Below are 103,277 nucleotides of genomic sequence, written 5' to 3' on the forward strand. Positions count from 1 at the left end.
TAGTCTTTCAGCCTAATTTGGTGAATGAAGAGGAGAAGGGCCAGAGAGGATGAAATCTAATTAATTTAATTTAATTTTATTTTATTTTTAATGTTTGTATTTATTTTTGAGACGAGAGAGAGCATGAGCAGGGGAGGGGCAGAGAGAGAGGGAGACACAGAATCCGAAACAGGCTCCAGGCTCCGAGCTGTCAGCACAGAGCCCGGTGTGGGGCTCGAACTCATGGAGTGTGAGATCATGACCTGAGCTGAAGTTGGACACTCAACCGACTGAGCCACCCAGGCGCCCCGAAATATAATTTAATTCTTTACTTTGTTATGTAAGTATGAGGTCAGCAAAAGCCCGGAGGGGGGCTCTGCCCTGGGTGGCTGCTCAAGGCACCAAGTCTGCCCTGGAGTAGGAAGGTGGGGATGGGAATCCAGAGAAGAAGGGACCAGGGAGCAGACCGGCCAGGAGGAGGGGAGTCAGTGTTTACCCAGGAGAGCAAGAACGGAGACAGGGTCGGAGATGCAGCATCAGCAGTGAGTGCAGAGTAGGTAGTGGGTTTGAGACTGAGGCCGTGCCTGGGTCCGACTTCACGCAGCAGCGGCAGCACGGTGTGCACACGGCCTGCGAAGGGCTGGGCTCCTGCAGACTTCAAGATAACACCTTCAGTACTTGACCAGGGTCGGCATAGTGACTCAGCCCCCAGAAGCCGTGCTCCTGGGACCCCAGCCACAGACTGTCACTCAGACGAGAATTCCCCGGTGTCTAGAAAACACAGGATTCTCACACAGTTCTCTTGCAACTAAAGAAGAGTAGAACCTGCAAGGACACGGCGGGGATGGGCGCACGAGGACAAACCTTACTCCTTAACCCAACTGTTCGCTGTCGGGTGTTCCTGTACGGTGTGCTCTTCTCTCGAACCGGCGCGGCTTTATGACTGAGTCACGAAGTCGGCTCCCGTTCTGCTTGACCTTGGTGACTGAGCAGAGCTCTGACCTTTGGCCCCCTCACTAGTGCAGTGGGCATCATGTCTCCTGCCTGCCATTCAGGGCTGTTCCTAGAAGTCATTGAGGGGATGATGTGTGCAAAATGATGCTTCTCCAACTCTAAAGTACACGGAGATCACCTAAGAGTCCTGTTAGAATGAAGACAAAGAAAAGCTGGATGCTAGTTAAAGGCAGGAAAGACGGGTTTATTCAGTGACCACTGCAGTAGGGGAGAGGCCTCCATGTAGGACTGAGCTCCACTGGGCTCTGTGCAGAGGTGGAGCAGAGACTGGAATTTTATTTTATTTTATTATTAAAAAAAATTTTTTTTAACGTTTATTTTTGACAGAGAGCACAAGCAAGGGAGGGGCAAAGAGAGAGGGAGACACGGAATCTGAAGGAGGCTCTGGGCTCTGAGCTGTCAGTGCAGAGCCTGACGTGGGGCTCGAACTCACAATCCACGAGATGTGACCTGAGCCTCAGTCAGATGCTAAACCAACTGAGCCACCCAGGCACCCCGAGACTGGAATTTTAAAGGGGGATGTAGTGGGGGGGGGCGAGGCAGGAAACAAACAATGGCTTGAGCAGAGTCAGAGAAGTGGAAAGCTACTGAAAGTGGGTGGTGGGGATTGGTCAATGTGATTAGGCTATCTGTGTCTGCTGACTGGCTAGCTTATCGTCAAGTTAGACTTCTGCTCTCCCACAGAGACTGGGAGACGGAGCCTTATCTGTGTTGATGGTTATGTTTCAAAGAGATGACGCTCAGGTCCTTGAAACAGACACTCCTGGGTTTCAGGAGATGCACAGACATCTCAAAGCGACAGAGAAAGGATTTACAGTTGTAAATTTTTTTAAGTGAAGGTTTTAAGAAAAGGGAGGGCAGAGGGCTGTGGTCAGGTGTTTGGCTGAAACAAATGGTATATTCTTTTGTCAGCCTTCAACATTTCTAGGCAGGGACTCAAGGGAGGGCTGGGTTGTCCCAGTCTTCTGCTGCTAGAAACTACGCTAGTGTTTGTTCAAGTCTCCTAGTGGGGGAGGCGGGTGGACAAAATCGTTTGTGCTCTAAGTTTTACAGTTCTCAAAGACTGGGCTGAGGCTGGAGTTCCTGTATTTCTTTCTTTTTCTTATAAAGTTTATTTTGAGAGAGAGGGACAGAGCGAGCGCATGAGCGCACAAGTGGGGGAGGGTCAGCGAGAAGGAGAGACAGAATCTAGAGCAGGCACAGCCACATCGGTGCAGAGCTTGATGGGGGGCTTGAACTCGCTAACCATGAGATCATGACCTGAGCTGAGATCAAGAATTGGACGCTTAACCGAGTGCGCCACCCAGGTGCCCCTGGAGTTTCTGCATTTCTAACAAGCTCCTGATGGTTTTGGTGTTCTCTGAGTCAGTCCATGGCTCACACTCTGAGAAGCAAGAATCTAAAAATCCCTACAAATCAAAGGTTATTAATATCTCAGGGCTTTGGGCTTTGAAGCTTCAGCAGCCTTTGGCAAGTGTTAATTAGCAAGTTCCCTTTCCATTATTTGAAAAGGAATCGACAGTCCATAATCAAACTACCCAAGAGAATCCAAGAAACTACCCAAGAGAATCCAAATCTACCCAGCTAGAAAGCTGATAGTTCTCAATATGGATACACAGTAAAGCCACTTGGGGAGGTTTAAAAAAAAGTCTGATGCCTGTTCACACCCCGCAGGTCCATTACATCAGAATCTCTGTGCTAGGACCCAGGCAACAATATTTCTTTTTGGTTTTTTTTTAATGTTTATTTTTGAAGGAGGGGGACAGAGTGTGAGCAAGGGAGGGGCAGAGAGAGAATGGGAGACAGAATCCAAAGTAGGCTCCGGGCACCGGGCTCTGGGCCCCGGGCTGTCAGCATAGAGCCCGATGCGGGGCTGGGGCTCGTACTCACAAGCTGTGAGATCGTGACCTGAGCCGAAGTCTGATGCCCAACCGACTCAGGCGCCCCCAGGCAACAATATTTCTTAAAGGTACAGGATGACTCTGTGGTAGGGACCCCTCCCTAAGGAAAGGAAAACAAAAACTCACGGCAACCTGGCTATAAGTGACAACATCCCTCACGATCTTGTAACATGAGACCACTTAATCAGACTACATGTTTGTGTGTTACCATATATGGGAGACAAAGTCGAAAATACATATAAAAAAAAAAACTATGCCACGTGGTGTTTGGGGCTCAGTTCTTTGGGGCTCAGTTCTTTGGGTACGAACCCAACTGAGTGGTGCCAGCAGGAATAAAGTTGCTTCCTGGAAAGAAAAGCCTCAGTGTCACGACTCTCTGTGCTAGAATCCGGCTACAATTCCAAATGGTAGTCAAGGTTGAGAACCATCCTCAAAGAGCTCAGTGTCAAGTTTGAAAGACCAGCACTCACACCTTTAGGAGAACTTCCCAGAACTAGGCTGCTCTTGATAATCTCTGATGAGTTTGGAAAGTAGACTTCAGGTGGCAAGGATCAGGGACTCTTTGGCCGTGGATGTGGGAGGTTCTGGCTCCCCCCACACACAAGGTGGAAATTTGGATAAAGAGGTCATTTCAGGGAGGATCAAGTCTCTGAACCAAGATGTAACCAGAGGAAAGGTGAATATAGTAGGTGTGGGAGGACAGGGAGGTGTCTGATCTGTTTTGCTCACCTGATTCAATGTCTTCTTGCCCAATACACTGATTTCTCAAAAGCACTGCTCTTTTTACATGGATGACTATTTTAAAATTAAACTATTTCACTGGGGGTTGAGGGGCACGTGGAAAGCAGTGCCTGTTTTCCCAGAACCAGGCATAACTGGGGTGATGGACGGCTCGGGGGGGCTGGTAGGGAAGGTGAGCTGCAAGGAAAAGGCTGTAGGGGGTTGTGTGTGTAGTGCGTAGATTGAATCCGAAAGTCCAGACTGAACAGCACTCCTCAGCCCTGGCTACCTTCCCTCCATTTTCATTTGCTTCTGTCCCATGGGGCAAGCAGGCAGGTATATATTTGTGAGTTTATGTTTGGGAGGGGAGGGGAAGGATAAGTTGTCTTGTTCTGTGTGATTTTTTTTTTTTTAATGTTTATTTTTGAGACAGACAGAGTGGAATCAGGGGAGAGGTAGAGAGAGAGAAGGAGACACAGAATCCGAAGCAGGCTCCAGGGTCTAAGCCGTCAGCACAGAGGCCGATGCAGGGTTCAAACTTATGAACTGTGAGATCATGACATGAGCTGAAGTCGGATGTTTGACTGAGCCACCTAGGCACCCCTGTCTTGTTCTGGTTTGATCCCTCAAATCCTTTTCTAGGTTTAAATGAGAAGGGTCTCTTTTGAGGTTAGTCTGTATTTAAAGCAGTGACCATAAAGGATGATCGTGGGAGGGATCCTTCGATTTGTGTGTGTGTGTGGGGGGGGGGTGGAATCCTTTCAAGGTCATGCTTTGTCCCTGGTATACCTGGGTTATGTAATGATGGTCCAGGGCAACCCAACAAACTCCTTGAAAGTATGAGTCAGTTCTTCTCATAATTCAGTATGAGCTCAAGGAGTGGTGGGGTGGGTGCAGCACTGGGGACAGCTGGCCAGAAGGGCCTCTTTCATAAAGTGACATCTGGGCAGACACCTGGGAGAAGTAAGAAAGTAGGCCTTGTTAACCTTTAAAATAAGTTTTGTTTTTTTTTAATTTTTTTTTTTAACGTTTTTTATTTATTTTTGGGACAGAGAGAGCATGAACGGGGGAGGGGCACAGAGAGAGGGAGACACAGAATCGGAAACAGGCTCCAGGCTCTGAGCCATCAGCCCAGAGCCTGACGTGGGGCTCGAACTCACGGACCGCGAGATCGTGACCTGGCTGAAGTCGGACGCTCAACCGACTGCGCCACCCAGGCGCCCCTAAAATAAGTTTTTATCAGCAAAAATGGATTTATTCGGGAATAGTAGAGACTTGCAACTCATGACACACAAGCGGTGGCAAAGCCATAGGCAAGCCCAACAAACAAGAGGAAGGAATGTTATTTTATGGAGAAGAAGGAGGAGGTTAGGAGGGGTTGTTCTGAAGTAAAGTCCCCTGGAGAAAAGCAAGGGCTCAGAGTGACCATGTTTCTCATTGGCTGAGTTGCAAGAAGTAGTCAATCTCTTGTAGGAGATGCAGTATACATCTTTTCCTGTTGGGGACTGAAATTGATGATTCTTTCCTCTTGTGGATTCTGTTGTGAGTCTGCAATTGACCATTTTTCCTGTAATTGACGTTGAGCGGTCCGCCCCTCCTTCTAGCCTGCTAACTCTACTTAGTGAGGTTTCCTTTTATTAATTTTCACAGTCTTATGAATATTGGAGGAAGGACATTCCAGGCAGAGGAAACAGCAACTACATACAAAGGCCCAGCAGCGGGGATGGGATTGTTATGTTCAAGGGACAATAAGAAAGCAGGTGTGGCTAGAGCAACATGAGTAAGTGCGGAGAGGTGGGCAGAGAGATGATAGAAATGCACGCCACGTCGTTCTGGCAGGTCACGATGAGAATTTGTGAATTCTACCAAGAGAGATGGGAATCCATTGGAGGGTTTTGAGAAGTGGAGTAACACGATCTGATTTATATTGCCCTGACTGCTTTGAGACAATAGGTTGCAGAAGACCCAAGGTTCCACCGGGGAGACTGGGATGCTATTCACAAAAATCCAGGCGAGATAATGGTGGGTAGAGCCAGGTGGTAGCCGTAGAGGGGTGAGAAATTGCCACACATCAGATATATTTGAAGGCAGAGCTAAGAGGATGTCGGGAACAACTGGATGTGGGATGGAAGAGACAGTCAAAGATGACTCCACGATGTGGGGCCTGAACAACTAACTGCATGTGAATTTTGAGTAGAGGGGACAGAAAATGATGGGGTAGAGGAAAGGCTTTCATGTGCTACAACAGTTACAGTGAATGAACCAGAGGTATAAATCAACTCGGGATGCATGAAAACAACGCTAGGGTGAAAACCAGGCTTCCAAATGGTACATTCAAAAGGATGCAATTTTCATAAATTTTTAAGACATGTTCAACAGTATTGTTTTGAGCTCCATACAGATGTAGTAAAGTGTGAAAACACACATGGAATGATTAAAGAGTGTGCAGTCAGGGTTGAGCACCATCTGGTTGCTTTACCCTTTAAAAAATCCTATTGCTCGGGACCAATCCTCGGCCAGTTAAACCAGAATCTCTGGGGATGGACCCAGGGCATCTTTTTTTTTTTTTTTTAAGCTCCCTGGGGATTCCGCTGTGGTGGTAAGGTGGAAAACCACTGCCTTAAACTGAGCAACAATTGTGAAATCTGAGAAGCACAAGGAATTTCTTTTTTTATGCCTAAGCCTTGGACAGAGTATCTGTTTTATTTATTTAATTTTATTTAATTTTATTTATTGTATTTATTTTATTTTATTTTATTTTATTTTATTTTATTTTATTTTATAAAAGTTTAGGGGTGCCTGGGTGGCTCAGTCGGTTGAGCGTCTGACTTCAGCTCAGGTCATGACCTCACAGTTTGTGAGTTCAAGCCCTGCGTTGGGCTGTGTGCTGACAGCTGGGAGCCTGGGGCCTGCTTTGGATTCTGTGTCGTGTCTCCCTCTCTTTCTGCCTCTTCATCACTCACACACTCTCTCTCTCTCTCTCTCTCTCTCCAAAATAAACATTAAGAAAAAATTAAAAAAAAAAAGTAACCAAAGCTTTGATGAGAAACGTTTCTCGTTATGGAAGCACTCGCTCAGGGCTGGTCCAGCCCTAATTAGAATGGGAGTGGGAGAGACCAAGTCCCTGGAAAGGCTTCTCTGGATGTGTCTGTAGGACAGCTGTCTGCAGAGCTTTGCCCCAGCACACGATGCTTCTACCCACACTCTTCATCCAGCAAGGTGTCCTGGTTCTGCTTCCTACTCCAAATGCTCCTTAGCACAGATCAGATCAGTTAAATTCTTGATCCTACCCCTCACTTTATAGGAGGAAACCAGAGTTCTTGGGAGATTGTAATACAAGACCCAACACTGGTCAGGGGCAGCTTTCTTACAGAAGAGAGCTCTAAGTAAGCCTCCAGAGCTGGACCACTACTTTGCCACGAAACCTTGGGCGGGTCTCTTCCTTCTGTGGGCCTGTTTGTCCAAATGTACCATGTAGGGACTATTCTCTACTTGGTAGCTACAGGCCCTATAGCTCCATCATCAGGACCAAACCCACTGCCCAGATCTCTGTATTGTTATTCCATCCTCCATCGGATCAATGAATTGCACATTCCAGGAAAGCAGAGAAATGTTGGTCTCATTCACTCTGGTTTCCTCAGCAGCTAGGACAATGCCTGGCACTCAAAAATAATAGACCTTGGGGCACCTGGGTGGCTCAGTGGGTTGAACATCTGACTTCGGCTCAGGTCACGAACTCATGGTTCATGAGTTCGAGCCTCATGTCAGGCTCTGTGCTGACATCTCAGAGCCTGCTTCGGCTTCTGTGTCTCCCTCTCTCTCTCTGTTCTTCCCCATTTCACACTCTGTCTCTCTCTCTCAAAAATAAATATTTTTTTAAAAATTTAAAAAAAACAATAGACCTTGGGTGGCATGACAACTGTAAGCAAAGTTAAAAGACCAACAAACTGGGGCGCCTGGGTGGCTCAGTCAGTTAAGCGTCCAACTTCGGCTCAGGTCACGATCTCGCGGTTCGTGAGTTCAAGCCCCACGTCGGGCTCTGTGCTGATGGCTCAGACCCTGGAGCCTGTTTCAGATTCTGTGTCTCCCTCTCTCTCTGACCCTCCCCCATTCATGCTCTGTCTCTCTCTGTCTCAAAGATAAATAAACGTTAAAAAAAAAAATTAAAAAAAAAAAAGACCAACAAACTACTGGGGAAAAAACCATTTAGCCAGAGCCTAACCCGATGCAGTTTTATCAGAGCCTAAGTGACACAGGAGAAGAGAAATACAGTAGTCCCCCTTATCTGTGGTTTTGCTTTCTGCAGTTTCATTTACCAATGGTCAACCACAATCCAGGAGCGGATGATCCTCCTGAAATGTCATCAGATAGTCAAGAGAAAACCTCACGCTACGTCACCGACGTCACTTCATCCCATCATAGGTATTTTATCATCCTACGTCATCACAAGCAGAAGGGTGAGTACAGTGCAGTAAGATATTTTGAAAGAAAGAGACCACACTCATAGCATTTTTATTACAGTATGGTGCTATAATCATCCTATTTTGTTATTAGTCATTATTGTTCATCTCTTACAGTGCCTAATTTATAAATTAGACTTTATCGTAAGTATGTATGTGTTGGAAAAAACACAGTATATATAGAGTTCAGTATTACCCATGGTTTCAGGTATCCACCAGGGGTCTTGGAACATATCTCCTGACAAAAAGGAGGGGCTACCTTACCTAACTCCAGCAGGCTCTAAGTTTCCATGTGGGAGAAGGGAAATGCCTCACTGCGACCCACTGTTGCCATCCTGTGCCACCTACAGGGGTCGGGGAGGTTTGGGATGTGCTAAGAAGCACTTGTGAAGTCCACAGTCCAGAGGCACAGGCTCAATAAAAGAATCATACTTAATCATAGGACTATAGAACACTGCCAACACACACACATTACTGAAGTTTACTACCACCATATTACTAAAGGACTGTTACAGCAATTCCTTTTACCCAGTCCATCATGTCCAGCCATCAGGAAAAAATGACAAGGTCTGCTAAATGGGAAAAGTCCAAGTTTGAAGAGACAAAATGAGCATCAGGATCAGACTCAGATATGGTAGGGATGTTGGAATTATCAGATTGGGAATTTAAAACGACGACGATTAATATGCTAAGGACCCTAATGGATAAAGTAGACTGCATGCAAGAACAGACAGACAGTGGAAGCAGAGAAATAGAAACTCTAGGAAAGTATAAAAAAGGAAAACTGGAGAGAAAAAACATTGTAATAGAAATGGAGACTGCTTCTGATGAGCTCACTGGGAGACTGGACGCAGCCGGGGAAAGAACCTCTGAGCGTGAAGATTCCTCAGGAGAAACTTTCCAAACGGAAAAGCAAAGAAAAGAGACTGAAAATAGTGGAACAGAAGATCCACGAACTGTGTGACCACAAAAAATGAGGTATAACATAGGCATAATGCGAATACAAGGAGAAGAAAGAAACAAGCTGAATATTTGAAACTCTAATGACTGAGAATTTCCCCCAGATTAATGTCAGGCACCAAACCACAGAACTAGGAAACCCAGGGAACACCATGCAGGATAAATGGAAAACAAAAACAAACAAAAACCACACACAACAAAACAACAACAATAAAAACCCTACACCTGGGTATATCATATTAAAATTGCAGAAAGGGAAAAGTAAAGAAAAAAATCTTGGTACATCACAGGAAAAATACCTTACCTATCAAAGACCAAAGATAAGAATTACACCTGACTTCTCAGAAACCATGCAGCAAGAGAGTGGAGTATAGTTTTTCAAGTGTTGGGGGGGAGAAAACCACCACCAGCATAAAATTCTGGATCCTGTGAATTATCCTTCAAAGATGAAGGAGAAATTAAGATTTTCTAAGACAAACATAAATTGAGGGACTTTTCGCAAGTATATCTCCTCTAGAGAGAAGGAAAATGATATAGATCAGAAACCCAGATTTATATGAAGAAAGGAAGAACATCAAAGGAATAAGTGAAGTTAAAATAAAAACATTTTTCTTATTCTTAATTGGTCTAATAGATAGGTTTGTTAAAAAAAAAAATGGTAACATTACATTCAGTTATATATGCTTATGTATAAGTAAAATGAATGACCCCAATGATGTAGTAGATGGGAGGGAAGAATTAGGATTATTTTGTTATTATAAGGAACTCACGCTGCTCATGAAGTAGTAAAGAATTATTTGAAACTGGACTTGTATTAGTTGCAAATGTATACTTCAAACTCTAAGACAATCATTAAAAAAAATAAAAAAGGGGGGCGCCTGGGTGGCTCAGTGGGTTGGGCATCTGACTTCGGCTCGGGTCACGATCTTGCAGTCCGTGAGTTTGAGCCCCGCGTCGGGCTCTGGGCTGATGGCTCAGAGCCTGGAGCCTGCTTCTGATTCTGTGTCTCCCTCTCTCTCTGCTCCTCCCCCGTTCATGCTCTTTCTCTGTCTCAAAAATAAATAAACGTTAAAAAAATTAAAAAAAAAAAGTAAAAAAGGAAGGATAACTCATCTACTAAGAAAGAGAAAATGGAATCATAAAATGCTCAGTTAAAACCACAAAAGACAAAAACAAGCGGAAGACAAAAATAGGAACAATAACAAAAAAGGCAACAAATATAATAGATATTAATCCAACCATACCAATAGCCACTTTAAATACAATGGTCAAAATACACCAAGAAAAGATATTGTCACAGGGGCGCCTGGGTGGCTCGGTTGGTTGGGCATCCAACTTTGGCTCAGGTCATGATCTCACAGTTTGTGGGTTTGAGCTCCATGTTGGGCTCTGTGCTGACAGCTCAGAGCCTGGAACCTGCTTCTGATTCTATGTCTCCCTCTCTCTCTGCCCCTCCCCAGCTTGCTCTCTGTCTCTGTCTCTCTCAAAAATAAATAAACATTGGGGCGCCTGGGTGGCGCAGTCGGTTAAGCGTCCGACTTCACCCAGGTCACGATCTCACGGTCCGTGAGTTCGAGCCCCGCGTCAGGCTCTGGGCTGATGGCTCAGAGCCTGGAGCCTGTTTCTGATTCTGTGTCTCCCTCTCTCTCTGCCCCTCCCCCGTTCATGCTCTGTCTCTCTCTGTCCCAAAAATAAATAAACATTGAAAAAAAAAATAAACATTAAACAATTAAACAGATATTGTCACAGTGGATTAAAAGGCAAGACCCAACCATATGTTATCTACAAGACACCCACTTTATATATAAAGACATGTATACATTAAAAGTAAATAGGTGGAGAAAGCTATACCAGGCTAACATGAATCCAAAGAAAACAAAAGTAGCTGTGTTACTTTCAGACAGAGCCAACCTCAGAGCAAGGAAAGTTATCAGAGATCCATCAACTGGATACAATGGACATCTATAGACTGCTTCATCCAACAGCAGCAAATACGCATTCCTCCCCAGCTCACACAGAGCAGTCACCGAGACAAACAGCCAAGGGCATAAAACACAACTTCACAAATTTAAGAGAATAGAAATTATACAATGTCTGCCCTCAGACCATAGTGGAATTAAACTAGAAACCAACAACACAAAGCTGGAAATCCCACAATGCTTGGAGATTAAACAGTGCTTTTCTAATTAACATATGGGTCAACGAAGAAATCTCAAGAGAAATATGAAAATATTTTTAGTTAAGTGAAAGTGAAAACAAAACTGAGCAAAATTAGTGGGATGCAGTGAGAGCAGTGATTAGAGGAAATTTCTAGCATTGAATGCATATATTAGAAAAGAAGAAAGATCTGAAATCAATAATCTAAGCTTCTATTTTAGGAAACTAGAAAAAGAAGAACAAATTAAATCCAAAGTAAGCAGAAGAAAAGAAATGAAAATTAGAGTGTAAATCAGGAAATTGAAAACAGAAAATGAATAGAGAAAATCAACGAAACCAACAAGGTGATTCTTTGAAAAGATCACTAAAGCTGGTAAGCTTCTAGTCAGGCTAACTAAGAGGAAAAGAGAGAGGACACAAATTAGTAACATCAGAAATGAAAGACTGGACATCAATACTGGCCCCTCAGACGTGAAGAGGATAATAAGGGAATACTGTGAACAACTCTGTACCTGCAAATGTGATAACCTACACAAAATGAACAATTTCCACAAGAGACACAAAGGAAAAAAATAGACCATTTGAATAGGCCTATGTCTATTACAGAAACTGATTTGATAGTTAATAGTCTTCTAAAACACACAAGGTTCAGATGGGTTCACTGGTGATTTTTACCAAACATTTAAAGATGAAATATACCAACTCTAAAATCTCTTTCAGAAGATAGAAACAGAGTGAATACTTCCTAACTCGTTCTATGAGGCCAGTATTATCCTAATACCAAAACCAGATAAATACAGTACAAGAAAAGGATAGATGAATATCTCTCATGAACATAAATGCAAAAAATGCTTAAAAATGAGCAAATTCAGTCCAACAATGTATACAAAGAAGTATACACCACAGACAAGTGGGATTTATCCTGGGTATATAAGGTGGTTCAACATTCAAAAATCAGTTCATGTAATCCATCACAACAGGTTAAAGAAAAAAAGTTACATAATCACATCAATAGATAGAGAAAAGGCACTCGACAAAATCCAAAACCCACTCATGATAAAAACCCTCAGTAAATAGTCATAGAAGGGAACTTCCTCAATTTGACAGGAAAAAAAAAAATCTATTAAAAAAAACCTCCCAAATAGATCAGCATGTCATATGCTCTCCATTCTGTTATACTTGTCTATATGCCTGTTGTTCATGTCAGTACTATCCTATTTTGATCACTATATCTTTGTAATATAGCTTGAAATCAAGAAGTGTGATGCCTCCAGCTTTGTTCTTTTTCCTTAGGATTGCTTTGGCTATTCAGGGTCTTTTGTGGTTTCATACACGTTTTAGGAGAGTTTTATCTATATCTGTGAAAAATATCATTGGAGTTTTGGTAGGGATTTCAATGAACCTGTAGATCGCTTTGGGTAGCATGGACATTTTCACAATATTTATTCTCCCAATATAAGAACATGGGATACCTTTCCATTTATTTGTGTCTTCAATCTTTCATCAGTGTCTTATAGTTTTCAGTGTACAGGTCTTTTGCCTCCTTGGTTAAATTTATTCTTAAATATTTTATTGTTTTTTGATGCCACTATAAATGGGATTGCTTTCTTTTTTCTATTATCATCCCTTTATGTCTGAAAAGTTTATAATAATGGCTCTTATTTTATTCATGATTCTGATAATCTGAGGGTTTTTTTTTCCCTTTTCTGCATGATATTGTATCTGCGGTGTTACTAAATTCATTTATTAGTCCTTGTAGTTTTTGGTGGAGTCTTTATGTTTTTTTATATCACGTCATCTGCAAAGATAATTTTACTTCTTCCTTTCTGATTTGGATGTGTTTTATTTCTTTTTCTTACCTAATTGCTATGGCTAGGGCTTCCAGTACTATGCTGAATAGAAATGGTCAGGGGCGCCTGGGTGGCTCAGTCGGTTAAGCCTCCGACTTCAGCTCAGGTCACGATCTCGCAGTCCGTGAGTTCGAGCCCTGTGTCGGGCTCTGGGCTGATGGCTCAGAGCCTGGAGCCTGTTTCCGATTCTGTGTCTCCCTCTCTCTCTGCCCCTCCCCCGTTCACGCTCTGTCTCTCTCTGTCTCAAAAATAAATAAACGTTAAAAAAAAAATTTAAATAAAAAAAAAAAAAGAAATGGTGAGAGTGGCATCCTTGTCTTGTTCCTGATCTTAGAGGAAAGGCCTTTAATTTTACACCATTGAGTATGATGTTAGCTGTAAGTTTGTCATATATGGCCTTTATTACGTTGAGGAACAGTCCTTCTAAACCTAATTTGTTGAGAGTTTTTATCATGAAGGAATGTTGAATTTTGTCAAATGCTAAACATACTTCTTTCCAATAAGATATAATCTGGAAGGGGGCGCCTGGCTGGCTCATTCAGAGGAACATGCAAATCTCGATCTTGGGGTCATGAGTTCGAGCCCCATGTTGGGTTCAGAGATTACTTAAATACATAAAACTTAGAAAAAAAAAAGATATAACCTGAGAGAGGTGCACATCACTTTTGCTTACATCCATTGGCCAGGTCTTAGGGCCACACATAACTACAAGGGTGGCTGGGAAATGTAGCCTTTCTCATGGATGGCTTTATACCCTGTTAAACATTGGTGATTCTATCTCTAAAAAAAGAAAACGTAATGGATTTGAGGGTTCAACTAGCAGTGTCTGCCGTAACACATTGACAGGAAAAGACTTGAAAAACTGGTGAGAGTATTTCTCTAGGAACAGGGTACTGGTGGCTGGGGATACAGATGGCAGGAAAGTATCCCCTTTAAACGCTGATTTGTTCCATGTAAATGCATGTAAACATTTTAAACAAAATACTCAAAACAGCACTACCCTATGTACTTGGTAAATCTCAACAGCTGGCTCAGTGACCAGAAGTTTTGCATCCTCACCCTCACCCACTCAGAGAGGGTTCTAGATGTGGTGTGAAACTCGGGCCACATCAAACTGTACAGAATTCGTATGGTTTGAGGAGCAGGGGAAGCCCATTGGTTTGCATGGGCAGAGGTCTGGGGAGGAATGCAAATTCAGATAAACACGTGTGAGAGCTGCTCTTTTGGAACCAGCAGACCCAGTTGGCATCAAGCCTTCCTTATGATGGTGCTAGGCTTGCTTGGGGGAGAGAAGGCCAATTCTGCTGCCAAGCTCTTCCCCAGAGTTGCTCTTACACAGAAGGAGGAGGAGACCAGCACCTTTTGAACTGGAGGGGTTGGGGAGCTGGGCCCAGAGGCACAGCCAGCTTCTAGGGTAGGCGGGGCCACTTGCCCTTTGAAGCAAGGAGCTTTTGAACCTTCTGCCAGGCACAGGTCACAGCTGCCTTTATCTGGCTCTCATCTCCCCCTCAGCCTTCATGACTCAAGAGAACATTGGAGCAAACTTCAGGCTTGCATGGGGTGAGGGCTGCAGGGGTGGTCAACCCCTCCACCAAGTGCGTGGGGCCACCCCCTCCCACTGGCCCCAGCTGGACCAGGTGGCACAGCACAGGACAGACACCCTCCCATCCCCTGGTGCACAGACAGTGCAGGTCTGGCTCCCTTGACTGGGTCCCAGCACCCCCTGGGGCGTTCTTTAATGCCCCAGGGGCTCTGTGCACAAAGAGAAACATGTCTAACTCTACACCTGTCTAATGTGCAATGTAGGAAAATTGCAACAGCGTTTCTCTAAATGCCCACATGTAGGCTCAGCTCGGAGATGCTGTGGGTTTGGTTCCATGCTACTGCAGTAAAGCTAACATCACAACAAAGCAAGTCAAAAGAATTTTTTGGTTTCCCATATAAAAGTTACGTTTACACTATAGTCTATTATTTAAGTCTATTAGGGGTGTAATAACATTACGTCTAAAAAAAACAATGTATGTACTTTAATCAAAAAATACTCTATGGTGTGCCTGGGTGGCTCAGTCAGTTAAGCTTCTGACTCTTCGTTTCGGTTCGGGTCATGATCTCACGGCTTTGTGGGTTCGAGCCCCACGTTGGGCTCTGCACTGGCAGGGTGGAGTCTGCTTGGGATTCTCTCTCTCTCTCTCTCTCTCTCTCTCAAAATAAATAAATGAACATAAAAACAAAGAATGCATGGAATTGAAAAGATCCTCATTTTATTGAGAATTAAAACAATTATTTTAAAAAATACTTTATTATCACTTGAGCTTTCAGCTAGTTGTAATCTTGCTGGTTGAGGGCCGCCTCTGTGTTAATGGCTCAGCTGATTAGGGTGGTGGTTGCTGAAGCCTGGGGCGATGGCGATTTCTTTTTTTTTTTTTTTTCCTCCCCAATCTTTTTTTTTTTTTTTTAATTTTTTTTAATGTTTATTTATTTTTGAGACAGAGAGAGACAGAGCATGAACGGGGGAGGGTTCAAGAGCCCTCTGAGAGACAGAGCATGAACAGAGAGAGAGGGAGACACAGAATCTGAAGCAGGCTCCAGGCTCTGAGCTGTCAGCACAGAGCCCGATGCGGGGCTCGAACTCACGGACCGTGAGATCATGACCTGAGCTGAAGTCAGACGCTTAACCGACTGAGCCACCCAGGCGCCCCTTTTTTTTTTTTTAATGTTTATTTATATTTGAAAGAGAGAGAGAGAGAGAGAGAGAGAGAGAGTAGGGGAGGAGCAGAGAGAGCCAGAGACAGAATCTGAAGCAGGCTCCAGACTATGAACTCTCAGGACAGAGCCCGATGCAGGGCTCAAACTCACCAACTGTGAGATCATGACCTAAGCCGAAGTCAGTCCCTTAACTGACTGAGCCACCCAGGTGCCCCTGTGGCGATTTCTTAAAATAAGACAACAATGCAATTTGTTGCATCGACAAACCCTTCCTTTCATTTGAACAGGTAGGGGCCACTGTAGGGTTATTAATTGGCCTAATTTCAGTATTGTTGTGTCTCAAGGAACAGGGAGACCTGAGGAGAGGGAGAGAGACGGGGGGCGGGGGGGACCTCCAGTCAGTGGAGCAGTTAGAAGCCACACAACATGTATCAACTGATTTCGTGGTCGTGTATGGGCTTGCTTCGTGGCACCCCACACAATTACATTGGGATGTCGAAGATCGCTGATCACAGATCCGTATAACAAATAGGATAATAATGGAAAAGCCTGAAATACTGTGAGAATTACCAAATGTAACACGGAGACCCGAGGGCACAAAGGCTGTCGGAAAATGGCAGTGACAGACTTGCTCGGTGCAGGGCTGATGCAAACCTTCAGTCTGTAAAAAGTGCGACATCTACAAAACATCACAGAGCAAAGCCCGAGCCGAGGTATGCCTGTATTCTCCCTACAATTAATACGCTGAATTTTTATCACTTCAACAAGATAGATTTCCCCGAACACTTAAACATTGCATGTAATCAATTATATACCCTTCCTAATTCTAACGATTCAGAGTCTCATAAATGTTTCAACTGCCTTTAAATATCAACGAGTAAGGATACAGCAGTCACAAAAACCGGATCTGCATACTCAGACTAAGACTGGTTACAAAATGCTAATGCACGGATCTAAATTTGTTTTACTTTATTATCTGTAGTCAGCACTCCCAGCAGCAGACGGAGTAGACATCCTGTGTGCCACCCATCACTGCCCTCTCCCGGGCATCTCAGAGAGCTGGCATGCCACCCTCCCGTGGGAGGCGCCTCACCACATCTCTGTGCCACAAACTGTCCATCCTGGGCACACTGACTGGACCTGGGGTGGGTCCCAGACTCTAAGTCAGGACCTCACGGGCCGGCCAGGCACATCTACAAGACTGGCACAAAAGTTCTGCCCAAGGAAGGTTGTGGGTGGTGGCATCTGAGCCAAGCGATCAGCAACGTGCCGGGGCACCCGAATGTGGGGGCAAACACCAAAGACTCACAGAGGAGGCAGAGGGCAGAAGCCGGGCAGGAGCCCTGAGCAAGTTGGGGACCAGCTGGCCAGAAGCAGCTGCAGCAGTGGAAACAAGGTGGGACAGCAGTGTCAGAGTGGGAATGATGCTCTGGGAGTCGGTGATGTGGATACACCCGTAGGCCTGTCCTGAAGAACCTGGCTAGGGGACTGGCCCGAGTGGTTTTCTCCTCCCCCCACCCCCACCCCCGCCCCCCCCCCCCACATGTTCTTCACACAGGTGAAGGGAATGGGCAGAAGATCTCCTGAGCTGACGTGATGGCATGTGTGGAAGCCAAGCACACAGGACACAGAAGTGGATTCAGAGATTTGTGTGCAGAAAGTGAGGGGAAGCAGGATGGGGTGCCGGGAGAAAACGAACTGTGAGGCCATTCCAAGGGAGGCCTCAACGGACCCCATGGGGAGGCAGGGGCTGGAGTCACTCATCAGTTGTCCGGAAATGAGGCAAGGGGACTTTGGAGAGCCTTGGGTCCTAGATCCCCGCGTGAGGCAGCTTCCTTGTGCCAGGGGCAATTCCTTCCTGAGCTCTCAGATTTCAACACCTGATCCTGAAGGGTGGCCTGTGTGGCCACCATTATACTAGAGGTGGCAGGCTGGTCAATGAGCGTGAGGTTGGCCTGTGGTCTGAGATGTGGTCTGGTCAGTGACCAGACCTGGCCAGCCTCTGTAGAACATTCAGTGAAAAGAGCCTCTCATGGTTTAGGGGAGAGAGCTGACAGGATCAGATTTTCATTCTAGATTGCTGTGGGAGCTCAGGAGAGAGAGCAAGACTGATGAGAAACATGAAGTGTGGCCAGTGCACAGAAGATGTCTAAAGACACAGGAGTGGCTAGGACCTCACAGAGCCTGGGGAGGTAAGGGGGGGGGGGCGGAGCTTAGCGCAGAGTCTGGGGAGAGCGGCGACACTTACAGGGCGGGGAGATCAGGATACTCCAAGGAGTTGGGTGTGCAATAGTGCAATACATGGTCTTTCCTGGGTGGGTAGATTGGAGAGCTAAGAGAACGAAAGCTCCAGGGAGGAAGGTGACATCACAGACCGAAAAGCCCTTCTTTCCTCCCCCAACACATGCACACTCAGCAGTGGCTTGGTAAGCTGAGTTCAGCCGGCTGCCCCTAGATGGCAGTGTACGCACATAGCAGGAGCTGCCCAGCAAAACTCCCCAGGGACAGCAAGGGTCTCCCATGGGACCAGCAGAAGCTCACCAGGGCTGTGAGAGGGACCAGGAGAGGCACCCATGATGCCTGCTGCATCCACCTATGCTCTGCTTTGCTGCAGGTGTGTGTGTGTGGGTGCCTCTCTCTCCCTGTCCTCTGTGGGGAGCGGGGTGGGCAGGGCCTGAGCACAGCACCCCCAAATCCCCATGTTTATGACTCTCCAGGGGCACAGTCTTGGGTGGAAGATTGGACATAAAGCCAGTGGTTCTGGTTCGACCACTTACGGGCTGAAGTGACTCCCTGAGACTACTTTGCACATTCGTTTTTTAAATGCGTACCTTCATGAAGCCCAGTTCACGTGAGATTATTCCAGAAGGAATGCTTCTACACCGTCAGGTGACTTTCACTTCTGTGTCTATCCCTTATTTCCATGCTTTCAGGGACAGAGCTGTGGGTTGAGCCAAGGCAGTCTTACGGGTCCTTGTCTTGACCTCTCGGATCTGTCCCCCCCCCCGCCCCCCTCCGATGTCTCATCTGGCCGCATCTGGGGACTTCCTCTTTGGCAAAAGTATCTTCTCCCATCTGAAGTAATTACAGTATGGGTGGCACACAGGCAGGGCTGGAAGGGCACTGGGAGGTCATCTACTGAACAACCTTCCCCTCTCTCCTACCCTCAGTTTATGGATGGGATGAACGAGGTGAGAAAGCCAATCACCAGCACAGATAACATGGCCTCAGCCTCAATCATTAAAGTGTGCTCCACCACACAAGTCAGACCCTCATGTTCACACGTGAGTTCCTACCACAAATCTCTACAGTCTTGTAGGAGACACAATCGGAGGGCAGGGGGCCCATGGCTGAGGCTGCAGATGCAAACAGAAGCAAGAGGCCCTTGGAAGTTTGCAGATTCTTTAAAATAGATGGTTCTGGAACCAACACAGCAGGCATTGGGTGACAGGCCAACCACTCGAAACTGGGGATCCCTCCTTCCTTCCTGAAACATTCGTTTCCCTTGACTTCCACACACCACCCCTTCTTTTTTTTCTTTTTTTTAAACTTTTTTAATGTTTATTTATATTTGAGAGAAACAGACAGAGTGCAAGCAGGGGAGGGGCAGAGGGAGAGGGAGACACAGAACCCGAAGCAGGCTCCAGGCTCTGAGCTGTCGGCACAGAGCTGGATGCGGGGCTCAGACTCTGGGACGGTGAGATCATGACCTGAGCTGAAGTCTGGCACTTAACCGACTGAGCCACCCGGCGCCCCATACACACACCACCCTTCTGACACTGCTCTTACCCCACCGGCCGCTCTTTCAGTCTCCTTGATCCCTGTCCTCTTCCTCTTAATCTCTTCCAAATTTGTGTTCATGGGGATTCTGCCTTGGTCTTTTCCCTTCTCATCTCCCAGTCCCAGGATAATTTCCTCTACCGCCATGGTTTTAGCCACCATCCCTGTGCTGCTTTGTCACTACCCATTCTCCTCTCCTTTCTTTCAAACAGGCTTGGGGACTTAATTTTTAAAAATTACATTTCTCCGCCTCCCTTGGAGCTAAGGCTTGCCACGTGACCAGACTCGGTCAAGGAGCCATCACATCAGCAGGGGTCTGTGGGGATTCCTGGGAAAGTTTTGCTTTTCTAACAAGGTGCTGTAACCTCTGCCTGTCTGGAATGCATGTGGGGAGTAGAGCTGGAACAGCCAACGTGTGACCACAAGCTGCGGATGATGGCTTCCTCAGGAAGGCGAGCTAGAGCAGACCTACAGAGAGGACCTGGGACCTGAAGGCACTGTGGAACTCTGAACGGCCTCGCCCTGCTTACCTTTAGACTTTTCATTGCGTTTTTCATCAGAGTTTTTCAACAAGTACAGCACCAAACATCAACAAAACACACTCAGTTAAAGCAATGTAATTGGGTTGCTGTTACAGGAGCTGAACACAGGCTCTAATTAAAACAGTGCCCAAGGGGTGCCTGGGTGGCTCAGTCAGTTGAGCGTCTTGCTCTTGGTTTTTAGCTCAGGTCCTGATCTCATGACCCATGTCATAAGATCAGCCATGGTTCGTGAGTTCAAGCCCTGCATCGGGCTCTGTACTAACGGCACAAAGCCTGCTTGGGATTCTCTCTCTCTGCCCCTCTCCTGCTTGTGTGCTCTCTCTCTCTCTCTCAAAATAAATAAACGATAAAAAAAAGTGTTAAAAACACCCCAAAACAGTGCCCACATTTACAGCTTCTGCTTAGATGTCTCTCCTAAACCCTAAACAGCAAATTGGACCTCTTGCCTCTGTCCTGGGACACTTCAAGGGAAGACGTCCAGGTCGTCACCTGTCACCACACACACGCAGGGTCACCCAGATTCCTTCTCAGTGAACAGCATGCCTATCTATGAAGCCAGAAGACGATGTCTGTTTCTCATCTTCCCACCCAGTCACCCCTCAGTTCTACCTCCTGCATGTACTTTCAACCTGGTCACCTCTTCCCATTACCACATTGTCAACTTCCTGAACCACTGTCATAGTGTCCTTCCTGTCTGTTCTTTGCTCCAATCTTGCTCTCTCCAATGCATTCTTCCAACACCTACCTTCGGAGTGACCCTCCTAAAACTCAGATATAACAATGTTACTATTCTGCGTAAAACCTGGGGCGACTGCTTATGGCCTAAGGAATACCAGCCATACAAAACTCCGCCAGGCATTGTGTGAGGTACGTCTCACACACACCATCTTTTCTTTGGCATATAGATGTTGCTTCACGGACCACAGGGATGTGCATTTGACCCAGACCTGGTCCAAGTATGGAATCTTCCCTCCTTCACTACACTGATGGGTCCAGGAGTGGGCATATGACCAGAACTGGACTAGTTAAAGTTTCTTGGGATTAGTTCATACCAACCTCTAGGTGTAGAGTCGTGTTGGAGATATGTAAACTGAGCACTAGGAGAAACAGACTGGGTTGGAGGGGCTCCCAGTCTGCACAACCCACAGGATCAGCCTCCAGTTTCCAGAGTCACTCTGGTTTCAAGTTCTGTTTTTGATTCTGTGAGCGACCTGAGTATACTTCCAGTAATCTCTGCTCCTTAGGCCTAAGCTAGTTCGAGTGGGATTTTCTTCTTTCCATCAAAAACATGCTAACGTGAAGATTCTCAGTAGTCTGGCCTTAATAACACATCATTTTCAGCTAACAGAGTTCCTTACAGCCTACAGATGTTTTATAAACATTATTTCACTTGATTCTTACTATAAGCTCATGAGGTGAGTTTTACAATTCTCTTGACTTTACAAAAAAGAAATCTAAGGTTTGGAGATGCATTTTGCTCAACATCAAGAGGCTGAGAATAGGGAGAGCTCAAACACCAAGCCCTTCTTTTTTTAAAGTTTTAAAAAATGTTTAAATGTTTATTTATTTTTGAGAGAGAGAGAGAGAGAGAGAGAGAGAGAGAGAGAGAAAGAGCGAGAGTGTGAGAGTGAGCTTACGTAGGGGAGGGGCAGAGAGAGAGAGGAAGACACAGAATCTGAAGCAGGCTCCAGGCTGTCAGCTCAGAGCCTGACATGGGGCTCAAACCAACAAACCATGGCTCATCACCTGAGCCAAAGCCAGACCTTTAACCAACTGAGCCATCCAGATGCCCCACCAAGTCACTCTTCTATTCTAGCTCCTTCCTCCCTATACACACAGGCCCGTACACAGAGGTATGGCAGCGTGGAGCCCAGGATGAGCAAACGCAGCACTGGGATCGAAATCGGAACTGGACCAAACAGAAGGGTAAGGAAGACATCAGAGGACAATAGAGACCATGCTCTGCCATTGAAAATTTTACTTACAGCCAACTACAGCTTCAGGAAAAGGGGAAGAAACTCTCAGCTTCTTTTTCTAACCACCCCCTTCGCCCCGTACTGGTTTTTGTTCCCATAATCCATACCCCAGGCTTGCAGTCTGCACTATAATTCAGCTGTATACTTGGTAATTACAGCTGCAGGGATTGGCCTGGAAACGAAGTCACTGGCTACAATACAGCCAGTCCTTTTACGGGTTGGGTCTGTCCATCTCTTTATTTTTTATTTTGTTTTATTTTTTAAAAGACTTTTAAAATGTTTATTTTTGAGCGGCAGAATGCAAGTGGGGGAGGGGCAGAGAGAGAGGGGACAGAGGATCCGAAGCGGGCTCTGTGCTGACAGCAGAAAGTCCGATGAGGGGCTCGAACTCATGAACCGTGAGATCAAGACCTGAGCTGAAGCCAGACGTTCAACCGACTGAACCACCCAAGTGCCCCTTCTTTTTATTTTTTAAAAAAGGACGATAAAACGGGCCTGCTCTGCTTTGAGTATCCCTGATGCGCTGAAGCTACCCATATTGCTATAAAAATGGGTCAGGTAAAGCTTGGTGGGTTTCACGTGGCAGCTGAGAATGGCATATGTAACTGTCAAGCGAGGCCCAGTGGGGGTTGGTGGAGGCCACGGTGGCTCTGTGGACATGTCCTTCACCCTCTTCATACATACCCTGCTGCAGTGTGGCCAACTGGTCCACAAGAGAGCAGTCTCCCGGAGGCTGCTTGGGCTGGCAGGACCCCCACCATTTAGTCCGTGGTACATAATGGTAGCTTTGCCCTCCCCTTCTCCTCATTCTAAGCTCACGCCTCCTTCACGTCCAGAACTCGGCAGGTATCATCAGTGTGAATGACTATCTTTCCAATACCAACTTTACTGGAAACATCTCTGCCTCCAGCCCCCACTCAATAATGGTGGAGGTATCCCTCCATCAGGGGTGTCCTCTCCATCAGTGCCCACATCCCATCTCCCTTTCTTCAGAATCCTTGCGCCTGCCTTCTGTCCTGGATCACTCCTATCCCTCTGTAAATGTGCTCTGGTAACTTCTACATTTCAACAAAACCCTCTGTATTCTTTTTTTTTTTTTTTTTTTTAAATTTTTTTTTCAACGTTTATTTATTTTTGGGACAGAGAGAGACAGAGCATGAACGGGGGAGGGGTAGAGAGAGAGGGAGACACAGAATCGGAAACAGGCCCCAGGCTCTGAGCCACCAGCCCAGAGCCCGACGCGGGGCTCGAACTCACGGACCGCGAGATCGTGACCTGGCTGAAGTCGGACGCTTAACCAACTGTGCCACCCAGGCGCCCCAAAACCCTCTGTATTCTAATAAAAGTTAAAACCAGACATGGCTACAAGCATCCGGAAACACAGGATTAAGCAGGACAGAAATTTCTTTCTTTGATAGACAAAGTCAAGAGGCAGGTATTCCAGAGAAAGTAGGGTGGCTCCATAAACATGAGGAACCCAGATTTATTCTATCTTGTTGCACTAACATCCTCGACACGTGCCTTCCACTCCAAAGTCTGGCATGGTTGCTTGAGCTCCAGTGGGATATTTAGATATTCCACTGAGCAGGAAAGAACAAGGGCTGAGGAGGGAACACGACTTCCTTTTAAAGCCGGTTCTCAGGTGTTGCATAGGGATGCCTCCACTCACTGACTGTGGGCCGGAACTAAGTCATGTGACCATACCTAGCTGCAAAGGAGTCCGAGAAACTTGCTTTTATTCTGGGGAGCCATGTAGCCAGGGGGAGAATGGCTCTTAGGGTCATCTAGCAATCTCTGCCAAAGCCTCCTGTGATTCCACACCCGTTTTGAGACCCCTCCTCGGTCTCTTGTTCCCTGTTAGACAAGCTGCCCAAACATGATAGTGGTTTGGCTCCCATCCCACCATTCCATGAACACTCTCCTTATCACATTTACCAATAACCTTTGTGTTGCCAGAGTCAATGGATCCTTCCCTGTCCTCATCTTATATGAGTTCTAAGTAGCATCTAACAGAGCTGACCAGTCTGTTCTAGAAACTCTTTCCTTTCTTCGTCTCTGGGCTGTAGCAGTCTCCTGGTTCTCCTCTGGCCTCCTCAGCCTCTCTTTGTCTTCTTTCCTGCTCTGGCTCTTTCAACTCTTCTGGGTGCCTCTTGAACCCTCTCTTCTGCAACTACCTGTTCACTCTAGGTGACTTCCTCAGATCCCACAGCCTTTATCGACTTTAAGATGATGCCTCCCAAACCCCACCTCCGGCCCAGGCCTCCCTCCGAATGACTTGACCAATGAATTGATCTCTGACCGGCATCTCAAACCCAGCATGGCTAAAACAGAATTCTTGATGCTTCTCCCTGAGCCGTAGTCCTTTCCTTCAGGCTACCTCCAATCAATGAGACACTGTCCACTGACTTACTCCAGCCATAAACTTACAAGTCATCTTTGGTTTCTCCCTTTCCTCCCCTGCCCCCGGCCCCCATCAGTCCTACCAACGTATCCTGTTGAGTCCACGTCCAAAATAGCTTCTCTCAACTACTCATCTTAGTGTGGCCACAATTCGGTCCAAACCACCATTATCTTTGGCCTGGGCTGCCACAACAGTCTCATTGTCTCCGCGCTTTTATTTCTGCCTGCCACCCACCCAATGTATTCTTCATGCAGCTGTAAATCAGACCGTGTTAGTCTTCCGCATAAAACCCTTCAATGGTTTAATAAAAGGCCTCCATCCCTAGACACAGCCTCACATGCCCTGCCCACCTCCCGACTTGGGGGAGAAGGAAAACCATATGGCCAGAATAGCAAGCCTGGGAAGGAGGATAGGATAGGATAGGAAATAGGAGGAAATAGGATAGGAGGATAGGATAGGATAGGATAGGATAGGAGGAAATAGGAAATAGGATAGGAAATCCTCCTTCCCAGGCTTGCTATTCTGGCCATATGGTTTTCTTTCAGTTCCTTCACATGTCCAGAGCTTACTTTTGTCCACAGTTTACCTTTTTCAGGGCCTCAGTACATACTGCTCTCAACCTGGAATGTGTCAGCCTGGCTTTTCCCCAGGCTGTCCCCTCACTCATTTGACTTCAACAACTCTTTCAAGGGCACAAAGTTACTCCTATTCTCTATCCCAGCTCCTTGCTTTTGTTTCAGCATTTATCTCAACTTGCAATTGTCCTTCCCACTAAAAGTAAGCTTTATGGAGCCGGAGGCCTCAGCTGTCTCTTTACTGCTGTACCCTCAGCATTAAAAATAGGGCCTGCACAGGTACTCGATTAGGCACTCACTATCTGCTTAAAGGTGACTGAATGGACAGATTCCCCAAAGATGTCCCTGAGCTGCCTGGGATGTCACAAGCAGGCTTGTCTCCCCCTTGATAAAAAAACCTGGAATGGACTGAACCGTCTCCGTTGCAAGATCTCCTCCTTAAATAGGACTCAACCTGTTGATTTGCTTGTATTAAAATGTGGTTTACCTAGTTCCCTGGCCCAGTTTTGAGAGATGTGACTTTCCTGTTGCCCACCTAGCCCTCTTGCATTTGGATGACTTTAAGAATCACTAGCGTGCCTGTGCCTCATTTCAGAGAGGTGGGAGGAGACCATGGAGGGCAGCCTTTCTAGTACCACCCCCCTGCAATTCATCCCTGGAGTCGGCCTCCTTCCTCAAGACTGCTCTCAGCCATCTCCCCGGGACAGAACTTAGTAACAAATCTCAGCAAGCGGTCCAAAGAAAGCTTGGTATTTTTAGCACCAAGACTAGAAGGAGCAGGTCTTTGCTGCCCAGTGTGCAAAGAAATGCAAAATGTTAACTTACTACCCTTCTCTTCAAGTTCCCCGCCCCCTGCAGTCTCCCAAGCCAGGCAGGAGCGCCTCCTATTTTCTTTCTTTCTTTTAAGTAAGCCCTATGCACAACATGGGGCTTGAAGTCACGACCCCAAGATCAAGAGTCGCATGCTCTGCGGACTGAGCCAGCCAGGCGCCCCGCCTATTTTCAATACAGCCATTTTTCTTAATCCTGCGCTCACCCCTACACGGTCACCCCCCTACCCCCCTTGAGAGATGTTGCCTCCCCTCGGCCCCCACCACGCGGGTTTCTCCCGAGCTCAGGGCCAGCCCAATAGGAGGTAAGGCGGGGGGCGCCGACGCAGCACACCTTGGTGGGGCGCTCGCGGTGGCCCCAAAACGGGACAATGGGGAAGTCGGGTGACCAGGCCCCACCGCCGCTCGGGCAGCGCGGGCGGAAAGGCCGGGCGGCCTGGGGGAGGGGCGAGCGGGGGCCGGGTGGGGCGGGGCGGTGGGCGGGGCCCTCCGGGGGCCGGGGCGGAGCCGGGGCGGGCCCGAGGAGCGCGGGCGGCTCTGCACCGCGCAGGGAAGCGGCGCTTTTTTCTCTGCTGCCGCCCGGCGCCGCGCCCCCGGCCCCGCCCCTCCGCGCCCCGCCCCCATCGCTCGGACGGCCCGAGTCGCGCCCTCCCACCCCGCGCCTCCGAACTTGCTCTAACTTCCTCGGCCGAGCCCGGCCGAGCCGCTGCCCCTGCCGCCGCCGCCGCCGCCGCCGCCGCTGCCGCCACCGCCGCCGCCGCCGCCGCCGCCGCTGCCGCGCCCGGGTGAGTGGAGCGCGGAGCACCCCCCCGCTAGAGCGTCGGGCCCTGCCCCGCTCATTGTCTGAGGCCGACCCCCCCCTCCCGCCCCCCGAAGGCCCTCTGGGGACTGGGACTGATCCCCAGGTTCGGGCTCGGCCCCTCCGGCTTCCTCGCCCTTGTCCCGGAGGCGGCCCCACGGGCGGCACTGGCTTTGTCTGCCCAGATCGCCCGCGAGGGGCTGGAGGCCTTGGCCCGGACCCCGCTAAGCCGAACTCCGGCGCCGGGCGGAGTGAGAGCCTCAGCGGGCGACCAGCCTGGCTCTGGGGCTTCAATAGCCCTCGCCCTGTCCGCGTTCCCGGACGGGTGCGCGCCGGAGTCGCGCGGGGGTGGCAGAGCTCGGGAGAGGGGGGCTGGACCGCCGCCTTTAGGGGCTCTGCCTCCTGTCCCCTGTAACGAACCCAGGGAGGGGCACTCCCTTCGGCTCGGGCCGAGGGTAGAGGATGGGTGCAGACCCGGGAGGGCCGTCCCCTCCCCTGCCCCGCGGTGGGTGTGTACCGAGTCGCTCACCCGGGCGGTGCGCCTCACTCTGCCCTGCACGGGTTTGGGGCGGCCCGAGTTTTGAGTAGGTGGTGACCCAGCTTCTCCGCGTTCGTCGTTGGAGGTTGTGCTTGGGAGCAGAGCCGAACTCCTGACCTAACTGGAGCTTCGGTGGAGTTGGCTGGTCTCGCGCCGCTCCTCCTGCTGGGGAGGGGTGGTGGTGCGGGTGGGTGGAAAGTGTGTATGTGTGTGTAGGGGTGATTATGCGGCTGGGTAGGAAGTGTGTGTGTGTGTGTGTGTGTGTGTGTGTGTGTGTGTGTTGGGAGGGGAACCTCCGGCACACGTGTGAAGTTGGTCTGCTAGAAGCGCTCCCTGCTGTGGGGAGTCAGGGGGAAGGCGATGGCCCCAGTACTGGCAGTGGCCTCTGGCTGCCAGCGGCGATGAGTGCGGCTGTGTGTGTGTACAAGCTGAGCGACTGTCCCGGGGTGCTGGTGTCTGGGGGGCATCAAGTCATGCTGAGACACCAGTGCAGGGCGTTAGAGTGGAGCCTCTGCTGGTGTGCTCACTCCAGTGATCTGCTCCCTAGAGGTCTTCCTTCCCGGATGGGGGTGGCTGGGGCTGATAGGAGTGGGTGTAGCTGCCTGCCAAAGCCTCAAAAGTAGCCTTCCAACTACCCTTTGACCTCAAAGAAGGGGAAGTTAGTGTCTGCTGAGTGCTTGGGCCACCCTTCCCTATTTGTGAAGGGAAACCTGTGGTCTAGGACACCAGAGCCCACCCAGCACCCCTTTATCCCTTCGACATTCAACTAGCCCAGTGGTTGGCAGAGGCACCCTTCCTTCCTTCCAGAGATCCTCCTGGGACCCTCAGGATGCAGCACATACTCTTCCATCTTGGCCCCATGTACCCTCCTAGCTCCTCAGCTGTCTCCAAACTTTGTCCCAGTCCGATGATCCCTAGGGTCTGGGAGACAGGCCACCAGAGGGATTTTCCCCTCCTCTCCTGCTGCATCGCGCTTTGTTCCCACCTTCAGCTGGAGAATTTCTTGCTCTCTCCATCCCCACATCTTTGAACTGCTCCGCTTGGACCATCAAATGTGACTTTCAGGTCACTTAACAAAGCATGATGGAGAGTCTGTGGGGTGCCAGACGTGCCAGGTGCTGTTTGCAAGGCACTGTTCCAGGCTCACAACTCCCTGAGAGACCGTAGGCCCTGTGTGGTCTTACAGCCCAGCCTGGACGTAGGTGGTCGGTGCTCAGTGGTGTTTTATTGATTTGCACTTGGTCTCCCCTTAGGCAGCATTATTATTCAGGCAAGCGGGAGTGCAAGCCCACTGGTGCTTCTGGAGGTGGCTCCTTTAGGAAGAAAAGGCATGGAGAGGAAGGGGCTACAGAGGGTGGGCTGCCCAGGGAAGTTCCCTCCTTTACCAACTGGGCAGCTGTGCTCATCTCTCAGGACAGGTGAGGGTGCCTCCCTCCCCATATTTGAGGATGGGAAGGACAAAGCTCATGCCCTGTGTTGGAGGGGAGGGGACTCTGCCCTGCAAATCATGGTGATAGTGGAAGCCAGGGAGTTCTGGGCTTCCAGAAACATGATCTAAGGCATCACTTGGGTCACCATGTGCTCAGAGATTGGACTTATTTTCTATTTGGCCTTGCCTACAGAGTGCCATTGTGCCAGTCCTGGGCAACCTGTGCTGGATGTAAAACCTAGTGGAAGTTACGGACAAGTTTGCAAGCAATTCCGTGCACGGTTTAAGAGTGTGGTGACAGTGAGTTTACTGAGACTTACTCTTGGTGGACACAGACGCCAAGCTCTTTCCTGAACACTTCACTTGCTTGAACTCATTTAACCCTTGACACGACACAGTATGACAGATAATGTTATACGCCCCATATGACAGATGAGGAAACTGTTCTGGAGAGGTCACAGACTACTCGCCTAAAGTCTCAGTGTGAGCAGGTTTTCTCATTTCTAATGTAAACCGTGCCTTCGTATGAAAGTTGGTTAGTACACTGCACAAGCCTGGCCCGTAGTGGAGCTACTAGGTCCTTCAATGCAGCGGCCCTTTTATCCCCTGCTTCTGAAAGCATCTCATCGGTCCGGGCACGTAGCAGGCACCCCGGAACCCCTGTTGAGTGACGGGTGAAGTAGCTTCAGCCTCCCTTGGGCCAGCGAATGGGCCGACCAGCACTGCCAGGCAGAGAAGATTGGGGCGTGAGTCACGGCCTCTATCTGTCTAGATAGATCAGGGTTTGCTGTGGTAACAGTCCCCAAATCTCAGAGGCTTAAAGCAGCAGAGGTTTATTTATTGCTCGCACCGCATCCGTCCGAAATCTGCTTTCTGTGGAACCCATGCTGATTAATTGGAACATTCCTGGTCCCTTGGACAGGGGGACAGAGCTCATGACCAGTCTCACCCTGGCTCTTAAAGCTTCCACCTGGAAGCGGCATTTCACTGGCCAAAGCAGCCACGTGGGCCTACTTATAGCTACAAGGTGGGGTGGCGAAGGGGATTGGGAACATTTGGTGAGTGGCACTAAATGCTTACCGTCTGCCTACCGTGGTGCCCTCCTCTGTGATGTCTTCCCAAGGCCTGGGTCTGAGTGTCACCAGAAACAGTGATCATGAATTAAAGAAGCACTGTTTAGGCTAAAGGTGAATCGAAGTGCCACATTTGAAGGGCAGAGGTAGGGTGAACAAGAAAGCGTGTTAGGGTGGGAACAGGTAGTCTGCAGAGGCAGCCTGCTGGTCTGATCCCGCGCGAGTGACTTGGGTTCCTTGGGTTTCATTTATTCATTCGTGGGCCCAAGGACTAGTGAGTTCCAGGCCATGGATGATTTCTACTAAGCATATATTCAGCTCCTAGCCCAGTACTAGGGACTGTGACCTGGGTTAATGAGCCTCGTTTTCTGCTGCTCGGTCCTAGTGGCCTTTGAAGAGGGATGTTAATGTCTATGCGACGGAAAGTTGGCTCCTGCTCCAGCCCTTGGAGTTCAGCCCATGGAGTTCTTGGCCTTCCCCATGCTTTGCCTGTATGTGGCTAGTAGGGTAAACCACCTTTTCTAGAAACAGGAGCAGGTAGAGGCACCCCTCTAGGTCTTCACCTTCCTCTTCCATTTCTGAGACTCTGGGGCTGAGCTTGTAGGCCTGCGGGTGTGGGGAAAGGAAAGGTAGTGAGTTACTAAGGGACAGAACCCCATGGAGAAAAGCTTGATTGGGTGTGGGGCTGGGGTGATTCTCTGGCCTGTTGAAGGGGGCCGAACCCCTCTGTTCCCTGCAGTTTTCCACTCAAGTAGCCCTTGCAGGATGTTAAAGAGCCCACCACACTGTGGAACTTGCTTTTGTGCTTTGTCACCTGCTTGTTCTTTGGTGACTTCCAGCAGGGCCGGGAAACACTGGTGGAGGCGTGAGACCTCAGGTTCTTCTGCATTGGGTTAACTTACTATCCTTCGTCCTATTTCCTCCTTTTCCAGAGCCTCTGCTTTCCCACCTCTGGAAAGAGGGAGAGGTCATGGTGGGTTACCACAGCGGGCTTGCTCCTGGCTGGCCGTCATAGTTCCCAGGGTACTGCGTAGACCCGTGCTCTGTGAATATTCGGTCCAGGTGAATGGCAACTGGCTTGTCTTCTCTTCCATTAGAGCGGTGTCCTCCATGAATCTGTGTGGGATACTCATACTTGTCTCTGCGTCCATTTTCTCCCTCACGGCATGTTTTCTGGCTCAGACAAGGGCAGTTGCCTGTGTGGGAACAGCACAGGCCCTGGTTGGTGGGAAGTGTTCAGAGCCTCTGCCAGTGAAACATTAAGACGAATAACCTTGTCTGGCCTGTAGGGTGGACAGTGGGGAGGCCAGCTTTCGGGTTGTATCTGCTTTGTAGCCGAGTGACCCTGTAGACGCGTCTTTGATTTTGTTTTCTTTGTTCCTCCTCCTGGACTTGATGTCCTCATCTGTAATGAGGGAGGAATCTGCCCTTCCTGTCCCTCATGGGGTTACTATAAAACTCAAGTGCACACTTCAGGTCCGGGAAGCAGAATGTTAGGCCTGACACTCTGGTTTGGGGCTCAGCAGAGTGCTCACCAGCAGCTGGTTCCGGGAACCCCACTTCCTCTGCTCTTGGGCTTGGTGGGGTTGGGTGGGGCTGGGCCAGGCTCTGCTGTGCTGTGGTTTTTCTCTTGGAGGCCTGGTAAGCTGAGCTTAAGTGGGCCTGGGCAGGCTGGGATTAAACTCTTCACTTCTTGAGGTCTGTCTGTTCTGCTTCCCTTGCTGAGCAGCCAGAGAGAAGGCTTAGAATCCTGGCGTCCATCAGCTAGGTAACTGGAGGGACTGGCTCCTCTCTCCTTGGGGGTCTGTCAGCCTGTGCTGTGTGGCAAGAGTCATGGCAGTTGGCTCTACAGCGGCCCCCGGGATCCTGGGTAAGAGGTGAGCTCCTGTTGCTGCCTGAGACTGTGTTTCCTGGAATTTGGCAGAGCTGAGGCTGGGCTTTCCCGCAGGGCTGTGGGTTGGGGGAGAGGTTAACCAGGACAGGGACCGGGCAGGGCTCGAGCCTGAGGAGAGAGGTTTGGTGACCTCTCTGGGTTTTCCTTGACTGAGGGTCCCCGCTGCTGGTGTCTGTGCCAAGCTACTCTGCAGGGCCCAGAGAGCTTTGAAAAAAAAAAAGAGGCTTTGAGGAATTCCGAGTGGTGACACCCAGGAGAGAGTCCTTAGCAGCAGCTGGAATCAACCAAGTGTCCTCTGAATCTCTTTCCTCTGCATCCCGAGGTCTGAGTGGCAAGTGGTAAGCCTGAGAGGCCCGAGGGCCACAGCATGAGCCAGGATGCATGGTCCCAAGGCAGGGTGTTGTGCTTCAAGCTTCAGAAGCCCGTCGGGGCGCCTGAGGAAACCTGGGCTTCTCTGAAAGTTGGCCATAAGGAAAAGAGCCACCTCAGCTTCAGATTGGGGCCTCCCGGCCGCTGCCAACTGCTCCGAGGAGAGGCTCTGGTTGCCCACTGAGTGACCATTGCCATGAAGAGACCTCCCTAACGTCTAACCAGCCTGCAGATTGGCTGTCTTATTTTAGGCCTTTACCCCTAGGCCAGGCAGATGGGCCTGTCCCTGGAGCTTGGTGGGGGAGGCCCGCCCAGCCCCAGACCAAGTGGTTCCCCCGTTTGGGGACCAGGAAGATTTGAAGCTCCATGTTGTTAAAGAAATAATTATTCTGACACTTTAAGACAGTAAAGCAGACTTGATGTAGGACTTGCAGCAGACAGAAGGACTTCTGCCTTAGGGGTTTGCTAACAGACTTCAGGATTCTGCTGAAGGCCGGCTAGGGGGTCAGCTGTTACCTGAGGGTTATTGGAAGAGGAGGAACTGGTCAGACACGGAGGGCAGGGGATTCTGGCCAGACAGACCCAGCGAGATTCTTGCTGAAACTGGACGGAGATGGAAGCCCCAGGCCGGACCTGGCTGAGCGGAGGGCTCGGAAGAGCCTAAGTCTGGTCAAGGAGAGACTGTGCGTCCGTGTTTGAGGCTTGCAGCAGCCCGCGTGCGATCCCTGGTCCTGCTCCCGGTTCCCGCCCGGCCTGAGCTTCCCACTCTTCCCACTTACTTCTCAGGAGCGGTGGCTCTCCTTGTTTCCAGAAACGGAGTCTTTTCAGCAACTCCTGGCTCCTCCCTCTCAGCCTGTTGGACTGCCCCTGAGCACCCAGGAAATAGTGTAGACCCGGGGGCTGGGCTCCCTGTGGGCCCCCGTCCCCCCTACTGGCTCCTGTTGCCGGACCTGTTGGGTGCCAGACCACAGCCCCTTGGCTCCCCGACAACCCTCCCTGTTTGACTCTTGTTTCTTGGCCTCCGTACCTTGTATTTCTTGCTCTCTCCATCCTGGGCAAACCAGTCTGACAGCTTTGTGCATCACCCTCCTCTCGGCCTAGGGACTGGGCTGCCTCATTTGTCTGAGCTGGGCCCAGGGAGCTGCTGGGGGGTGAGGGGGGGAAGGGGGGCGGGTCTCCTCTCCCTGTCTGGGCTGTGTACTGGGGGCTTCTGGGTGGGAGCCCCCCAGCCTTCTTCCCCTGTTTAAGGCCTTCCCGTCCCTGCAACCAGCCAACCGTGTGTGACGCCCCTTGCTTTCTCTCTGCCCCTCCTCTCTACTTGGTCAGTCCTCACACTGATGAGCTTGTTTGGTGCGTCTTCTACTCCTGGGGGACCTTCTATCTCAACAGCCAACTTTTTAGGAAGGAGGCCACCTGCTGTTGTGAGTAAGAAGGGTGTGTGAAGAAAACCTCTTGGCTGTGGGTTTGGGGGCCTTCCTCCGTCCTGACGGCTCCAGGCCAGAAGCTGGCTCTGTTTCCTCGTTCTGCCTGCCACAGTCGATGTCTCTCCTCTTCCCGTGAAATAGAAGTAATGGTATAAATATGGATACATTTTGAGGGGGCATGTTGACAACAGAGTCTGCGGTGGTTGCAGTGGGGATTTCATTCCCCGGGGAGCCAGGAGGAGGGCGTGGTGTGTACCCAGGTGCAGAGGTGGCCCAGGGCCCCTCTGGGTGCGGGTAGCCCTGAACCGAACCGCTTTCTTGTGGGAAGACAGGTGAGGTAGTGGGGCAGGTGCCAGTGCAGATGCTGCAGGATTTGGTTGTTGAGCATCAGTGCTTGCTTGGGGGTGGGGGCCTTGCCCACTCATCCAGGAAGATGGCTGCAGAGGTCTGGCAGAGGCTGGTCTTGGTCTGATGGAGGGTTCTAGCATTTCGGGGAAAGAGCTGCCGAGGAGTTGCTCCGGGCTCATCGACAGGGGCGGGGACTTGTTTCCTAGCAGCTGAGGTTTGAGGGCTCCAAGTGCCAGCCTGATTCTGCTCGTTGTGAAATCTCATTTGTAATCTCTGGTTGGGGGGCTACAGATGAACACTGAGCAGCCATTGGAGAGCGTCTTATGGGATAGGGGAGCCAAACATACATACTTCCCCTCTTCCCAGCCTTCTTTCTCTGTGGCCTGGGTAGTCTGTGAACTTGAGGCCAACAGGAGATCTTTGCTGTGGTGGCCGGGGGTGTGGTGGCACTGAGTGGGGGCCTAGTTCTGCTAGGTAGAAAGAGTTCCATTCACGAACCACTCCCTGCCTTGCAGATGGTCTCACCCAAATGGTCTGGCCAGTAGGCATTGTGTCATACCCTTCAGAAGCAGGAGAGACTGGGATGGTTATTATATTGTTCCTCAGGGGGAAAATCACTTGGAGGAAATACATCAGCGCTTCTGAGTGCAGAGTATTTATTGACATGCAGTTAAAGGAGGCTTTTAAACAACATATATGTATCCCTCTAGTAAGGAATAAATGTACAAACCTATCTCAAACCTATCTCACGACTCCATTGTGCAGTTCCTATTTCCTGAAAGGTGTATATATATATATATATATATATATATATATATATATATATATATATATATAAAATATATGGTTTAGTAGCTAAGGGATTGGGGTTTTGAGCTGGGATTTTGGAGAAACTGTTTTTTAGCCTGTACTTGGAGTTGGGCCAGGCCTAGAAATCTGTTGAAATAGCTTTCTTTAACTGCTAAAATTGGGATGGGTTCGTACCACTAGGATCTTGAGCCTCACTGATGGCTGGGGAGGGCCCTGGAGAAGGGTCCGTGCTGGAGGCCTGGGATGCCTGCGGTTCAGCCTCCTCCCGGCACAGGCCTGAAGCTTGGGGGCTTACGGTCTCACCGCAGAGTGCACCTGCCTACAGGTGGCCCTCCTTGTGGAATAACCTCTGGTTTCCTTCCTGCCTTTGTCAGAATCTGCTCTTGGTCTTCCTGGGAAAGCTTGTATGTATGTGGGGACCTGGGGCGGAGTAGTGAGCAGGGAGTTCTCTGAGGTGGTGCTACTCTTTCTGGATCACAGACGCTGGCACCCCTTCCCCTACTTTGCTCCTCAGCCCCTTGTTCTAGGGAGATGCCAGAAGCTGCATGCAGGGAGAGGTACAGGTGCCATGTGTGAGTGTGTGTGTGTGTGTGTGTGTGTGGCGACAGCCACAAACTTCAGGGATTGTATGTAAGTATGTATGCATGTATGTATGTATGTATTTATTTATTTAAATGTTTATTTTATTTTTGAGACAGAGACAGAGACAGAGCATGAGCGAGGGAGGGGCAGAGAGAGAGAGAAGCAAAATCTGAAGCAGGCTCCAGGCTCTGAGCTGTCAGCACGGAGCCTGATGTGGGGCTCGAACTCATCAACCATGAGATCATGACCTGAGCCAAAGTCAGACTCTCAACCGACATAAGCCACCCAGGCGCGTCTAGGGATTTTAAATGTCAATTTAAGTTTAACTTTTAGTTAAGATGTATACATGATAAAAAAGCACATAAAGATATACAGTGAAAATGAGCATTTCCATGCCTGACCTCTTCAGTTCTGCTCCCCTGAGGCCTCTGTCACATGTTGGGTGCCTAGGCGAGCGTGCCTGTCCTCCTCCTTCCGTTATCCCCTTGCTGGTATGCTAATTCCTCTGTTCTGTACTTTGTGAATTTTACTCTAAAGTGTAGCTTTAGTCCATTCTTTTTAACAGCGACCTGTTCTTCCGCTGCATGGTAAACCGTGATTCGCTTTGTCAGCCTCCTATGGATGGACATTGAGGTTGCTTTCAGTACCAATTTGGCTTCTAGAAGCCGAGCTGCAGGAATGCCTTGCACATGCTTATAGGTCTGTAATAGGCCACTGGAGGAGGAGTCTAGGCACTGGGTGCTTAACAAGAAAGGAAGCATGTTTTGATTCGGGAGAGGGGGGAAGGAAGGTTTCCGAGTTTTTCTTTCTCGGAGGGATCTTGTATTTACTTCTGCAGACAGAGTCTGGGGCTGGAGGGGAGACTGGGGTGCTGGTGTCCTGGTTTCCACTGCAGTCTGTTTTGGTTCAGCTCAGGTTATCCAGCCTCCACGGAGCACCTGTTGTTTGCGTCCGTTGGCTGTGCCCTGTGCGTGCCCAAAAGTGTGATACAAGAGTTCGAGGAGGCAGCCAGTGCCAGATGAGGTCTGGGGAGGGAGGAGAGATTTCGAATATGTGGGTATGACCAGGCCCAGGAGTGTGCGGGACTTGGGTGGGGGGCTGGGGGCGTGAGCCTGGAGTCTTGGCTGAGAAGCCAGCGGGGGCTGGGCATTTGCTTTCTCCCTCAGTTTTGGGGGTCGCTGTGAGGGTCAGGCATCCTGTCGTGGCCTCCTTGGACTTTCTGTGGCTCTGGGATCCCCGTCTCCTACCTGCTTTGCAGCCCCAGCTTCGTCCACCCTGTGATTTTAAAGGCCTATGTGTAAGGCACCTGGTGTAAATAATAGATGGGCTTTCTCTTTGGAGCAGGTGCCATCCTTTCAGAGCAGAAGCGGTGGGGGGGGGGCGGTGAGGGCAGCTGAGTGTTTCCTCCTGGCTTGGGTTGGGGAGAGGGAGGGCGGAATATGAGAGACGGTGCACGTGGGAGCCATCCCCTGGCATCCTCCTGGGAGTTCTGGGAGCTCTCTGGCTGTTTCCCCATCCCCGTGGCCACCGTGTGCCTCCGAAGTGACCACAGTTTTTCCCTTTGTCGCTCTGTCTGGGCAGGGCTAGAAGTGGGGAAGTTTTAGGACTGGCTGGCAGATAGCCCTCCCTAAATAGAAAGGTGGCTGTTGTGACCCTGATCTGGTGGGTTGGATGCCTGTGCCCCTGCCCTGTCTCTCTCACCATTGCTATTACTTGCTGCCCCTATGAGAAGTCCAGAGCTTTCCATGCCCACAGCTCTGTGGTATGGGGCTCTGGGGCCTGGGCAGCACAGAAGTTCCTATTGTGGCCGGGTGGCAGCTAGGGCTGACCTGTAGGGCTAAGGAGGTGGGGCCTGGGGCCTGACAGTGGATCTATTCACAGGCTCTGCCCTGGTTTCCTGCTGCCTCCCATTGTGAATTTTTTGAGCAGGGGAGGGGAGGAGGAGAGGGGGTGGCCAGGGCTGCTATTGTTGCTGGCAGCAGGAGCCCATTATGCTCACAGAAGTCTTTGGTAGACGGATCTTAGCCACTCCGGGACCCCTTTTGTGTTTTGTGATGCTGGCTGAGCTGCCCAGCCTGGACTCTGCCCTCTCCCAGCGCTCCCTGCCCTCCACCCCCCCACCCCCCCCATCCCTGGAGGTCTGAATGGGCCCTGCTCTTCCTGGGTACCTCCATCAGGATCTCCATTCCCCTCTCTCAAGTCTCCATGCTGTGCTCGGAGCCACCCCCCTCCCTGGGAAGAGTTCTGAGCAGCTGGGCAAGGAGTGGGGGTGCCTGGTCGCTGTCCCATCAGCAGCCACCTGCCTGCCTGCTTGCTGCCTCTGGGAGTGGGTCCTGCTTGAGCTCTCCTGGCCCAGCTGTGCCCTTGGATGGGGGTCAGGTGCATGCCTGGGATGCTGTCAGTCTCGAAGGCTCCCCTCTCCTTTGTACCTCAGTGCTCGGCCCAGTGTCCCCTGTTCCTCCCTGGAGTACTCAGATGCAGAAAAGCTTGCTTGCTAGCCGGCTGGCCTGGAGCCTTCACGCTGCCTGAGCCACGGCCATTTTCCTTTGTTCTGCCGTCTCCGGACTCTTGAATCTCAGGCAGGCAGCAGGCTGGGCAGGCAGCCGGCGGCAGGCGGTGGGTGTGCAGCACCAGCGGAAGCCCTTACGACATGAGTCTTTCCACTGAGCCAAAGGCATTCAATCCCCTGGCTGCACTCAGTTCCTCCAGCTGCACCCCTGTCTCCCCAGGGGTGTTGAGATCTCTGTTTGGTTAGAGAAGGTCACCGCCTCTTACTGGATCAGTATCATGGTGACCTGTACAGTGGGGACTGAGAGAGGTCCCACCTGTTTGTGGCCACTGCGGGTGTGAGAGAGGGGGAGAGAGAACACACAGCGCCTTGGGAATGCTAGCCTCCTGGTCTTTGGCAGAAAAAGCTACTCCCAGGTACCAGGTATGGTCCTCCTTTACCTCCTGGCACCCTGTGATGAAGTCTGTGGAGGAAGAGCTCTTGGCATTAAGTGGCAGGGGTGGTTGAGAGGTTTTTTTTATTTTGGTCTCTGTATGTCTGTGGGGATTTTTCTCCCAATTGAGGGGACCTGTCCCTTGTCCCTGTGTCTCACCTCCCCCAGTTTTTGGTTGGCACAATAAGCTTCCTCCTGGGGGGCTGGTCTCACCCACGTGTGGAGTTAACAGGCAGAGCTGAGGGCTACTCCCTGGCACCTGTTTCTGGAGTTGTGCCCACCCCAAACCAGAAATCTCCTGCTTTCTAAACTCAACCACAGCCAGAATCTGTAATAGTCACCTGTCTTTGAAGTAGAGTTGCTTTGCATGAGCACTAGTAACTTTCTCTGTTTTTCTTTTGTTTAGTATTTTATTTTACCCTTTCAAAACCGATTCATCCTTGAGATCAGCCCGGCTGATTGTAGGGGAGGAAAAATAATTTTCCCCCTGCCCTTCATGGTTCTTGGCTGAGACCTGCTGTAATAAAAGACAGATTAACAGGAGAAAAACAAACAAGTTTAGTAACATGTCCACCTCCTGCATGCATGAGAGATCCAGGAAAACTTGAGGAACTTCACGAAATGGCCCATGCCATCACCTTTTTCAGCTTAAGACACAAGAAAGATGGTTGGGGCTGGGGTGTGTGTGGGGGGGGGGTTGGGTGGGGAAGACCTGGAAACAGGGTAAGGTTGTTATGCAGATTTAAGTTTGTGTCTCCTTTGATAAGAGTATCTTGTGATTTAGTGTCACCTTTATCTTCCTGGTGCTGAGAGCAAACACCCTTCCAAATGGAGATTTCCCTTGTAAATGTAAATTTCCCTTCGGTAACTTCTATTCCGGTTTTCAGCTCTTCTCCTGTGCCTGCTGTTTTTAAAAAAAATAACGAGATCAAGATAATCCTTATGCCAAAGAGGCAAGTTTCGGGGTGGCAGATTCTGCTCGGTCCCTCATTAGCCAAGTCTCACAACTTAGGTGAGTTCCAGCCCTGGACAGGGTTGCACTTTGGAGTATCATTTTAGCAAATGTTGTACAAGACTCAGCAAAAAAGAGCGAAGTTAACTTTCAAATGCATTGAAACACAGGCGCTGCTTTTCCGGTAGCTGGACCCGGGCAGGGTTGGGAAAGCTCACGATTGGGGCACGGTGCTCTGGAAAAAGCACATGGAGGTAGAAGGCTGGGGTTGAGTCCCACCTGTGCCACTGGCTCTTTCCGAGGTGACCTTGGCAATTCATTTCCATGGGTGCCTGTCTCTGGAAAATGGAAGGGTTGGTTGCACAGCACAACTTTTTAGCTGTGACTCTTTGAATTCTTTGAATCTAAATCCAAAATGGCTGCTCACTGCCTTGAGAGCCCCTCTTGCCAACTCGGGATCTTTTGGGGAAGAAATGTTACCAGATGGGATTAAGGAGGCCATTTCTTCCTTAGGTTCTTGAGGGAGTCACCCCACAGATGTCCATCGTTTTTCACAGGGAAACCCACTCACCCTGAGGCCTGCCCTACACTGTCAGTTCTCAGGGGCTGGGTGTGGCAGGGCGGGAGTAACTCTTCTCTTGGAAGGGCCACATCCCTTCAGTGAAAGAGGAGTTGGGGGGGGGGGGAGGAGGAAAGTTACGCTTTTCATTTGACCTTCCCTTCAATGGGGCCAGCCTGTTAAAAGTAAAAACAGGGTGCCTGGGTGGCTCAGTTGGTTGAGCTTCCGACTTTGGCTCAGGTCATGATCTCACAGTTCAGGCTGTGTGCTGACAGCTCGGAGCCTGGAGCCGGCCTCAGATTCTGTGTCTCCTGCTCTCTCTGCTCCTCCCCTGCTCGCGCTCGCTCTCAAAAATAAACAAACATTAATAAAATTAAAAATAAAAGTGAAAACAAAACGCTTGAGATAGAGACACCTTCTGTACGTAAATATCCCCTTTCCTCATCTGGAGGGGGCGGCTAGGTTTAAATTTTGCCTTTATTTTGTTGTAGATTCCAGAAGGCGACACCACCCTTTCACTGGTGCCCCTTTAGGGTTGGTTCCTGGCCCTTTATCTGCTTTTCCCCACCCAGCCAACATCCCCTGGGCCTCTTGTGCCTGCCGGCCCAGTGGCTTTCCTCCCATTGTCTGCCACGCCTGGATCAGCCTCTGTGTCACTGCCCTAGGCTCTGTGTTTATGCCCTGCGTCACAGGAGGCCTTCTGTCTTGGTAGACGCCCAAGAGGCAGGGAGTCCGGCTTCACCAAGTCCTTTGGTTAGCGTAGCTTCCACAGCTGTGAAATGGGAATAAAAATAACCTGTGCGGATCCAGGGGGATGCACTAAAATACCGCACAAATCGCAGAATTAACGCACTGCTCCAGGAACGCGGACTGTGTCCCCGGAAACGTACTCCCAATAAAGGTGGCCGGGCTCTCCTCCCTGGACTTGCCCTAATGGTTGTTTCCCTTCTTGAGTGCTGTGGCTTTTCTGATGGGCACCTCACACCCTCTCTGTTCAAAGCACGGCCCCCAGGCCTGTCTCTGGGCCGCAGTGGCAGCACCTGGGAGCTGGTTGAGAGGCAGCCTTGACATTTTAACCAAATTCCCAGGTGATTTGCATACACTTTCAAGTTTGAGAAGCCCTGGCTCAGACACCTTTGTTCCGCCTGCCTGTTGCTCTAGCACCTTCCTTAGTCTGTTTTGTGGTTTTTGCAGACCTCACCCTCCTGCCCTCCTGAAAGTTGTCCACTTGAAACGAGTCTGGCAACTCCGACTCCCCAGCTCCTGGCATCTGGGGTGTGCAGTTTCTGGAGGTATCCCTGGGGAGGCCGGCGGAAGCGGGCGGGCGGGGGGGTGTCTCAGAGGGAGGGCTGGGGCCCTGAGAAAGCCCCCCTCCCCTTGGCTGGCAGCTGTGGGCACCTCCCCCAAGCTTGCTGGCGAGGTCATCTTTGGGGCACAGAGCCCAGGGGGTAATTGGAGCCCTCCTTTGTGAAAGGGTGGCAGGAAGCCTCTCTCAGCCATCTGGTGCCACTTGCCCCGCCCCGCCTGTCCCAGCTGGACGACAGGATCAGAATCAGGTTGTAAATGTTGTTTTCTTGTAGAAACACAAAACATCCCACAGAAAGATGTTTTGGTGTATGTCGAAGTTAAAAGCAGTACTCCAGAAAGGGGACTATAAATTTTTTTTTTTTGTAGCAGAGAAAAGTTGAATCTGGCCTTCCTGATGTCGCTAGGATCGCCTGCCCACCTCCTGTGTTCTGGTGGGGTGTGTGGGGGTGAGTGCTGCTGGGTTGGGGGAGAATGGGCTCCCTGCACAGCTGCTGGCCCCCCCCCCCCCCCCCCCCCCCCCCCGGCCTTCAGGGACTCCGTGCAGGGACTGAGCGCTGATCTCCGACCCCTCTCAGCCTTTTCAGCAGTGTCATTTGCATTTTTTTAAAAAAAGAAATCTCTCCTCCCACCCCCCTCCATTCCTTTCCTCTTTATGTTTTCAATGCATGACGTTTTATTTATTTTTTTTCCTAGCAGGCTTCACTTTTCTTAGCTTGTTTGGGAAGTTTGTTTTGTTTTCTTTGCTCTGTGAACCTTTCTCCCCCGGCTGTTTGCATTGCTGGGAGGAGGCCAGAAGCCAGGCTCTGCCCTGGCCTTGGAGCGTTCCCTGCGGGGAGCAGGATTACGGGGTGCTCCCAGTGCTGTCCTTGGAGAGAAGTGGGTTGGTCGTCTTAAAACACTGCATACTATAGCGTGGGCTGTGCAATTTTGCGTAGAGGGGTTTTTTAACATTTTAGAAACAATCTTTCTGTGTTTCAGGCATGGAAAATGGGAGGAAAAGGAGGCAGTGCCTGTCATTCTGAGTTCTCTTACATAGTTTTTTGTTGGGGGAGCGCAGGTAGGGGTGGGGCAAACTCCACAGAGAACATTTCAGGTCTGCATTGGACGCGCAGGTCAAATCTTTGCAGCGCGCTGGAGCAGCTCCCCTAAGGGCGCCGGAGACTCTGTTATGGGAGCAGAAGTGACTTCTCCCTGAGAGGGGACTCACTCATCACTTGGAACATCTGTGGCGTGCAGGGCCCCAACTGTTTCCCCTCTGCAGGGGCAGCTGCTCTGACGTGTCTTGATCCCATCTGCAGGGCCTGGCCCAGAGCTGGGGACACACCTGGGGCTGTGTTGATAATCGCCTCGGACAGTCTTGGGGGTGAGAGACAGTTGGTCGCTCTGTGTTGCATGGCGGTGTGGTGTCCCCGTCTCAGGGCAAGTTGGTGACTGTCTAGATGTGGAGCCCTCCTGTCGTTCACGATGAAACCACCAGCTCTGTGGTGCCTTTCCTGACCAGCTTCCCACCTCGTCCTTCCTTCCTGTTCACGATCCTGCCCTCCAGCACCTACCTGACTCACTCCGTCCCTGGTAGAAGGAAGTGTGGCCTGAGTCCCCTGAGTCAGGCACCCGCCCCACTGTGAGCTCTTCACCCCCACGGCCTCATTCGGGGTGCCCCGCACACAGCAGGTGTCCAGACACGTAGAATCAAGTCCGAGGTGTTGTGTCTCCCACAACAAAAGCCTTTTCACCGGGAGGGACTGGCCTAGCGAGTTTGTGCACTGATGGATTGCTTGCCACCTCATCCTCAGTCTGGGGAGCCCTTGCCTCAGGCCCTTAGTTGAGAATTTCACAGTGGACAGAGGGCCCAGCGTGTTGGCCTCCTGGGTTCTTGTCCACGTTGAAGATGTCTCTGTGAACTGGGCCCAGATTCTCCACATCTCGTGTGCAACCGGCTTCTGGGTGTAGGCGTTTCAAATGCAGTTAGGGTTTCAGAAATAGGCCTGCCGTGATGATCGCGGGGCACAGCCCCCCCCCCCCCCGCCCCCCAATCCTGTGAGCCGGCAGCTTCACCTTCCCTGGCAGAGAGCAGAGCAACTGAGAAGGCAGGAAAGTGCCAGGCCTCTTGCACCTAGCTTTTTGAGAAGGTGCGGGGGCAGCAGCTGTGGGTGACTAAGTCCCGCCTCACCTGGGTGGGCCTGCACCACCTCGATGGTGCTCCTGTAGTTGGATGAATGCCTGATGAATCATGTTCAAGATCTCGGGGCCCCAGACTTGCTTTCTGTGCTAGTGCTTTATTTCTTTTTTGTTGTTGTTGTGGTTTTTGTTTTTGTTTTGTTTTTTTAAGGGAAATGGCCACAAGCTCTATGCTTTGACTTGAGGCCCGTTATTTTGTGGAATCTCCCTTAATTGGAATTTCTTGGATTCTTCCTTATGATTGGACCCATGTTATGTATTTTCATCAGGAATACCACAGGAATGAGGTGTCCTTCTCAGTGTTTCCCCTCAGGCGGGATGGATTTTGGCTTGACTCATGACTGGTGAGAAAAAAAGTGATGACTTAGTTAACAAGGACTATCTGCTGGGTTTCTCCACTTCTGAGTTACTATCATGTTCTCTGTAATTTATAAGTGTCCTATGGGGAGATGCTTTGAGATAATGTAAACATGTTGTTTCTCATCAAACTTTTATCAACTGATTTCAGAGCCTGTTACCGTCTTGAGTGTTTGTATCCCCCAAATTCACATATTGAAATCTAATGTCCGATTTGGCAGGACTTTGGGAGGTGCTTAGGTCATAAGGACTCCATCCTCAAGAGGATTACCACCCTTAAAAGAGACACCACAGAGCTCCCTTGCTCCTTCCACCGTGTAGGGGACACAGTGAAAAGGTATCAGCTTTGAACTAGGAAGGAAGAGGGCCCTTGCTCGACCATACTGGTACCTTGATCTTGGACCTCCAGAACCATGAGAAATAAATTTCCATTCTTTATAAGCTACCCAGCCTGTGCTGTTTTGTTGCAGCATCTGGAACGGACCAAAAAAGAACCCACTGATGATCCTTGATGGAAGATTCTTGACAGATCTTTATGTCATGGTTGCCAAATGGTGATATTTTAATTCTGTTAATTCCTTCTGCATTTGTCATTTGGCATTCTGCTAAAGAGGAGCTTTCTTGGGGCACCTGGCTGGCTCATTCGGTTAAGCATGTGACTCTTGAACTCTTCGGGTTGTGAGTTGGAGCCCCACATTGAATGGAGAGGTTATGTAAAAATAAAACCTTTTTTAGGGGCGCCTGGGTGGCTCAGTTGGTTGAGCATCCGACTTTGGCTTGGGTCATGATGTCGCAGCTCGTGGGTTTGAGCCCCGCATCGGGCTCTGTGCTGACAGCTCAGAGCCTGGAGCCTGCTTCGGATTCTGTGTCTCCCTCTCTCTCTCTGCCCCTAACCCACTCACATTCTGTCTCTGTCTCTCTCAAAAATAAATAAACATTAAAAAAAAAATTTAAAAGGGGTGCCTGGGTGGCTCAGTCGGTTAAGCGTCCGACTTCGGCTCAGGTCACGATCTCACCGTCCGTGAGTTTGAGCCCCATGTCGGGCTCTGTGCTAACGCTCAGAGCCTGGAGCCTGTTTCAGATTCTGTGTCTCCCTCTCTCTCTGACCCTCCCCCATTCATGCTCTGTCTCTCTCTGTCTCAAAAATAAATAAATGTTAAAAAAAAAATTAAAAAAAACAAACCATTTTTTATTTTATTTTAAAAAAAGAGCTTTCTCTTCACTTGTTTATCCATTTATATATATCAGAGTGAACTCAAGGATTCTTATTTTACTCAACGAATTAAAAATCCATTACTATTATCATTTATTCTGATGCTCAGATTCTTCCAGATTTTGCCAGTGAGAGTTCCTCCAAACTGATTGCTTTGAAGGACAGCTCTTAAAAATGTGAATTTCTAGGTCTGCCACACTTCTATTGAACTAGTCTCCCTGTGCAGTTTGGAAAAAGCTCCTTGAGTGATTCTGATGTTCTTTGGAATCTGGGATCAGCTGGACGAGACCCATGATTTTCAAGAGTGCTCCTCACGGAACCTCCTCTTTCTTCCCAGACACCTGAGACAAGCAACCTGCTCTGCCTGTCTTCATGCTGGGTTTCTGGGTCAGAATTTCTTTGAACAGAAGCTCCTGTAGCTTAAAAAGTAATAAAAATAGTAAGTTTGAAAATCACTGGATTAGGTGACCTCCATTCCAGGCCCAGCACTTTTCCCGCTGAGCCCTCGCCTCCCTGCTTCCCTCCTTTGACCCACTTCTGTCCCTCCCTCTGCTTCTTTCCCAGCAACAGCACTGGTGTAGACAAAGGTCTCCTCTCACCAGATCAACGAGGAGGCCCCTTGGCGCTCCTTAGACTCAGCAGGATTTGGGTTGTGGGTTTTGGTGGTGGAAACTCATAATGCTGTTTGCTAAGTTCAAGGTTTCATACAGGAAACTAGGCGCTTAGAACCCTAGGCCCATGGGGGGAGGGGGGGAGCCTGCTGGGGCTGCGAGCTGGTAGCCTAGGCTTTCCTGGACCTCCACGTGGAGGCCATCCCTTGGGCCTCTGGTCTCTGAACTCTGGGAATCTCCCTTTCCCACACCTTTATGCCAGGGGCTCAGTGCTTGTGATGCCATGATAAGGGAGGGTGGCTCACCCTTACCCCTGTGTGACTTTGTAGTGTCTTCCCCTGAGGAAGAGTCAGACTTCTGGATACCTCTGAATGGCTGCTGCCAATGTGTCCAGTTTGCACTGTTTCTGGCAGACCCTGGCCATGAGGAGTTGGGTCCTAAGAGTAGGACAGAGACACTTCTGACCCTGAGGGTGACTCCGAGACGTTGAGCTCCGTGGATCTGAGCCTTCCTCCCCTTAGTGGGTGGCTGTGCCTTGGGGCTGAGGTCACAGGTTCATTCCTGTGGACAATGAGGCAGCCTACTCTGGCCTGCCTTTGTGATCCTCTGTCTCACTGGAACCTGTTCCCCTTCCATAGTCACCATTCCTATCCTTGACTTGTCACCTTAGGCCTACCTGTTTCGTTGGCCCGAGAATGTTCCCCAGCACCCAATGGTCTCTGAGGACTCTCTTCTCGGGTGGTAGGAATGTCTGAGGCTTAAGATGTGCTACTTGGAGATACAGCCAGGCCCCCAGCTCCCTTGGGAATATGGCTGCCCTTCACTGGCATGGGCCTGTGGCTTGAAAGCCAGGTGGAAAAGTTGAGTCTTGGTGAATGGCTGACTGGAGAATGAGTGAGAGAGGGGACAGCAAGGGTAATGGGGGTGGGGTGGGGAGGGCAGGTTTCCAGCTCAGGTTATGGATGGACAGTGCTATCCAGGTACAGCATAGTTCAGCTGAGATCTCTGCTTAGGGTTTCACATGGCCCACATCTAGGTGTTGGCAGGGTTGCGTTCCTTTCTGGAAGCTCTGGGGAATAATGTACTTCCAGGTTCATTCCAGTTATTGGCAGAATTCAGTTCCTGACTGTTGTAGGACTGTAAAGGTAGCCAGGGCTACCCTTATCTCCTGCTCTGTGCACATGGCTCCTGGATCTCAGATACAGCATTATGTACTGTGTCCTTCTCATGCTTGGAACCTTCCAGATTACTTCTGCCCTCAGCTGGTAGAAAGCTCTGTTTTTAAGGGCTCACATAATTCCATTGGACCCACTCTGGTAATTGCACTATTTTAAGGTCAGTTGATCAGTCAGTCTTAGTTACATCTGCAAAGTTTCTTTTGCCCTTTCTTTTATAGGGTGATAAGTTATGCTTCCTGGGTTTTCACTTTGCTCAGTAAAAAGATGGCAACTAAAAATATTTTGAAGTCTTCCTAGACATCTGGGTAAAATTGTTGGGTCGAGTGGACACACTTAATTTTACTTTATCGTAGAATCTCACAAAAGTTAAGATAAAGGGGATTTTTATTTTTATTTACTTATTTTAATGTTTTTATTTATTTTTGCGACAGAGAGAGACAGAGCATGAGCAGGGGAGGGGCAGAGAGAGAGACAGAATCGGAAGCAGGCTCCAGGCTCTGAGCTGTCAGCACAGAGCCCGATGCAGGGCTTGAACCCACAGACTGTGAGATCATGACCTGAGCTGAAGTCGGAAGCTTAACCGACTGAGCCACCCAGGCGCTCTCAAGGGGATTTTTAAAAAGGAATTTGTATGAGGATGGGGGGATGGGAAAGGAAACAAGAAACAATTTGCAAGCCAGTGATGGATGAGTGACCCAGTTTAAAATAGAGAAGTTGGGGGGCACCTGGGTGGCTCAGTTGGTTAAGTGCCTGACTCTTGATTTTGGCTCTGGTTATGGTCTCATGGTTCGTGAATTTGAGGCCCGAGCTGGGCTTTTGTGTTGATAGTGTTGGGCTTGCTTGGGATTCTCTCTCTCTCTCTCTCTCTCTCTTTCTCTCTCTCTCTCTCTTTCTCTCTCTCTCTCTCCCCCTCTCCCTCTCCCTCTCCCTCTCCCTGCCTCTCTACCCCTCCCCAGCTGGCACTGGCACGTGCCCTCTGTCTCTCAAAAATAAACAAACATTAAAAAAGTTAAAAAATAATGAGAGAAGTTGGTGTCACCACCCACATTGTTATTTTTGGGCGTGGTGCAGAGGAGCATCTGAGGTGGCTAAATGTAAGAATTCTTTGAAAGCGGCTGATGTGGTTGGATACCTGGATTGCTTTCCTTCCTCCGTGATGCTTGATGATGCCCTCTTCCCTTTTGCTGGACATTGGGGATTTATTCTGCAAAAGAAAAAACCAGGGACCTGTGAAACCCCAGGTATTCCTGGAGGTGCATATGGAGACCACATTCATTCCCCAGCCTTCTACTTCCATTTGGCTTCTCAAACACTGATGACAGCCAGCCCCCTTCCTTCCAGGTAGGAGCTTACAAGAGACCTCACTGGAGAACCTGACTGGCTGCAGAGGAAAGAATTAACGATGCCAACAACAAGGTTTCCCCAGCAAATGGCCCAGCCCGATCATCTTCACGAAAACTCACCTGCCCCAGGACTCAGTGCTTCCAGTTAGTTTTTAGGTATTTACTCTTCCTCATGAGGATTACTAAGGATTATTAACATCTGAAGAAGGTGCCTAACGAGAAAGGAAGCAAAACAAATAGGAAAAAAAAAAGGCCACTTGGAAGAAACATGCTATTTAGAGGGAAGAACATTTTGAAAAAAATTAGACATTTTCTCAGAGATCAGAGAAATTTTGTATCCATGAAGTAAGAACAGGCTGCTACAAAAAATATTTTGAAAACAAAATTATTAAAAGTTTAAAAAATGAGGGCAGGACAAAAATATCAGAACAATTAGAGAATAAAGTTGAAGGAGTTCTTCCAGAAAACAAAAAAGATGAAGAGATGGATAACAGAGCGAAGGATCATGCAGGGTTTCTGTATCCACCAATAGGAGTTACAGAGAGAGAGACAACAGAGAAAAAAAAAAAAGTAAGAATGGGAAAATCATCAAGAAAAAAAATTTCCTAGGCGGATATTGGTTTCCATATTGGAAGGACTCCTTGGATGTTGAACCAAGTGGGTGAAGGTGAACCCAGACCAGTACCCTGAAATTTCAGTATGCTGGGGAGAAAGGGATGATCCTACAATTTCATACAGAGAAAGAAATGCATCAGACACATAGATGGGGAACCTGAGTGGCTTCACGGCTTCTCAATATGCTGGAATGTAGAAGATGTAGAGTGATGCCTTGTCATTCTCTGTGAAATTGATTCCCAATTCCGTTCACATGCTTTTGTTCAAGAGTGAAGGTAGGATAAACCTGTTTTCAGATATATAGGGTTCAAAAAACTTGCCTTTTGCACTGAAAGTTTTCTCCACCAAGGTGAGCAAAGACTGGATTTCTCGTGGGCTGTGTCCCAAATTGAGGTAAAGGGAATTCTGGGTACCAGTCCAGATCGAAGCAGCTCCGTAAGCTCCAGGAGAGTTTTCTTCTGGAAGAAGAAATACAAACAGAACATCTGCTGTTAGTGAACTTACTGAGAGGAGACTTGGACAACTGGCATTGAATTTGGGGTTGACTATGGATAAATTTATAGGAAATTAAGCAAACAGAAAAATTAGAGAATCGTTAACTCCAGAGAACAAAAAGTTGTGCAGGAAAAGTAATTATGATTTATATGGCTCTCCCTGATGTTAGAAGTGGTCATGATAATGTAAACTCTGAAAGTCACTCTAGCCATTGCTAGAGTTTAACTGTAATTGGAGTGGAGATACAGGAAAGGAGAAGGATGAGGGAGCTTGGTGGGGGGCAAGTGGTTTCTCTAGGAGTAAATAGAGTGGGGTGCCTGGGTGGCTTCATCGGTTAAGCATCTGACTTCAGCTCACGTCATGATGTCACGATTCGTGAGTTCCAACCAGCATAGGCTCCCTGCTGACAGCGTGGAGCCTGTGTCCGATCCTTTGTCCCCCTCTCTGTGTGTGTGTGTGTGTGTGTGTGTGCATACAGTACATATGTGCTCACTCTCTCACACAAAAATAAACATGAAGAAAAAAGTTACATCGTCACCTTCCAGGGTAGGAAGTAGGTAGGTAATACCTAAAACTGAAAAGCCAAGGAATAGTAACACAAGCGTGTTACATATGGACATTTCTAAGACCTATTCGGGGTATAGCTATCAAGATCAGCTGGAAAGTTGAAAGGGTCCCTTGGAAGGGGGAAGGGCCTACGAGCTGCTTTTTCTCAACACAACGTGTATGGTAGTTGCTTCTTGGATTCTGTGCAGGCATGATTTTGAAAAAAACAAACAAACTTGAAACCCCAAATCTAGAATGCATGGGGCACAAAAAGGGAGGTATTTTTTCACGAAGCTCAGCTGTGCACATGAATATGTGTGCACTGGCTTGATTTTGTTCATGTGTTTCTTACCGTGGGTCATGGTGAAAATGTGAAAGCCATCGTCTGCTGGTTTCTCATTGCCCGTTTACTCCTCATACGTCTGAGCTCCTCACGTATTTTACAGTGGAGCACGTGCTACTTTTTTAAATTAACAATAAGACGGGGAGAGGGAGAAGGAAGGAATCTTACAGGCTGAAAAGAATCCCAAAGTAGACAAGCCCTGTCTACAAGGACCGTAGAGGTCATCACATTGGGGGGGCCAACATCCTTGGAGGTTGGCACATCCTCCCCCCAGCAATGGCCAATTTACATTTATAATGCAGAGGTGGTAATGGTTAAGTGCAACAGTGGAAACGTTTCTAGAAAATCACTTAGCAGTCTACCCCCCCATGCAACCATTTCCACACTTTTATATTCCATTTTGGCCTTCGACCACATGCTTACAAATTGTTCTGTAATTGCAAACCATGATGTTCAGATTTCATACTTAATGCATATTCTTTTTCTTTTGTTGGTTTATTTTCTGGAGGCAGATTCTTAGTCATGACTTTATTGGATTAAGGGTATGACTTTCTTTTTCTTTTCTTTTTTTTTCTTTTTTTGGTTTTGAGTGTCTGTAACCATATTGCTTACCAAAGAGTGGTAACAATTTACTCTGCTGCCAGCAAGGTGTGAACTTGGCATCCTCATCATGGACTTGGCATCCTCATCACGGGCTTGCCAGCAGTAGCTACGTGGTTATTTTGTCAAATTAAAAAGTGTAACAGGAGATAGCATCTCTGGATCGTCGTTAGGTTTCATTTCCAGTGATGTTGAACATTTTCTCATCTGTTCATTATATTGTCCTTCCCTTTCATTTAATGTCCGTCTCTTTTGTCCTTGTGTCTAAAACTGGAGTCTTTTGAGTATGGATTTTTAGACATTGTAGATTTTTTACCCTTTGTCATAATTGCTGCGGCTGCCGAAAACATTATTTATGTTTCACTTAAAAAAAATTTTTTTTTAATGTTTATTTTTGAGAGAGAGAGAGAGACAGAGTGCACACAGGGGAGGAGCAAAGAGAGGGAGACACAGAATTTCAGGCAGGCTCCAGGCTCCAAGCCATCAGCACAGAGCCCGACGTGGCACTCGAACTCACGAACTATGCGGTCATGACCTGAGCCGAAGTCGGACGCTTAACCGACTGAGCCACTCAGGCGCCCCTGAAGACTTTATTTTTAAGTAATGTCTACCCCCGACATAGGGCTCGAACCTACAATCCCAAGATCAAGAGTTGCATGTTCTACAGGCTTTGCCAGCAGGCGTCCCTCAATGGTATTGGTTTTAATTAAGTTCCTTAGTCGGTAGAGAGTGGAGTTCTGCCTTCCTCTGATATGACTTGGTTTAGCAAATAAAGATGAGCTGTCAGGGACCACGGTTACTTCGGGGTCATTTGGCTGCATGTTGGGTCAGCTCTGGGCTTTAGTTTCGGCACCAGTGCCTTTGTCACCATCTCGGGGTGCTGTGTCAGCGTGGGTAACACTCAGGTGGGGTGGCCAGGGCGTTGAGGCTGTGAAGCGGCTGAACCAGACCCACTGGAGCTCAACATTGGCTTCGTTCCCCAAACTGAGGGCCCCAGGGCCTTGTGTTGGAGGCGTGGCTTGGACTGGGGTCCACACAGATCTTCCCTTTACCTCCTTTGGTTTACATTCAAAGATCTTTGGTGACAGTGACGTTAGGGACCTGCTTCTACAGCCGGAGGCCAGCAGGGCAGATTGCAGTGCGAGAGAGAGACAGAGAGAGAGAGAGAGAGAGGGGCAGCCTTTCTTTCTGCTCCTTAGGCTCCCTGGGGGTGGGGAAGTGGGGTCACTCTCCCCGCCTGTGGTTACTTGAGTGCCTTTTCTTCCCACGGGGAGGAATAAACAAGTGGGTGACAAAAGACTGAAATGTTTCCCCTCAACAGTTTCCTCTTTTGTGAGTTGGATGGGGAAATAGTGTCATTGGGACATCCCCACGCCTAGACCTCACAGGGTTATCTTGGTCCAACAAAAGTGGTGCAATGGGTCGTGCATGACAGGCATTTAGGGGACGTGTCTGAGTGTGGTGCACGGTGTCATGGGTGATCAGGGGTTTCCTAGTCCTTCCCCGGTGTGGACCTGGCTAGTGCAGTTCCAAGGGTCTGAGTCTCCAGGAAGGTACAGGCTTGGAGTTGATGTCATGGTTGTTGAGACTCTCTGGGTGTGGGATTGGACCCTGACGTCTGTGAAAGCAGAGCTTTTTCCGGTTGCCTGTGTGTCTTTGTGGAGTGAGGCCTTCGGGGGCCACAGTGAAAGAGGGTAAAACCTGTGGTGAGGAAGGCCAGGTGCCCTGCAGAGAACTCTCCCCTTTGGGGCCTGCGTGGTTATGAATTCCTGTAGCCTTTCTTTTTTTTTTTTTTTTTTTTTAAATGTTTATTTATTTTTGAGAGAGAGACAGAGCATAAATGGGGGAGGGTCAGAGAGAGAGGGAGACACAGAATCGGAAGCAGGCTCCAGGCTCTAGGCTCTGAGCTGTCAGCACAGAGCCCGACACGGGGCTCGAACTCACGGACCATGAGATCATGACCTGAACTGAAGTTGGACGCTTAACTGACGGAACCACCCAGGCGCCCCTCCTGTGGCCTTTCTATGTTCGTCATGCTTAACCGGCCAGAGCTGAAGAACAGGGAGCTCCAGGCTGAGAGTTCTGTTTCACCTCAGAGTAATCATTTCCCAAAGGCCCCAAGCAGAGGGCAGGGATGAGGCCGCCACTACCTTGGAAAACATGCAGACTTGTGCTAATTAGCTGGTTTCTTTGTGGAGGAAGAAGGGGGACTGGCTTTGTTTACTGCTCCAAAGCTTTTGAGCGAGAGCTTTACCGTGGTTGGGTTAAAGCTGACAGCTGACAGCTCAGAGCCTGGAGCCTGCTTCGGATTCTGTGTCTCCCTCTCTCTGACCACCCTCCTTGGTGTCCAAGGAATACTCTCGAGGACTCCTGAACTTTTGGGTACCATGCCTGAGTAGCCCTCCCCAGTCTCTGGGGTTCCGTTCTATGGAGCATATGGCCATCCACCTTCCAGGCGTCTCTAGGAACCACGAAGAAGAGGGGGCTGTATTTGACAGTTCTAAGGAGCAGGCTTGTCTTGTCCATAAACAGAAATAGGGTTTCTATCGTTTCGAACATTTTCCTGCCTTCTGGGGCATTTTCAGCCAAGTTGACTGTTTCACTGTGAGGAACTTACCTGAGATTTAGATTAAAAAAAAGTTTGTTTTTTTTTTCTATATGCATGAAGCCAGTCATCTGAAGTCGGACGAAAACTTAGCGCTTTGAGGTTTTTGTAATCTGTGAAACACAAATGGGTGAATGTTGGTTCCCTTTTTGTTAGTTGCCTACCAAGAGCCGTCACTACCATAGCCCTAGTCTGTCCTGTGTCCCTACAGCTAGCAGGGTCCTTCTGCCTTTGTAGGATCCCCAGAGGGACCGCAGTCCATGGTGCCCGGGCTGATACTTAGTACATTAGGCGAGTCAGAAGTTGTCAAACATGCAGATTCTGGGCCCCAGCCTAGCCCCACTTATCAGAACGTGCAGAGGGTAAGGCCTTGAGATCTGTGTTTAGGATAAGTCGTTTGATGCTGTCAGCTGGGTCCCTCAACACCAGTGACATCAGGGATCAGTTTCAGTTTAGGATGCTGAGGCCTTGAGAGGACAGGAACTTGCCCAGGGTCGGGTCTCATTGCAGAAGGAAGGAGTCTTGGCCTGAGAGCCCCCGGTGGTCTTGTAGCTGCCCTGCGTGGCCCAGGCTGCGTTCAGGCCTCCTGTGTGCCCTGTCCCCAGCGGTGTCCTTCGGTACCTGGGATCACATTCATCCTCATCCTCGGAGGGGAGTTTTGTGCAAGCGCGGCTCTGACGGTGGGGACAGGGGGCTGCCGGGTTGCTGTCCCCTTCCTGGCTGGTATTTGAGGCCCGACCGGCCAGACCCACCCATCCCTCCCGGAGGGAGGAGGTGAGCAGACCGTGGTGTCCAGGCTTCGGTGCCTGTTGATTCTGCTCTGTGGCCAGGAGGGTTGAGCCGGCACAGCACTCATCTCCAGAGGGCTGTGGTTTTCATGTCCCTGCTTGGCACCACTTTCTCAGAACATTATGAGCCCCGTGGCCAGGCCACTGAGGCCCAGGAAGGGATTTTGCAGCAGCCACTCCTCGGCAAGGCGGCAGTAGCTGGATTCTTCCCGGCAGTTGTGAGTGGGTTGTCTCCTCACTGCTGGAGTAGCCTTGTTTGTTTTTGCCTTGGGCCCTGTTATGATGTGCCCCTCCCCTCACCCCAGGAAGTAGGAGGTGAACTGGGGCCTGGGGGTGAACCCTGGATCCTGCCTCCTGAGGGTCAGCTTGAGACTCCCCACCCCCGCCCCCCCCCCCCCCCCCCACCTTCCCCATCAGGTAAAGGCGGGCCAGGTCCTGAGATTTCCCTTTTGAGGGCACCTTCCTTTTTGTAGGATTCTCTGAGGGGCTTTGGGGGATGAACACAGATGAAAAAGAAAAAGAGTGCCCCCCACTTCACCCTCTGTGCAGTTCGCAGAGCATTCTGGAGTCTGAGCTTTTACCCACAGCCTCTGGAGGCCAAAACGGTGGTGGGCGAGTTGCAGGGCAGGTTAAGCAGGCGAGGGAGGGGAGACAGGCATGGGTGAATGCTGGCTGCTGTATGCTCCTGGGGTCTCTCCACCTTCCTCACCTCTGTGAAGACAGAGCTTGGGAAGACATCTCAGAAAATGTTGGATGAACGAATATGGAGCCTTAATTCTGGCGTCTTTACTGGCCTCGGTTAGATCATGCCTGCCTTTCATCTCTCCTTCCCAGACGTGCCTCTCCGTGCCCCCGTTTCTTTGGTGACTCCCTCTACTGCTGGCCCCTCTGCCGCGGGTAGTGGTAGGTGGAGAGGACGTGGACTGGGGACCCCGCTGTCCTGGGTTCAGATCCTGGGCCCTGTCGGGTTTTTTTGTCTTATCCTTGGGCAAGTCCCACAACCTTCCTTCCTAACTCGTGTTTCCTCTGCCAAGCAGTGGAACCAGCAACACCCAATGGAGAGATGAGATAGATGTTTGGGAAGGCCTGGAATTAGGGGACACTTTGAACACCGACATTCCGCGTTCTTTCAGAAATCTCTTCTTCTTTTTGGGGCTGTTTTTGGAGAGTTGAAGGAATGTGGTTGTTGCCCAGTCTACAGCTGGCATTGAGAGTAAACTGAAGCCTGAACCCGTGCACGAACACGGGGAGACAGTTTGGGTAGATCTCTGGAGTCTGTGCATGAGCCTCACCTTTGCTCTTTCTTGGGGAGCAGGTTTGGGGGAGATGTTATTGTAAGTGACCCTGTTGTCTCATCGCTCCCATGTCTGTCCACAGATCCCGCCTCTCGGAAGATGCACTATTATAGATACTCTAACGCCGAGGTCAGCTGCTGGTATAAGTACCTCCTTTTCAGCTACAACATCGTCTTCTGGGTGAGTTATCGAGAGCGGCCGCTTAGTCTTTTATTCAGTAGATCGTGATTCTTCACAAACCGTTGATTTGCCAGGCCCCCTGTGAGGCTGTGCAGGAGAAGGTGGGCAGGGTTAATGAGCCCTGCCCCCCCTCCCCGGCCGCCGGCAGAACCAGCGACAAGTCCATTATAAAACAGACTGTTAAGTACAGTGACAGGGAAGGCCAAGGTGATTGAAAACCAGGTTCGTGGGCCCCTACCTGAGCCTTGGAGGTTTAGGAACGTTTGAAACTCTGGCCCACACGCATGTCTGTCTTCCCGCTTCCCTGCCTGGGAATGAGCCCCATGAAACGTCGGTAGCAGGGCACTTAGTGCCCTTTTGACTGTGGGCCAGGCCCTGTTCTAGGCTCTGGGAGGTAAGAGTGGACGCAGGCAATAAAGCCCTGTTCCTTGTGGTGCTTGTGTGTAACCCGTAATGGCAGTAGCCTACTGAGCAACAGAGTAGGGAGCTCCTTGGCTAGGGTGGTCAGGGAAGGGCATTCTGAGGAGGTGACTTAAGGACTGAGACCAGAGTACGAGTGAAGAGGCAGCCGGTGGGGGTCTGGGAAGAAAGCTATAGGCAAGAAGAGCAGCATTTGCAAAGGCCCTGAGGCAGGACTGCACTTGGCAGGGGCAAGGGACTTGGGCCTTGTGGCTGGAGCTCAGCGAGTACAAGGGAGAAGGGGACACGAGGGAGGACAGAGTCATGAAGGAGCCGGGGCATGTAGGACCTTACAGTTGTCAGTAAGGAGTTGGAATTATTTTCTACTTTCAGTAACTCTGAGGTTATAAGTTGGATCTGATTTTGGAATGGTTCTGCAGAGTGAAGGGATGGATGGGGGTCTCATGTTCTGAGATAGAATTTTGGGACAGAAGAGGGAGAATGGTCTCTTAGCCACATGGAGATGTTCGTTTCCTGTCTGCGGCCACCCTAGAGATGAAAGACTTCGCTACCATCGGGGTGGTGGCAGGGGCGCTAGATGAGGTCTTTGAGGGAGAGTGTGCTGACTGAGAAGAGGAGGGAGGGGTGTGAAGGTCAAGTCCTGGGGTGCTAGAGGGGACCCTGAAGAGGAAAGTCGGCTCCAGAGTTGGCTGTGAGTGGGTGGACAGGAGACTTTGTATCATAGAAGCCTCTCAAGGACAGAGGAATAGTCAGCTGTGCCACAGGGGCGTGACGTAGGATGAGGACAGAAAATTGGCATTGGCCTTGACAAAGTGGACATTGTTGGTGACCTGGACCAGACCTGCTGTGTGCTCTGGGGGATGGAAACCCACCTGGAGCTGGCCAAGGAGCCAGGGGGACGTGGGGCAGTGGAGACTATGACTCATGACAGATCTTTCACGGGCTCTGCCCTAAAGAAGAGCAGAAAAATCGAGCACTAGCTGGAGATGGTCAAGGCATTACGGGAGGTATCCTAGCATGTGTGTGTCACCAGGGGGATAGGTCCAGGAGAAGCGGACACTGAGTCTATGTAGGTGGGTGCGGGGACGCGATCGAACACCTTAAGCAAGCATTGCTTATCAGTATCTGGGTGGGGGCATGTGCAGAGGGAGGGACAGAATGAGTGGCCGTGATGCCACATTTTGCCTCTCCTGTGGATTTCTGGCATGCCCTGTTTGGACTCGAACTCTTGAGAACAAGGCAGACTTGCGTTAAGACTTTCCAGCTTTCACCCTTGATATTATAGCATCATCTCCTAATGGTTTATCTCAAAGTTTTGGGGTTTTTTGTGTGTGCCTGTCCTGGAGAAACAGGGTGGGATTCAGTGGTGTGGCTGTTTACCCCACGTCTTTGTGCTCAGCCTGTCTGTCTCCGGCAACTTTGTCATTTTCCTCGAAATAAGGCAATACAGGACATTCGATGGGTTTCCTTTGGGCTTCTCCTGATGGGAGGACGGAGGCTGCCTCATCGTCGCAGTGTGTGGCTTCCTGGATCTGCACGGCTCCCGACCTGGCCCCACCCGGAGGCCCCACCCACAGGCCAGGTGTATGGTGGAGGGCCAGGTGGCAGACAGGCAGTCTGACACTTTGGACACTTGTACGCCCAGTGGTCCGTGTTGTTCTCTCCCACCCCCAGGCTGTGCTTGCTTGGTCTGGCGCCTTGACCTTTGAAGGTCATCCTGAACTTTTCAGCTAGAGCGAAACTTCCCGCTGCTGTAACTGAGGGCCCGCTAATGCCCCGTTTCTTCACCTTTCTTTTCGGAACCGACTCTTGGCTCTTGGGAAGCTTTACCAACTTTCCCAGTAACACCTCGGCAGCCCCAGATTCGAATAGGGGAGTTCATGAATTCCGAGTTGTACTCTGCTTGATTGAAAAGGGCTGCAGTGTTATCGGCGTTCTGCAGGATTGCCGATGTGTGGCCGAGAGTCTGTTTCTCAGTTAGTGTGCACTGGGGCAGAACAGGAGGGGACAAAAAGGAACAGCCAGGAAAACGAGGCACGAGAGAGCTTGGCTGGGAAAGTGCGAGGGTGGCCAGACGCCTCCCTGCTGGGTCCCTAGCAGTCATCTCCTGTCTCCTGCACAGGAGCTTAAGTGTGGGGTGAGGCCTGAGAAGTGGGGCGCAGAGCCTTCAGGGAAGAGCATGGTGGGTTCAGCGGGGGGCACCCTGGTGCCAGTCTGGACTCTGACCCGCTCTGAGTGATACTGAGTAGTCTTCGCGTTTTCATTGTGAAATATCAATGGCACAGGCCTGCTGCCTGCCTCCCGAGGTTGCCGAAAATGTGTAAAACCCAATGCCAAGCTTTACCTCCTCAGAGACTCTGAGAAAGTATTCTTTTTTTACATAGAGCAAATACCAAAATTGAACAGTCTGACAAACCTCCATGTTCCCATCACGTGGCTTCAACAGTTACCAACTCATTAGCCAGTCTTTGAAAATTTATATCCTCCCCTGTCACCCTCGATTATTTTGAAGCAAAGCATAGGTTGTTTTGCACAGAGTGTTTTTGTATTTGTTTTGTTTCGATGAATTCGCAGTGCACAGCGGGACGGGACTACGGCTTTGCTGGCAGACCTGGGCCCAGCAGGCAGGTTCAGATATGCAGAAGCAACCTGTCATTTCCGTGCCCGATTCTAGGTGCTGGAACGAACACAAGGTTTTATTGGGCACTTGGCCCCGTTCAGAATTACTTGTGTACTAACACACACCTGTAACAGTTGAACAGGGTTTTTTGTTTTTTGTTTTTTTTTTTTTAAAGCTCCCTACCTACAGTTCGGGACTGAGATTTTTTCCCCAAGGGACCATTAATATTCGCTTGGGGTGAGAAATGTGGACGGAGCTGATGTGTGTGTACAGAGTGAGCATGGGGTTGGGCCTCATGCGGTTCTTCTCACGGGGCTGTCCGGGAAACAGTGCAGCATTCAAGGACACTAGCACTTTCTACTTAAAAAAAAAAAAAAAAAAATTGTATGTATGTACGTATTAATTATTTTTAAGTAGGCCCCATGCCCAATAGGGGCTCTACTCATGACCCTGAGATCAAGAGTTGCATGCGCTAGTGACTGACCCAGCCAGGTGCCCCTCTACCTTTTTCTTTTCCTTTTTCTTTTTTTTTTTTTTTTAAATTTTTTTTTTTCAACGTTTTTTATTTATTTTTGGGACAGTGAGAGACAGAGCATGAACGGGGGAGGGGCAGAGAGAGAGAGAGGGAGACACAGAATCGGAAACAGGCTCCAGGCTCCGAGCCATCAGCCCAGAGCCTGATGCGGGGCTCGAACTCACGGACCGCGAGATCGTGACCTGGCTGAAGTCGGACGCTTAACCGACTGCGCCACCCAGGCGCCCCTTCTTTTTTTTTTTTAATCATAGTCATTCTTTGCTTGTATTAGTGAGACCTGTTTCAAGTGCAGAATATCACTCTGACTTAAGAGAATGCAAATCAAAACCTCAAGGAGATACCAAATTACACCCATTAGGATGGCTGTTATTCTCACACACACACACACCCCAAAGTGGCAGATGTCGCCGAGGATGTGGAGAAATTGGAAGTCTCGTGCACTGTTGGTGGGAATGCAAACTGGTGTAGCCACTCTGGGAAACAGTAGGGAGGTTCCTCATAGTGTGAACAATAGAAGTACCGTAGGATCCAGCAATTCCGCACTTGGAATTGAAAGCAGAGTCTCAGAGAGCTATTTGCACACGTGTGTTCATAGCAGCGTTCTTCACAACGGCCAAAAGATAGAAGCAACTATCTTTTGCTTCCACCGAGCAAAAGCGTCTCGGTAGAGACGTCTACCGACAGATGAGTGAATCAACAAAATGTGCTCCGTATGTGCAATGGAATATTTTTCAGCCTTTGAAAAGGAAGGAAATTCTGACGCACGCCACCACATGGGTGAGTTCGAGGACATACGCCAAGTGAAATAAGCCCGTCACAAAGGGACAAATACTGTATGATCCCACCTATGTGCAGAACCTTGTAGTCAGAGGCTTCAGGATGGAAAGGAGAATGGTGGCGGCCAGGGGCCGGGGAGGGGAGAGTGGGGCGTTAGGGTTGAGTAGGGACCGAGCGCCGGTTTTGTTAGGCGGAGGCAATGCACAGTGCACAACACTGTGTACTGAGCGCCACTGAGCCCTACTTTTACGAATGGTTGCGGAGTTTACGTTTTATATTGCGTATACTTGGCCCCAATTCAGATGAAAAAGCAGTCTCCTTTGACTTGCAGGGGAGGGGCAGCTGGGTCAGGTAGACCCTGGAGGCGGCACCGGATAGAGCCCTTTTCTTTGTTCTCACCCCACCTGGTTCCAAAAAGAATTTGAGCTCTCTTGGTTTTGCTGAGTGAATCCTCTGGAGGGAATCATTCAGATGATGTCTGCAACCCCAGGATTGCTTCCCACCACAGCATTGAGTTCAATCTGCAGAGGTTCAGATAAAGCCCCTGCCTGGATCTATTTCAGAGATGGATTAAAAGTGGAGAACTGAGGCCCCTTGTGGCACAGACAATAAGCCTGTGTTACACGGGCCAGAGAGTCCCCCTGCCACTGGCCGCCGTAGCGACTCGGGCAGGTCTGGGCCGCAGCTTCCCTGCTTGCGAAGTGCGGGAATTGGCCTTCGAGCCCAATGGGCAGCCTGTTTCTAGGTGAGAGGAGAGTCGTGGGCATCTGTGCTGTGACCAGAGTGGCTTCAGGTGCCTTCCTTCAAAGTGACAAAGGCCTCCCCTGACGCGGGTGAATATGTAATTTATGGCTGGAGTCGGGAAACTTTTTAAGAGTGAAAGAGAGCTTATTAAGAGTTCTCAGACGTATCTCGGATGTATCTCAGGACTGTCCCAGGCAAACCAGGATGTGCGGTCACCCTACCTGAGAGAGGCCAAGCGAGTCTGCTGGGGAAGGACTGAGCCGGCAGCTCCCTCCCCCTCCCCCAGCATCTGTGTGGGTGGAGGGTTGTCTTCTCTGTGTCTGGACTTGACTGCGCTCCTCCTTTGATAGCGGACTCCCCACATCCTGCAGAGCTAATGTCTCTGGATCCCTCTGACTGACAGAGAGTTGCCCTTATTTGAGCTGAACTCTGTCCATGTAACACCAGACCCCAAGGCTTGACCCCTGGTGTCCATGTGGTTTCTCTGCTTCTGTCTCTGGGTGATTAGGTCAATCAAAAAGGGAAGTCCAGGGGCACCTGGGTGGCTCAGTTGGGTAAGCGTCCGACTTTGACTCGGGTCATGATCTCACAGTTTGTGGGTTCTAGCCCCACGTCGGGCTCTGTGCCAACGGTGTAGAACCTGCTTGGGATTCTCCCTCTCCCTCTCTCTGCCCCTCCTCCCCTTGCGCTTTCTCTCTCTCTCAAAAATAAGTACGTTAATTTAAAAAAAAGGAAAGTCTAGTGTTTTAATAATATGTGTAGTGTATTTTCACTTCCACTCCTGAGAAGTGGTACCTTTTTTCTCTTCAAGTTTTATTTAACAAACTTTTGTAATCGCATGGAAATTCTAGAAGCTTACCCAAGGCACCCCCGCTTCACCGAGTTCCCTCCTCAGGCTCCGTTCTGTCTTCAGTTGCACGTGGTCTCCCATCTTTGTGAGAGAATCCTTGTAGTCGTGAGGTCAGCGTTTTCACGTCAGCATCAGCTAGCCTAGAACATTCTAGGTCGCCACAGAGTCTTCTTGATTGTATTTTTGGAAATTCCCATATTGGACATTTCGGTTGTTTCCAATTTTTTTTTTTTTTTTTTTTACTATCCTAGATAAGGATGCAGTGACTGGTTAGTGTAATACAGATTCCTCCCTTTGGGCAAGACAGGGAAATTATTTGCTGGGATAGATTCCCAGGAGTGAGATTAAATGGGTCAGAAGGTGTGTATGCTGTTTTGACCTGACTGACATATTTATACTGTCAAAATTACTTCTCTCGAAGGGCTGCCCCAATTCATAGGAAATAGACTGCCTTATCTCTTGGCACATGGGGTGTGTGAGTGTGTATTTTTCTACATTTGCACTTGCCAAGTCAGAGGGCAAGATTGCTTAATCAGAGATTCCACTAGAACACCCTGATGCTTACTCCCTATAGGGCTTCAGCTCCTGATCTCCCTTGAGCACGTGGGAGGCTTGAGGAAGGGCCGCTCACGGGGCTCTGCGATGGTCATTGCCCAGCACATATGATTACTGAGTGCTCACAGGTTAGTGTCAAATCTGGGTAGCTGGTGGTGTGTATAACTATGCATCCTTCCCCAGTAAATGGAGGGGCATCCTTCCCCAGTTGGCATGCCCCAGTCTACTGCCGTGTCTTGTGTGTGGGAGTGCCCTATTCCTATCTTGGTTGTACCTTCTTTTTTTCCCAGAGACACTTTAAAAAAAATTTTTTTTTTTGATCTTTATTTATTTTTGAGAGAAAGAGAGAGACAGAGTTGAGAGCAGGGGAGGAGCAGAGACAGAGGGAGACACAGAATCCGAAGCAGGCTCCAGGATCCGAGCTGTCAGCACAGAGTCTGACGCGGGGCTCGAACCCGCGAACCGTGAGATCATGACCTGAGCCGAAGTCGGACGCTTAACCGACTGAGCCACCCAGGCGCCCCCCAGAAATACTTTTTAAATATCCCCCTTATTGAGGTGTAAATTCAATAGAATGGTATTTACTCACTTCAAGTACAGTTCCATGAGTTGACAGCTGTATACTCCATGAAACCACCATCATCCCAGCGAAGATAGAACACCTTTCTAGCACTTCAGAAACTTTTCTGTGCTCCTCTGCTGTCCTTCCCTTGTACCCCTTCCTCAGGCCACTGTCCATCTGCTTCCTGTCCCTCTTACAATTGACCCTCTCTCTTATCTGATTTCTTTTAGTTTAGGTCATGTTTCTCCCTTGTTCTTCTGTTTTTCGTTTCATTAATGTCTTTAAAGATGTTAAAATTATTGTATTAAAAATTTTTTTTAAATGTTTATTTTTGAGAGACAGAGCTCAGGTGGGGGAGGGGTAGAGAGAGAGGGAGACACAGAATCTGGAGCAGGCTCCGGGCTCTGAGCTGTCAGCACAGAGCCCAACGTAGGACTCCAACCCATGAACCGCGAGATTATGACCTGAGCCGAAGTCGGACGCTCAACCGACTGAGTCACCCAGGCGTCCCTTTAAAAATGATTTAAAATTTTATCTTGCAAATTGTAGTAAGACAGATATAACGATGTATCATTGGAATCATTTTTTCATGCATAGTGGTATTAAGTACATTCACCTTGCCGTGCAGCTATCCCCACCATCTGTTTCCAGTCTATTTCATTGATTTCTGTTCCTGTTTATATTATTTCCTCACTTTCCCCTACTTTAAGATTACTTTGTTGTTTTTTTTTTTCCTAGCTGCTTAAGGCAGAAGATTAGATCATTGATTTTAGATCTTCTTTCCTAGTATAGGTATTTGATGCTCTCTGTTTTCTGCATCCCACACATTTCTTTTTTTTTTTTTAATTTTTTTTTTTTAACGTTTATTTATTTTTGAGACAGAGAGAGACAGAACATGAACGGGGGAGGGGCAGAGAGAGAGGGAGACACAGAATCGGAAGCAGGCTCCAGGCCCTGAGCCATCAGCCCAGAGCCTGACGCGGGGCTTGAACTCCTGGATCGTGAGATCGTGACCTGAGCTGAAGTCGGACGCTTAACCGACTGAGCCACCCAGGCGCCCTGCATCCCACACATTTTGATATGTTTTCATTTCGTTGGTTAAAATACCTTGTATATGCATATTCTGTATGGAATGTATCCTTTCTTCCCTCTCCTGGCTCACTTCAACAGTTTTCTCTTTATTCCTGGATTTTGGTTTTATTATGATATGGGCTGGTGTGGTTTTCTTTATTCTGTTTGAGGTTCATTGGGCTTTTGGGATTTGTGGGTTTATAGTTGTCATCAGATTTCGGACTCCTTTGACCACTATTTCTTCAAATACACACCTCTCCCCTTTTTCTTCTCAGGCCCCTTATAGTCTCATGGGTCACTAAGGCTCTGTTCAGTGCCCCGCCCCAACCCCTGCCCCTGAGTTCAAATAATTTCTATTGCTTTGTCTTTAAATTGACTCATCCTTTTTTCTATAGTGTCCAATTGCTATTAAACCCATCTAGTGAATTCTTAACGTCCAGTGTTGTATTTTCTATTTCTAATAGTTCCATTTGGATCTTCTGTTTTCTATTTCTTTTCCTCATTATGTTTATGTTTCCCTTTAAGTCCTCAAGAATATGTACAATATCTGTGTTATTTAAAAAATTTTTTTATTAAAGATTTTTTAAAAGTTTTTATTTATTTATTTATTTATTTTTAATTTTTTTTTTTCAACGTTTATTTATTTTTGGGACAGAGAGAGACAGAGCATGAACGGGGGAGGGGCAGAGAGAGAGGGAGACACAGAATCGGAAGCAGGCTCCAGGCTCTGAGCCATCAGCCCAGAGCCCGACGCGGGGCTCAAACTCACGGACCGCGAGATCGTGACCTGGCTGAAGTCGGACGCTTAACCGACTGCGCCACCCAGGCGCCCAAGTTTTTATTTATTTTGAGAGAGAGCAAGAGAGAATGAGTTGGGGAGGGCAGAGAGAGAGAGAGGGAGAGAGAGAATCCCAAGCAGGCTCTGCACCGCCAGCCTAGAGCTGGACACGAGGCTTGAACTCAGGAACCGTGAGATTGTGACCTGAGCTGAAATCGTAAGACGGATACTTAACTGACTGAGCTACCCAGGCGCCCCTAAAATATCTGTTTTTAAAGTCTTAGCTAATTCCATCTCCTCTAATGTTTGTGTCTTTTTCTAGTTACTGAATATTTTTCCTTGTTATAGATCACATTTATTTTCCCTTCTTGCCCGTGTAGTACTGTTTTTTTTTTTTTTTTTTTAAAGTAGGCTCCATGTCCAATGTGGGGCTTGAAATCACAACCCTGAGATCGAGAGTAGCACGTTCTACTGACTGGGGCAGCCAGGCACTCCTGTCTAGTAGCTTTTGATCAGATGCTAGATGTTTTTCCTCTGAAGCATTCCTCTTGTTTTGGTCCGCTCAGGCTGCCATTACAAAATACCATAAACTTGCTGACTTAAATGACAGAAGTTTATTAATCTCTCACATTTCTGGAGGCTGCAAGTCTGAGATTGGGGTGACAGTATGGTTGGGTTCTGGGGAACGCTTTCTCGCTGGCTTCCCGACGGCTGCCTTCTTGCTGTGTCTACAGGGCAGAGAGTGCTCTTGTCTCTCTTCCTCTTATAAGGATACTAATCATGGAGGCCCCATCCTCATGACCTCATTTAACCTAAATTACCTCCCAAAGGCCCACCTCCAACTACCATCACATTGGGAATTAGGGCATCAACATTGGATTTTGGGGGACACAAACATTCAGTCCGTGACACCGCCTTTAACAGTGTAGTATCTTCTGAGTCTGACATTTTTTGTTAAATATTGCGTGTAAGATTCATTCACACTGTCGTATGTAGTTGTAGATCGTTGATTCTCGTTGTATAATAGTCCATTGTGGGGCTGTATCGTTTGGGATTTTTTACAGTTTTAGGCTACTATGACCTGTTCAGGTAATATAAAAACTATCCCAAGTTGGGGACACGAATTATAAGGATGCTCTGGGGTTTGTGTGGCCGAGCTAAAGGAAATCCTGTCTTTCATCTTGAGGTCCAGATGGTTTTGGTGTGATAGTTTAGTGCAGGATTTGGCAGACTACGGCTTGCAGGCCTGGCTCCCTGCCTGTTGCACATACAACTTAATTGGAACACAGCCCTGCCCATTCGTTTACATATTATCTATGGCTCCTTTCCTGCTATAAAAGCAGAGTTGAGTAGTTGAAACAGAGATCACCCAGCACAAGGCTGAAAATATTTACTATCTGGCCCTTTACAGAAATGTCAACCGCTGGCCTTAGTATTTTGGTTTTCTACCCACTGTTAATCACTGAACTGTGCCAGTAAGGGCAGAACCTTGGGAGAAGGTGAGGCTGAGGCTGGGTTGGGCTGGGGTTCCTTCTCTCTATTACCTGGAGAGCTGCCCGTAACCTCCCTTGGATGACTCTGCCCTTCCTCCTTCATTCCTTTCAAAGACCTTGACACAGTCTGATTCCTGGGTGGGGCTCGGGGTGGGCTGTCTGTTATCGGGAAACTCAGAGACATCTGTGGAAACCGCCCCCGGAGTCCTCTGGGTAGTCCTTACTTCTCACTGGGGCCCCTGGCGTGTGTTTGCTGGCTGTGCTGGGAAGGGCACACATGCTTCTTTTTTTCAGAACCGCCCTTCCGGCAAGAGGAAAAGCTGGTGTGTGATAGCTGTGTGACCCTGCGCAAGGCACCATCCTGCCCTGGGCTCTGTTTCCCTCTGTAATGAGGAAGCTGGGCTCCAGCATCCCTTCCGGCTCCCAGACCTTCCAGACTCCCACAGGGAAGTGGCTTAGTTCAGACTCTCTGAATGTGGGACTACTTGAAGGAGGCATCCCCTGCATTGGTGATGGTTCAGAGTGGCTACAGTCTAGAGGGGTGAGGCTTCCTAACCCCACAGATAATCCTGAGACTCCCCTTCAGCCACCTGGGCTCTCAGGGTGAGGTTGGGCCCAGCATGTGTGCCCTCTGGCGTTCTTTCTGGCCAATAACTTGTATCGTTAGCATTTCAAGTGACTGGAACATCTCTGGTGTTCTCGGAACTCCGGCTCTAGGGTCAGAATCTCCTGTTCTGGAGAGCGCCAGGACCACGGGTCTCTGCCTGGCATGATTTGTGATGGCAAAGCTTAGGCAGCGGAAGGTATACAGGCCTTTGGAGATGATTTGCCTCCCAACTGCTCGGTTTTGCAGATTGGCAAACTGAGGTCCAAGAGAGGGATGGCTTGCTCAAAGCCACAGGGTGAATTAGAAACAGAGCTGAGATTCTCTTATAGCTTCTTCCACTCTCTGTCCTGTTTTCTTTCCATCATTCTTTCTTATCTTGCTTCAAAAGCCTCCGGAGACCCTGTTTCCCTAAACTCTAATTCACTGTTGTCTCCTGAGACCCAATAAAAGAGATGCCTCTGGAAAGGAGGACTTTGTCTTAGGACAAAGTCTCGAGCTGGGAGCTATTGGGGGTTGGGCACAGAGACTTTCAGTCCAAAGGCTGGTGGCATCTGGAAGGCCCCTCCATGCCTCTGCTCTGCTCCCCTCCCCTGCAGGAGGGCCAGGCTCACTTGGACTGGCTCCACGCCCTGGGGTGAGCATGTCACGTGTGATTCTTAGAACCCTCCTATGACCCAGAAGGGGTTGTCCCCATTTTCTAGAGGAAGTCATAGGCACAGAGAGCTCCTGGACTTGGCATGAAGTCCTGTCTCCAGGAAGTTGCAGAGTGGAGACTAGAACCAGGACCAGCTGACTTGTGCTGTTTGTTCAGCACTGGTCTGGTCTGCTTTGAGTTTGGCTTCCTCTCCAGTGTCCTTCTGGGTTTTTCTCTAGGACTCCCGTAGGCATGTCAGCCTACTGACAGCCGGGGGATTTGCAAGAACCACAGGCCAGTGGGCAGAGCCTGAAAAGGTTGCGTTGCTGCTGGTGGTTTGCCTTGAACTCACTGCACAAAGGGCTCTGGACCTGCAAGAATTGCCTAAGTACGTTGACACACACCGAAATGCAGTCTTGCAAGAGGCTAAGGCCGCTAAATTGTGGGTGATCAGGGGCTGCTTTTGAGCTGCTTGGTGTTGGCACCCTCCTCCCGTCCAGCCGGGCCTGGCCAGGTGTCTACACTTTCACTGTCACTTGAACGTGCTTGGGTGAGGTGCCACAGGCTTGCTCACATGGTGAGCAGATTCTGTGTGTCTCCCAGCCCAGGAGTGCCCCAAGAGGTGCCCTCACCTAATTCCGTGGGGGGGGGGTGGGGGGGGGTGGGGAGGCTTTGCCTAGGGTGGAGAGGTCTGTAGCATTTACAGTGACACCCAAAGAGGCCCTGCTCCCCGGCCACCCACCCACTCTAGTTGGGACACAGAATGAGCCTCACCACCCGAGGATACGGGTGGTTGGCTTCAGAGTTACACGGCCCCAAGCCCCTTCTGTGGAACCCCTGTGCCATCGGGCCCCCATGCCTGCTCCTGTGGTGGAAAGCTCTGGCTGCCGCTTGCTGTTTCTGGCCTGGGGGTCGGTGGGATAACGTGCTGGCAGGAGGGTCAGAGACGCCTGGGTCTGGTTCTAACCCTGCCACCAGCCAGCTCTGTGACTTCGGGCAAAGAACCGAATTGTTCTGCCTCTGAGCTTTCCTGTTTGAAAGATGGGGTAATAGCGCCAGTATTACAGGGTGTGGAAGGGGCCCTTTCAGTATATTAAGTGTTTAACACAGAAAAGAGCGGTCCTGCTTGCCATGGTGACCACAGTGGTGTGCATACCTCATGGTCCAAGGCCGGCCTCCCTTTGGGCTTAGCAGGAATTAGGCCCCATCCTTTGGGAGGGAATTTGATCAGGTCATAAAAGAGAGACAAAGGAGGTTACTCGGAATCTGGAAAGCACCCAGCTGAACTGTCACTCCCAGATGGTTGGCAGCCAGGGACAACAGCCCTGCCCCATGGACCATCTGCCCCAGAGAGATCCAGAGAAGAGGCCCCGTTGGGAGCTGGGTTAAGCTGGCCAGTGTCCTGTCCTGGCTCTTCCACGGGGCTGTCGGGTGAGCTCCCAGACAGGCCACTTCCCCTGTCTGGTCCTCCGTCAGTCCCCTCATCTCTAGAATGACTATCGGCCCCCAAAGTTCCTGCCTGGGGCCAGTGTTCACATAACCCATGATCTAACATGTGATCCCACCACGCTGCGGGTTCCTCCTGTCTTTCTGATGCAAGTTAACTTTAGTTCTTTTTTAAAACAGAATGGAACAAACCATGAGCCCTTTTCTTAGTGCCCAGTTGTTGTGAGAGAAGGAAATCTGTGCTTCAGTGGAGGGAGCTGGCCATGACTCAGCCAGAGGTCTTTGGGGGTTGGCGGGGGTGGGAGGGGGGATGGCAGGATTCTCTCACTGCCCTCCATGGTGCCAGGTGGTAGGCAGGCTGTCGTGGAAAGCGGCCAGGCAGGGGCGTAGGGAAGGACAAGCCTCCAGGCCCTGTCCTGATCCTAATGCCTCTGTAGGACTTGATGATGGACTTGGGCCACACTGGGCTTTTGCTTGACCCTCATTTGCTCTGAATGCATTTGGAGGGAATTAGACCCGGGAGCATGTCTGGGAGGAGAGCCGGAGACCGCGGGCAAGGACCACCCTGGTCTTGGAGCCCTGGCGACTCACTCACTTGTGCCTAGTCTGTACCTAACATAGCCAAGTCCTTCTCCAAGTTCTTGGGATCCAACCCTGAGCGAAACAGAAAACATCTCTGGGCTTAAGTGGGAGAGGCACAACAGACAGACATACAGCTCACGTGGTCCACGGGAAGTGCCGTGAAGAAAATCAAGCAGAAAAGGAGGTCAGGACTGAAAGATGGAGAGCTGTCCACCTCGGGCGGTCTCTGAGGAGGTGAAATGAGGAGACCTGAGTGAAGTGAGGGAGGAAGCCCGAAAGGGACATGGAGGAACATTCTGGGCTGAGGGAAGGGACGAGTTTGGCGAGTTCCAGAAACAGTAACAATGCCAGGCTGGCCCGGAGAGTAGAGTTGTATGAGCCAAAGCCTGGCTGCCTAGGCCCTGGTGGGCCATGGCAAGGAGTTTTATTCTAAGTGTAAAAGGAAGTGAGTTGGAGAGTTTTGAGGAGGGGGGTTACCCGATGTATGGTTTTTTTTTTTTTTTTCAACGTTTATTTATTTTTGGGACAGAGAGAGACAGAGCATGAACGGGGGAGGGTCAGAGAGAGAGGGAGACACAGAATCGGAAACAGGCTCCGGGCTCCGAGCCATCCGCCCAGAGCCCGACGCGGGGCTCGAACTCACGGACCGCGAGATTGTGACCTGGCTGAAGTCGGACGCTCAACCGACTGCGCCACCCAGGCGCCCCATCGATGTATGTTTTTAAAGGATTGCTCTAGTTGCTTAGGGACCTGTGAGGAGGTGCCTGCAGGATCCAGACCTGCAGGGGTGGAGCATGGACAGGTAGGAGCAGAGAGGGAGAGAGTGTCCGATGCACTAAGTATTTTGAAGGTACAACCAACAGAGGGCAGGGTGAATGGGAGTCGGGTAGAAAGAGGCATCAGGCATGAGAGGTGTAGGTTTTCTGATCTAAACAACGGAGTAGGTGGCCGTGGTACCATTTAATGAGAAGGGGAAGAGTTGGCAGGGGCTGGGGCTGGGAGAGCCAGTGTCACCCATCATATGTGGACAAGTCAGGTGGACATAGGATATTTGACCCGGGAGCCGCTATGGCTGGAGATTGGGATTTATGGGTCAGCTGTGTAGACATGCTATGTCAGGCCATGTGACTTATGGCCTCACCTAGAGGACGCCGGGGAGGACAAGGAGGCCCAGACTGAGGCCAGCGTGTGGATGTTCCTGGAGGAGGACGAGCCAGCAGGGGAGGCTGAGGAGTGACAGCACTATGTGCCCCCAAAGCTGAGTGCCTTAGTGTAGGAGGGAAGCTGTGTGTCTGGTCAGGTCAAATAAAGTGGAAAAAAAAAAAAAAAAAAAAGACTTGACCTCCAGCTCTGGCAAGAGGGTCAGTCACTGGGGACCTGGCGGAATGGCGGGGAGGGAAGTCTGCAGCATTCAATGGGCAGTGATGGGTCACCTTTGGGCTTGTCTGCCCCTGCAGCATAGATACTGGGGAGGGAAAGGAACTAGTTAATTCCATCAACTAGTTAATTCATTGGGAGGACTGAAAAGTAGAAAAACCGATGTGTGGTATACACAGGACTGTGTGTCGCTCCCTGGAGTGCGAGCCCCAGGCGGGCAGGGGGGCTCTGCCTGCAGGCCCCAGAGCTTGAGACGGTGCCCGGCACTGAAGATATACTCACGCAATACTAGTTGAATGACGTGGGGTCTAGGCCCTTCTGCACTGCGTGGTGTTTTGATCTTGGCCCTCTTGGGGCCTGTGTTCTGCTTTGTAAAACAGATCAGGTCCAGGCAGGGCATCTTCACAGGGGGCCCACAGACTGCTGTGGGACCCAGCCTCGAGGAGCCTGTGAACTCTCTGAAATTCCATCCAGAATCTTGGGCACGGAAGCATTTTCTGAAGGTGGTCTGTGATTCCAAAGAGGTTGAGACCTCCCGGGGCTTTCTTTAAAGGGCCTCTCCTTCCCACTCCAGCCTCCTGGGGCCAGCAGTGAACATAGGAGGCAGGAGTGTCTTAAAGTGTGAGAATATGCCTCGGAAAGGTGGGTTCTAGACAGACATAGCCCTGTTGTGTACCGTGAGGTAATAATGAATGGCAGCCAGATGCCAGCATAAAGTACTTAAGCAGAAAAGTAGGCAGCTTAATTTTCAGAGACCAGGTGTTTTGTTTTATATGGAAAAATCTTCTCTGGTTCAGGAACCTGTGTGGTGCCTGGGGGGTGGGGGGGCTCTTTCTTCGTACACGTGAGGCAGCCTAGCCCCGGTGGGATTGGGGGGTGCTCCCTTTCTGGGGTGAATGCACTGTTTAGCACAGGCCTATTTTAATTCAGTAACGAATAACCCAGTAACTAATAACACGGAGCACAGTTGTGCCCCTGGGCTCTGCGTCCCCCACAGCGGTGCCTGGTCCTCTGGAGAGAGGCTCACCTGCTCTGGGGACCTGTGAGCGCACCTGGGGAGCTGTCACAGAGGGCGACATCGTCTTCTACACCAGATTGTGCATTGAAATGAGTTGGTGGGCTTTCAGAATGTGGAAGAAACAGGGCAGGGCCCGATGTCTCTGCATAGTTTTTCCAGGACAGACTCTGCTCTGAGATCTTCACCTCTGGTCTCTGGAGCACAGGGGCTACTGGGGTTGAAGTTTGTCCAAATGTTCAGGGAAGGTAGGTGCGGGTTAGCCAGAATGCCTTGCCATCTGTTGGCCCCCGGGTGCAGTTCCTGTCATCTGCAGGGACGGAGGGCTTGCCTTACCCCCGTGCCGCCTGCATGGATATGAGCCGGGAGCATCCCTTGACTAGCGGTGTGGACGCTCCTCTAAGAAGCACGTTCATGGTGCTGCTTTTGGACCTAACTAACTCTCTCTCCCTCTCTCCCTCCTTTCCCCCCTCCCCGCAGTTGGCTGGAGTTGTCTTCCTTGGAGTCGGACTGTGGGCATGGAGCGAAAAGGTAGGTGTCCCTGTTACTGGGACCCTGGACATCAGGTAGCCCAGACCAGGTTTGTTCAGCTTAAATTGTTCCTTATTCCAGACTCCTCCCCGACAAACATTTCTTGCACGCAGTAATGGTTTGTAGCCATTAATCATCACACAGCCAGCTCTGAGAGATAGTTGTGACGAAAACTCCTGGGGTCCTGTGACTGGCTATGCTTCCCCATGGTAGGGTCGCTGCTCAAGGCCAGGACTGGGCTGGTTGGGTATTTGAGCTCCATGAGTGTGGGGAGCCCTCTCTCCTGTTCTCAGAAGCCTCAGATGGCCCTGGGGGCTTGTCTGCAGCTGTGTCCAGGGCCGGCCTGGGGCCACCTTCTGCTCTTGTCTGTGCCTCTGGTAGCCAGCAGGTCCCTGAACACAGTTGTGTTTATTCCTGAAGTTCTTGTCCTGAGATCAAGGAGCAGGGCTGTGTTAACACGCCCCCTGGGTGCCCTGTGGGGCCGAGGCAGGTCTTTACATACCTGTGAACCTCCTCGCCCTGCCTGTGCAAGAGAGGTGAGGCGGGGAGAGTGGGCTCTTACTGTCAGGAAGGACAGGGGCAGTTGAAGCTTTGAAGGGGGGGGAATGAGACCCGTGAGCTGCAGTACCACTTTCTGCTCCGCGGGTGTGTGTGTGCTTGGTGGGGGGGGGGGGGGGGGGTTCAAGAGAGCTGGAGAGGATCCTCACTACAGGGAGGGCAGAATAGGGGAGGGAGTAGGAGCAAGGTGGACTGGGTCAGGCTCCTGCCTGGGAACTAAGGCATCCTCTTGAGGCTCAGGCCCAGAACCCTCTGTTTCTTCAGTGGAACCTCCCTTTGCTTTCTGGAAAGGAGGCAGGGCGCTTAGATCTCTGGCTTTCTTGCCATGGCCTTAGGAACTGAATATGGCCTGCCTTTGGGTTTGGGCATCTTCAAGGTGGCCTGTGAACCCCTAAAGGGCGGGGGGCTGAGGTGCAATGTCACTTTGCCCTACTGACAAACCCTGCAAGCCGGTGCAAACCATGACTCCTAGCGCCACCGTGTGGCCACCGCCTGCACAGCAGCAGCTCCCCTGGCCGAGCCCTGAGCAGAGAGGCCTGGCTCCCCCTGCTCTTTTCTTCTTCCTCCTCTGAATCCTGGAGAACTGCTCTGTCCGTTTTGGGTCACACTAGCCACATGTGACTGTATGTATTTAAATTAGTTAAAATGAAACACGAATGAAAATTCGGTTCCTCAGTTCCACTCAGGTGCTCAATAGCACGGGTGACCAGTGGCTACCATTTTGGACAGTGCAGATGTAGGACCCCTCCCATCATCACCAAAGGTTTTATGGACAGCGCTGCTTTCGTCTGCCTTTGGCGGGTGTTTTCCACAAGAATGTTCATACTGAAGCTGGTTTCATGTCAGGAGAGTGGGCTTCTCCCTGAACTGAGTGCAGAGTAAGCTGCCAATGGCCAGAGGCCAGGGTGAGGGTGTGGCCCTAAGGTGCCTTGACCGTAGGCCATAGGGTTCTCCGGCACCCCTTCCCCACTCCAGGTCTGGCATAGGCACCCTGCAGGCTACAAAAAAAGCGTGGGGTCTGCCTGGTAGGAACTCGTAGCCAAGGTGGAGCCCAGGAATGCTCCATATGAGGGTCCTGGGAGCTGAGGTGCTCTGGGCTGGCTTTTATTTTTTTTATTATTATTTTTTTTTCAACGTTTATTTATTTTTTTTGGGACAGAGAGAGACAGAGCATGAACGGGGGAGGGGCAGAGAGAGAGGGAGACACAGAATCGGAAACAGGCTTCAGGCTCCGAGCCATCAGCCCAGAGCCTGACGCGGGGCTCGAACTCACGGACCGCGAGATCGTGACCTGGCTGAAGTCGGACGCTTAACCGACTGCGCCACCCAGGCGCCCCTGGGCTGGCTTTTAATAGGAGGATTGAGCCTTCTAAGACAGGTCCCTGCCCTCATTTTCTCTCTGGACACCACCCAGCCCCCCAGGGCACCCCTGACTCCCCGAGGCTGATGTTGCCCTGCCTTCTCTGCCTCTTTCAGGGGGTGCTGTCCGACCTCACCAAAGTGACCCGGCTGCACGGAATCGACCCTGTCGTGCTGGTCCTGATGGTGGGCGTGGTGATGTTCACGCTGGGGTTCGCTGGCTGCGTGGGGGCCCTGCGGGAGAACATCTGCCTGCTCAAGTTTGTGAGTGGCCCCGGATACAGGGGTGGGAGAGGGCTGGGAGGTAGGGGTGCAGGCTCTGCTGGGCAAGCTTATACCTTATCTGGTCGGAGGGGGCCCAGCAGTGCGGGCAGGAGGCCACCTTTGGTGTCACCTAATGGTAAGATTTCAGGGAGCACTCAGATGAGCTAGCTCCTCGTACCTGGAGAAGTTGGGCCGCTCTGGTTTTCAGCTCCTAGAGGCAAGAGATGGCCAAGCAGGGGCCTCCTCTCCCCCTCCCTTGCTTTTCACTTCCCTCAGAAGTTCTAAAGGCATTGTTCGCCACTCACCTTCGCCCTTCTTGGCTAAGATCAGACGATGTTGCCAGTAAAGTTAGGAAATCATTTCCCTCCTCCAGGGTGTGTGAATCTGTTGGGATGTGCGATGCAGAATCCTTCATTTCCTGGCAGCACTGCGAGTTACTAAGAATTTGGTTTTATATTTAGATACAAATTCATGTTGAAGTGCATTCAGTTAAAATTAAATAGCACCTGGTGGGGAAAACACCTAATCGTGTTTTGCAATATATTATTTGTCGAAGTGATTAGATCAAGCATCTCTTTCTTGGGCTTAATTGAAGAAGCAGAACACGGTCGGTTTGGTTTTTTTCCCCCTAATTTTGTTTTCTATTAAAAATATTGCATTTAGTATCTTCCCTCTGTGTGCATGGAGGTTGGGTTTCAGAGGGCCTTCTGCGTGTGCGAGGGTGTATGCGCGTGTGCGCGGTTGTTTCCCTTCTGTCTTAACTCTGAGACCTTCACCCGCTGTGGCATGAGCTCAGTGTGACCAGTAATGATCATGGCCGGGGGAGTGTGCGCACGCCGCAGGCCAGAGGTCTGCCTGATGGGAGGGGTGTGGGGCTGTGGTGGACCCTTGCAGGATGCCCCACGGCTGTCACAGACAGGGGCTCTGCGCTTCTGGAGAAGTCTTGACGCGTGCGGAGTAGGTAGTGGTAACGTCGGCGACTCCGGAGTTGTGAACACACCTGCCAGGGAACTCAGGTGTCCTGCGTGAGCAGTGTGCTCTCAAGCAAGCCACACGCCCGAGTGAGCCTCAGTTTCCGTGTCCCTACAGTGCGGGTGACGGGTTAGATTTCTAGCAACGTGGATGGTTGCGTGTGCGAGGAGAGTGGTCAGGTACTGTGTCTGGGGCACAGGCTGTGCCCTAAAGGAGCTGCTTGCCTGGTGGAGGAGGTTAGCCACTCGTTTCCGGGATGGGGTTTCCTGCAGGGGAGAGGGAGACTCCTTCCCAGGAAGTGGGTGACACCGTGGCTTGGAGCTGTCTCTTCCTTTCCCTCACCTGACTCTTAGCCATGCTGCAGGGATGTGGGTAGGGATGCGTTATCTCTGTGTACAGGCAGGGCGGGGTTGCCAGCCCGTAACATGGGATTCCTGGGGCTCCAGCGCCGGTCTCCTGGCGGCAGGCGGTGGACTTGGGTCTGACGAGGGTTCGCGCCTGGCCTGGAGGCTACAAATGTGATGACTCTCCCACCCTCGTCCCCATGCAGTTCTGTGGCACCATCGTGCTCATCTTCTTCCTGGAGCTGGCCGTGGCCGTGCTGGCCTTCCTCTTCCAGGACTGGGTGCGGGACCGGTTCCGGGAGTTCTTCGAGAGCAACATCAGATCCTACCGGGACGACATTGACCTGCAGAACCTCATTGACTCCCTGCAGAAAGCTGTAAGCACCACCCATGCTGGCCTCCCCAGCAGAGCCCGGGCTTCCCACCTATGCCTGCCGTCCAGGCTGGGCTGGGGCGGGGGGGAGTGCAGGGAGGCCCTGGGAGGTGCCGCTCCTGCCTCTGGTCGGTTTAGCTTTGCCTGCTCATGGGTGCCTGGCGGCTCAGGCGTGTTCGCAGGGTGCTCGCCCCCATTTGCATCGGGCGGGCATTCCAGCAGCTCCAGTGGCCACCCTCCCCCAGGGGCCCAGATCTCTCCAGCCCTGGCCTCACAGGCGGCCGCAGGTCCCTAGGCGCTACGGGTACCGAGGGGTGGAGCGTCTCCCCCCACAGGCCCATGACTCACTGTCTGAGGCTATTCCTGTCCCCTTCCTCCCGGGGACCTTTTCCCCTTCCTGTTTAAGAGGGCAGAACTGCCTGGAGGAAACTTCCCCAGATGGAGAGGAATGTAACCTCCCTGGAACATGTCTCCAGGGGGGTGTCTAAGCTGTCCCAGGCCTTGGCCTTTACTCCATCTGGCATTCAGTCCCCTTGTGTGCAGCCACACCTGGAGGCTTGGAGCACAGCCATCCCCACCCTGGGAAGAACCTATTCCCCACGGCCAAGCCTATGCAGGGCTGTTGTTTGATCTGTCTGTGCTCTGCCAGAAAACCTCGCTTCCTCAGGGACTTCGTATGGAACGCTCTGGTTCTGAGAAGAGAATAATCAAGAAAGCATTAAAAATAACCATAGTCTACTCTCACGTTAACTAAGACTTGTTTACCCCCATGTCATGTGTCCTGGGATCCGGCAAAACCCATTGATGTGACCAGAAGCCCTTCCTGTGTTGTAATAGTGGCCTGCGTTCGTCTGCAAGGTCACATCCCAGCCATTTCCTACTGTCTGTCCCTCACTGTGCGGTGTTGACGTTGTCACATCGCCGCGGGCGTGCCGGTGTCTGTCCCGTGTGCGGGGCACTCTCGCCCTGCACTGGCCTGAAAGACATCGAGGTGGTCGCCCCTGCCGCCCTTGCAAATTCTTGAAAATCAATTATCCGGAGGGATTCGGTACATCACAGAGCTTCCTCACCGTGAAATACACGGTGATCGTTAAAGCAGCTGGAACCACGGCAGAGTGAGGGTGGGGGACATAGGATTTCATCTTAGACATAAAGACAACCAGAATTCCTGGTTGTGTGTGCGTTGCGATCACCGCCACACCCACGTCAGCAATAAGGACACGTGTAAAAACAGAATCTGCTCTCGGTTTGGGATGCCGTCGACCTCACCGTGCTGTTTTCCGTATGTTTGGTTTTATGTTTTTTTTTTAGACGAGTGGGGATGGTCTTTGCGAGAACACCAGATAATGGGGGCTGGTGGGGAGGCGAGGGCAGAGACCCCAGGTCAGGGGCCGACCCCAGTCACAGTTCTGTCCTTGGGAGTAGACGTCCAGCAGCTGTTTTTTGTAAAGAGGCACACAAAGGAACTAGGGCCAGCTTGGAAATTTCCTTGGGAGGAAGACACACTCACTGCCCACAAGGAGGGATTCCCTCTCTGGCACCCCCCCCACCCCCACCCCGGAGAACTATGGCAGAGGGACTATGGCCTCAGGAGAGTGAGGACTCTGCTCTGGGCTGAGGGGAGATAAGGGGGAAGGTCCAGGGGAGGAGGGTCTGGACCTGAGTGCCGTGCCGAGGTGAGGGGGAGCCAGTCATGCATGTTGGGATCATGGCCAAGGTTTCCTGGTTTCCTTCATAAAGGGCTACTTGGGTCACCACGCTGGGCATCTCAGTGCATGCGGGAGGTCAGTGGGGCGGGCCTTGATTTCTCCGTGTTACATGGAGGTGCACTTAACCTCTCATGTCTGCTACCCTGTGGGCGGCCACAACCCCAGCTCAGAGCCCGTGATGGCTCTCTGCTTTTGTGATCACAGAACCAGTGCTGCGGTGCCTATGGCCCTGAAGACTGGGACCTCAACGTCTATTTCAATTGCAGCGGCGCCAGCTACAGCCGCGAGAAGTGTGGGGTGCCCTTCTCCTGCTGCGTGCCGGACCCTGCGGTGAGTCGGCCTGCCCGGGGCGCGTGGAGCGGTTCCTGACTCAGTCTGAAGAGAGTGCCCTGCGCTCTGTCCATGCACCACTGCTCTGAAATCCTCTGTGTAAAAGTCCCAGGAGTGTTTTTGCATGGCCCACCTGGCTCTCGTCTTCTGAGTGAGGCAGGAGAAAACCAGTAGTGTCCCTCCCTCGAGGGGCTGTCACTCAGGGTGCCTGGACAAAATGCTACGAGCGTGGTGAGCCCTGGGCCGCGCTCCTCACTGTTCTCTGGAGAAAACTTTGCCCAGTGCACGGAAGCCCACGGGGGCGGTGGGCAGTACTCACCATCTGGGCGTGGTGGAGAATTCTCTCCTTTTCTTTCTTCTTCACCTGTTTCCATTCCCTGTCCGTGGCCCTGGTCCCTGGGTTCCAGAAATGGGGGCTCCTGGGGGTGACCTGTGAAGGAGCACCGAATGTTTGCATGAACTGAGCCTGAGAAGAACTGAGTCTTTCACAGCTCTGGGTGCACTGGTACTGGGTGTGTGTGCCTGGTACTGGGCCCCGGGACTCCCAAGCAGGCAGGGCATCCTCGCGACCACATGGCCGACGCCCCCAGCCCAGGAGAGGCTCCGGTGTGCTGAGGTTGCACGGCCAGCGCCTGAGGTCTCCACTGTGACGGCGAAATATCGAGCAAGTGGAACTCTGACCCCTTAGCGCAGGCATTGGCAAACTATGACCATGACCCGTGGTCTGGCCTGCTCTGTGTTTTCGGGTGATCTGTGAGCCAGGAATGGTTTCAGCCATTTTCAAATGGTTGAAAATCAATAAAAGCAGGATAATATTTTGTGGCAGGCGAAAGTTGTATGAAATTGAAGTTTCAGTGTCCATAATAAATGAAGTTTTATTGAAAGACGGCCATACGCATTCCTCTGTATATCGTCAACATCTTCTTTCCTGCTACGAGAGCAGAGTTGTTGAGTAGTTGCTACGTAGGCGGGTCGGAAATAATGATCTAGCCCTTCACACGTAGTTTGGCAACCTTTGTCCTAGCATGAAAGGTTACTTGGCATCGGGATTGCAGGCCATGAGCTATGGTGGAATTTGTACAGGTGTTTGCTGATATTTGGTTGTGACTTTTCTAGAGCGTTCTACCACTGGCTTCTCAAGAGAACAAAAATGACCAGTGTTTTTCTGCTTTTCTTACAGCAAAAAGTTGTGAACACGCAGTGCGGATATGATGTCAGGACCCAGGTGAGCGCCTATGCATACAACTTTGAGTTTGTCAGGTTTATCCCCTATGGTCCAACTTCCTGATTTAGCACAAGTGCAAATTGGAGTGAGGAATCTAGGGGAGGTGCCATCTAAGCTGGGAACCAGCTGAAGAGCCTCCTTCGCTGATGGCAGGACTCACGGGAACGGTGATGGGCATGATGCCAAGCCCCAGCAACCGCGGTCACGAAATCTAGCAGCTGCTGCATGAGGGGAAAGAGATCAGATGGAAGTTTTGGGAACAAACGCTAACATTTGTTAATGGCTCCTTGGAGTCCCAGAAGGTGTCTGTCATATAGGAGTTCGAGCACATGGCTTGGCTTAGCCGCCGTGTAGAGGCGGTGGTGATAATATGGAGGGAGACGGGTCTCGGGGCGGGAGAAAGGCTCAGTCCTCCAGAGCCTTCTTCAGGCCACAGCGGGTGTGCACTTGGATGTGAAGAGAAGGGAGTCTCCCCTTTACCTCCCCCCAGACCTTGCTCAGTGGCCTTTGGTGATATGGATGACTGTTGTTCTGGAGGGTGGATCTTGGGGAGTCCATAGGCACCCCTCCTGTTGGCCATGGACACTAGGTTGGGAGGTCTGAAGCCCCTTCCACAGTGGCCTCCATTGCATAGGGATGGGCCTGTTCCCCACATTGTCAGTTTCAATGCCGCTTGCAGGGGGGTCCAGGGCTGTGATAATCAGGTACCACAGACGGTGCCTTGAACAATGAAGATTTGTCTTCTTGGAACTCTGGAGGTTAGAAGTCCAAGATCAAGGTGTGGAAAGGGTTGGTCAGAAGCCTCTCTCCTTGGCTTGTAGGTGGCTGTCTCCTGTGTGTGTCCCCACATGGTCTTCCCTCTGTGTCTTTTGGTGTCCTGATCTCTTTTTATAAGGAGACACCAGTCATATTGGATTATGGCCCACCCTGATAACTTCATTTCAATGTATTCCACCCCCCCTGCTTTTTTTCATATGGTATTTGTCTTTCTCTGACATATTTTGCTTAGCATAATACTCTAGCTCCATCCACATTGTTACAAATGGCAAGATTTCATTCTTTTTTATGGCTGAGTAATATTCCAATTATATGGATGTATAGATATACGTATCTGTCTTTTATACATAACTATTTACGTATGTTTTTCCTCAGATCTAGGATTAGGGTTCGGTTTCAGGCCAAAATAATGGTTAGGGTTGGGGTTAGGGGCATTGTGAGGGTATGTGCAGTTCAGAGACCTCACCAGATGGTTAGTTTAGGGCTAGGGTTAAGGTAAGGGTTACGAGTTATATTACCTCTTTAAACACCCTGTCTCCAAATGCAGTCACATTCTGAGGGCTTGATGGTTAGGACTTCAATATCTGAATTTTAGGGGGCCACAGGTCAGCCCCTACCACCGCTGAAATGAATGACTTTTCCATCATCGTTGCTATGGGTGAGGCTGTATGTGGGTGGGTGGGGGTGAGGGCGTGCTGTGTGTGCTGTGGAGACATCCTGTGTGCCTACTGAGCCTCCACTAGGGGTCAGTATTGGAAGGCACCCCTTTGCTTATGACTGTTCCTGCTGGCTCTGGCTCGAGGAGCCAAGCTTCCCTGGGTGGGGGCCACACCGTGGGAAGCCACGGCCCCCTCCTTCTCCAGCCAACTCCTCTGACTCCGAAGGTGCCGAACATCCTTCCAGTTTTCTCTTTAAAGGCTTGTCTTCCTTCTCGGAGCCTTCAGGCCCCTCCCTGCCCTTCCAGTGTGGGCTCTGGAGGGGTGCCAAACCAGTCTGTCTTTCAGTCTGGGGAGGCCCTGACAGGAGTGGGTGCAGGCCACCGCCGGGGAGTCTTCGGTTGGGCAGGGTAAAAAATGCAAACTGCCCGAGGAGGGGGCAGAGACCGAGGCAGGCAGGTGCGTTTCTCCCGGAGAGTTCTGTTTGTCCTTGGCACCTGCCTTGCAGCACCTTGGCTCCCACCGAGCTTCGCCCTGCCTGCGACAGGAGCCCTATGGGGAGCCGGGGTGGGGACGTCCGGCGTGTGTTGGGCTCAGGTCAGTGGTGTTTCCCTGCAGCTGAAGAGCAAGTGGGACGAGTCCATCTTCACAAAAGGGTGCATCCAGGCACTGGAGGGCTGGCTTCCACGCAATATTTACATCGTGGCCGGCGTCTTTATCGCCATCTCCCTGCTACAGGTGCGTTCTCCCTGCCCTTTGTGGCTTCCTTTGTCCTTGTGGGCTGTGCCTGTTCGTTTGAACCAGATTTTAGGCCTGGAAAGACTTTGGTGGCCAGGCAGTGAGCAGGCTGGCTCGTGGCTGCCGGGAGAACGGGTGGGGGAAAGCCAAGAACTCAGCGCATCAGAGAAACCAGGAGTTCCCCGGGGTGCCCAGGGCTTGGGAAGAGACGCTGGCAGCTCCCAGGTGGCCTCTGGGGCGGCTGCTGCTCCTGTGTGGAAAGTGCATTGTTTAGAAAATGTTTGGCTCTGACATTGCCATGAAGAGGGTGACTGAAGTGGCCCTGGGGCCGCCAGCTGTCCACACACTCCTTCCTCCTTCATTCCGCGAGTGTGTGTTGAATGATCTCAAAGGGAAGCTTAGACACAGAAGCATCTAGAAGAGGAAAGAACAAATGTACTTGCAAAACAAGCAAAGAAGTCAGACTTCAGAAAGGCTGGCTCATCGAATCCAAACCATAATGAGAATTTAAAGGGGAAATAAAAAGCAACATTCTGAAGGTCTCTGAGTTCACATTCGTCTGTTTCTGGTAGAAAAACAGTCTTCCCGCCTGATTACGCCGGTCACCAAGGTCAGATATCAGCACAGCTAAAATCAGGGAGAACCTTGTTTTTATTATGAAATCCAGCTTTACAGGAAATGTCTAGATTTATTGTTTTGAATCAAGTCCAGTCAGGTGGCTCTGTTATTTTAGGTTTAACTTTGGGTACAAAGTGTGTCCCAGCTTATGGGATGTGACGTGCGTGGTCATGTTGGAGGCACAGTGAACTGTCCGTCTTGCTTCTGTGGTGCCTGCCGTTGACCCCTTCTAGGCCCTTAATATAGCAAAGTAGACCTCAGGGCTCCGTTTTTACTGGTGGGCTGGTCTTGTTTGTCTCTCTGCCGTGTCCTGAGCGTCTGCAGAGTGGACGTGGGACTGATGTGCATGGCAGGGCCCGCCTTGCCCTCTGCACCTGCCCGCCCCCATCGGGCCCCACCGCTGACAGCCTCTGCCGGCTTTGCTTTCAGATATTTGGCATCTTCCTGGCGAAGACCTTGATCTCGGACATTGAGGCCGTGAAGGCAGGCCATCACTTCTGAGGGACAGAGGTGAGCAAGCAGAGCTGAGCCACGCCGTGGAGGCCAGAGCCCTTCCCCATTGTCACCTCCGTGTCCAGAGGGAGGAAGTGGATGCACCCAGCCAGAGCCGGAGCCCTGTCTTCGGCATCAGCGTGACATGACCTCTCTGCTTCTGTTTGCTGGTGCTGAAGGCTGAGGGCCCCCCCCCCTAACCCGCACAAACTTGTGACCGAGACGCTCTCCCCCCGCCACCACTTGGGGTCTACCCAGAGACGGAGAACGTGTCTTTAAGCGGGGCTGGTGACTGAGGGACAGAAGGTTCCTGTGGCTGTGAAGGGGGCCTGACTCAGTTCTCCTGGAGACTGACTCTGTCTGCGGGGCACCCTGACCGCCCCACTCATGTTATCGGTGCCGGCCCGGAGGGCAGCCATCTGCTGTGAGTGGGACATGGGTGGGGGGGGGGGGTGGACCAGAAGACACGGACAAGGCTTCTCCCAGCAGCAGAAGGGTGCTGCCTGTAATTGGGGAGGGGAAGGGACACAAGTGGACCGTGCCAGCGGAGCCTGTGGTGTCTGCACGACTTGGGGATGTTTGCAGGATCCTCAGCCACGTTCAAGTAAGCCTGAGCCATGTGTGGACCGGTGCCACGGAGGACCTCCTCTGCCGCCCCTTCCAGGGCAGGAACCGCCCCTCGTCTCAATAGCATTATGCCCAGATGGCACGGGGGCATGGGCAGGGTTCTCCTCTGAGAGTCGGCTCTTCTTTTCTTAAAGCGTGTAAATAGTTTATTTATAGGGATAAGAATGTTCTCACACCATTTCTTCATTTCCTCTGGCATTCCCTCTAAGCAGCCTTACGCGGTGTCTGGGACTGAAGCCATCCCTTTCAGTTCCTTTGAGTGTCTCAAGACCCGACCCCATCAGCTTCTCCTTTTCATCCCTAATGACCCAGGTGCACACACGCGCTCCCCCTTCCTCCGTGCACCCCCAGCACACACGCACCCGCGCCCCTCCCCTGCTTGGCCTCACTGTCTTCTGGTCTTGGTGCTACTGAAACTGTCATCCGGAACTTGAATCCTGACCTCCCCCCCTCCCCGCTGCGAGGCCGAGGAGCCCCAGCCTGAGAGAGCCGGCCCGGAACCTTTGACCAGGGCAGCTTTCGAGGCCACGTGGTCAGGGCCGCTGGCCGGCCTGGCATTTGCCTCCCCCTGGAGTGAATCTAGCCCGGCTCCTGCGTGGAGCCGCAGACCCCAGCCTGCAGCTATGTAGAAGCTCGGGATGGTTTTTTTTTTTTTTTCCTCCCCTAACTTTTGTGATGACCTCCCCCCACTGTCCCCAAACAGGATATCTGTGGTGACCGTGTCTACCCTTCCTGGCAGGGCTATCCTGGGGCTTGCTCTTGGAAATGAAGTCTGTCTGATGTACTGAATGGTCCCCCCCCACCCGCCAGGGACAGCTGGGGCATTTGTGCATCTCTGGGCTACTTTCTAACGCTTCTCTGGATCTCGTGCCCGTTCTGTCCTCATCGTTCAGGGATCGAGTGCTACCTTCACTGACTCGCAGAAGTGTACATGCTAGTGTGGTGTATCCTGGTGGGTGTTTGTTGATGATGTTATGATACAGTTTTTTTGTTGTTGCTGTTGTTGTTTTTTTTACAGTTTTCTCTGTAGACTAGAGGAAGAAGGATGCTTGTGTTTTCAGGAAGTGTAATGCTTTTCTTTGACCGCCAAACTCTTTTATGGAATATATCTTTGTATTAATGCTGTTGTCTTGGCTGTTTGTGTTTTGGGTGACATCATGATGGCATTAAGTACCTCTGTGGTAAGCTCGGCTGCTGAGGGAACCAGGGGGATTGGGTGTGGCTGGGCACGGACAGGATGGTGGACGGTAAAGCCAGTTTATGGTTGGCACCGTCTGAAATAACTTCTGTCAAGTGATTTTTTTAGATTTTTTTCTAAGGTTTATGTACCTTGAGAGTGTGAGCGAGCACAAGTGGGGGAGGGGCAGGGAGAGAGAGAGAATCCCAAGTGGGTTCCACGCTCTGCGCTGAGCCCACGTGGGGCTCGATCTTACAAACCGATCACGACCTGAGCCAAAATCAAGAGTCAGACACTGAACTGACTGAGCCACCCAGGCACCCTGTGATTTTTTAGATTCTGTGTGCCGCTTTCAGTCATCCTTTGTGTGGAGGTTATAACCGGAATGAGCTGGCCTGTGGCTTGCTTACAGTGAGAGGCAGAGCTTTGACTCTGTAGAGCCAGGAGAAAAAGCATTAGGCTCTCTCTGTGCCGCCCCCCGGCAGCACGATCCAGGCAAACGCACTTGGGGACGCTCGGTCGGAATCTGGGCACTGCTGTCCTGGACCCGCTGGCCCGTCTGTGAAGGGTGAGCAGCATTGCCCACCTGGCCACGTACCTCTGACCCATCCTGCCCTGGGGGAGACGGTGACGCCAGACCCTCGATGCCGGCGCGTGGACACCCAGGAGCGATGGCGCCTGCCACCCCATCTGTCCAGGTCGACCTGGCGGCTGGACCCCTTGTGAGTCTCTACAGGTCACAGCCCAGTTCAGGGGGAAGTCTGGCCATGACTTTTCAAAGTTCAGTTTGGTTTTTGACTAGCTTACAAAACTCTTTGGCCATTTCAGCCATCTCCTCGGCCTCGGGGTAGCTGGATGAGAGAAGAGAAAGGAAACCAGGGGAAGTGGTGCATGCGTGGCGGTCTCCAGTGAACTGGAAACGACTTGTACGAAGCCACAGCGCAGCCTCCTGGTCATTCCCCGCACAGCCTACTCACTCCCTGCCCTGCCACGCTGCGTAGAGGCCGGTGTGACCTCTGCACTCCCCCTCTTAGCCCCCATATACTCCCACTTTAAGGTTTCCGGGTCTTTCCTTGTCCTTCCTGTGCCCCCTCCTGCTCACACCGTTGCAGGACTTCGCTGCGTTATTTTTTTTCCCACCTCATCTCCCTTGCACACCATTTCTTACATGTTTCCCCATCTCAGAAAGCTTGCCTTGGCCCCCTTGCCTTCCTTCCTTTCCTTCCCCTCCCCACCACTCCCTTCCTTGACTGCGAGCCCAGGCACCAGACTCCACTGGCCTCTGCGGCTCCCGGCACTCTGGACCAGCCCCTTCTCAACATCCTCCGCTTCTGTGGCCCAGGCTCGCCAGGTCTCTGACCCCCTCCTGCCCATTCTCGTCACACCTCCAGCCAGCCTCGCCTGCCACTGCCCAGCTCACCAGTCTCCGGGCGTTCCCACTACCCAAAGGGCAGGGCTGGGAGCTGAGCAGGAAAACCATCTGTGCTGGTGCGTGGGAAGCCTGTGCTCCGTTTCCCCGCATGAATGACGAAACATTAATGGGTCCTGGAACACAGGAAGTGCTCTGGGTACTTAACAGTTAAAAAACTCATTCAGTCACCAGAACAGCTCTGAGGAAGCCATTTTTGTGCCCGACATATGAGACTCTGAGAAAGGAGAGTTCCTTTTGAGGATCTGGAAGGTCTGGATTCAGACTCTGGAAACCTGCCCCCCAGAACCCGTACCTATTAAAATAGGCTTGGTGTCTACCAGCCCCGACTTCTGAATGTCTGGCTGAATGTCCGACTCCTGCTGAGCAAAACCACACCAAGGGCAAGCCCGGAAAGGAGCAGTTTCCTGAAGATTGCCCAAACTAGCGGGGCTCTGTCATAGGTCAACAGGCGTTTGGACGAGGCAGGGGAGTGCTCGCTCATGCTTCCACACCTGGATTTGGGAGAATGTGGTGCTCAGCCTTATGTAAGTACAGGTCTTCCAGGTGCTCGGCCCCACCTTGCCCCCGAGGCCCTGGCCATGGGCAGCAGGCTCCCTTCTCTGTAAGGCCAGAGCTGCTCCGCCCAACAGGCCCACAGAGGGCTTTCTGTGCCGGGCAGTGAGGCATCGGACATGGCCTTCTCTCCAAGGGATACTACGTGGGAGCTGCTGCTGGGGTGGTAATGGGCATGCATGAGTGTAGGCCTCTGCGATCTTAGGGAGCCCGGGGGGGAGAGCTTCCCAGAAGAGGAGGCTGGGTCAGAGCCAGCAGAGAAGGGAAGGCCTCAGTCTCGGTAGCCGGGGCCACCTGCTCGCTCCCGGTCAGCAGCACCGGAGCACGGACTGCAGAGTCAGGGAGAAAGGGGAGGTGCTTTGCAGCGGTCCCAGCACCCAAGGCACCCTCCTGTCCTAGGAAGGTCCTGCCCAGGCACCAATTGCTTGGCCCTGTCACCTGGAGGTGTGGTGCCTTCAGCTGTACCGGCTGAGTGGAATGGCTGTGTGACCTTCCCGGGTGGGCGTTTCCAGCTCTAGGGTCCCGCCTGGTGTCTGGCCACAGGGCCACAGGGTTGTCTGCCCCTAAACTGTGGTGACTTGTCCCAAATGATGGATCTTGGTAAAGATGCTTCCACAGGCTTGTGTCTGTTCCTCAAGAGGTTGCTGCCTGGCCTTCCAGGGCTGACTGGTCCTCCTGCGGTTCTCATTCGTCCGGGCGCTCTCTAATCCAGAGAACCGGATACCTTTGGCGCCATTTTGGCTCTTTGGGAACTCAGTGAGACTTGGCGTTTCCTCCTCTGAGGCTGCAGTGGAAAGGTATGTTCATCCTCAGGGTGCTTTTGGAGTCTCCGGGGTGACCCAGGGAAACCCGCAATGGGCGGTGTAGAATAAGGACTGTGGAATAACTTAGAAAAAGTCAAGGCTGCCTGTAAGTGGATACTGGCCTGGTAAAGTTACCAATTTTAGCCCAGCTTTGGAGGAGGAGGAAAATAAAGCAGAACTCACAAAGGTCTGAGACCATTATTTCTTCATTCCGCTTTCTTCCTGTGCTCTGCATCTCGTATTTCCGCAGGGGCTTCAAAGGCATGGTTTAATAACTAGCAAAATAAATGATCACCTTGGACTATACTTTTATCACCTCCCACGACTTTAAAACTAGTCATCGTGTGTGTGTGTGTGTGTGTGTGTGTGTGTGCGCGCGCGCCACTCTTAAGTACCCTTCCAGAAAATGTTCATGCATGGTCAAGTATCTTTTCTCATACAAATGAGAATCAATTTTATGTAGCATTCACAACTGATTTACCTAATATATCTCAGAAATCTTTGTCCACAAGTGTATGCCCAGCCACGGTGCATTTTCACGCACCGTGAAATGCACTGCCCATCAGGGGACCGCCAGCGTGTGAATGAACCTTGCTCCATCCAGGGGAGTAGGTTTACGGTCACAGGTAACAGAAAACCCAGTTCAAACTGGTTTAAACAATGAGGGGAGGTTTTTGGCTCCTGAAGCTGGAAAGTCCAGAGGTGGGGTGAGTTTCGGGGTTGTTGTGATCCAAGTGGCTCAGTGACGCCGACAGGATCTGGTTTCTTTTATTCTCTCCTGTGCCTTCCATGGTGCCCCCATCACCCAAGGTAGAGGGAGGGAAGACCCGTCAGAGACACCCTCGGGCCTTACTGTCATGGGGACACGGTGGTGAAGCCATTGAGGGAAGGCCCCCCATCCCCACCCCGGGACCCCCTCGACTTGTCCTTCCCACTTAAACCATCGGGCCGGGCGACAGACTCCTGTGGAAGGGGGTGAGCATGGAGGAGGCCGCCAACAGTCATGACGCTTCTGTGGGTAGATGTTTTAGTTGGTGTGGTATTTTGTTACTACAAGGGCTTATAAAAACTCTATGGTATTTTGTTGTTAGAATAACTTCCTAGAAGGGTTTGCAAGAAAAACATGTTTTTAAAGGAGCTTTCCAGGGAGGTGGACTGACATTGTAATGATAGGGTCCTGGGGGCTGGGGCATGCCAGCATGGTCCTGGCTCTGGGTCAGGGGGGCAGATGGAAGGGGGGGTGATTGATGTCTCTCCAAGGACTCCTCCCAGTAAGTAGCCTGTGGCCTTACAACAGCACAAGCTCCATGGAGAGGCCGAGCAAGATGGGCAAGGGAGCCCTAGGCATCCGTCTTTGCCTCGGGAGATGGCTGGTCGTGTGGGAAGTGTTCGTTTTTGGCTGGCATCCTTGTTAAGTGAGGACAAGCACTCAGATTCAGTGCTGTCCCTGAGGTTGCACAGGGAGGGAGCTGCAGAGTCTGGGCAGACACGAGCCTGGCACCTGGCCAGCCTGGCTGAAGCTGTAGGACATGACCTGACGCTTGCGGAGTCGAGGGGCAGCAGCATCTCACTGAATACCCCGGTTCCTCGGGACAGGGTTTCGGGGTCCAGACAGCTCGCTGCCTGGTTGCTGCCCCCTGGCGGCTCGGTGGCTCATGCTCCTGGAGAAGGGCGGTACCCACGCTGGGTGCCGCCTGCCGCTTGGCCACTTCCCCAGAGGCACTTGGTACGTGCCGGGGGCAAAGCCAAGATCCGTGGGGAAGGAAGAGGGGAGGTCTTGGCTCTGTGGGCGTGCATCCCCAGTGGAGACAGGGATGGGTTCCTCCATCTCCCCTGTCTGCCAGGTAATAAAACCAAAGCCATTACGTGAGAGGAGGGGAAATCCTGGACCCGCATTCCTTTGGGTTAGGACCTGTGCTGTGGCAGGAAGAGGCCTGAGCCTGAGTTTGAGTTTGGGCTCAAAAAAACCCCACTAAAACTTAATGCCTTGATCTCTTCATTTGAGAAGTAGAGATGACTACCTTCATGTCACAGGGTGTCCAGGAATATTCAGTTAATTACTGAAGAGCCCTGACTCCCCAGCCACCTACTGTTCACTAGCCATGTGGCTTTGGGCAAGTCACTTAACCTCCTTGGGCCCTTTTTTTCGTAAATGAGGATAATAATACCCCCACACGGGGCTGCCTTGGGGATTAGATGAGGCGGGTAGAGGGTTTTAACGTAGGTCCGGATTACTCGGTGTGTGGCTCCAAAATTACTGCTGACAAGATTATCGAAGGGCAAAGAAGGGCAGTTGCCGTAGCTGCCAGGGCACCCCCGCCCCCACCCCCCAGGCTGAGCTGCCTGTCCTGCCTCTGTCCTGCCGACCCTCTGTCCTGTCAACAACTAGGCTTGGAGGGCCGTAGGGAGGCTCAGCAGGCATTTGGAGGTTAAGGTCTGTTTGCTTCCTGTGCATACAGGTGTGCATACAGGGTGGGGGAGGAGAGGGTGTTGCTTCTTGCCTGGAGTGTGCGTTCTTCTGGAAACCACAACTCCAGAAGTCCCTGGAGCCCCCAGAGGAAGCAGAGCGGCCCTCCCCCTCACAGGGACCGGGGCCCCACGGGAGAGTCAGCCTAGCGGCGCAGCCTGCCCTCAGGGGGCCCAGGAGGGATGACGTGGGCAGAAAGGGGTTCGAGGAGCTTGGGATGGGAACCAGGACAGAGCCCGGAAGCAGTCCTTGCAGGAGATAAAGCCACACACATGGCAGGACGTCGCGTTTGGATGGGCTGGACCCCATCTGGTCCCACTCTGGTAAGAACAGACACCCAGGAAAACTCTGGGACCCGCCGAGGCCTCAGAGCGAGTGGCCGAGGCCAGGAGGCCATCTGTGTCCCTTCCACCTCTGACACGTGAGGGTGTCCTTCCACATGGTGGGGCAGCCTCAGCAGGATGGAAACCAGGAGCCAGGGAGAAGGGATGTGGCTGTGCATGTAAGTCAAGCGCATGGGCCCCTGCTCTGCTTGCTCCCAGGAGATCTTTGCGTCAAAAAACATTCAGCAGCCGTCACCCTCCCTGCCCAGCTGATTCAGCCTCTCTGTGCCTCTGCAAGGCCAGGACTGCCGGCCCTGTTTGTAGATGGTTGTTGGGATGCAGCCATTCATCTGTCTGTGGGGACTGGGCCCAGGTCTTGTGTTTTCTTGTAGTTTTAGATCCTTTTTTTTCCCCCCCTGCTTTCTAAAATCACAGCTGTTGTCCTATATGGAAAGAGATGGAGTGGCCTCTAGGAAGGACTTTGCACCCTGTCCCTGGAGGTATACGAGCCCAGGCTGGATACCTACCTCCTGGTAGGAGTGATACGGGTGGGACTCAGAATGGGTTTTGTGCTGCATGGACCACCACCAGTCTTCCCATCTCTGAGAGAGGCGGTGGTCTTTAGTGTGCCTTTTGCTAGAGATAATCCCCCCCCAAAAGCATTACTTATATAATATTACATATGCACGTATCAAAAATTTTATTTAAACGAGGAAGCTGGTAAGATTAACAGTTCGAAAGAGAAATCACGTAGATCTATATGGAGTAAAGGAATTTTGGGATTGGCTTTTCTTCATTCTCCTACGTACAGTTAGCCACGTCCGTAGACAAGAAGTATTTTGTGTTAACTCATAACTTAGTTGTAAAGCAGCTCAAAGGTAATGAAAGCCTAGAATCAAATAACTGGACAACTGTGCTCTAAACAAGGCAGGGATTTCCGCCACAGATGCCCAGAATCTTTTTTTCCTCATTCCAAAAAAGATTTCCTTGCACCTCTTGTCTTTCTGGCACAGCTCGCTTTTGAAAATAGGACCCGGGCAGGGAATCCAAAGGAGCCAATCTCTCGATGTGAGAAATGGATTCTGGGGGTTAGAGCATCTCCTACATGCCCTAAGTAAAGGTCAGCCACTGTGGGAGGCGTCCTGGGGGCACGGGTTGCCCCCTCAGCGATGGCTGGCTGGCTGGCTGGCTCAGGTCCTCAGGCCGTGTCTGCTGCCCTGAGAGCCTACGCGTCAGCAAAGCTGCTTTAGCCCGTCTCCCCGGCCACTCCTGCAGACACATCGGGAGCCACGTCCAAAACTGAATTAGTCTTCTTTCCCCAGGACCGAGTCCCGCCCACACCCCAAACTGTTCTCCACTTTCCCCCATCTCAGCTGAGGGCCCCGCCACCCACCCAGCAGCCAAATCCAAGAGGGTGGGCATCACCTGGGTTCTGAGCATGCCATCAGCTCCCCTGCGGTCAACAGAAGGCCAGCCAAGGTCAGCCGTCGTACAAGAAACCCCTCCTCTGACCAGGAGGCCATCTTCGATGCTTCACTCCCTGGAACAACCACCGTGGCGGATTTCAGTGTCTTTCTCCCTTTTTTTTTCTTCTGCACAATTCCTGGGACTCCTCTTGTTGGTAGGGTGTACATTTGAGTCTCTTTTCAAGCATAACTGCATTTTGAAGTGAGTTTACCTCCCTTCCCTGTGCATCTCAAAGTGATTCTAGGAAGCTGCAGGGGGTGGGCGGGCCCTGGTGGTATTCTGGATTAAAAGAGAATCTGTAATGGATGCTCCTTAATGGATCAGCAGGGCAGCACAGCGCTAATGGAGGAGCCGGGAACCGGTCCCGTGTCCTCGGTGAACTGGGGATCTTACTTCCACCGCAGCTTAGGCAATGGTGCTGGGGTTCTCAAGGTGTGGTCCCTCCACCAACGGCTGCGGTATCACTTGGGAACCTGTCAAAAGTGCACATTCTGTGGTCCCGCTCCAGGCCTGTGGAGTCAGAAACTCGGGAATGGCACTCGGTAATCTTAAAAAAAAAATTTTTTTTTTTGATGTTGGTTTATTTTTGAAAGAGAGAGTGCGCGCACACGAGCAGGGGAGGGGCAGAGAGAGAGGGAGACACAACGGGAAGCAGGCTCCAGGCTCTGAGCTGGCAGCACAGAGCCCAACGCGGGGCTCAAACCCACGAGCTGCGAGATCATGACCCGAGCTGAAGTCGGACGCTCAACCGACTGAGTCACCCAGGCGCCCCTCCAGTAATCTTTTTAACCAGTCCTTGGGTGATGCTAATGCATGCTCAGGTTTGAGGACCATTGCACGAGGGTAGAGTCAGAAGAGACTAGCCATGAGAGCAAGCATCTCCTGAACTTTGGTGACTTTGAAAGATAAGTATCCTTTGGAGTATCTCTGGTCGGCTGGTGAGGGGTGGGGGGGAAGAGGGTGAGGAGGGAGGGAGGGAGGGGGAAACTTAGGAGTGAAGCCCGAGTGGCCTGCACACCACCTGTCTTCGCATGCCATTGGCCAGAACTCAGATGCCACATTGAATTACGAAGGGCTGGTAAAGGGGCGCCTGGGTGGCTCAGTCCGTTGAGCATCTGACTCTTGATTTCTGCTCAGGTCATGATCCTAGAGTTGTGGGATTGAGTCCCCATGCTGAGCGTGGAACCTGCTTGGGATTTCTCTCTCTCCCTTCCTCTGCCCCTCTCCCCCACTCACACTTACACACACACTCTAAAATAAAAAATTAAAAGATTATAAGCAAAACAAACAAGGGGCTGGCAAAACTCTAGCCTCATGCCCAGGAAGAAGAGGAAGGACACCGGTGGTCTGTGTCCCAAGTCCCACCGCCTGGGGCAATGAAGACCAGAACTGGATTTCCTGACTTTCAGAATCTCCCTTTGCAAGGAACCGAGGGCCTTGCCCAGCTCACCGCCTCTGCTGAGCCACCTCGCTGCTCATCGGCCTGGAGGCCGTGGGCACCTCACCATGCTGGGCAGGTGTGTGGGCTCCACAGGGCCCAAGATGTGGCCTGGGAGCAGATCAGGGGGGTCACGTGGCACACTGAGCTCTTGGTGCCCTCCGGGTTGACCCCTGGGGAGGTGTGGGCACAGCTGCATGGCCCTCGAGAGACTGTCCAACTCAGGCCAAGAGCCCGGCGTGTGGGCCGGGAGGGGAGGAACATGTTACCGGCTCAGCACGATGGGTTTAAGTCTTGGAACCACTGGCAGCTGTTTGGCCTAGACCAGAAAGCTGACCTTGGGGTAAGACAATTTCCTGCTTCCTCATCTTGCTCGGAGAGGTAAAGGAGATAGGGTAGGGAAGCACGTGGCACAGTCCAGTGGGCGTGTAGGAAATCTTCGCAGCCCTTCCCTTCTCTGAGGAGGGCATGGGGCCTGAGGGTGGGTGGGGTGGGGGCTCAGGGTTCCCTGGGGAGAGCCTCGCCAGGAGTTCTAAGCTGCTTGCGAGGCAAGCACACACTGCTTCTCTTCACGGGTCCGGGCGGTCTCGGGGCCTGGTGTGGCTGGGCCTGTGATTTGGATGTGGCTGTGTCTGCAGCTGAGAGGCACCCCAGGCAGTGCTGACAGACTGTGTGGTCTTTAGCAGGCACCAGGGGACCTTGGGAGGGCTTCGTGGGCAGCTGCCCGAAGTGTAAGTCTGTTTGCCATCTGGGGCTCCAGAGTTGTCTCTTGCCCTTTGAGTTAATAAGAGCCAGTCCCGGGCCGTGACTTAGCCAATCTGTTATTTTTGTGCCGAGTGGCCTCGTTCCAGGGGAATTTGGATGGAGCGGAGTGTTTCCTAATTAGCAGGACTGGGGCTTTAGGAGAGATTTAGGGGGCAGGGGTGCAGGCGAGTGTAGGTCATCCGTCTGTCAGACGGCAGGTGCAAAGGTAGCAGCTGGCTCGATACCTTCTCCACCCCGAGGACTCAGAGTGTCCGGCTCCACGAGCTGTGTGCGGGCACGAGGGACCGGCCTCCTCTGGAAACTAACTGCCACTTTCTCTGCTGCGTCACCGGATTCCTGGAGGGAGACAGAGGAAGTCGGACTGGGGCTGCGTTCAGAGAGGGAGCTGGGTCTGGGAGGACTTCCTGTGAGAAGCGGACCTTCGGGAAGAGCCCTCGCAGAGGCTCTGCCCCGGGTGCCTCCCCTTCCTGACGTCCTGTCCTGTCCACCTCTGAAGCATCCTTGGCAAGACAAAAGCAGAGGCAGCCAAGCCTCTGGGGTGGTCAGGACACATGGGTTGCAGGGACCTCACCTCAAGCAAGGTTAAGCAAAAGGAGGGGTTTATTGGTTCCCAGGGCAGGGAGGGACAGTGGGACGTTCCCAGACAGAGAGAGAGGAAGTGGGGCCTTGGGGGCCTGGATGGGACTTCACATGGCCAGGGTGTTCCCTCCGTCAGCATCTCTGCTTCTCCCCGCATGCTGACCCTGTGCTCTCCCGCTGCACGCAGACCTTCTCCGCTGTGGGGAAACAGGAAGACCAGCGGCCCCGAGTCGGAACTGTGCTAGAAAATCAGCCCATTTCTCCCAGTGTGTTGATATCAGTCCCAGGCCCGAGTCACACGTGGGTCTGGGACTCAGGACTTTTCCTTGACACCACAAGGGGTCTGGGGCAGCTCGCTGGGCAGACAGCGTTAGTTGCCACGGCTCTCCACAGCCACCTAATATGTTGATTCCCCAATTTAGTGAAGAACCAGGTCCCAGATTAAGGAATGGGGAGACAGAGCTCACATGGTCACCTCCCGTGTGCCTGGCCGACTCTGACGTGACTCCCCTTATGTGTTTAGTGCTGACAGAAGCCCCGTGTGGTGCCCTGATCACTTCCACATACACAGAAGAGGAAAATGAGTCGTGGAAATGAGAGGCAGTGGCCCAGAGGTCAGGCCTGGCCGGCTGCGAGCCTGGGCTCGGCTGCCGTAATTATCAATGTGTGATTGTGTCTATACTGTTGTCTTTTTGTTTCCCAATGTCAGCGTGGGTGTCCTTGCCCTTCAGAGGTACTCAGATCCTCCCAATTCCATGGTGGAGAAAGCCCCAAGCCCCTCCCCGTGATTTCAGCTAATGCCAGGGACCCACGCTCCCATGTGCCTCCAACTCCTGTGTCTCTGTTTTGTCCCTCCTCTGTCCTGACAGAATTGGATAAAGCTTAAGGCTTCTTTGGTCTATTATTTTGTTTTTCCCGTAAAAATCTCCTCATGGCAAGCCTTTTGAGGATTCAGTCGTTTTGGTGATGATTTGAGACACGGTGGTCCACAGCCTGGGGTTGTGTGGCCGTCTGCCTCTTTCCTTCCCCTGTCATCTCTGCTCCTGCGGAACCTGAAGTCTGGCCTGTGTTACGTGCAGCCGCTCGGCTCGCCCCAGCACGGCCTCCCAAGTGTGTGAACGAGACCTGGCAAGGTTTCCACCTTGGGTCTTTCCTTTCAACTGGACCTGCTTAGTCTCCTCTTAGAAGGCAGTAAGGGTTAAAATATTCTTTTCCTCCTTCATAAAACTGAGACCATACTACCGACCTGCTTTCTGCCTTAGCAGCACATAACGAGCACCCTTGTGCGTCAACAAATATTCTCAGTAGCAGCTCTGTCCTATAGATCTGCCATGATTTGCTAATCCAAACCTTATATATTGAACCCATCAATTACGTTGAACTATTTCCTCTTGTGACTAATGCTGCGGTAATTACTCTTTTTTTATTTTATTTTATTTATTTATTTATTTTATTTTATTTAAAAAAAAATTTTTTTTTTCCAACGTTTATTTATTTTTGGGACAGAGAGAGACAGAGCATGAATGGGGGAGGGGCAGAGAGAGAGGGAAACACAGAATCGGAAACAGGCTCCAGGCTCTGAGCCATCAGCCCAGAGCCCGACGCGGGGCTCGAACTCACGGACCGCGAGATCGTGACCTGGCCGAAGTTGGACGCTTAACCGACTGCGCCACCCAGGCGCCCCGGTAATTACTCTTATGTATGCCACAGAACCCCCAGAGTTCATGACCACTGAGGGATGTCCTGGTAGGATCCCAGGTAACAGACAAGGATCTAGCTGATTAATTATTCCTGGTCTAATTAATTATTCCCTCCCCCCATTATTAGCTGCCATTTTGATTGTGTACTAAATAATTACGTATATATTTGGATATGTGTCTGGGCTTTCGTACTTCAGTCTGCCTGTTCCTACGTCAGAACAGAGATATTTGCTTGATAAGTTTGAATTGGGCAGTGCAGAGTTCAGTATGCCTCTGTGTCTTCTAGGCTGTTCTCATCTATTCACTCTTTTGTCGAACTCGGGAATTATTGTATCAAGCTTCTCCCCCACTTTGCAATTGATTTTCAGAGCTGGCCTGAAATTGTATGACATGTGTAAATTGATATTGCATTCGTTACACATTGCTGCATAACAAAATACCCCAAAGTTGGGGAGCTTAAAACAACACGTACGTATCTCATACCCTTTCTGAGGGTCAGGAATCTAGCAACAACGTAGCTGGGTGATTCTGGTGAGGTGGCAGTGAAAGTGCAGGACCCGGCTGCAGACTCTCCTACCCAGATCTCCCTGCCAACCTCGCTCACGTGACTGCTGGTGGGAGATTGCCGTTCCTTACCACGTGGGGCTCACAAGGCTGCCCCAAAGTGGTGAGAGAAAGAGAACCCGAAGGGGAAGCAGAATATCCTTTATACCCTAATGTCAAAAGTGACAGATCACCATTCTGGTGGTTTCTAGTGATGGCACAGACCAGCGCTGACATATGTGGGGTCATATGTCAAATGCTATGGGGTCATATGCAATCCAAGGTCACGAATACCAGGAAGCAGGGAGTCATTGGGAGCCACACTGGAGGCCAACTGACCCGGATGAATGAGACATTTTCTGGCAGTATAGCCCCAGAAATCTTAGGCATGTCCTCAGAGAGGAGTTTTACTTTTCCTCATATGGGTCCCCACCCATATGTCAAATCCGTTTGTCAAATCCATTGCCAGCCTCGCATCTCTGGTTCTTACTGCGAATGGGATCTTTTTCACATGGGATCTTTGTTGCGCTTCTCAGGGACACTTTTACTAGAGGAGTTAAAAGTCGGTTTTCATGGCCACAATTTTTCAGTGGCGCTTAGCTGGTGACAAGGCAGAAACTACTGTAGACTTTCACTGAGCCCTTGGATTGCAAAACTGAGACCAAGTTGAGATCCTAAGTGTGCTCTTGGAAGCAGCTTCCCCAAGTGTCTGTGCCAGGGGAGGTGAGTAGAATAGGAGAACCCTCCTGGGTTCTTACGTGGTCCTTACGTGGTGGCTGTGCCCAGGCTTTCCCGGGGCTAAGATGATGGGATTCTCTGGTCATCGCTTGACTCTGCCTTCAAGGGACCATGTGATTAGGGCATGGGGGGACAGCCAGGGCAGGTGGCCTATAGCAATCAGTCTACCTAATGCCCCATAGATTTAGCCAATCTGCTCATGTCTCCTACATCCAAGTCTCCAGCAACCTCCCTTCAGACTGCTGTTCTGGACACCTCCCCAGGATTTGCACAAGCTGTAATCAGTTCTACCTTGTAAGTTCCTTCCTTCATTCTCTTTTCCTTATTTTATTAAATTAAACGTTTTGTTTTTGAAAGACAGAGACAGAGCATGAACAGGGGAGGGGCAGAGAGAGGGAGACACAGAATCAGAAGCAGGCTCTGGGGCCCTGAGCTGTCGGCACAGAGCCCGACGCGGGGCTCGAACCTACAAACTGAGCAATTGTGACCTGAGCCGAAGTTGGATGCTTAACTGACTGAGCTACCCAGGCGTCCCCATTCTCTCTTTTCCAATAGATATTTCTCTAGTACCTGGTGCATGCTAAGCAGTAATAGAGGCACTGAGGGCTATCTAATAGGTAGAGATAAAAACACAAAATAAGTAAAATGGTATTTTGCAAAGTAAGTAATAAGGGAAAAAAAAACTGAGTTGAATAAAAGACGAACAAGAGTACAGAGGAGTTAAAAGTTTGAGCAAAGAGGTGAAGGAGGTGAATGAGCCCTTGTGGCTTCCGGACAGAAGGAAGAACCGGGGTAAGGCCCTGAGGAGGAGGCATGCCTGGTGTGTTTGTGGAAAGTGGGGGAGGCCAGCGGAGGGAGAGGGGTGGGAGGGCTAATCTGGGGGTGGGGTGTGGAGAGGCAGATCCTGGAGGGCCTGGTGGGCCCCTATAAAGACTTGGGCTTGGACTCTGAGTAAAATGGAAGCCAGCGCAAGGCTCTGAGCAGAGAATGCCACGATCTGATTTAAATTTGAAAAGGACTTTAAGCAGATGCAGAGATGACCTGATAGGCTCTGGGACAAGAAATGTCTCCCAAGTCTTCCCTCCTTGGAGTCCCCACTGGCAGCTCCCGTACAGTCCTCATCACTTCTCTCCTAGACTTTGGCCAAAGTCCGCTGACTATCCTCCCTGCCTCCTGCTCTCCAGACTCCTCTCCGCACCAGCACCAGAGCTGAGAAAATGCCTCCAAGTGGTTTAGGGGCTTGGGAACCTCTGGTGACATGAGCAGTTTACCAATCCCCGCGCTGTAGCCTTCCTGGCCAGGGAGCTTTGGCTTTGCCTCCGCTCCGCCCTGCGGGTGGGGGCGGGTGTGGAGGCCAATGTTTTGGAACCACATTTTAGGACTTTTGAAATACATTTAGTTTCAGGCGTCTATCTTACTTAAAACAATACAGAATGGTCTATAGCGGCCTCCCTTCCCCTTCCAAGAAGAAAGAAACCACGTGTGTGTTCCATATTTTTCCTTTGTTTACACAAAAGTAATCACATACAGAATTGAAACAATGGATTACGCTGTGCACAGCGTTCTGCGGGTCACCTTTTCGTTTTATCTGCCGTGGACATCTTCTCTCGCCAAAGCGGACATCCTCGACCCATCCTTTGTGACAGGGGTAGTGTTCTGTACTGGGGAGACCCCACCCCATAGAGGGACATTCGGGTGGTTTCCAGTCCCTTGCACAGCGTTGCTTGCGTGTACTCCCGCCCCAGAAGGAATTGCGTTAGGATACAATATTAAACACATCACATCGGCCAATGACCAAAGAAAACAAAGTAAGGGCAGTTGAAAAGCGTCAGACAACTGTAGACCCGGGGGCCCCTCGCCTCGTTTTTAGTCGCCAGTACTCCTTTCGTTTGCGCGGCCCCTGCCCCTGGGGTAGCGGCCATTGACAGCCACCGTGTCCCCGCTGCACGGCGTCGGGGGTGGGGGAGGGATGCCCCTCCACCCAGATCCTGGCGTCACCTCGCGCCGGGTACCCTGGGCTCCCAGCCAGGCTGGCTCCCCGGCTCCTCGCGGCGCCCACACCGGCCGCCAGGGGGCGCTCCAGGCCGGGCCGAGCGGCGTCCTCCGCCCGGGAGGGGGCTCGTGGGAGGTGGCGCGGAGCGGGCAGAGCGGCTCCCACCAGCTCCTGGCGAGCGCGTCTTTCCAGAAAGCCGATCCCGTGGCGCCGGGGCTGCGCTCGGAGGCTCGGCCTGCCGCCCCACCGACCCGGGATTGCCTCGGAGCACCGTGCCCCCTGCGGCACGAGACGGGGCTCTAGCGGGGGTCATTCCTTCCGGCCGCCACCCACCCTCTCCCGGCAGGGTGGCCGCCTCGAGGACGCCATCAGATCCACCCCGCCGGAGGCGCACTCGCAGCCCTTTCCTGCTATGCGTACTTCCCCCTCCCCCCGCCCCCCCCCCGCCCCCCCCCCCCCCCGCTCTCGTTGTAGGCGCCTGCCCTCCCCCCTACCCGAAGGAAGAAGGAGGCTGCCAGCAGGAGGCTGGACTGTCTTCGTGCCCCTGTCCCCCTTGTCCCTGCTCTGGACTCCGCGCTCCCACCCAGCCCCGGCTAGGGCGGGGAGAGCTGTGCCCCAGGCAAGGGAAGGCTGTCGGTGTAAGACACCAGGAACCAGGACACAGGTGGGGGAGTGGCCGGAATGTCTGAGCCGGGAGGACAGAGAAGAGGGCGGGGTGAGAGCCCAGGGCTCTGCGTGGCCAGAGCCTCTGTGTGGAGGCCGCCAGGTCGGGGTCACACTGCAGCAAGCCGGCTAGACCTGAGGGCGGGGCAGCCTGGCCCTTCGCACTTGCTTTTGACCCTGTGGCTTGAAGCTCATCCCAACAGCTTAATTATTCTGTTGTGTGTTAACCTAGCAGAGGGAGAAGAGGACCCGCTCACACCTGCGTTCCGTCACCCTTGGGTGTCTGATCCACCTTTGGTCCTCTGGGGGGAGGAAAGGGGACATGAAGGTCACCAGTCCTACCAGCCCCCGGTGCCAGACCCTGTTCTGTTGTTTTCTCCTGGTGGGGTAACATTTTCAAGCCATTGAAAGAGTCACAGTTGCCGGTGGATGTCAAATTTGAAAACTGGGTAGAGTCCCAAGGTGGCAACTCGTGGATTGGGTAGCCATAGGCAGGTTACTTACCTTCTGAAGCCCAGCTACCTTGTGGGAATACAGGGTCTGGGGGCCCAGTCCTACCCCCTGGTAGGACACCCACTCTGTCCAGGGTGCTTCGGATTCAGGGCTCCGAGAAAACACGGTACCATCATTCTGTTCCGTGATCTCCAGACACCTGCGACAAACAAAAAGATCAATGACAGCAACCCAAACTGACCCCTGGAGGCACATGCATGGCTTTAGGACCTCATCCTAGGGAAGCAGAGAGGAAGTTGGCCTCCTTTGTGTCCTTGAATTCCATGGGAAAGCCCCTTCCTTGTCCCTGTCGATTTTTTTTTTTTGTCTTGCTGGGCTCTAACACAGTTAGAAGGCAGAGTTTTAAACGCATTACCTCAGGATGCTACATGTCCTGGAAAAGAAGGTTGGCAAGGTGGAGCAGGCAGAGGGAGAGGCTGAGGAGCCTAGAAACTCCTGGCTGGCTCCTCTGGCCTGTTTGAAGTTGGCTCAAAAGACATGGAATTAGTAGGCAGAGCTGCCCCCTCCTCCTCTTACCCGCGGAGGAGAGATCAGTTCCTGGCTGGCCCGGGGCAGTGTCATCGATACAGCTGGTGTCATCGTTACCTTCCACTAACAGATCACTCGACACCTGTCGGCCCAGGCAGGGCCGGTCCGGGCGATGCCCTGCAGAGACGGAGGCTTTGACCCTCCCCGTTGTCCCTGAACCCCAGGGGAGCCCGAGACACAAGCGCTGCTGGGATGCGGCAGTTGGTGACCCATCAGAAGGACTAGGTTGCTCCGGGTGCCTGCCCCACCCCCCCTTCAGGGTCCCGGCTGCCTTTTGGCTTCCTGCTGCCTGGCCCCTGTTGCTGTCCTGGGCAGAGGCGATGAGTTTGGCACTGGCTGGGAGCTGAGGCCGAGTGACGATGCTGCACAGAGAAGGGGGCCCCCCGAGTGGCCCCAGAGTGAGGAGCCAGGGGTGAGGAGTAGCCTGGGGTACCCCACCTGGCAGGGCTTCCCTGGCTGGCCGCCCTTCTGGTGTGTGCACCCCAGATGACACCATGCTGCAGCAGATCCTACATGACATGTACATCGACCCCGAACTCCTCGCCGAGCTCAGCGATGTACAGAAGCACATCCTCTTCTACAAAATGCGAGAGGAGCAGCTGAGGCGCTGGAGGGAGCGCGAGGCTTGGGAGGCCCTGGCCGAGGCAGAGGACCTCAGGCCCCCGAAAGTCAAGCGAGGTATGTGGCTGGGAGTCACCGAGGGGTCACCCCCTGGCCTCCCAGGAGGTGGAAAAGCTCCTGATGCCAGGCTGCATTCTTTAAAACGAGCACTAGTGTGCTGAGGGCTGGGGACTTGAAATCCTTGTCCTGTGAGTGTCTGGCCCCATTCACCCAGCCTCTGTGTTTTGACGAGGTCTGCAAGGCTCCAAGGCTGCAAGGGGGCTCCCCGGAGCCCCTGATGGGGTTGGGGAGTGGGTACTTGCTCTGTCTTGTTGTGGGAGGCCTAAGTTCTGGGAAGACACCGTTGGGATCTCGGTTTGGGCTCAGACGTCGCTCCATAATTGCCTGGTGAGGGAGAGGGCATATTCTTGACCTTCCCAGTGGTTCTAGGATGGAGGGCCACACAGTTCCTCCCTCCCTTGTGCGTGCGCACGGTGGCTCTCAGCTGGGGCCGGCACAGCGCACCCTGCCTGTCCTCCCTATTTTCGCGTGAGAGGATGCTTGGGGTTGTGCCTCGAGCCTTGCTGGGCATCTGGAGAGAGGGTGTCAGGGAATGTCCCGCACACAGAATGACCAGCCCCAAATGGCAGTAGCAGCGGCAGAGAAGAAATAGGAGCCCAACCTGCCTTTCGCGTGGCTTCTATGTGGTCATGCGCCCGTGGACCGGTGCCCCTGTGATGAAGATACACGTGAGGTTGTCGGGCTGCTGAGGCTCGGGACAGAACTCAGGGGTCCTGCTGGGGACAGTACTCTCTGTGGACGCCGCACTTTGTGGTTTGCCAAGCCCCTTCATCTCCTCTCTCATTCGCTCCCCACCCCCAAACCCTCCCCTTGACCTCCATACTGTTCAGCAGAGTGAAGCGTAGACTTGATCTGTTTAAAGTTTTCAATCCAGGACCAAGTCCAGCATCCGGACTGGGCATGCAGGCCCCTTGGTGGCCTGGCTCCTTCTCTCCACTCCAGGCTCCCTGCTGGACAGTCCTTGCCACGTGCCACAAGCCACGCTCCTACCCATGGGGACACACTTGCTCTCCCGAGCCTCTGTCTTAGCACAAGGAGTTCTTCCTGTTAGAAACGCCCCCCCTACCTTCAGCCTCCGGACAAACTCCTCCAGGACGAGTCCCCACCCACTGGAGTCTTTAGGGGATGCTCCTTGTGCAGGGAAGAACTTGTTCCTCTGCAGGAGTGTAGCGCCCGCCCCTGCCCGAGAACTCGACACACTGTCTATCCTTTATCATCTGCTTGCCTGGCTCTCCCAGGGGTCCCAAAGCCACTGGAGCATGAGAGCAGGCTGCATTCTGTCTTCCATCCTTGGGTCTAACAGAGACCTGGCACGCAGTTAAATCCCTGTTTTGGACCCCAAGGGGGAGAGCTCTGAGTTGGCTGCGCCTGGCTGGTACCCAGGCCCGGGCCTTCCGGACCGGGCTGCGCTGGCAGCTGCCGTCACTAGCTGGTGACGAGGACAGGCTGCCTTTCCAGCCCCACCCGGCCTGAGCCCTGGGGCCTCACACCGTCTGCAGGCTGGCTCTTCTGGGAGGAAGACAGATGCCCAAAAATTTAACTGCAAAAACATTTTTATGGCAATTTGTCACACACTGACATCTACATTTTCGTGTGTAAATTATACATTAAACTCATTTGGGTTTCTGGTGCAGAAGACTCTTTTCCGGGTAATTAATTTTCTGATTTATAAAGAATGGAGAAGAGGAGGAAACACACTGAGGACTGTGTGTATTCCAGGTCAGGATCTCGTTCAAATCTCAGCTCTTTGCCTCAGTCCTGCCTGCGGAAGGGCCTGGGTGGACCGTGTCGAGGCTCTGGGGGGCTGGCTTTGCCTTGGAAGGTCGCAGAGCTTTTGCTGCAGGGACTGGGACACACGGTGTCCGCTTCCTGTTCTGGGATCATGATGAAGGGTTCAACAAACCCGCATCTGATCTGTGAGTATCATACATTTATCAGATGCCTGCCCGCACTGAATGCTCCCCTAGCCCTGTGACCCCGTTTCAGATGGGGAAGCCACGGCTCACAGAAGTGACTCAATCCATCCATAGTCACCGAAATGCTAAGAAGTG

At 51.4% G+C, this 103,277-nt stretch overlaps 1 protein-coding gene across 2 annotated transcripts; it reads left to right on the forward strand.

Annotated features, from left to right (window-relative positions):
* The first annotated feature begins 26,522 nt into the window (after positions 1–26,522).
* Positions 26,523–83,984, forward strand: TSPAN14 (tetraspanin 14). Of its 2 annotated transcripts, none has more exons than XM_043596732.1 (9): positions 26,523–26,636; positions 55,128–55,225; positions 71,772–71,822; positions 73,857–74,003; positions 75,526–75,696; positions 77,606–77,731; positions 78,912–78,956; positions 81,008–81,127; positions 82,175–83,984. In XM_043596732.1, exons 2-9 carry the CDS (start codon positions 55,145–55,147, stop codon positions 82,244–82,246), a joined length of 813 nt encoding a protein of 270 aa, XP_043452667.1. In that variant the 5' UTR covers positions 26,523–26,636; positions 55,128–55,144; the 3' UTR covers positions 82,247–83,984. The 2 variants fall into 2 exon arrangements, with proteins under 2 accessions (XP_043452667.1, XP_043452668.1); XM_043596733.1 differs by lacking the exon at positions 26,523–26,636 and adding an exon at positions 28,771–28,917.
* Positions 83,985–103,277: the final 19,293 nt, after the last annotated feature.

This window comes from Prionailurus bengalensis, chromosome D2 (assembly GCF_016509475.1).
Source record: "Prionailurus bengalensis isolate Pbe53 chromosome D2, Fcat_Pben_1.1_paternal_pri, whole genome shotgun sequence".
Lineage (NCBI taxonomy): Eukaryota > Metazoa > Chordata > Mammalia > Carnivora > Felidae > Prionailurus > Prionailurus bengalensis.

Bases quoted from the DNA above. Each gene is read 5' to 3' on its own strand.
- TSPAN14 (XM_043596732.1), top strand. From the start codon at position 55,145: ATGCACTATTATAGATACTCTAACGCCGAGGTCAGCTGCTGGTATAAG. The intron at 55,226-71,771 runs GTGAGTTATCGA...CCCTCCCCGCAG, and splicing joins GCTACAACATCGTCTTCTGG to TTGGCTGGAGTTGTCTTCCT. The intron at 71,823-73,856 runs GTAGGTGTCCCT...TGCCTCTTTCAG, and splicing joins TGTGGGCATGGAGCGAAAAG to GGGGTGCTGTCCGACCTCAC.